The 121896-nt window shown below is 42.5% G+C and overlaps 2 protein-coding genes across 5 annotated transcripts; both read right to left on the bottom strand.

The window, feature by feature from the left end:
• Positions 1 to 42527: 42527 nt before the first annotated feature.
• On the bottom strand, positions 42528 to 58043 carry BNIP1 (BCL2 interacting protein 1). Of its 3 annotated transcripts, none has more exons than XR_010659004.1 (7): positions 57679 to 58043; positions 55388 to 55480; positions 54062 to 54153; positions 50755 to 50856; positions 48784 to 48902; positions 45382 to 45675; positions 42528 to 45066 (listed from the first exon to the last, which is right to left on the bottom strand). XR_010659004.1 is itself a non-coding variant. In XM_065905463.1 (7 exons), exons 1-7 carry the CDS (start codon positions 58021 to 58023, stop codon positions 45672 to 45674), a joined length of 843 nt encoding a protein of 280 aa, XP_065761535.1. In that variant the 5' UTR covers positions 58024 to 58043; the 3' UTR covers positions 45537 to 45671. The 3 variants fall into 3 exon arrangements, 2 of the variants coding, with proteins under 2 accessions (XP_065761534.1, XP_065761535.1); XM_065905463.1 differs by lacking the exon at positions 42528 to 45066 and adding an exon at positions 50138 to 50225 and having other exon boundaries at positions 45537 to 45675; XM_065905462.1 differs by lacking the exon at positions 42528 to 45066 and having other exon boundaries at positions 45084 to 45675.
• Positions 58044 to 62061: 4018 nt separating this feature from the next.
• CREBRF (CREB3 regulatory factor) lies at positions 62062 to 121572 on the bottom strand. 2 transcript variants are annotated; one of them, XM_065905281.1, is made up of 9 exons: positions 121467 to 121572; positions 97897 to 98092; positions 95402 to 95527; positions 92877 to 93963; positions 86868 to 87062; positions 84804 to 84993; positions 83327 to 83400; positions 74563 to 74685; positions 62062 to 67726 (listed from the first exon to the last, which is right to left on the bottom strand). In XM_065905281.1, exons 2-9 carry the CDS (start codon positions 97903 to 97905, stop codon positions 67611 to 67613), a joined length of 1920 nt encoding a protein of 639 aa, XP_065761353.1. In that variant the 5' UTR covers positions 97906 to 98092; positions 121467 to 121572; the 3' UTR covers positions 62062 to 67610. The 2 variants fall into 2 exon arrangements, with proteins under 2 accessions (XP_065761353.1, XP_065761354.1); XM_065905282.1 differs by lacking the exon at positions 121467 to 121572 and adding an exon at positions 119913 to 120514.
• Between the last annotated feature and the right edge of the window lie 324 nt (positions 121573 to 121896).

Consider the following 121896-nt stretch of genomic DNA (forward strand, 5'->3'; position numbering starts at 1 on the left):
AATTAGTGATGTTGAGCATCTTCGTCTTTGGGTATCTCCTTTGGAGAAATATCTATTTAGATTTTCTGCCCATTTTGGAAAAAGAATGTTAAATATGCCTATTTGCAACTTACTCATCACCTTTTCAAACTTCCCTCCTCTGCTCCTCCTTGGCAGCCCTGAAACTGGTTCAATCCATATTTAGTAAATATTGTGCAAGGCACAGGGGGGCCCACCAAAGAGTAAGATCCCTGCCATCATGAGTCTTTGGTTCTGATAGGGAGACAGACAGTAAACAGATAAATATATATATATAAGACCATTATCTTTGCTGAGAAGAAAATTCAGCTAGATGACATGACAGTGGTCGCTGGGAGAGGGTAGGTGGTGACGGTAGGGGAAAGCGAAAGTCGCTCAGTCATGTCTGACTCTTTGAGATCCCATGAACTATACAGTCCGTGGAATTCTCCAGATCAGAATGCTGGAGTGGGTAGCCTTTCCCTTCTCCAGGGGTTCCTCCCACCCCAGGGATGGAATCCAGGTCTCCCACATTGCAGGCAGACTCTTTACCAGCTGAGCCACAAAGGAAGCCCGGGGATAAGGAGAGAGGTATTTTATTTATTTTTAGTTTTTATTGATTGGTTGACGCCCTGGGTCTTCACTGCTGCGTGGACTTTCTCCAGCCTCAGGGAGCAGGGGTCTCTCTGTGGAGCATGGGCTTTAGGTGCTCCACCTCAGTAGTTGCGCCATGCGGTCCTAGTTGCTCTGTGGCACGTGGGATCTTCCCAGATCAGGGATCAAACGAGAACAAATAATTTCACAATTTGTATGGAAACGCAAAAGATCTTGAATAGTCAAAGCAACCTTGAGAGAGAAGAATGGAGCTGGAGGAATCAATCTTCCTGACTTCAGATTTTACAACAAAACTATAGTCATCAAGACAGTATGGTACTGGCACAAAAATAGACATATAGACCAATGGAACAAGATAGAAAGCCTAGAGATAAATCCATGCACCTATGTGTAACTTATCTTCAACAAAGAAGGCAGAAATATACAATGGAGAAAGAACAGTCTCTTCAATAAATGGTACCAGGAAAACTGGGCAGCTAGGTTTGAAAGAATGAAATTAGGACACTTCCTAACACCATACACAAAAATAAACTCAAAACAGATTAAAGACCTAAACAATAAGACTAGAAACTACAAAACTCTTATGGGAAAACATAGACAGAACTCTCTCTGACATAAACCACAGCAAGATCCTCTACGACCCACCCCCCTAGAGTAATGGAAATGAAAACAAAAATAAACAGGACCTGATTAAACTTAAAAGCTTTTGCACAATGAAGGAAACTATAAGCAAAGTGAAAAGACAACCCTCAGCCTGGGAGAAAATAATACCAAATGAAACAACTGACAAAGAACTGATCTCCAAAGTATACAAGCAGCTCACAAAGCTCAATATCAGAAAAAGAAACAACCCAATCAAAAAGTGAGCAGAAGACTTAAACAGACATTCTCTAAAGAAGACAGAGAGATGTCTTCTACATACTGATGTCTACGTCTTCTGTCTACACATGAAAAGACACTCAGCGTCTCTCGTTATTGGAGAAACGAAAATCAAAACTACAATGAGGTATCACCTCACACTGGTCAGAATGTCCATCATCAAAAAATCTACAAACAATAAATGCTGGAGAGGGTGTGGAGAAAAGGGAACCCTCTTGCACTGTTGGTGGGAATGCAAAATAGCCCCTGTGCAGAACAGTATGGAGATTCCTTAAAAGCCTAGAAATAAAATTACCATGCATGCATGCTCAGTTGCTTCAGTCATGTCCAGCTCTTTGTTACCCTATGGACTGTAGCCCACCAGGCTTCTCTGTCCATGGGATTCTTTAGGCAACAATACGGGAGTGAGTTGTCATGCATTCCTCCAAGGGATCCTCCCCACCCAGGGATTGAACCTGTGTCTCCTGCGTCTCCTGCATTGCAGGTGGATTCTTTACCGCTGAGCCACTGGGGAAGCTCATAAAACTACCATATGACCCGGCAATTCCACTACTGGCATCAACCCTGAGAAAACCATAATTGAAAAACATCCCCAAGTGTTCATTGTAGCATTATTTATAATAACTAGGACACAGAGCAACCTAGGTGTCCACTGACAGATGAATGGATAAAGAAGTTGTGGTACATATATGTGACGGAATACTACTCAGCTATAAAAAGGAATGCATTTGAGTCAGTTCTAATGAGGTGGATGAACTTAGAAAGATAAATATTGTAAATTAATACATATACATGGAATCTAGAAAGATAGTACTAATGGTCCTACTTGCAGGGCAGCAACAGAGAAGCAGACATAAAGAACAGACTTTCGGACACAGAGGGTGGGATGATTTGAGAGAATGCCATCGAAACATATGCATTACCGTATGTAAAATAGATAGCCAGTGGGAATTTGCTGCATGAGGTGGGATAGGGGCTCAAGAGGAAGGGGACATACATAAATATATGTGTGTGTGTTTATACCTATGGCTGATTCATGTTGATGTGTGGTAGGAACCATCACAGTATTGTAAAGTAATTATCCTCCAATTAAAAATAAAATTACATTTAAAAAAAAACACCCAGTGCCCTGCATTGGCAGGCAGATTCTTAACCACTGGATCAGCAGGGAAGTCTGGGGGAGGTATTTAGACTTTGTGGTCTGGCAAAGTCACACATTGAAGGTGACACTTAAGTCTTGAATGTTTAGCTGCAGCAACCATGGGAAGATCTGGGGAAGAGAGTTGAAGGCAGAGGGACCAGCTTGTGCAAAGGCCCTGGGGTAGGAATGACGCTGACATGTTCAAGAAACAGCAGGTGTGGTCAAAGGTTAGGTAGTTAGGTGGGTGGGTGAAGGAATATATGCGGGGCTGGAGAGGTCAATCTCGTAGGCGCAAAGCAGATTGACTTAGTGGTTACAAGTCTCCACTCCCCTGTGCGGTATTTCTACCTATACTCAAATTTCTCTGACCCTTGACTTTGGACTTGCCTTGATAAACAGATGTGAACAGATATGACACAAGCTGAGGCTTGACCTGTGCTTTCCAGGAGGGGCTTACTCTTCTGTGTTTCTGCCATTGCCATGGGAAGAACTGGCTCTGCCAGCCCACAGGACTAAGGAGGAAGAGAGATGCCTGGACCTGACCTATGGACCAAGCCACTGCCAAACTTCATCCAACCTCCTTAACCAAACTCCAGTCAACCCAAAGATGTGTGAACGAGAAAAGCTAATGTTTTCAAGACATTGGATTGGTGAGGAGGTTTGTTTCACAACATTATTGTGGATACAGTTAACTAATAGATGGTCATTGCAGGAAGGAGGATATGTAGTTAAAGGGTAATCAGAAGTGAACTGGGAATTCTTTCTTTCATGGCCCTTAGGTGGTGGCAGGCGGGTGGTCATGGGAGCAGTTGAATTATGCGCTATTTGTCCTTTCGTGGGGCACAGAACATGACTTCATTTTTTCCTATCACATTAAAGTTAGTGTGGCCTTGTCACTTGTGAGCAGAAACAGTATTAACATGCCACTTCGAGATGAAAAGCTTTAGGAGCCAGAGCGCTGTTCTACCTGTCATTCTTCCTCCATCAGGACAATCCCATCTCAGCCCACAGACTTTGCTCCTCTTCCACCGCTCCCAGCCTGCTCCAAGCTACCATATCTCTGGCCCGGGTGACCACAGTGGCCTCTAGATGATCTCCACCTTTTCACACTGCTTCCCATGTTAAATTGAATAATGACCCCCACAGACGCCACCGCCCTCATCCCCAGAACCTGTGAATGTGCCAAAACAATACAAAAAAACAAACCAACAACAAGAAGCAAACGCCCATGCGGATGATTAAGTTAAAGGTTTTGAGATGGCGAGATTGTCCTGGATTCTCTGGGTGGGCCCCGTGTCACCACGAGGGTCCTTATAAACGACCAGATAGTGAGAGTCAGAGGGGATGTGACAATAGCAGGCAGAGGTTGCAGCGATGCAGCCAGGGGCCAACAAATGCAAGCAACCTCATGAAACTAGAAAAACTAAGGGACAGACTCTCCCTGGAGTCCCCAGAGGAAGACATCTGTGCCAACACCTCAATTCTAGGACTTTCGACTTTGTTACTGGAAGACAATAAATCTGTACTATTTTAAGCTGCTCTTCATGGTAACAGAAGATGAATCTACTTCCCTACAGTCTGTTCTCCACTCAATAGTCAGAGTGATCTATCAAAAACTATAAATTGGATGCTATCACTTACCTGCACAAGGTCCTCCAGGTGTCCCCCTTGCTTGTAGGGGATTCTGAACTCCTTGCCTGGGCAGCTGGCCCTGCCCACTTTTCTAGCCCTGTGGCTCACTCCTGATCACCAGTTCCCGCCTTGTTGCCTCTTCCTCAGCCTCTTCCTGCAGATCTCTACCTTCTGCCCATAATCTTCCTTGTCTTACTTGTAGCCTGTATCTTCTCCTTCCCTCAGGACTCAGCTTGAATGCAGCTTTCCCAGAGAAGAACTTTCTGAGCCCCAGTCTAAACTGGGTGCTCCCATGTCCTCTATTTCAGCAACCTTATTAGAGTCTGTGGTTACACATTTGCAGGTACATCGATACATTGTCTTCCCTTCCAGACTATAAGCACCAGGCGGGCAAGGACTTGGCAATCAGAGCTAATACTTACTGAGTGATTACAAAGTGTCAGGTTGCACTTGCAGCATTTTATTGAATCCTCACAATAATTTTGTAGCTGGACATCATCCTTATTCTTTTCATAGGTAAGGTCCATCCAGATTCTCAGCACACAGGACGCCAACAGTAAGGGGCAGAGCCAGGACTGAACTCAGAAGCCAAGTATGCTGGTCCAGAGCCCATTCTTTAATTCACTGGACTCTAGTGCTTCTCTCTGAGTCATCACTACCTGGCACACAGTTGGTGCTTAATAAATATGTGACAAATGAATGGCTGTTATCTAGAGGTACATCACAGGGCGGAGGATGTGTGTGCCCTTAAAAGAGTGGGAATGCTGGACACGGCACAGCTGCATTGGTTGACATAAAACACACAGATGAAAAGCAAAAGATGACAACAGCAAACTATGTGGAGGCATCCATGATGCAACTGCCCTCCTGTCTCCCATGGTACCCTGTCCCTGGAATGTTAGGTCCATGGATCAAGGCAAATTGGAAGTGGGCAAACAGGAGATGACAAGAGTGAACATCAACATTTTAGGAATCAGTGAACTAAAATGGACTGGAGTGGATGAATTTAACTCAGATGACCATTATATCTACTACTGTGGACAGGAATCCATTAGAAGAAATGGAATAGCCATCATAATCAACAAAAGAGTCCGAAATGCAGTACTTCGATGCAATCTTAAAAATGACAGAATGATGTCTGTTCGTTTCCAAGGCAAACCATTCAATATCACGGTAATCCAAGTCTATGCCCTGACCAGATATGCCAAAGAAGCTGAAGTTGAATGGTTCTATAAAGAACTGAAAGACCTTTTAGAACTAACAGGCAGAATAGATGTCTTTTTCACTATAGGGGACTGGAATGCAAAAGTAGGAAGTCAAGAAACATCTGGAGTAACAGGCAAATTTGGTCTTGGAGTACGGAATGAAGCAGGGCAAAGGCTAATAGAGTTTTGCCAAGAGACTGCACTAGTCACAGCAAACACCCTCTTCCAACAACACAAGAGAACACTCTAAACATGGACATCACCAGATGATCAACACCAAAATCAGATTGATTATATTCTTTGCAGCCAAAGATGGAGAAGCTCTATACAGTCAGCAAAAACAAGACCAGGAGCTGACTGTGGCTCAGATCATGAATTCCTTATTACCAAACTCAGACTTAAATTGAAGAAAGTAGGAAAAACCACTAGACCATTCAGGTATGATCTAAATCAAATTCCTTATGATTATACAGTGGATGTGAGAAATAGATTTAAGGGACTAGATCTGATAGACAGAGAGCCTGATGAACTATGGACGGAGGTTCGTGACATTGTACTGGAGACAGGGATCAAGACAATTCCTAAGAAAAAGAAATGCAAAAAAGCGAAATGACTGTCTGAGGAGGCCTTACAAATAGCTGTGAAAAGAAGAGAAGCAAAAAGCAAAGGAGAAAAGGAAAGATATTCCCATTTGAATGCAGAGTTCCAAAGAATAGTGAGGAGAGATAAGAAAGCCTTCCTCAGTGATCAGTGCAAAGAAATAGAGGAAAACAATAGAATGGGAAAGACTAGAGATCTCTTCAAGAAAATTAGAGATACCAAGGGAACATTTCATGCAAAGATGGGCACAATAAAGGACAGAAATGGTATGGACCTAACAGAAGCAGAAGATATTAAGAAGAGGTGGCAAGAATACACAGAAGAACTGTACAAAAAAAGATCTTCACGACCCAGATAATCACAATAGTGTGATCACTCACCTAGAGTCAGACATCCTGGAATGTGAAGTCAAATGGGCCTTAGGAAGCATCACTATGAACAAAGCTAGTGGAGGTGATGGAATTCCAGTTGAGCTATTGCAAATCCTAAAGATGATACTGTGAAAGTGCTGCACTCAATATGCCAGCAAATTTGGAAAACTCAGCAGTGGCCATGGGACTGGAAAAGGTCAGTTTTCATTCTAATCTCAAAGAAAGGCAATGCCAAAGAATGCTCAAACTACCACTCAGTTGCACTCATTCTCACATACTAGCAAAGTAATGCTCAAACTTCTCCAAGTCAGGCTTCAGCAATATGTGAACCATGAACTTCCAGATGTTCAAGCTGGTTTTAGAAAAGGCAGAGGAACCAGAGATCAAATTGCCGATATCTGCTGGATCATTGAAAAAGCAAGAGAATTCCTTAAAAACATCTATTTCTGCTTTATTGACTATACCTTTGACTGTGTGGATCACAATAAACTGTGGAAAATTCTGAAAGAGATGGGAATACCAGACCACCTGACCTGCTTCTTGAGAAATCTGTATGCAGGTCAGGAAGCAACAGTTAGAAGTGGACATGGAACAACTGACTGGTTCCAAATAGGAAAAGGAGTACATCAAGGCTGTATATTGTCACTGTGCTTATTTAACTTATATGCAGAGTACATCATGAGAAATGCTGGGCTAGAGGAAGCACAAGCTGGAATCAAGATTTCCAGGAGAAATATCAATAACCTTAGATATGCAGATGATACCATCCTTATGGCAGAAAGTGAAGAAAAACTAAGAGCTTCTTGATGAAAGTGAAAGAACAGAGTGAAAAGTTTGCTTAAAGCTCAACATTCAGAAAACAGAGATCATGGCATCCAGTCCCATCATTTCATGGCATTTAGATGGAGAAACAGCAGAAACAGTGTCAGACTTTATTTTTGGGGGGCTCCAAAATCACTGCAGATGGTGACTGCAGCCATGAAATTAAAAGACGCTTGCTCCTTGGAAGGAAAGTTATGACCAACTTAGACAGCATATTAAAAAGCAGAGACATTTCTTTACCAACAATGGTCCATCTAGTTAAGGCTATGGTTTTTCCAGTGGTCATGTATGGATGTGAGAGTTGGACTATAAAGAAAGCTGAGCTCTGAAGAAATGATGCTTTTGAACTGTGGTGTTGGAGAAGACTCTTGAGAATCCCTTGGACTGCAAGGAGATCCAGTCAGTGCATCCTAGAGGAGATCAGTCCTGGGTGTTCATTGGAAGGACTGATGTTGAAGCCGAAGCTCCAATACTTTGGGCACCTGATGTGAAGAGCTGACTCATTGGAAAAGACCCTGATGCTGGGAGAGATTGAAGGCAGGAGGAGAAGGGGACAACAGAGGATGAGATGGTTGAATGACATCACTGATTCAGTGGACATGAGTTTGAGTAAACTCTGGACAGGGAGGCTTGGCATGCTGCAGTCCATGGGGTTGCAAAGAGTTGGACACGACTGAGTGACTAAACTGAACTGAACTGTCCCTGTTAAATGTATAGCTTGCAAATATCAAATCACTGTGTAGTATAGCTAAAGTTACCATAATGTGGCATGTCAACTATATTTTGACTTTTTAAAAATATGTAATCTGGGGGTAAATAATAATGAAAAACTATATTTTAAAAAGGATATATGTATATGTATAAAATTGGAAAATGTTAGTTACTCAGTCGTGTCTGACTCTTTGTGACCCCCTGGACTCTAGTCTGCTAGGCTCCTCCGTCTAAGGGATTCTCCAGGCAAGAATACTTGAGTGGGTGACCATGCCGTCCTCCAGGGGATCTTCCCTACACAAGGATGAAACCCAGGTCTCGCGCATTACAGGCAGATTGTTTACTGTCTGAACCAACAGAGAAGCCCGTGCACAGCATATATATGTATATAGTGCATTAGTCGCTCAATTGCGTCCGACTCTTTGCTACCCCATGGACTGTAGCCCACCAGGCTCCTCTGTCTATGGGATTCTCCAGGAAAGAATGCTGGAGTGGGTTTCCATTTCGTCTCCAGGGGATCTTCCTGACCCAGGGATTGAACCTGGGTCTCCTGCATTGCAGACAGTTTCCTTACCATCTGAGCCACCCGGGAAGCCCATATATAAATATGTCCATATCTGTACAGATCATACTGAACCAGTTTGCTCTACAACAGAAATTAACACATTGTGAATTAATAAAAATTTCAACTAAAAATTATTTTTTGGTGTAAAGCGCATAGAGTTTCATCTTGTTAGAACTGAAACCAAACCCCACCTTAAAAGTGTTTACAGACAAGAAGAGAGCCATCCTGTCTCACTGGAGAATGATGGCTTTAAAACCTGACAGCATCTCCTGTCAAGGAAATGCACTCTTTGGTCCTGCAGGAATCATCTTCAAAGCCAGAGAACCTGGTTTAAGCATGGCCTGACTCCCGCCAACCAGATGGCTAGGCCGCCTTCCCCTGGTGGAATAAGGGGCCTGCTCCACACAGCTGTCCAAGCTGGGGCTGACATGAAGATGCTGGAATCCGTCTCCTCTTTCATCCACAGCCTCTGGGACCTGCAGTCCAGTGTCAAGAGTGGGGTGAGCCACAGGGGCTGCGGCAGGTGAGGCCTCACCAGCAATTAGCTTCCATGCCCAGATATTTGCTCCTTTTCATGTTCCTAAGCTTTTTACCAGAAATACCCCAGATTTTGTTCCAAGCTGTACTGGGAGCATCACCCTCTTCAGGGGGCATTGGGAAGTCAGGTGTTTTCAACACTGAGGTCCGTTTGGAGAATGGCCCCCACACTGAATTAGGAAGTTCCAGAAGCATCACCAAGCTACTAGGGAGAACATCAGTGTTAACGGCGCACTCCTAGCCAACAGGTTAAGAGAGAATTTTGTATCAAAAGAAAAAATAGGTAAATTGTACTTTATCCCAATTAAAAACATTTATGCATCAAAGGGCACCATCAATAGTGTAAAAACACAACCCACAGTATGGGAGTATGTATTTGCAAATCGTATATTTAATAAGGAATTGATATACAGAAAACTCCTACAACTCAACAACAAAAAGCAAACAACTAGAGACTTCGCTGGAGTTCCAGTGGCTAAGAATCCGCCTGCCAATGCAGGGGACGCGGGTCCAGTCCCTGGTCTGGGGCCCGTGGGCCACAACTACTCACCCCCGTGTGCCTAGAGCCTGTGCTCTGCAACAAGAGGAGCCGCCGCTTGCTCCACAACTGGAGAAGGCCTGTGCACAGCAGAGACTTGGCACAGCCAAAAATAAATAAATTAGCCTTTCAAAAATATACTAAAAAAAAAAACTGGATTTAAAAACGGGCAAAAGAAAAAAAAAAAAAAAACGGGCAAAGGAACGTAGACATTTCTCCAGTGAAGGTACACAAATAAACCAATAAGCACGTGAAAAGATAGTATCATTCATCACTGTGTGCGTGTCTGTTCAGTGGCTCAGTTGTGTACAATTCTTTGTGACCCTATGGGTTGCAGCCCTCCAGGCTCCTCTGTACATGAAAATTTTCAGGCAAGAATACTAGAGGGGGTTGCCATTTCCTACTCCGGGGGATCTTCCCAACCAAAGGATCGAACCTGTCTTTCCTGCGTCTCCTGCCTTGGCAGTAAGATTCTTTACCATTGAGCCATCATTAATCATTAGCAAAATGCAAATCAAAACCACATATCCATTAGGATGGCTACCATCAAAAAAAAAAAAGAAGGATGTGTAGGTTGATGAAGATGTAGAGAAACTGAAGCACTTGTGCACAGCTGGTTGGGATGTAAAATGAATGATGCAGCCTTTGTGGAAAACAGTATGGCAGCCTCTCAAAAAATGAAACATAGAATAATCATATGATTCAGCAATTTCACATCTGCATACATATTGGAAAGAAGAGGAAATAGGAATCAAAAAGATATTTGTGCACCAATGTTCATAGCAGTGTTATTCACGATGGCCAAAATGTAGGAACAACCTACATGTCCAATGTTAGATAAGTGAGTAAATGAAATGTGGAATATATACACAATGAAATATTATTCAGTCTTAGAATGGAAGGAAATTCTGACATATACTACAAGATGAACGAATCTTGAAGACTTTATGCTTAAATAAGCCAGTCACAAAAGGACAAATAATGTACCATTCCATTCATATGAGCCCCTCAGAGTAGTCAAATTAATGGAGACAGAAAGTAGAACGATGGTTTCCAGCAACTGGGGGCAGTAGACAGTGGGGAGTTAGTCTTTGATGGATATAGCATTTTAGTTGGAGAAGATGAAAAACTTCTGGAGAAAGATGGTGCTGATGATAGCATAACAATATGGAAGTACTTGGGGCCACTGAACTACACACTTTCAAAAAATGGTTGAAACAGTACGTTTTCTGGTGTATCTTACCACAGTGAAACAGAAAAGATTGCCAGACAGGTAACTGAACCACAGAATCACCCTTGACCTTGTCCCCCTCCTTAGCTCCATCAGTGAACACATAGTGGGTTACATAACTCTCTGAATTTACATTCTAAATATCTGTAGCAGATTGACTGCAAGTTAGTACCAGTTATCTGTCTCTCCATAAGCCTCTTATTCTTCTCCATCAGAGGGAAGACAGACTGAAAACCACAATCACAGAAAACTAACCAATCTAATCACATGGACCACAGCCTTGTCTAACTCAATGAAACTATGAGCCATGCCTTGTAGGGCCACTCAAGACAGACAGGTCATGGTGGAGAGTTCTGACAAAACGTGGTCCACTGGAGAAGGGAATAGCAAACCACTTCAGTATTCTTGCCTTGAGAACCCCATGAACAGTATGAAAAGGCAAAAAGACAGGACACTGAAAGATGAACTCCCCAAATCAGTAGGTGCCCAGTATGCTACTGGAGATCAGTGGAGAACAACTCCAGAAAGAATGAAGAGATGGAGCCAAAGCAAAAACACCACCCAGTTGTGGATGTGACTGGTGATGGAAACAAGGTCTGATGCTGTAAAGAGCAATATTACATAGGAACCTGGAATGTTAGGTCCATGTTTCAAGGCAAATTGGAAGTGGTCAAACAGAAGATGGCAAGAGTGAATGTCAATATTCTAGGAATTAGTGAACTAAAATGGACTGGAATGGGTGAATTTAGCTCAGAAGACCATTATATCTACTACTGTGAGCAAGAATCCGATAGAAGAAATGGAGTAGCCATCATTGTAAACCAAAGAGTCCAAAATGCAATACTTGGATGCAATTTCAAAAATGACAGAATGATGTCTGTTTGTTTCCAAGGCAAACCATTCAATATTATGGTAATCCAAGCCTATGCCCAACAAGTAATGCCAAAGAAGCTGAAGTTGAATGGTTCTATGAAGACATACAAGACCTTTTAGAACTAACAAAACTAACAAAAAAGATGTCCTTTCATTATAGGAGTGGTGGTTTAGTCACTCAGTCATGTCTGACTCTTGCAACCCTATGGACTGTAGCCCGCCAGGGTCCTCTGTCCATGGGATTCTCCAAGCAAGAACACTGGAGTGGGTTGCCATTTCCTTCTCCTCATTATAGGGAACTGGAATGCAAAAGTAGGAAGTCAAGAAACACCTGGAGTAACAGGCAAATTTGGCCTTGGAGTACGGAATGAAGCAGGGCAAAGGCTAATAGAGTTTTGCCAAGAGACCGCACTGGTCATAGCAAACATACTCTAAACATGGACATCTCCAGATGATCAACACCAAAATCAGATTGATTATATTCTTTGCAGCCAAAGATGGAGAAGCTCTATACAGTCAGCAAAAACAAGACCAGGAGCTGACTGTGGCTCAGATCATGAATTCCTTATCACCAAATTCAGACTTAAATTGAAGAAAGTAGGAAAACCCACTAGACCATTCAGTTATGATCTAAATCAAATTCCTTATGATTATACAGTGGAAGTGAGAAATAGATTTAAGGGACTAGATCTGATAGAGTGTCTGATGAACTATGGACGGAGGTTCGTGACATTGTACTGGAGACAGGGATCAAGACAATTCCTAAGAAAAAGAAATGCAAAAAAGCGAAATGACTGTCTGAGGAGGCCTTACAAATAGCTGTGAAAAGAGAAGCAAAAAGCAAAGGAGAAAAGGAAAGATATTCCCATTTGAATGCAGAGTTCCAAAGAATAGTGAGGAGAGATAAGAAAGCCTTCCTCAGTGATCAGTGCAAAGAAATAGAGGAAAACAATAGAATGGGAAAGACTAGAGATCTCTTCAAGAAAATTAGAGATACCAAGGGAACATTTCATGCAAAGATGGGCACAATAAAGGACAGAAATGGTATGGACCTAACAGAAGCAGAAGATATTAAGAAGAGGTGGCAAGAATACACAGAAGAACTGTACAAAAAAAGATCTTCACGACCCAGATAATCACAATGGTGTGATCACTCACCTAGAGTCAGACATCCTGGAATGTGAAGTCAAATGGGCCTTAGGAAGCATCACTATGAACAAAGCTAGTGGAGGTGATGGAATTCCAGTTGAGCTATTGCAAATCCTAAAGATGATACTGTGAAAGTGCTGCACTCAATATGCCAGCAAATTTGGAAAACTCAGCAGTGGCCATGGGACTGGAAAAGGTCAGTTTTCATTCTAATCTCAAAGAAAGGCAATGCCAAAGAATGCTCAAACTACCACTCAGTTGCACTCATTCTCACATACTAGCAAAGTAATGCTCAAACTTCTCCAAGTCAGGCTTCAGCAATATGTGAACCATGAACTTCCAGATGTTCAAGCTGGTTTTAGAAAAGGCAGAGGAACCAGAGATCAAATTGCCGATATCTGCTGGATCATTGAAAAAGCAAGAGAATTCCTTAAAAACATCTATTTCTGCTTTATTGACTATACCTTTGACTGTGTGGATCACAATAAACTGTGGAAAATTCTGAAAGAGATGGGAATACCAGACCACCCGACCTGCCTCTTGAGAAACCTGTATGCAGGTCAGGAAGCAACAGTTAGAAGTGGACATGGAACAACTGACTGGTTCCAAATAGGAAAAGGAGTACATCAAGGCTGTATATTGTCACTGTGCTTATTTAACTTATATGCAGAGTACATCATGAGAAATGCTGGGCTGGAGGAAGCTGGAATCAAGATTGCCAGGAGAAATATCAATAACCTCAGATATACAGATGATACCACCCTTATGGCAGAAAGTGAAGAACTAAGAGCCAGAAAAGTTATGACCAACCTAGACAGCATATTAAAAAGCAGAGACATTACTTTGCCAACAATGATCCATCTAGTCAAGGCTATGGTTTTTCCAGTGGTCATGTATGGATGTGAGAGTTGGACTATAAAGAAAGCTGAGTTCGGAAGAATTGATTATTTTGAACTGTGGTTTTGGAGAAGACTCTTGAGAGTCCCTTGGACTGCAAGGAGATCCAACCAGTCCATCCTAAAGGAAGTCAGTCCTGAATATTCATTGGAAGGACTGATGCTGAAGCTAAAACTCCAATACTTTGGCCACCTGATGTGAAGAACTGACTCATTGGAAAAGACCCTGATGCTAGGAAAGATTGAAGGCAAGAGGAGAAGGGGACAACAGAGGATGAGGTGATTGGTTGGCATCACCTACTCAATGGGCATGAGTTAGCGTAAACTCCGGGAGTTGGTGATGGACAGGGAGGCCTGGCGTGCTGCAGTCCATGGATTGCAAGGAGCCAGACAGGACTGAGTGACTGAACTGAACTGATCCGTCTCTCCCTGAGTCCATGTCCTTTACAATGTGACTTTGCTGCTCCTCTCATCAAGAAGCAGAGTCTATTTCCTTAGCCCTAGAAGCTGGGTTGGCCTTGCAGCTTGTTTACCCCAGTAGGATCTCATAGAAGTGGGTGAGCCAGTTTTGACCTTGTCCTCAGGAGATCTTGACTGCTTCTGCTTGCCCTGTGGAACCCTGGTGCTGTCATTAGAGTGAGCCAGAGGTAGCCAGTTGGAGGATAAGAGACTATGAAGAGAGCCCAGTTATCCAGCTCAGGCAATCCCAAACCATCCCACAGTCAGGGGGCCCCAAACACATGAGTGAGGCCAGGCATAATCACAGAGCTGATGACATTCAGCTGGCATGAGTATGCCCTGCCAAGACCAGAAAGCTGGGCGGTTGACCAGTAAACTCAAGAGCAGTAATACATGTTTATTGTTTGCAACCATTCTTGGGGTGGGGAGGATGGTTGTTATGCAGCAACAGCTAACTGATACAGTACCACCACCACCACTGTCTTGTACTCTAAGGAAGCAGATTGACATTAACCTTAGTTTTCCGTCCTTCTGAAAACCAATTTTTTCAGGGGCTAGTGGGAAAGATCCTTTAAATTTAACAACTTCAGAAGAATATGTCCAGATACTGATTGATTTGCTCTAATTTTTAAAGTTTTTTTTATCTTTGATAAGGGAAACATTTTTCAGGTGAGGAATGGCCTTCTGTTATCTCTTTGATTCTTGTTTCTGTTCCAATTTTTCTTTTATGCTTGTTTCTCTTTCTAGTGCACATAAGCTGTGTGAATGGTGGGTCTGTGGGGCTTTTCACTGTGGCTCCTACCCTTCACTTCATGTCCTTCCTTCTGTCTTTTTCTCTGTGTTTTAAGAGAATTCCTCTTTAATTCACAAATTCAGTATTTTGTAGTATTCAAATTCCTGTTGCTTCCTCCATGACATTTTAAATTTCTGATCATCATGATTTTCACCCCCTAGAATATTTTTCTGATTCTCAGATTATTTTCTTTTCATTACTGCTTAATCTTGTTTTCCAAAGGCTGTGTCCTTTCAGATCTTACTGAGAAGATAAATGAGAACTTGTTCCATACATCCTTGTATGTATATAAAGATGTTACATACATCTTTCTGACTTTTTAGTAATTACATTTTAAGGGAGATTATTGCTTTTGGATTATAAAGAAAGCTGGGCACCAAAGAATTGATGCTTTTGGACTGTGGTGTTGGAGAAGACTCTTCAGTGTCCCTTGGACTGCAAGGAGATCCAACCAGTCTATCGTAAAGGAAATCAGTCCTGAATATTCATTGGAAGGACTGATGCTGAAGCTGAAATTCCATTACTTTGGCCACCTGATGCAAAGAACTGACTCACTAGAAAAGACCTGATGTTGGGAAAGATTGAAGGCAGGAGGAGAAGGGGATGACAGAGATGGTTGGATGGCATCACTGACTCGATGGACATGAGTTTGAGTAAACTCCAGGAGCTGGTGATGGACAGGGAGATCTGGCGTCCTGTGGTCCATGGGGTTGCAAAGAGTCGGACATGACTGAGCAACTGAACTGAACAGATTGCTTTTGGGTTTTTTTTTTTTTTTTGGTTTTTTTTTTTTTTGGCTGCATTATGTGGCTTGTGGAATGATCTTGTTCAATCCTGAACAGGGATCAAACATGGGCCACAGCAGTGAAAGCGCCATGTCCTAACCATTGGACAAACAGAGAAGTCCCAGGTGACTTTAGCTTTAATCCTCTAGGTAGACCCTTTCTTTTGACCTCCTGAATTCTTTCCATATTCTAGGTAATATGGTGGTTTTGGTGACCAGTGGAGTGGTGGTGGTGATGGTGGTGGTGATGGTGGTGGTGGTGATGGTAGTGATGGTGGTGGTGGTGATGGTGGTGGTGGTGGTGGTGATGGTGGTGGTGGTGGTGGTGATGGTGGTGGTGGTGGGTGGTGGTGGTGGTGATGGTGGTGGTGGTGGTGGTGGTGATGGTGGTGGTGGTGGTGGTGGTCATGGTGATGGTGGTGGTGGTGATGTGGTGGTGGTGGTCATGGTGATGGTGGTGGTGGTGATGGTGGTGGTGGTGGGTGGTGGTGGTGGTGATGGTGGTGGTGGTGGTGGTGGTGATGGTGGTGATGTGGTGGTGGTGATGGTGGTGGTGGTGATGGTGGTGGTGGTGGTGGTGGTCATGGTGATGGTGGTGGTGGTGATGTGGTGGTGGTGGTCATGGTGATGGTGGTGGTGGTGATGGTGATGGTGGTGGTGGTGGGTGGTGGTGGTGGTGATGGTGGTGGTGGTGGTGGTGGTGATGGTGGTGATGTGGTGGTGGTGGTCATGGTGATGGTGGTGGTGGTGATGGTGGTGGTGATGGTGGTGGTGGTGATGGTGATTGTGGTGGTGGTGGGTGGTGGTGGTGGTGATGGTGGTGGTGGTGGTGGTGGTGATGGTGGTGATGTGGTGGTGGTGGTCATGGTGATGGTGGTGGTGGTGATGGTGGTGGGGGGGGGCGATGTGGTGGGTGGTGATGGTGGTGGTGATGGTGGTGGTGGTGATGTGGTGGTGGTGGTCATGGTGATGGTGGTGGTGGTGATGGTGGTGGTGATGGTGGTGGTGGTGGGGGGGGTGATGTGGTGGTGGTGATGGTGGTGGTCGTGATGGTGGTGGTGGTGGTGGTGGTCGTGGTGGTGGTGGTGGTGGTGGTGGTGGTGGTGGTGGTGATGGTGGTGGTGGTGGTGGGGGGGTGATGTGGTGGGTGGTGATGGTGGTGGTGGTGGTGATGGTGGTGGTGGTGATAATGGTGGTGGTGGTTATGATAGGGGTGGTGGCCTCACCCCAGGACCTTGTCAATCCTCATTGGTTATCTGCAAAGCAGATTCACCCTGAGTCTATAGGAGAGGTTCCTGAGGGCTGTGGTCATCTCCAGCTGATCTTGACCAGGGTGGAAGGACCAGCCACACCCTACAACCACAGGCAAGCAGAGCCTGTAGCTGACCAGTCCTTAGAAAAGGAGTCCCTGAGGGACAGACAAGGACTTGGCTGAGGGAGCACCGGACATTGGAGAGGGAGGGTAGGGAGGCCTCCCATGGAAGGGGCCATGGGGTAACGGACCAAGCACTGGTTTTAGCACCCACTGACTTATATTATCATCCCAGCTCTGCCACCATGAGACCTTGGGCGGTTTACTCCACCTCACTGAGCCTTGATTTTCTTGACTGTGAAATGGAGCTAATAGTGTACTATTAGTACACTGATAGTAACTCAGCAAATGTTACTTCCCTTTCCCGTTTCCCATGAGTCTCAGTTCAGACAGGAGGCTAGGCCTAAGGAAGTTTCCATCTGAGAACCAAAGGCGAGACTCCACACAGACAAGCTCAGGCTGGTGGGGCTGGAGGTGGGGTGTCGTGGTTAGAGCGCAAACTCTAGCCCCAGACAGCCCTGAGCGCTGCTTCCCAGCTGCATGACCTTGGCTAAGACACGTGACCCCGCCACACCTTGGGTTCTTAGGCATTGTGGGGGTACTGCCTCCTGGAGCCGCTGTGAGTGGGTGGTGGGACGCCAGAGCACTCTTTGAATGGTGTTTGTGAAAGGATTTGGCAATCCCCGAAGTGGGTTTGTATAATGCAGTTTGAAGAAAAATATTACAGTGTTCGCTGGGTCTGCTCACTGGCCAGGAACCAGCTGGTCTGAATGTTTCTCACGAGACAGACTGACGAGGGCACACGCTCAGCCCGCGGTCACTGTCCCGGGGCACCGTGGCCTCACCCAGTGTGGGCACGATCGGCCCAGAGAGGGCGAGTTAGCAGCGCCCCCGGCCATGTCTGACCACCGCAGTCGGGAGGGCGGCTCAGCAGCCGCTGCTTTCATGTTGTTCTATATTTACCCCTCGTTGGTCCATCCATGGGACCGGGTGTGTGCTGATCCCTGCACAGCGCCTCCCTGGCTCCCAGGGCTCGTTATCACGGGACACAGACCCCTTATCTCCACTGAAGGCTCAGGCAGCAATTTGCTTTCAGGTTGAAACCTCCTCAAATCAATTTCGGATGCTTTCTGTGTGACAACCCGTGGCTGCGGGCACCTCCCTGGTCCCCTTGACTGGCCTCTGGCTCTTGACATTAGTTCAAAGGAGCTTTTGGAAACCTTTTACCCTGCCAACAAGTCATCATTCATTCATGCACTCAATCAATGTTTATTGTCACCTTGTGCTGGGGGCTGGGGGTATAAGCATTCATAAGATATATATGAGGACACTATTCTTCCTGGAGCTCACAGTGAATAAAATGATCATGCGGTAATGAGTGCTGTCTTATGAAGAGACAGCAGTAAGATAATAAAAATATTGCCTTTGGATGGTGTGGTAAGCTCCCAATGCTGCTGCATTGGGTCCCCAAGAGGCCCCCCCAGGGAAGTATCATAGGTGCTCCCCCCGGCTTGATTCTCCCCCATACCTCCACATCCTGCTGGTTCAGAACTTCTAAAAACTATATCTTTATTGAAGTACATTGACTTATAATGTTGTGTTAATTTCTGTTGTGCAACAAAATGACTCAGATAACACGTATATACATTCTTTTAAAAATTCTTTGCCATTATGGTTTATCCCAAGATGGATTGGAAAGATCCCTTGGAGGAGGAAATGGCAACCCAATCCAGTATTCTTGCGTGGAGAATTCCATGGACAGAGGAACCTTGTGGGCCACAGATATAGGGTCACAAAGAGTCGAACACAACCGAGTTATGCACTGTGTAATATAGTAGGACCTTGCTGTTGATCCATCCTATATGTGATAGTTTGCATCTATGTACCCCAAGCTCCCAGTCCATCCCTCCCACACTGCCTTCCCCTTGGCAGCCAAGAGTTTGTTCTCTATGTCTGTGAGTCTTTCTGTTTCATAGGTAAGTTCATCTGTGCCATATTCTAGATTCCACATGTAAGTGATATCACATGGTGTTTGCCTTTCTGTCTGTTTAGTATGATAGTGTGTGGCTTCATCTATGTTGCTGTACATGGCACCGTTTTGTTCTTTCTTATGGCTGAGCAGTTTTTCATCGTATATACGCATCACATCTTCTTTATCCATTTATCTGTTGATGAACATTTAGGTTGTTCCATGTCTTGGCTATTGTGAATAGTGTTGCTATGAACATAGAACACGTGTGTCTTTTTGAATTAGATTTTTGTCCAGATACGTGCTCAGGAGTGGGATTGCTGGATCATGTAACAACTCTATCTTTAATTTTCTGAGGAACCTCCAGATTGCTTTCCACAGTGGTTGTGCCAACTGACATTTCCACCAACAGTATAGGAAGAGTCCCTTTTCTCCATACTCTCTCCAGCATTTGTAGACTTCTACAAATTGTAGACTTCTTAATGATGGCCATCCTGGCTCAGAAGTCTTATCAACATCCTGGGATCACATCCTTAAGTCAAAGGTTGCCCAAGCTATCATGGACTGAATTGTGTCCCTATAAAGATTTGTTGAAGTCCTAACCCCTAGTGTCTCAGCATGTGACCTTATTTGGAAATAGGGTCGTTCTTGATATAATTAGTTAATGTGAGGTCATTAGAGTGGGCTCTATGACTGGTGTCCTTATAAGAAGAGGAAATTGGACACAGAGACAGATGTGCACCAGAGAAGATGATAGAAAGAAACAGAGGCAGAGAACAGCCAAGAGGCGACATAGACAAGACTGGAGTGAGGTATCTGCAAGGCAAGGAATGTCAAAGACCACCAGAGGCTGGGGGAGGCAAGGAAGAATTCTCCCCTAGAGCTGTTAGAAGGAGATGGTCCTGTGACACCTTGATTTCAGACTTCCAGCCTCCAGAGCTCTGAGAATATAGTTCTCTGTTGTTTTAAGCCACCTACTCATGCACCAAGTCCTCATGAGCAGTTACTCTGTGCAGACACTGTGCTGGATCCTCGGGATGCAGCTGGGGCCTGGTGCCCGGGTGAGGGGTAAGCTGGTGAAGGGCCTGGGGCAGATGGCCTGGGGCACCATCATGGAAAGGCATCTGTGGGTGAGACCGGAACCAGAGGCAGAGGAGGGATGAAACCATCCTCCCGGGCGGACAGAGCTGGGCGGGGGGCAGCTGTGGTCATCACCAGGTTGTTTCTCTTGATGGACCCAACACAGCGGATGAGGCTTCTGCTTCAAAAACTTCAGTCTCATCCAGTAGTGAGGCCTCCCTGAGTTTGCCCCAGACAACACTGGATGGAGTTTGGGGGCATCCCCAGAACTCTCCATTCACATTCACCAGGGTGTTACCAGTTTAACTCACATGTCACACAGGGCTCCCTTCTGTTTGCAAGGCACCGTGTGTTTGCCCCTGTGCCGCTCCCACCCCAGACCTGTTCTCACATGTTGACCACATGCCTTGCCCAAGAGAGAGCAACCGGGGTTAATATCCCTGACTTTCTCGGATTATTGATAACATTCCAGGTGTCTATTGCTGTGGAACATAGCCAACCTATGCTTAGTGGTGTCAAACAACCACCATTTAACTCTTCGATGAGTCAAGAATCCAGACAAGGCACAGTGTGGGTGACTTATCTTTGCTCTGTGACATCTGGGGCCCCAGCTGGGAGACTGGAAAGACTGAGGCTGGAATCTTCTGCAGCCTCCAACACTCACCTGCCTGGTGCCCAGGCTGGGATGACTCCAAACCTGGGCTCATTTGGAACTGACAATCCAAGCATCTACGTTAGCTTCTCCGTATGGCCTGGGCGTCCTCACAGCATTGTAGCCTCAGTGTAGTTGAACTTCTCACCTGGCAGCTGCGTCTTCAAAGGCAATGGATCCAGAGAACAAGGCAAATGTGGTATGGTCTTTTATCACTTAACCTTGGAAGTCATATAGAATCACCTCCACTGTATTCCATCAGTCAAAGCAGTCCCAAGCTCTTGGAGATTCAAGAGGAAGGACAAGGAGCCCGTGGACATAGACCCAGACCCCTCCTGCAGAAGACACGTGTCAGACAATTTGCCACTATGTTTCAAAACCACACAGTCGATGACAAGAAAACCTAGGACAAACCTAGACAGCATGTTAAAAAGCAGAGACATCACTTTGCCAATAAAGGTACATCTAGTCCAAGCTATGGTTTTTCCCTTAGTCATGTATGGATGTGACAGTGGGACCACAAAGAAGGCTGAGCACCAAAGAATTGATGCTTTCGAACTGTGGTCCTGGAGAAGACTCTTGAGAGTCCCTTGGACAGCAAGGAGATCAAACCAATAAATCCTAAAGGAAATCCACCCTGAATATTCATTGAAAAGACTGATGCTGAAGCTGAAGCTCCAATACTCTGGCCACCTGATGTAAATAGTTGACTCACTGGAAAAGACGCTGATGCTGGGAAAGATTGAGAGCAAGAGGAGAAGGGGGTAGGAGAGGATGAGATGGTTGGATGGCATCACTGATTCAATGGACATGAATTATAGCAAACTCCAGGAGACAATGAAGGACAGAGAAGCCTGGCGTGCTATAGTCCATAGGATTGCTAAGAGTTGGACATGACTTAACAACTAAACAACAGCAACAGGTAGGAAACCAGACTCCCCTCAGATGAAGGGACACCTCATTTGACTGACAGCTTCTGGCCCTCCCCTCAAGCACTGGATGAGGTCCAAATCCCTTGGCATAAAAATCAGAGTCCATAGCCCATCCCAGACTGTGTTCCACCCTCTTCCTCTGGCCCTCTGGGCTCTCCCTGAACTGGCTGAATGCTCCCACACGAGGGTGCCACCCCCTGGCCAGCATGGGCCCGAGGACCTGTGACCCTCAGAGGGTGTCACTGAGGCCACAGCTCCTGGGATTACCCCTTCAGAGGCCCCGAGTCCCCAAGGGGACACAGAAACCCACCTGGAGCTCTGGATCCTCAGCCTAGAGGTGATGCCCCTCGTTCCCCACTAACGACTCAGCCACCTGTCTTCCCTCCTTGAACTCTGCTTTGCTTGAGGCGGCACAGATCCCCAGCTGGGGCTTCAAAGGCATGGGGGACGGGGGGATTGAGGGGCCCTAAAATGGGAATCGGAGCTGCTTGCGACTCTCTAGGGTTCCCGCCCAGACTCATAACGATTCGCAGGCACGGACAGCTGAGCTCTGTCTGTACTCTTGAAAGGGCTGCCTTTGAAGCTGGCAGTGGAGCGCTGAGTGGCCCCCCTGAGTGGGCACCACACCCAGAGAGGAGGATTTGGGGCCACCCCTGGAAGGGCCACTCTGTTAAAAGGACCCATGGCCTCTGCCAGGAGGCGAGAAGAGCAACAGGAGGAATCCACTTCCCTGCCAGTGACCTCTGGTCTCCAACAAAATGATGACCATGGGGTTGAAGGGGACTGAGAGTCCAGGGACAAAGCCACTTCTCATTTCAGTTGACAAGCTTCAACCCAACCTTTTCCTGGTGGACAGTGAAGCTAGAAGGAAAAGCCCTTGCTCTTTGGAAGTGGGAGTTCTTTCCTTCCTTACTCCCTTCATTCATTCATTTGTTCTTTCCATCATTCAGCATAGAGTGATTGAGAGCCCACTGCTTACGTGGTCCTGCTGGGCTCAGCACGAGAGGCTGCCAGGTGGCCAGGCCAACTTCCCCACCCCCAGCATCTAGACGATCAGACCAGCACAACTGCACGTCCTAGTCCAGCTTCTTGCTAGCTGAGTCTCCCTGAATGGTGGCCCTGCAAAGATACATCCACCTCAAATCTCTAGAACCTGTGAATGTGACCTTATTTGGGAAGAGGCACACAGCTCAGGAAATGTTGGCCATTTTTCAATTGTTCTGTGTCCCCCACCCCACTGCCCGGCTGTGAACGGAGTCTCGGTTTCCAGTGAATTTCTAAGTGGGACCCTGAAAAAGAAAGATGCAAAACTTGATTCTGATACCATGTAGACATTTTAAGGGGGTCTCCTCATGCTGCCTGCCACCCTGAACTGCCTGCCTTCCCTGGCATTTTGTGTCAAGGTCCTTGGGCTCCTGGACAAGAATGAACACTAAGGGGATTAGACAGATCAAATTCACAAGTGTACAAGCTAAACACACTCTGCACTTGAACTCCTGCCCTTGAACGGCACTGTGTGATCAAGCATGAGTAAAATGAACCCCAGCAGCCAGGGTGAAGCCTTCTTTCTTTATTTATATTCATCTTCAATAACTCCTAATGTTTAGAGGCTTTTTGAACTTTTGGTTTGGAAATCACTACAGACTCACAGGAAGTCACAGCAATAGTACAAACGATTCAGGGTTCTGTGGACCCTTTGTCCTGCCTCCCCTAGTGGTGACCACGGCCTATAGAGCAGTAGTCCGCTGTCAAAAGGAGACTGACCTGGGTGTATTACTATCAACTATTATTCTGTTCTTGCCAATTTTTTTCTTATGTGTTCATTTTTGTGTGTGCGGCTATGTAATTTTATCCCAGGAATAGATTGGTGTCACCACCTCTGAAATCAAGACCCAGACCAGATGCATCCCCACATAGGACCTTCCTCACGCTTCCCTTCACAATCACAGGTGAGCACACCTTGTCCCCTGGAAACCTCTAATCTCTTCTCCATCTCACTGGTTTTGTCATTTTGAGGGTGTTATGTACATGGACTCGCAGAGTAGGCAACCTTTGAGACTGGCTGTCTTCACTAAGCATCATTCTACTGAGATCCATCCAGGGGTTGCATCTATGAACAGTTGTTGTTTTTTTTTCCCTGGGTCATGTAGTCTTTTTTTTTTTTTTTCCATTTATTTTTACTAGTTTGAGGCTAATTACTTTACAATATTGTAGTGATTTTTGCCATACATTGACATGGATCAGCCATGGATCTACATGTGTTCCCCATCCCGATCCCCCTTCCCGCCTCCTTCCCCATCCCATCCCTCTGGGTCCTCCCAGTGCACCAGCCCTGAGCACTTGTCTCATGCATCCAACCTGGGCTGGCGATCTGTTTCACCCTTGATAGTATACTTGTTTCAATGCTGTTCTCTCAGAACATCCCACCCTTGCCTTCTCCCACAGAGTCTAAAAGTCTGTTCTGTACATCTGTGTCTCTTTTTCTGTTTTACATATAGGGTTATTGTTACCATCTCCTTAAATTCCATATATATGCACTAGTATACTGTATTGGTCTTTATCTTTCTGGCTTACTTCACTCTGTATAATGGGCTGCAGTTTCATCCATCTCATTAGAATTGATTCAAATGAATTCTTTTTAATGGCTGAGTAATATTCCATGGTGTATATGTACCACAGCTTCCTTATCCATTCATCTGCTGATGGGCATCTAGGTTGCTTCCATGTCCTGGCTATTATAAACAGTGCTGCGATGAACATTGGGGTGCACGTGTCTCTTTCAGATCTGGTTTCCTCGGTGTGTATGCCCAAGAGTGGGATTGCTGGGTCATATGGCAGTTCTAGTTCCAGTTTTTTAAGGAATCTCCACACTGTTCTCCATAGTGGCTGTACTAGTTTGCATTCCCACCACCAGTGTAAGAGGGTTCCCTTTTCTCCACACCCTCTCCAGCATTATAAACAGTTTAATTTCTTTTACCACTGAGTAGTATTCTATTATAAGGATGAACCTCACTTTGTTTAGCCATTTACCTGTTGAAGGACATTTGAGTTGTTTCCAGTTTGGGGCTACTAAAGATGATTTGAACATTCGTCGACAGGTTTCTTTATGGGTGTAAGTTTTCATTTCCTATGAGATAAATACCCAAGCAAATGTTCAGTTTTAAACTTCTCTATTATCTGGAACAAGCCTGCTAAGATGTCATGATCTTCAAAGACTTTACAATTTGTGTTTTAAAACACCAGCTAGGTAGTCATTTTTCTAAAGGGAAATTGTTATTTTCACACTGATTTTGTAGATGGGGCTCCTTCTATATAGAATCTGCATATGAAAGAATACTAATATGCTCTTTTTGTCAGAGAAAATTGTGTGAGTCTCATACCAATTTAAAAAGTAGAGAAGAGACAGCCATTGTACTGCCATTCCACTTATGGTGACATTGAAACCAGTGGTTGACGTGGTTTTATTTTCATCCTGCCAAGCCTGACTGTCCTAACGGACTACCCACGGGCTTAGTGGTAGCGCTGCCCCAAAAGGGGACACATTCGCCACAGTGGTAGCAGTGTCTGTGTAGACGCAGACCCGCACCAGCAGCCTGGGCTGGGCCTGTCCGGACGCCCGCCTCCATCCCTCCCGCCCACCTCTGTGGGCCCCACTGCGGCCATACCCACTGTGCCTGAGCACCCAGAACATAGCGCCTCCAGACTCACGGCCCTTCTCATCTCATGCAGCAGGCATCCGCCGCTGACTACAGTCCAGCATCCCAGGAGACAGCACCTGCACCCAGCATCCAGCTCAGGCCAGGATGTCCCACTGAGGCCCGGCCACCAGGGGCCACCCGCAGGCCCACACAGTCATCTGGGCTCCCTGTGTTGACCCACAGGCCAGGGCCTCCTGTGGCCCAGGAAGAATGTCAGCCAGAGAAAAAGAACCAACAGGACAAAAGCCATGGTCTTTTGCAACCATCGCTCTTGCTGTATTTCATTCATGTTTGCAGAAGCAACAGAACAGAATGTATAGGAGGACCTTGCTTTGTTTAAAAAAGAAAATAACTCACCATATCTCATCAAACCTAAGATGCCCTAGATTGTAAGACTAACACTGTTTTATGTACCACAAAGAAAGAAAATATGCTTCCATTTAAACCACAACACATGAGACTGTAAGACATCTTGAGTTCAGAGATGCTCACAGTAAAGCCATGTGTATCTTGGAATCGGATGAAATTCAGGATACGAAGGTTAGCAAGCGCATCCTGGAATGGTAACAGCTCTTCTCTCTGCGTGGAGCACACCGCGTGCCTGAGTGACTGCTATTTACTCTAAGAGCTCAGCTCAGATGTGTCCTCCCAGGGAGGATGCCCCAGGACATTTGGACTCTATTCTGCGAGCACAGAAGTTGCAAAATGATGGACTGTGTGTCAGTCTGGTGCAGAGATGTATTTTGTTTGGCCTAAGCAGGGTTACGTTCCTGTTTTGCCCATAATCAAACTTTTTTGAAAATCTGATATCAAAATAGGAGAGAGCTGTTGTATGCCTTAAAATTTAAATATAGCTAAATTAGCTACAAAATTAATGAAATGCATAATTATGTTATCTTGGCAGATTAGCTAGGATTACTGAGCTGATAAGGCTTCCTGTGATGGAACACGAGTTCAGGAAGCTGTGTGGATCACCAGTGCTGCTTTCTTCTAAACCAACACCCCCGTGTGAACCTGGCCTTTCTTCCTGTCGGCAAGCACAGCAATTTATAACAAATACTGAGCGCAGCTGAAAACCACGGTAATCTTGCAGGAGCCTGGACATTTTACATCCATAAGGTAAGAATTGGGAATTTGAACCAGCCACTTCTTTTTATGTTTTTTTCTTTTCATTTTCCAAGGAAGGATGCAGTAAATCTCTAGCCAAATGCATGTTGATCCTTTCACAAGCCTCCCCTGTCTGGATCACTAAGGTAATACCCCTAGCGAGCAGCATGTAACCCAGAGTAATGCATCAATTTCCAGGATCCATGCAGGGTGTTTTTGTTTATCTTTTGGGTTTTTGCTTGTTTGTTTTTTTCTTAATTAATGGCTAACATTTAAGAATCAAGAGTTTCAAAAAATCCAACTATCTGGTTTTTCTAGGAAAACCTGAACACATGATGTTCCTGGGCTGGAGTACCTGCTTGGCCTAAAGATGTCTGTGTTGTGACCCCTGCCACAGGCAATAGGACCACAGAGGGATTCAAGGAGGGGAAGGCCTGAGCTTCTGAAAGAGGGGCTGATGTCTGGCACTGATTTAATGAGGAAAGACTGATTGGGATCAGTCAGAAGCTGCTGGAGTGATTCAGGCAGGAGATGGGGAAGCCTGAGCCGGGATGAGGCTGCATGCAGAAGTGGGGGCCTCTGTGGCTGACCAGGGAGAAGAGCTGAAGACATGAGAAAGGGACTTCCCTGGTGGTCCAGTGGTTAAGACTCCGTGCTTCCATTTCATGGGCTTTGATCACTGGTCTGAGAGATAAGATTCCACATGCTACATGGCCAAAAAAAAAGGATACAGGGAACAGGTTGAGTTTCTGGCCTTGGCACTAGGGACCAGGGAGGGTGGGGGAGGCTTCCAGGTGGGGATAAGGTTGCAACCAAAATTGGCAACCCTGGGGTTGATAAAGATTTTGACACTCAGCTTCTGCATCCTCAATCACTGTCCTATTTAAGCAGGCATCCCTCACCTACCTTCTGCCTTCTGTCAGGGGAGGTCTGGTCTTGGGCCAGAGCCCTATGATGAAGCTGAGGATTGGGCTGAATTTCAAGAAGAGCCAAATCGCAGGCTTTGGGGTAATGCTAATCCCAGCTCTGGGTGAGACCAGTTCATGGTGAATGGAACAACTGGTGATAAAAGGGAAAGTAAGCGAGGGGCTGTGATGGGACCTGGGGTGTTTGCAGGGAGAGTTTTGCTTTAGGGCCACCCTGCTCCTCTCTGAGAGCCCTGCTGGTGAGGGCGCTGCCCTGCTAATGTGTGTGTGAGTGCTCAGTTGTGTCTTGTTCTCCGTGACCCCATGGACTGTGGCCCACCAGGCACCTCTGTCCATGGAATTTTCCAGGACAAGCTACCATTTCCTTCTCCAGGGTGGCCTGCAAATCTCATCCTCTTAATCTCATCCACTTCTAATACCCAGGGGCTATATCATTAAGGACACATGGAGTGCAAGTAACAGAAACCCAAAGTAGAAGAAGCTAGTTTTGGGCTGACCTACCTAGGGAAACCAGAGATACACCGGTTTCAGGACTGGCTGGATCCAGGGACTCAAATGATACCAATACGATGCTCTCCCTCTGTCTTTCAGCTCTTCTCTTGAGTAGACTGCCCCTGAAGACAGTCACCCCATAGCTTCAGAATCCTCTCCTACAAGTTTATTGATCATAGATGAAGGTGATCTAGAGAATTCCAGCAAACATCCCAGGACTGATGCTTGGTGGCCTGGCTTTGGTTATGTGAGCCAATCACTATGACCCCAATTGTCCAACTCTGGCATGGGGGTTAGGTGAGTGCCACCCTGACCAGGACTGAGAGTGGGCAGGAGTGGTTCCACAAGGGAGAATCCCAGGTGATGGGGACAGGACGCAGGGCAGGCAGACACACAGGATACCACCCCAGGGCACTTGCCTTTCAACCCTGAGGTCATAGGGAGGAGGATCTCCTCCCCGCCCAAGGGAAAGGAGCGTGGGAATTCTCCCACACCATCTCCTACGCAGCCAGATAACCTCCTCTGTGCTCAGCTAGACCCACTCCCCCCACCCCTAAAGAAAGACGGGGAGGACCTCTGGAGAGCCAGGGAGCCCCCCTCCCCCACCTCTGCTCACACCTGTTTTACATCACAGCAAAAAAAACTAGGGAAGGAAGCAATTTTCAGTATGTTAAAGTGCATAAGGAAAAACATTAACCATGTCAGCAAAGACTTTCAAATCAGAAGGGACTGGATGTATTTGGGTCAGAGGATTGAGAAAATTCTGGATCACTAACGTTATCCACTCAAAAGTATCTCTGCTATTGCTTTCCAGGATTTTGGTTTGGAAAATGGTTAATAATTTGGTTTCAGCTGCTGCCACATTCCACACAGGCCTTGGGATTACGCAACCACTTTTGTTCCTGAGAAGAGCTGACGGTGATGCCTATAACTTGCTGGATAGAAATGTTTGAAGTCAGCGTGGTGTGGAGTAACATGAGCAGCAGGACTGAAAGATGGATGTAAATATTAGCCTTGAAAGCTCACCTTCCTGCGTAAATCCGTTTTCCAGAAAGATGTCTGAGATCTCTTTTCTGACCCGCGGTGAGTCGGCGCCCCAGGTGGGAGGGAGCTGAGGAGCCCATGAAATGCTCTCCTACCTGGGAAATATACACGTGGAGGAGCAAACCTTAGAATGACTTGCCCCGATTCCACCTTGCTCAGCACAGAGAACTTTAGAAGTCAAGACCCTACCACTCTAAAAACCTGAAAACCACCTAAATGCCCCCAGAAGAATGAAGGTGTGTAAAACCATCAGGTTCATTCACTTACTCAGCAAATATTCATTGACTGCCTTTTATGTGCCAGCAATTAACTCTCAGTAAGAGGTTTCCCAATCATTTTTTTTTCCTTCTGTAGAATTTGTTATTGTTTTCTCAGTTTTCTCAAATAAGCCTGTATCACTTTTATCATCAGGAAAAAAAATCAATGATCTCATTCAATAAGCACAAAATCAACAAAAGGAACTCATGCTCAGAGACCAGTTTGGCAGCAGGCACCAGTTACCTACTGCTGTGTAACAAATCACCCCAAACGTAGTGGCAAAAACTAACAACACTCATTCATTCGTTGTTACTTTCTCTTGTGGTTCTGGGGGTTGTCCAGGCTCAGCTGGACATTTCTCAGTTTCTCAGGTACATGTGACATCAGATGGTGGCTGGTGCTGGAATCATTTTGAAAGTTTCCCCACTCACATGTGTGGCATTTAAGGCTGGGTGTTGCTGGGACCTCAGCTGGGCTGGAGCACCAGCAAGTGGGCTCCTCGTGTGGCCTGGGCTTCTTTACAGCGTGGTGGCTGTTCCAAGGGGGAGTGTCCCCAGAGAGGACCAGAAGGGTGTGATATTGCCTGATGACCTTGACTCAGATGTCACACAGTAACACTTCCACTGCAGTCACAGAAGCAAAAGTCAGGAAAGTCAGCCTATATTCAAGGGAGAGGACTTAGACTCCACCTTATGATGGGAGGGTTGTCAGGAAATTTGCAAATATCTTTAGGAGGGATTACACAGTGCTTTCCTGAATCAAAGCGCCCAAGCACCTCTGTAGTCTTTCAACACTAGCAGTCATCCTTCCCACCACCCTGTGAGTTCCTGTCTTATCTGTCTTCTGGCATCCCTGCCCCCCACTTCAGACCCTCTACTCTCAGCAGAAGACCTGGTCCCCTCATGAAAGGGGAACCAGACACAGCAGACGTCCCACGCGTACGTACTTTAGGGGCTGAATCTGAACCCCCTTTCCAAGGTGCCCCCTCTCCCCTCACCTCCTCCATGACCTCACCCAACCTACCGGTCCATCCTTTCTCTCCCCTTTCCTTCACATTCTTGGAATGTGCTCTGTTTCTTGACCTTAAATAAGCCTGTCCCTCAGAGCCTGGGGGAGGGAACCATTCAGAAAGTTATTGCAGTCAGGCAGCCCAGGTCAGATCAGGGCAGTGGGAAAAGGCAGGAAAGGGTTGGCCGAAAGCAAGTCCCCTTTGAACACGACTTTGAGGTTTCCAGTTTTTTGTCTCATGTATCACGGTATCTTTCTTACTAAATATGTCAGACAGAGTTCCCTCTGTCCTCTTAAGTCCCAGAGTAGCAAGGGGGCATGTATCCTGCTGTGAAGAGGCTTTCCAGAGAAGCAGTCAGGAGGCAGCAGGAACAGGGTCCTGGGGCTGAGCGTGCCTTTCGCAGAGGCTGAATCAGTTAATCCTCGCCTAGGCAAGGAGGGTGGCCACTGACCCTCACTGTCTGCAGGTTCCCAATGGTGGTGTGTGAAAATGGTCACCCCAAGCTGACTAGTTAAGCTGAAACTGGCTGTGATGAACCTGCACACAGTACAGCGACATCAAAGCTGCACGGGGGCCCAGGGAGAGGATGGAGAGCCTGGCAGCAGCGTTGTAATGCTGCGGGGTCAAAGTTCACACTCATTAGCATACCCAACACCTCATCCAACAGTGTGGAAACAACTTCTTAAAAAGCAGAACAGCTGTGGAAGAAACAATATCACCTAAGAAACCTAGAAGAGAAGCCGTAAGTGACAAAGGAAAACAAATCAGGAAGCATCATTTGTACCGGATACTCTATGGCATTGTTTTGCGTTGAACACAAAGACACTCACTGTATGTGTGAAACAGTTGTTTAAATGCTGGATATTATGCTAAAATGTCTAATGATCCCAAAATATCCGATGGATTGTGAGGACAGGTCTCTAAGAGTGCATATTTGCCGTGATGTCTGGGGAAATCGGTTGGGATTTCTGGACGGACTGGAGATCAGGACGGGTCTTCTGCAAATCAAGGACGGCACAGCCTGTTGCCTTCTGAACGCCACAGCTCAGGGTCAGGGGTTCAGGACTGGGGTGATGAGCAGTGCTTGTCCCCGGTTCCCCACACCCAGGCCACACTCGGCCATCACAGGTCTTCACAGCCGCCGCTCTGCTGGGCAAGCTCTCATGTGTATCTGATTTCAGTTGTGGATCATGGATCATACGTTTCCAGCTGAGGGAGAGTGTTTTTTCATCCTTTATTGGTTGATTGTATCTCTTGACTCCCATTAACTGCCTGGGCACAGAGAGACCATCTCTGGCCGGTGCCACGAACTCCCAGCCACACCCTGCCCTCCAGGCTAACCTTCAGAAGTTCCCAGCGTCTCTGACAGGCTCTCCCACAAGCAGCTTTCTGGACAGCGCAGACGAGCACGTTCCAAGGCAGGGCTGCGTGAGCTCCTCTGGGAAGGGTCTGACTCCGGCACCTAGCTCCTCTCTGGGTTCCTCCGCCTTCCTCCCAGCAGGGGAGCTTGGGGGCCTTGCAGGCTCTCCTGGGGAAGCGCCAGTTAAACAGCGGCTATGGCCACAGAGAGTAGACACAGTGGGGGGCACGTGACCAAGGGTATGTGCCACTCGCTGGGGCTTTTGGGAGAGCTTTCCACACTATGGAAATGCTTTCCACACTTGTCATTTGGAAATGCCGAAAGGAGCCGAGAGGCACTTTCAGCCAGGTGGTCCGACTGTCCTCCACGTGCTCTAAGGCCACGCGGCTCCACGCAGCCACAGGCTCCCCGACCTTCAGAGTGACCTTCATCACTGAAGGGCCCTGCCCAGCTGCATCTGTACCCGCAGGGCTCCCTGTGGGCTGGCCCTGAGCAGAGGGCTCAGGGAAGGGACCCTGAGTTCTAGACAGTGCTGGCCTTCGGACCTGATCAGGAGTGGGTTAGAGAAGATGATGACATCTGTGTGTCTTGCTCGTTCATTGTTTTGGCGAGATAGCAAGTCCCCAAAACCACAGAACCAGTCACACACAGACACTAACGACTGAGCAAAAATTTTTAAAACACAAAAGAACTGTTCCCTAGATTTACTTCTAAATTGCAAAGTGCTCTCTTTTTTTTTTTCAATTTATCCGCCCTCAAAGCCTGAGTTTTTAGTCTCTTATGGCTGAAAGAAGTGGAGCCTCAGAGAAGTCTAGGAACTTGTTCAGCATCAGAAACATCAGAGCTGGGGAATATAAAAACTGTCTGGAAAGCAGTCTGGCAGTTCTTCAAAGAGTTAAATCTAGAGTTACCCCACGACTCAGCAATTCCACTTTCAGGTATGTTTCCAAGAAAAATGAAAACATGTGTCCACACAAAAACTGTTACAAATTTTTTTTTTTACATTTATATATATATATATATATAAAGACCCATGATAACCAATGTTTGTTCAATACATTTTTTAAATGAGAAGGGGAAAAAAACTCTTCCATGAATGTTCATAACACACTCATGATAGCCAAAAAGTGGAAACGACCCTAGTGTCCATCAACAGACAAAAAGATAAATGAGACTTCCGTGGTGGTCCAGTGGTTAAGATTCCATGCTTCCAGTGCAGGGGGCCTGAGTTTGTTTTCTGCTTGGGGAACTAAGATCCTACATGCCACGCAATATGGCCAAGAAACTTAAATTTTTTAAAGGAAACAGCAACAAAATGTGGTCAGTCTATACACTGGAAGATTATTCAGCCACAGAGGGAATGAAGCTCTGATAAAACATACTATATCAACATAGATGGACCAAAAACATTATGCTCTGGAAGAAGCCAGTCCCCAAAGACCACATTTTATATGATTCCAACCACATAAAAGTCTAGAATAGGGAAATCTATAGAGATAGAAGTAGATTAGTGGCTGTTTAGGGCTGGGGTGGGATTGGGGAATGGATGAGTTTCTCATTGAGGTGATGAAATGTTCTAAAATTGTGGTGATGTTTGCACATACCTGTGAATATATTGGTACTGAAACTGTTGGATCGTTCACTTTAAGTGATAAATTGTACAATATGTAAATTATAGCTAAATAAAGCGGTTTTAAAAAAACCTGTCAAAGCCAAGACTTGCCATGTGAGCTTTTGAGTATAACTTCATCTCTTTCCACACATCAGGCTGCAGGTCCGTACTATTAGTACAATGCATGAGGTGCCTGACTGTGAACCCCGGAGGTATTTGCTGGATGGTGAGTGCTCACAAGCACCAGTGCTAGCAAACAGCCTGATTACATAACCTAGCCAGGAAGAAAGGGTGCTAATAAAAATGTAGGATTTTAAAAAAGGATGTATGTTAATAAAAGCAGTGACCAAGCTCTGTTGCAGGGGGAAAGTTAATAACTGAAATACCCTTTGAACTATGGGATGGATTAAATGTATCCCGGAGTACGATGCAATAACAAAAACTTATGTACCAGATAAAACCTCAAAGTCCATTAGCAGAGAACAGAGTACGTCGTACAGAGTGTGTCCCCACAGTGGGGTGCCCCAGAGCCATTGGAAAGACTGCGGCCACTCTGTGAGAGCTGAGACGGAAGGACCCTGAGATACACTGATGTAGAAGCACAGCTGTGCGTAGGCTCTTCCGCTTGTACAACTTTACATACACACGTGTACCTATACATATACACATAGACACACACATATACTTGAGTACAGGGGCAATATTTAAACTATTTAGCAATTGATAGAGCAGACAAAATTGTGGTGCTGGAGAAGAGTCTTGAGAGTTCCTTGGACTGCAAGGAGATCAAACCAGTCAATCCTAAAGGAAATCAATCCTGAATATTCATTGGAAGGACTGTTGCTGAGGCTGAAGTTTCAACACTTTGATCACCTGATGTGAACAGTCAACTCATTGGAAAAGACCCTGATGCTCGGAAAGATTAAAGGCAAAAGGAAAAGAGAGTGGCAGAAGATGAGATGGTTAGATCAGATCACCTACTTAATGGACATGAATTTCAGCAAACTCCAGGAGAGAGTGAAGGACAGAGGAGCCTGGCGTGCTACAGTCCATGGAGTCACAAAGAGTTGGACATGACTGAGCGACTGAACTGAGCGTACCATCCAGCTAGCATGGATGCTGGCAGATATTGCTGCATCCATGCTGAATATTAAGCCTGAAATTGTGAATGATATATTAGAACATTTTGGGAAGGAAATATAAGCTGATGTCAGTGATTGTGTATTAACTAAGGAGCTTTTGACTGAATGTAAGCTTATACCCAGCAAATACTCAAATTTACAAGTCAACAATAAGAAAACAGACAACCTAATTAAAAAATAGGCAAAATATTTGAATGAACACTTCACCAAAGAAGATATTCAGATGGCAAATAAGCATATAACATCATTAGTCACTAGGGAAATACAAATTAAAACCACAATAAACACTGTCACACACCTACCAGAATGACTCACGTTTAATAGGCTGACCATACAAAGCGTGGGTGATGACACAGAATAACTGGAATTCACTCACACAGCTGGAATGTAAAATGGGGCAAACACTTTGAAAACAGTTTGACAGTTCCTTAAAAATGTAAGCATACACTTATATGATCCAACCAACGCTTTCCTAGGTATTTCACTACATACAAATGAAAGCGTAAGTTTATGCAGAGACTTCTACACAAAAGTTTATATTAACTTTACTTGTTATAGCAAAAACTGGAAATAACTCTAATGTTCATTATTCAGTTTGGACAAACTGTGATATATTCACATGATGAAACACTACTCAGCAACAAAAAGGGATGGACAATTAATACATTCAATAGCACAAATGAATCTCAAAATACTTATGCTGAGTGAAGGAAGCCAATAGTTACACCAAGTGAAAGGAACCACACTCCCAAATAGTGTGATAGTGATAGAAAGCAGGTTAGTGGTCACCTGGAGAAAACGCAGGAGCGGAGGAACAGTGAGGGCAAACTGACCACAAAGTGTCGCCAGAACACTTCTGGGGGTAATGGATATGCTTATCGCCTTGGCTGTGATTGTATACATATGTCAAAACTCAATTGTACAGTTTAATTATGTGCAGTCCATTAATTATCAATTTCACCTCAGCAAAATTATTTTTAAAGTAAAAAAAACACAACAGTTCATACAATCCAAATTAATATATTTTTGAGAAAATAGAAAAGAAAAAATACACAATAATGTGCTTCCAAATGTTAATGGCAATTCTCTCTAGGTGGGATTATGACTTCTTCCTATCTTTGAGGGGAGAATTTTGTTCTGATTAAATATGTGCTCAGTCACTCAGTTGTTGTCCAACTCTTTGCAACCCTCTGGATTGTAGCCCCACCAGGCTTCTCTGTCCATGGGATTTTCCAGGCAAGAAAACTGGACTGGGTTGTCATTTCCTCCTGGAGGGGATCTTCCCACCCCAGGGATTGAACCCATGTCTTCTGCATCGCAGGCAGTTTCTTTACCTGCTCAGCCATCAGGGAGGCTCGCCTGATTAAATATACTTACTAGTTGTTCTGCAAGTGGCATATCTTGTATTGCTGTCATAATACGAAACTGCACTCTGACAAAATTATGCCTCCTCCAACAAGAAGCATCCCACAGACAGCCTTCATTAATCGGGGTGAAAGTCCTAAGCTAAGGTAGTCTGGAAAGGGCCAGCCCTTGGGTGTTCAGACACTCAGATGCACCCCATCACTACATCCCAAGGTTTGAAATCCTCCCTGCATTAGCTACCGCTTCTGAAAGCAGCCCCATGATTTCCTGGTGGGAACCAACGCCTCCTGTCTTCCATTCTGTGGTTGGTGGAAGCAGGGTTGTCTGCACCCCCATGAGGGGCCTGACCAGTCGGGACATCTGGCCCCCTCAGCTGCAAGAATGAGGGCAGGGACCAACGCAGGGATTTTCGGGAACTCTTGGAGAAAAGGCCCTCTCTTCTGGGGTTCCAAGCTAAGAGGATGTAAGTCTGCAGCTGCCTGTGGAGGAAGAGGGAGACTTGGCACCTCAGGCAAGTTCCCTTGAGAATAAAGCCAACATGGAGAGAAACAGGGAGATGAAGGGAGGTGCGTTCCTAACATTGTGGTCCAGGCGTGATTAAAGCTACTTTCCACGTTTTATGAGCCAGTGAATTCCCACCTAAGCAAAAGCTTAGGTAACCGCCCTGCCCCTAAACGCCCCTCGCCAACCCCAGGTCAGCAGGCATCCTCTCCCCCCACCTCTCTGTCTCCACCCCGCCCTTTAGATCTCTGTGGTTGCTGGGTGGGGTCTGCATCAAGACAGAGTGGCTGGATCCTCGGCCTCTGTTGTTTGGCCTCCCTCACACTTGCTGTTGAGAGAATTCCAGAGACCCTGGAGCCCAACTGCCTGATTTGAACCCTAGATCCATCAGTTCCTAGTTGCGTGATCTGGAGTATGTTTCTGGTCTTTTCTGGGTCTTAATCGCCTCAGCTATAATAACATTACCTACCTTGTAAAGTTTCTGGATTAAGTGAAAAAATAAGTAAGCAGTCAGTAAGTTTATTAACATCATCACCACTGCAGAACATAAACACCTCTCCAAATAGTGGTTTTGGATCTCATTATGATTGCTTACCATTCATTTTACTCTGACCACCATTTGCTGTTTCTAAGCAGTCTACAAGAGCTGTCACTTTGGGCTTCCCAGGTTTCAGGGCCCCTTCTAGGACAGTCACCACCCTCTATTCTGTCTGGCTCTAGGTCTGTCTCCGACAGGCTGCAGGCTCTGCCAGGCAGGTGGAATCCTACCCTTCAGTCCTCGGCACCCAGAAGAGTGGAGCCAGGGCTCACACGCAGGAAGATTCTGGAATCAGACTGGGGGGATGAGGTCATTCAGGAAGGCAGGCAGAGCTTGCAGAGTCTAATGAGTCACACCTCCTTAGTTCTCTGACCCCCTGGTTTTGAAACCTGCTGGGGAGGAGGCAGAGAATGCCCTGGAAGTACTAGGGAGTGCTAACCAGGAGTACCCTTCTGAGAAGGGGTAACGCTTCTGTCAGGAGCACTCTTGTTTTTCATACTAGTCAAGCTGTCATTTTAAAACTGATGGGCCATTTCCTCAATTTTCAGCCCATGTTCATTGGCTATTCTATGGATTCATTTCACCCAGGGCAAAAAAAAAAACCCCAAAAACTGTTGGGGGAGGAAGGGAAGAGCAAAGACTTAATAATAAAAAAAAAGAGCACATTTTTCACTGAGTTAATTCTACCCATTGACTTTTGTTTTATAGATGGATTAGGAAAGATGACGAATTTGTCCTGGTCTGCTCTGTCCCACTCTCAGCCCTTGGCCATTTTAGAAAATCCGCTCCATCCCTGGTCCTGAGTCCCTGCCAATCCCAGCATTCTCTTCTTGGCCTAAGCACCATTTCCCCCAAAATAAAGTCCTAAAGAGAAAAGGGAGTGGATGCAGTGGCCGTTGCGGTTATGGTGTGAGCTCTTGGCCTGAGCTTTGTCTTTTAATCCTCCCAGTGCCCCTAAGAGAGGTCAGTGCTGTTGGCTGTCCCCGTGTTCCAGAGCAGGAAACCACAGAGGGGCAGCCCCTGCCAGGCAGAGGGCGGCCCCCCAAAGGCGGCCCTGCTGACCGCCACCCACTGCGGTGCACTGGCCATACCTCAGGCCCTGGGGCTTTGCTGCCGGGTACTGAGCAGGGGGGTGATAACACCCACCTCCCCTCACCCCAGCCTGCAGCCCTCATTCCCGACAGCGTGGCTGAGACTCCCGCCTGGTATCTCTTAGATTAGCCCCCAGCTATTTTTATTCTGCCCCTTGCTGAGGGAAGAAACACAAGTTCGGACAAACCCTCAGGCCAGGCTCCAGGGGAGACCACCATTGCCAAGGAAGAAAACAGAGCTTACTTTACATGTTACTGTTTTTTTCAAAACATCTTTTTTCCTTAGAAGCCAAATAGAGCCACCCCGCCAGACTGCCTCCAGCAGGGCCTTTTTGATCCCCAGAACTCACTCACACAATGGGTGGAGGCAGACTTTCAGAGTCATGGGGACTTGGGCCTGTTGAATCAAAGTCCCATCTCCTGGGCTAGTGGGAAGAAGTGTTCTGGAGAGGCGCTTGCTGATGGGAAAAGGAACCAGAAGAGGAAGTGGGAGGGTGTCAGGGACACAGGGAAACCTAGAGAAAGCCAGGCTGCGCTGGGAGGGCGAGGTCAGGGCCAGGCCAGGGTGGAGGGGTCTCGGGCACGTCTGAATGAAGGTGACAGGGTCCAGAGCTCACCTGAGCGGAGATAAAGCTTTGAAAACTTTATTCCACTTTTGAATCTTATTTATTAAAAGTTTTAAAAAATGTATTTTATTGAAGTGCAGTTGATTGACAATGTGTTCATTTCTGCTTACAGCCAAGTGACTCGGTTACACACACACGTATATTCTTTTTCATATTCCTTTTTTCCGTTATGGTTAATCACAGGATGCTGAATATAGTTCCCTGTGCTATACTATTTTTAAAGTTTTACTTTGTTGAAGTTGGTTTGCAATGCTGTTTTAGTTTCTGCTGTATACACATACATATTCTTTTTCATAGTCTCTTTCTGGAGTCCTTGATGATGACCCTCCAGATGACAGAGACAGCTCCGAGGACAAGGTGGATGGCCTTGCCTTTGAGAATAGGTAGTGCAGGAGAGTGAGGAAGACCTAAGCCAGCATTTTATGCTGAATAGAAGATAAAGGAGAGGGGGCAGGAGTGGCTGAGGAGGCAAGAGGGAAACAGAGGGGGGTGTGTCCCAGAGGCTGGGGGCTTCCGGGAAGGTGCAAGGAGGTAGGTGGGGTGATGCCTTCAGGCCAGCAGCCTGGAGATAACTGATGACCTTAGCAAAGCTTGTTTTGGGGAGAATGATGGTAATCAATTCAGTTCAGTTCAGTTCAGTTGCTCAGTTGAGTCCGACTCTTTGTGACCCCGTGGACTGAAGCACGCCAGGCATCCCTGTCCATCACCAACTAATTCCCTGAGTTTTCTCAAACTCATGTCCATTGAGTCAGTGATGCCATCCAACCATCTCATTCTCTGTCGTCCCCTTCTCTTCCCACCTTCAATCTTTTCCAGAATCAGGGTCTTTTCAAGTGAATCAGTTCTTCGCATCAAGTGGCCAAAGTATTGGAGTTTCAGCTTCTGCATCCGTCCTTCCAATGAATATTCAGGACTGATTTCCTTTAGGATGGACTGGTTGGATCTCCTTGCAGTCCAAGGGACTCTCAAGAGTCTTCTCCAACACCACAGTTCAAAAGCATCCATTCTTTGTAATAGAAGACAGATTGAAGGAGCCTGGTGAGTGGGAGCTGAGGAGATGTGTCACAGAAGTCTGGCAGAAAAGAGAAAGACAAAGCAATGGCTCCAGAGGGAAGCACACTCTTCCGTGTCTTTTCCAGAGGGATGCCCTCTGCCTGCACAGGTCCCCCCAGCCAGCACCCAGGACGCAGGCTTCATTGTCATTCCGTATCGTTCCAAAGGGCAGGGCCTCCATTCCTCTGCAGTCTTCAGGCGCCTACCACACACGGGGAGCTCAGCAAACATTTGGATGGATGTTGACCACAACAGTGACAACAACAATGGACACAGTGACGAAAATACAGATTCTTGAAGGTCAGAAAATCTACTGTTTGGAGGATTAAAGGAATAGACTCCGAGAAATCTAGCTGGTCAGAGCACCTCCTCTGTCTCTGGTCATCTCTGTCAGTCCCTGTCTGCTGATTCCTCTTTTCTCTTCATCCTTATTTCTTCTCTGCCTATACTCAGGTCTCTGGGTGGATCTCATCCTACCTGATAGCTTTAAATTCTGTGTGCCAGAGATTTCCAAATGGAAGATTTCCAAAGCTGCCGTCTGTCACCTTGACTTGGGTGTCTTTGTGCAGGGCACACCTTTTGAAACAATGACCTAGTCCAAGGACACAACATAAACCAGTTAGAATCAAACGAGACCAAGACTGATCCTCAATCTGAACTGAAGCAACTGAAGTGACACACCCAGAGGCGCCATGAGAGTTCCAAGACACTGTCAAAAGGCCAAGGAGTGGGAATCTCCGCCTCTTCCCCAAATAGTTGGAATAACCCTCCCGCTCATTAGCATATGACATTACCCAGTCTATAAAAACTAACCACGCCACATTGTGCGGCCGCTCTCACCCTCTGCGATGGAGGGTGCTCTGCTCTCCGAATCTGAATAATACACTTCTTACCTATCACTTTGTCCCTCGCTGAATTCTTTCCATGATGAGACATCAAGAGCTTTACTAGCCCTGAAACCAGGTACTGTGGGTTTTGGCTGGGTTAGAGTCCCAGAACATGTGTTTAAGTCCCAATCTGAGATAAACAGTTTCATTGACACGTCTCAACGTGTCCAAAGCCCAGCTCCTGACTGTCTTCTTCCTTTGGTCACTCAGGGCCAAAATCTCATAGTTCTTTGCTCTCCTTCCTTCAAAAAAGATATCCATTCCTTCAGGAAACCCTGTCCAGCTGGGTTGGTTCTCCCTTCAGAATACATCCAGAATGTGACCCCCTCCTGCCCCCTTCTACTGCTATCCACCAGGAGCGGGTCACTATGACCTGCTGCCAGGCTGGCCGCCATTGGCGCCAAACTGGTCTCCCTGCCCTGCCCGTGGCCCCCTCACTTTTTTTAACAAACATTTAAAATTTTATCTTTATTTGGTTGCAAGGCCCTAGTTGCAGCACATGGGGTCTTCACTCTTTGTTGTAGCATGCGGGATCTTTAGTTGTGGCATGTGAACTGTTTACTTGTCATGTGGGATCTAGTTCCCTTATCCTTATCCAAGGCCCCCTTGCATGGGGATCTCAGAGTCTTAGCCACTGGCCCACCAGGGGAGTCCTCAGTATCCCTTTCATTTTGTTATCAACACATGTCATATGAAGCCACTCCTCTGCTCCAAGCCCACGTCCCTTGGAGTGCAGGCCAACCCTTCCAGTGACCTACAAAGCAGTCACGGTTTAGTCTCCCACCGTCTCTTTGACCACCTGTTACTCCTGTCCCTCTCACTCTGTTCTAGCCAGGCTGACTTCCTTGCTAATACCCACATTTGCCAGTCATGGTCCAATTTTGTTTTTTTTCCCCCAGATCAAGCAATTCTCCAACATCATCAGGGTGTCTATGATCCAACTCAATTGTAACACTATCTACCTGGAGGTGGGCTTCCCTGGTGGATCAGAACGTAAAGAATTCACCTGCAATGCGGGAGACCTGGATTTGATCCTGGGTCATGAAGATCCCCTGGAGAAGGAAGGGAATGGCTACCCACTCCAGTATTCTTGCCTGGAGAATCTAATGGACAGAGGAGCCTGAAGGGCTACCGAGTTGCAAAGAGCCAACAACTAACAACTGAGCAACTAACACACTTCCCCCCACCCCCAACCTGGAGACAGCATCAGATCTCCCATATTAGGTCCTCTGAGACTCCTTCCAGCCCCAACCACTCTACTCCAACCACGCAAGTCCAGTTTGTCACCTGTGCTTCTGACCAACAGGCTATAGATAGGAGGTCCCCACGAACCCCTCCTCCTTGGGTCTGTTTAGTTTGTTAGTGTGACTCACAGAACTCAGAGAAACATTTAATTTACAAGAGCAGCACCAGTTTATCATAAGAGGATGTAACTCAGGAACTTCCAGATGGCAGAGAGGCAAATGCCGAGGTGTCCCCAAGAGGCGGAGTGCCCCTGCTCCCCCCAGTGCACCTCTCCCCTCAGTCTCCAAATGCTCGCCAACCGGGGCGCGCTCTGAACCCCATCCTTTCGGGTTTTACAGAGGTTTCATTACATAGTCATGGTTGGTTACATCACTGGCAACGGGTGACTGAACTCAAGCCCCAGCTCCTTTCCCATCCTTGAAGGTCAGGGTGGGGCTGAAAGTTCCAACCCTCTAATCATGTGATTGTGTTCCCTTGGTAACCAACCCCATCCTTAGAGCTTTCCCAAGTCACCTTATGAACATAACAAAAGACAATTTTATCACTCTCCTTCAGAACAAATTCCTATGGTTTTAGGAGTTCTGTGCCAGGAACATGATGAAGATATTCAAAATCACACTGTCACAGATGCTCTTACTGGAGTCCTTTGCCCTAGATGGTCCCTGAGTGGTGCCTTCTTCCCCCAGCTGTCCACTCTGTTCAAACCCTGCCTCCCCAGTGAGGCCACCTGTGAGCCCCTTACTTCATACTGCAAACCTTCCTTCCCTCCCCCCTTTCCAAATCTCCATTAGCTAGTGCCACGTTTTCCAAAACACTTTTCTAACACAATGAATGACTTATCCAGTATGTTTATTTTTTATTGAAGCATATTCAGGTATTAATAATATTAATTTCAGGTATACAGCTTAGTGATTCAGTATTTTTGCAGATTACACTCCATTTTAAGTTTTTTTTTTTTTTTTCCAGTTCTACCACTTAATTGATACCAACCCATTTCCCTCCACCTTCGTGCACACATGCTCAGTCATGTAATCCCAAGGACTTCAGCCCGCCAGACTCCTCTGTCCAAGGACTTTTCCAGGCAAGAATACTGGAGTGGGTTGCCATTTCCTTCTCCATATTTTAAGTTATTATAAGATAATGGCTATAATTCTCTGTGCTATCCAATATATCCTTGTTTATCTATTTTATACACAGCAGTTTGTTTGTTAATCCTACACCCCTCATTTGTCCCCTTCCCTTCCCTCTCCCCTTTGGCAACCCCGTGCTACAAGTTCCAAGATGGCAGGGAATCTCTGTTTTGTTCACTGAATACCCCTAACACAGTGCCAGGGACAAAGTAGGTGTTCGGCAAATACCTGAATAAACAATCCCTTGACGACTGTTCTAACACTGTTAATACCATGACTGTCGGCTCAGCAAAATAAATATAAGCTTGCCTTACTGTTTAACTTATGGTTGCCAGAGGGAAGAGATAGTTGAGGACTTTGGGAAGGTCACGTATACACTGCTATATTTAAAATGGATAACCAACAAAGACCTGTTGTATAGCACATGGAACTGCTCAGTACTATGTGCCAGCCTGGATGGGAGGTGGGTCTGTGGGAGAACAGATACATGCATATGCACGGCTGAGTCCCTTCGCTGTTCGCCTGAAACCATCACAACACTGCTAATCGGCTAGACCCCAACACAAAATGTTTTTGGTGTTACAAATTTTTTAATTAAAACAAAATTAAAAAGTGAATCAAGGTAATTCATGAAATGTCTTCCAAAAACTATACAGGTGAACTTTGTTCATTTGCATGTTTGTTTAAAAATATATATATGCATATATACACTTCATTTGGATGAATGGAAATAGTCTACAGCAAGACCATAAGCATGAAATGTGAGCACTGACCCCTCCTGGCTGAACATGGAGACGCAGCTTTCCTCACTGCCAGCCCCACTGGGGACAAGTTAGGACTCGGCTGGCTGATGGGGGTTGCAAGACATGCTATCGAAGGCGTTTCAAACTGGATCAAATTCAACCCTATTTTCAAAAGGAGGCAAGAAGAGGATTAACGAATCAAAGGCAGAGTTTTCAGCAGTACAGAGCCCACACATTTACATATCGTGAAGAGGATGTTGACAATTAGTGGGAAGTAGTAAAGAAAAACGTTAAGAGAAGACAACCCTAAAATGATCACATCCATCTGCTGCACTTACAGCTGGAATCTGAGTGGGAATTTCCCATCTGTGCTTTAGTCTCAGCTTTAATTTGACTATAAATAAGACACACGCGTGCACAACTTACAATGAGCGGCGTCTGGGCCAGGAGCTGTTTAAGGATGATATATATAAACTGTGTGCACACACTGTAACTCAGAACCCACTCAGTACACTAGTCAGTCTGAGGTGTGCAGCCAATCTTGCACAACTTGGTCCCAGGATGATCTGACTGACACTTCATAATGGAGGTCTTAACAGCCTCTGCTCAAACAGATCCAAACAGAACTTTTGATGCCCAGGCCGGCCTCCCCTGGAGAACCTAGCTGTTTGCTTGAAAGCTCAGGGCCCAGAGGCCTGACGGTGGCTGGATTTGGGAAGTCCATCGTTCAGTCAGACAGTAGCTGCACTTGCTACCTTACATTCTTGTGGATTCTCTAATGGAGTCTACAAGTATCTCTATACGGACCATCACCCACACTGCACAGGCAGGGAAGTCGAGGCTTAGTGACATAAGGTAACTTGCCGTGGTCGTGTGGTTTCTTAGCAGCAGAACCAAGACTCAAAACCAACTCTTTTAACTAAGGTTCAAATCCATACATTCTTTCTACTTTCTCCTCTGCCCCTACATTACCCTCCCAGGGCCTCTGGTGCTATAAATAGTGGGGGAGGCTGGGATTTTGTGGGCGAGGTCAGCCAGGCCTTTAGCACAAGGAGACACTAACATCTCCCAGCCGAGCCTAGCTTGGGCCCTGCTCCCCGCCAGGTCTCAGTAGAACTCAGGCCCAGACAGGCCCCAGCTTATCACTAGCTTCACTCTCTGGGTTATATTTAGCCCTGGACCTCAAAGAGAAAGGTGTGGGCCAGCCCCTGAGACAGTGCACACCCCCCAGCCACTGTGTGCAGAGAGGGTGTCCGCCCTGGCCTCTTCAGACACTGCTGTGAGCCGCCGCCAGCGGGAGGCGCACACTCCATCCTGAGGGCCTGTGGGATCTTGTCTGTCTTGCTCTTTGGGGGACCATGGCAGCCTCTAGAACACTCTGCTTCTGTGTGGCTGTTGCTTAATAATTCTTTGTTGAGCAAACAAATCGATGATCCGAGTTCAAGTTCTAGATAGCTGGACATCAAGCACAGGCACACGAATTCCCAGAGGAATGCCTTAGAAAACCAAATGCATTTCATGCTATTAAATACAGTCAACTTTATTCAAGGAATGGATGTGAGTTTTCACCCTCCTTCTCCCCCTCTTCTCTTCCCTCCTCCAGATCTGGTATTAAGGCTGCAGGGGCAGGGGGACACGGGAGGGACATCAAATCCCGAAGGCCAGCCCGCGTGTCCCAAGTGACTGCCGCCCCAGTGCGTGAGGGCTCTCGGCGTCCCTGCAAATGTCCCAATGACAGGCTCCCTCCTGGTCCTCTGCTCAGCCCAGCACACCAGCCCCTGCAGAAACTCCCGGGGCTGTCTCCATCTCGCCTGCTTTGCACCTGATGCAGGCTGGGGCCAGAGCTCAGGAGTGCGGCCAGACCCTGACAGCAGAGTTCAGAGGGCAGAAGCTGGCAGCTCTCAGACCTCACAAAAATGGAAAGAGCCGTTTTTTCAAAATATAGAGGACTGTAGCAAGAAAGAGGGCCAGCGCAAGGAAAATGAGAAGCTTGTCTGTCAGCTCTCGGCGATTATATTTTGTGATGAGCTTCCGTCCCAACTGGATGGTCCCTGACATGGATTTGAATTCTTCATTTGCATCCAGGATAGTCCGTGAAGAATTAACTGAAACAAAAGAGGGAGGGAGCATGACTCAGAAACTGTATGGCACCACACCCAGAGGCCTCGCTGGCTGGGTTCCCGGTGTAACACTGCGCTTGGGAGCAAGGTCCCCTGAGCCAGGACAAAAGATGTGAAGACAGGCAATGCGGAGGAGCAAGAGCAAGGACAAGGCGAGGAGAGGCAGCTCCCTGGGCTCCACCCAGCTCAGAGGGGGGTGTGGTTTGCTTACACACACTGTCACAGGGCCGTAACTAGGAGTCCTCCCAACGTGGACACCAACAGGGAAAAGGGCAGGTGCTGCTGAGAAGGACTGGTGGTCAGGAAACTAACCCAGGTGACCGTGGACAGGCACTGTGAGGTCTCTGTGGGGTCAGGACTCTGCACCCGCGAGGTGCACCCTGGCAGGACACCTGCTGGTCAGATCTGCTCTTTGCAGATCCACTCCCTGTGAAAGAGCTGGGGTGTCCTGGGCCCTGCCACACGGCCTCATACAAGCCAGTCCTTCAGTCCGGGGACACTGGCTATAGTGTTAAACACATGATGCCCGTGCTCCAGCCCCCTGGGAAGCCTACGAAGAGGCACGCGTCCCTTAAGGTTCATTGTGCCCACGCATCAAACGAACTGGAGTGCCGGTTACTGGGCCTGACGCTTGGGGAAGAAGGCTTACCTGGCAAGATTCCTCTATAAAGCCTAACAGGGCATCATCAGAATATCCCCGGAGTGAAGAGCTGTCAAGTGAGAAGGCCGGGTATGAAGAACAGCATGTGAGATGCTTCCATATACGTAACAAAGGAGGGGATCACTAACACCTGTCTGTACTATGCACGCTGGAGAGTCTCAGAAGGTTGTGAGAGAAGTGGGAGCAGTGGGCGCCTCTGGGGAGCAGGCCTGGAGGTCGGGGCAGGGGGAGGTCTGAAGGCAGAGCTGTTCCCGCCTGTGCCGTCCAGGGCTGTGCAGCCAGTGCTGACCGCAACAAGTCACGCGGCCCCTGAGGGAGTCAGACGTGCCCCATACAAACCGCATACAAACGTCCCTATAGGCAGATACCCACATGATTTCAGAGATTCAGTATGGAAAAAGAGAGATGCAAAATCTCTCATAATAATTTTCACTAGGAATTACATGTTGAAAGAGTTAAATATATTATCACAATCAATTTCATACCTTTGCTTTTACTTTATTTAATGTGCCTAATGAAAATTTTAAGCATGTGGCTTCCATGATGTTTCTAGGGGACAGTGCTGACCTGGAGGGCTCTTCCCTTGACTATGTCATTTATTTTACCTTTTTACAAAATTACAATTAGTAAGCGAATTAGTAAGCAAATAAATTACCAGAGGAAGTAGAGCAGTAGCCTGAAAAACACAGACGGGTACACACACTCAGATAACAAAAGTCCCTCTCAGTCCTCTTTCTCCACGCCTCCCGCCATGCTGAAAACCTAAGTAAGACTCTCTGAAGTAAAAATCTAACTGGCTTTTCCTTTTAAGCTTTCTTTACAGAGAACTTTAACCATCACAAAAGCAGACAGAATAGAATCATGAAATGCCAAGTGCCATCGCCCATACCCAAGAACCATCAACTCCCTGGTAATCCTGTCCCCTCATAACCCCCATACAATTCTGGACTCCCTACAATTTTGCAGCAAATTCCAGACATCATATCCTTAACGGGCTTTAAAAAACACACACACACACACACACACACACAAAGAACTGCAGTCCTAATAGATTTTTAAATCAAGCTGAATTTATGAGTCATAAGGCAAGGATTAATAACCATTCTTCTTTCTTCAATGGCCATCTCGCTTCTAACGTTTGCCCTCAAAACAACCCTCAGCACTCCAGAAACCACCAGGATCTGTGTCCCCTTCTGAGCACGTAAATATATGGTCAGTTTCTGACCTGCATGCTGGGGTGGGTGCCTGTTACTCACACCAGAGCAGAAAAGCCCTGGACTCCAAGGCCAGGCCGGCTCCTCCTGCTCACATTCTCCTCGGGCCATGGCCCCAGCACACACTCAGAGGAGGTGACCGGCTGGTTCTGAGCCTATAAATGCCCAGATAAGTTTCAAACACAGGCAGTGACCTTGGGGACAAGCTCCTTGATTTTCTTTTTGCTTCTGCCTGTTAGGATAGTGCACTGGAAACAAACAAAAAAAGAGTGGTTCAAAATTGCAGATAATTTTTAGGGGTGATGCTGGTATTATAGCTTTTTGTTTCAAAAGTCTATCTTTTAGAAAGATATATGGGAGTATTTATACGGATGACGTCTGAGATTTGCTTCAAAGTAATCAAGATGGGGGCAGAGTGAGGACAGAGTTGAAAGACCGGCCAGGAGCTGACCACTGCTGAAGCTGGGACTCATGAACCCAGGCTCTCTACTTTCATACTGTGTGAAGCCTCCAAAGCTGTCTCAGAGTAAACACTCTTCCTCTGTTTTCCTATAGGGAGGATCCTGGGCAGATAAGGAAGCCATGCTGGGAAAGCTGCTGGGGAGAACCAGATGATCTCAAGAAGCTCAGCCTCTGACTGTGTCTTTCCAAAGGAGCTCCCAGGACTTCTCTGGTCGTCCAGTGGGGAAGACCCCACGTGTCCAGTGCAAGGGGCATGAGTTTGATCCCCAGTAGGGAAACTAGGGTCCCGCATGCTACACAGCGCAGCCGAGAAGTAAAAATACATATATAAATATATAAATAAAAGGAGCTCACAGTAAAAGCAACATTGGGGAGTACAACTGTAAGCTGACGTCCTAGTAGACCGACCAGCTGGCAGCCAATAACCAATCATCTCTCTGCCTGGCCAGAAGGGTCCCCAGAGCCTGAGATGAAAAACAGACTCCCAAGCCCCCCCCACGCCTGTTGGCACCCACTCTCCAGGAGAGTCCTTCCGAACGTATTGATGGGGTGTGTGGATCTCTCAGGACAACTATAAAAACCAAAATGGGAAATGAGAGCAGTGCATCCCAACTGGGTAAGACCAAGCTGTCACAGAAGTGAGAAGCCACACAGATCAGTGAGGCGGGGCAGGTGTGGGCAGAGGCTGAGGAGACCAGGGGTGAGAGGCCTGGAGCCTGGGGGCAGCCTGCCACTGCAGGCCTGGCCTGACTTTACCCAGTGTCTGCATGGCTTCCTCGCTCTGCTGGACCTGCTGGGACATCATCCTGCTGATCCCCATGAGGCTCTCTGTGATGGCGCTTGACGTCTGGGCCAGGCTCTCTTTGGCAGTTTTCCTAGAAGTACAGAGTGGGAGGAGGAATGTCAACAAAAGCCCAGCTCAAGAAAGCCCCGGATTCAAACAAGATCCCACATTTTAATCTATCAAATCAGTACATATTTTTTATTTTTTATTTTTTTTTTTTTTTTTAGTACATATTTTTTAAATGGTCATACTTATGGTGGCAAAGGACTTCTTCCGATGGCTCAGTGGTGAAGAATCCACCTGCAAGGCAGGAGACTCAGGAGAAGAGGGTTCGATCCCTGGGTTGAGAAGGTCCCCTCAAGGAGGAAATGGCAACCCACTCTAGTATTCTTGCTTGGGAAATTCCATGGACAGAGGAGTCTGGTAGGCTATAGCCCATGGGTTCACAAAGAGCCTGACATGACTGAGCGGCTCAGCACACACGCGATGGTGGCGAGGGCATGCCGAGAGCATGTACTTGAAGACTGCTGGTAGCAACGTCCACTGGTGCTGCCTTCTGAGAGCCAACTGGTGATATGTATTAGGAGTCTTAGCAATGTTCATGCCTTTGACCCAATAATCTCATCCCTGGGAACCTCTCCAAAGGAAATGCACAGAATATGGACAAAGCTTTATGTACTGACATGTGCCCTGGTGTGTTGTTCATAATACTGACATAACTAGACATATAAACACACACAAGCAGGGGATTAGTTAATATAAGGGAATACTATGTACTATTAAAATTTTGTTTAAAGAGCTTTTTAAAAAAACAGGCACGTCTTTGTGCAATAATACTAAGTGAAGAGTAGGAGACTACATTTAACATTCAGTTCAGTTCAGTTGCTCAGTTGTGTCCCACTCTTTGTGACCTCAAGAACTGCAGCACACCAGACTTCCCTGTCCTCCACCAACTCCCGGAGCTTGCTCAAACTCATCTCCATTGAGTGGGTGATGCCATCCAACCATCTCATCTTCTGTCGTCCCCTTCTCCTCATGCCTTCAACTTTTGTCAGCATCAGGGTCTTTTCAAATGAGTCAGTTCTTCGCATCAGGTGGCCAAAGTATTGGAGCTTCAGCTTCAGCGTCAGTCCTTCCAATGAATATTCAGGACTAATTTCCTTTAGGATTGACTGGTTGGATCTCCTTGCAATCCAAGGGACTCTCAAGAGTTCTCCAACACCACAGTTCAAAAGCATCAATTCTTCAGTGCTCAGCCTTCTTTATGGCACAACTCTCACATCCATACGTGACTACTGGAAAAATCATAGCTTTGACTATACACACCTTTATCAGCAAAGTAATGTCTCTGCTTTTTAATATGTCTTCCAAGCATCTTTTAACTTCATGGCTGCAGCCACCATCTACAGTGATTCTGGAGCCCAAGAAAATAAAGTCTGTCACAGTTTCCATTGTTTCCCCATCTATTTGCCATGAAGTGATGGGACCAGATAATGTATGGTACCATACTGACTTAATAAAAAATATGGAAGAAAAAATAATGAAAGGAGGCAACATATCAAAATAGTTGTGAACAGCACAATTCATACTTTCACTTTGTGATTCACATTTTAACTTTACCAATTTACTAAAAATAAAAATGTATTTCTTGGGACTTCCCTGGTGGTCCAGTGGCTAAGACTCTGTGCTCCCAAGGCAGGGGGCCGAGGTTCAATCCCTGATCAGGGATCTAGATCCCACATGCTGTGGCAAAGACCTGGTGCAGCTAAATAAATAAATTTGTTAAAAAAAAAAGAATATATTTCTTTTATACTTAAAAAAATTACTTATAAAATATCAATTTTATGCTAAAAGCAAGAGAGGGTTCTCCACAGTAGTTTTTGCACCTTGCTAACTGCTGTCTATTCTGTCATCAAAACCCAGAAAGATAAGAAGATACATACCTCTGCCGGAATAGGTCTCCTCCCTGGAGAAGTTCTGCTTTCTCTAGGTTGTCGATAGCAATTTTGCAAGTGAGGTTAGCCTTCCTCCATGAGGTCTGATTGCTGGAATTACAAAGGCCGTGTGTGAGTTTCTCTTGATGCCAACAGGCTATCCCTCAGTTCAAGTCACAGCAGTCTTCCTTCCAGCCAGGGAGTGATGTGGCGGCCACCTGCGTGTAGCCCAGAGTCCATCACCCGTCGCAACACCTCCTCTTCTTGGTTGCCCCGGAGGCTGTTTCCATTCTCCCACCACCCATAACAGCCCCTCTCCCCCAGGGCAGGCTGAGGGAGAAGCCTGGTCATAGCATCCCTGTATTTACAGCCTGCAATGGCTCCACTTCAGGGGAACATCCAAACTCCCCAGCTGGGCGCACGCGGCCCTGTTCAAAGCCATCTCCTACACATCACCGTTCTGCCCAGCGCGTGGCTTGGTTCTGCTCCCGGAGAACCATGCCTCATTCATCTTTGTATCACCAGTACCCAGGACAACAGCTATTGACCCATTAGCTACTCAATCAATATAGGCAGGAGGAAGTAGAAAAATCAGCATAAGACAGTTTTCTTCAATATTTCTTCAAGGTTTGCTGTTCTTTACACCAGTGGTCCCCAATCTTTTTGGCACCAGGGTCTGGTTTCATGCAAGACAATTTTTCCATGGATCAGTGGGGGTGGAGGGTAGCTTTGGGATGATTCAAGTGCATTATATTTACTGTGCCCTTTGCTTCTATTTTGGGGCAATCTCAGGATACTCCGCCTTGACTTTAGGGTTAGGGTTCGCGGTCTTGTGAGAATCGAATGCTGCCACTTCCAGACAGGAAGCAGAGCTCAGATAGTAATGTAAGAGTTGGAGGACGGCTGTAAATAAAGATGAAACTTTGTTCGGTTGCCCAGCACTCACCTCACGCTGTGTGGCCTGGTTCCTAACAGGTCGTGGACTGGTACTGGCCCGTGGCCCAAGTGTTGGAGACGCCTGCTTTACAAACCACAGACCAATCGTGGACAACACAAACACATTGTACTAGCAGGGCCCAGTCTGACACGATTTATTCACATTCTGTAGCTGATCTTTGTGACAACTCAAATCAGTGAACGGTTTCTTGAAGTCAGAGTGGGGGGTCTTTGTTTTTTGTGTGTGTGTAAAATGTTTTATTGATGTACAGTTGATACGTAATGCTGTGTTAAATTTCTGCTGAAAAGCACTGTCTCAGTTGCACATATGTTCTTTTTCACACTTTTTCCATTCTGGTTTATCACAGGATAGCGAATATAGTTCCCTGCGCTGTACAGTAGGACCTTGCTGCTTATCCATCTTATATATACTAGTTTGCATCTGCTAATCCCAAACTATCAGTCCTTCTCTCCCCCACTTACCCTCCTCCTTGGCCACCACAGATCTGTTCTGTGAGTAAGTCTGTGTCTGTTTCACAGATACGGTCACTGTCATATTTTAGATCCCACATATCATATGGCATTAGTCTTTCTCTTTCTCACTTATTTGCTAGGATGATAATCTCTAGGTCCATCCATGTTGCTGCAAATGGCATTATTTCAATGTTTTTTATGGCTGAGTAGTATCCCGTTATACATATATACCACATCTTCTTTATCCATTCATCTACTGATGGACATTTAGGTTGCAGACATGCCTTGGCTACTGTGAATAGTGCTGTTATTCACTTGAACACAGAGGTACATGCATCTTCTTGAATTATAGTTTTGTCTGGATATATACCCAAGAGTGGGACTGCTGGATCATATGGTAACTCTGTTTTTAGCTTTTTGAGAAACCTCCATACTGTTGTCCATAGTGGCTGCACCAACTTACACTGGAGTGAGACCCTTGTTGGTGGACTAGGAAAGAGTTAACTGGGCTCCTCGGAGAAGCAAGCTCATGCGCTAGAGCTCCTACACAGCTGGCTCAAATCAAACGTGCTAACCTCCGGGATATTTAAAAAGGCAAACGAGAGTCCACGAACTGGTAGGCTGGCATTCTGAATAGCACCTCTAGGCTGAAAATGTTTCAAATGAGCTCTCTGATGCCTGACCAGCATCTATGATGCTGGCTCACATGTGAATTAATTATATTTGTAACTGTTTACAAGGGTGTTCTGCTGATCCCTGCAATGCAGAGATGAGTGAGCAACAGTACCTGCCCTCAGGGACTCATATTTACTGGGGAGAAAGACAAACAAAAATATTTACTGTAAGTGTGATGAGCACCATAACCCAGGTGAGCACCAGCACTGTTTCAACATGCAAATGCCAAAGCATTAACTTCCCGCTTTCTCTCCTCTGCCCGGGAACTAGACACCCTGAACGGCCACACTCAACTTTAAACCCATGCTGAGGTGGTTTTGCTGGTGTAACTTGACAGATTTTACACAAGGAGGCCTCGTCACTCAGTCTTTATAATTGAGCCCCCATGGTGGCGAGGGAAACAAAAACCATCAGGAGCCAGAGATCACTGGTCGCCACTCACACACCCCTCCCTCCTCACAAGAGCCTCCACCATGCCCGTGTCTTTGTCAGTCTCTGTCCTCCTGACATCTGGGCATTATACACAGAGCTGCTGTCAGCACGGATGATGCTGGAGCATCACTCAGATCAGAAACACAGCTGTGGACAGAGACAGCTGTGACAAAGTTAGACCAGTTAACAACACGAAGAGAAAACCGATGAGGATGGGCCCAGGACAGAGATTTCAAAAGAGAAGGATCTAGAAAAGCTGGTGGGGACCTCCAACATCTCTGCAGTAACAATCCTCTTTATGATTGTTATGTGGACATCAAATGTGAAGGGGCAGGCACTGTGTCATGCTGTCAGACAGCTTTGTTGGAAAAGTCCCCTAATTCAATACCAAGAGATAGCATATACTTCAATTATATTATCAAGGATTAGCATACAGCTGCAATGAAAACTTCAATTCTATTTAACATAAGCTTATTTACATTGCTTTGTCTCTTTTTTTTTTAAGATAAAGTCCTATTCAAAACTTTCTAAGTTTTGGTCTGTCTTCAGTGGACTTTTTCTGCTATCAATTCTCTTTAGATTAAAAAGGACCTTATATTACAAAAGCAATGATTTTTCTGCTTTTTAAAAAATACTGCATAACGTTAAACATGCTTTTGTAAACTATGCAGTCCCACCTACCCAACGGCCCCTGCTGACCCCCAGCTCTGGCAGGTTTACTAGGCAAACTCAGGCCCAAGCCTCCCCGGGAGCAAGCGGCCCAGCGGAGGCCACTGGCAGGAGGCCAGGCCCCACCCACCTGAGCATCTGCTTTTTGTGATTCTCCACTTCTTGGAGCAGAACTTGCTTCTCTGACTCTTTGTCTTGCTCTTTAGCCGACTGCTCAAGCTCCTTTGGGAGGAAATCAGCTCTACGTTAAAATGGTTTTGAAAGGTAACGAAAAACTGGAAAGCGCTTCTATCAGTTATGCAACAGCACCTGAACACCCGCCTAGAACAGAAGCCTCAGGAATGCTGCTTCGCACACGACAAACACCCTTCCACACAGATAGCTGTGTAAAATGGAAGAAAGGACCATCCTCAAACCTCAAAATGGGAAAGGAACTAAGAGTCAGAGCAGTCTTCCTGTGAGGGGTGTGAGGCTGCCCTGGAGCAGGAGATATGTTTCTGTAATCTAGGACGTGCCTGAACAGAAAAGGGAAAAAACTACAATAACATAAGAGCCTACTGATCCCCCTCTGGGATATGATGGAAACAGCACACTGCTCTCTGTTTCTACATGTCCTCAATCCTGGTATACATTTCATCTTAGACTGAGTGGCAAACACGGTTTTCAAGTCCAGGTGGGGACAGAAAACGAAGCCTTGGCCACCTGAGGCTGGGAATTGGAACTGAGACCATTGCAAAGCCAGGACCACAAAGGGATATATATACCCTCAGTGAAAAGGTGAATGAGGAAAATCTCTGTCAACCTGCATGGAGAAATTGTGGAGGTTTTTTTTTGTGGGGCCTGGCTAGAGGGATATAAATGTCTCCCCCAATTATAACCATGGAACTCCCTTCACAAGGATCAAGGGTCCAAGTTCACCGTCCCTGAGTGGTTCAAGAACCTCAAGGATAAAAGAACATAAAAAGTGCTCCCAGACTTGTGGTAATCCCAGGAGACCTGGTAAAAGCAAATGCAAAGTCTCCTCTGAAGAGACTTATGTTCAACCCAGGTCGCACAAAAGCCCCATAGGTAAGGCCTTCTGAAAAGAAAGACGCAGAGCCCTAAACAAACACAAGGACACAACCATCCACCACAGTGAGGGACAGCAGACCTCACCTTCTTTTCGTCTAGAACTCTCTCTGGTTCTCTGTGACCAGAATTTCCATTTCCCCCACCTTGCCTCCCTCCCTCCCTTCTTCCCACACACCCATTCTTCCCCTCAGCGATGGTGCCCAATCTGTACCATCACGAGGGACATGCAGCGAACACCAGGAACAGTCCTGCTGTCATCGAGTTTACAGTCCATTAAAGAATTTAGATTTTAAACAAATCATTAACTTAATACATTTGCAAAACCTCTCCAATGCACATTCTTTTCTTTCCCCAGGCGCAGGGTCCCAGTTCCGCACTCACTCACCTGTATTCTGTGCCGCAGTTGCTGGAACTTCTCTTTCACTTTAGTGTTCAGTTCGGTAAGTGCACTTAATGGTCCTGAACAATCTCGAATATCCTAGGAGACATTGAAGAGATGAAGGGGCCTTTCTCAAGGCAATGAGAGGAAATGACACCCGCTGTACAATGAGAGAGTTGGCTTAGACCACAACTAAGTTGGAGCTATTGATTGTAATTCATCCTAATCTTTGCTGTTTACCTCTGTAACACAAGCAGAAGCATTATAATTTACATTTTTTTCATCCCTCTTTGGAATAAGTCTGAGCAAGTAACATAGAAGCATAAACAGAAAGACAACAGTGCAACTTCCCTGGTGGTACAGTAGACAGGAAATCCTATGCTGTGGAGCAACTAAGCCCGCACACCACAACTGCTGTGCCTGCCTGCTGCAACTGCTGAAGGCCTGTGGGTCCTAGAGCCTGTGCTCCGTAACAAGAGAAGCCACGGCAATTACAAGCCCATGCACTGCAACAAAGAGTAGCCCCCACTTGCTACAATTAGTGAAAGCCCATGCGCAGCAATGAAGACTCAGTGGAACCAAAAATTAATTAATAAATAAGTTTTCAAAAACAGAAACGAACTAAGGAACTAATAAGTCTTGATGTTTAACAGACCACCACCCAGCCATTATAAAAGACTTAAGGTAGCTTGTATATCTGCAAGAATGAACACCTGAGAGAGTACTGTAACTTTAGGTCTTTCCAACTTAAAAAGGAGGATGCTAAATACTTGGCATATGACAAGATGAACCTCTTTAAGATTAATTGCTTGATCTAATTTTACAAACCATCTATTAATATTATAAATCACACAGTTTAAAGACATGTTCAAATGTAGATTTAGAATTTGTTTCTGGACATTCAGAATTACCAGGGCCAAGTAAAAAGCAGGCCCTAGAGCCAGACCATGTGGATTCAAATTCTGGTTGTAGCAATTTATCAGATGTATAATCCTGAAAAAGTTACAGAGGCTTCTGTGTCTCACTTTCCTCATCACATGACCCACTTCATGACCAGGTACCCACATAAAGGGCTTAGCAGGAGTTGCCACACTCTAAAGATGTGCTAAATCTAGCTATAATCAATTGTTCTCTTCAGGAGAAAGTGAATCTTAAGAGAGTGCAAAATGGGGCTGAAGCAATTTAGATCACGTGAGAAGCCAATTTCATTTTTATGATTCCTAAATTTAATTTTCTAGAATTGGCCCAGATGTTTTGTAGTTTATACATGGGAAACGTGAAGTTCAAAAAGTTTAAATGTTTGTATCAAGTTGTTCTTGTTCTCTGGATTACTCATTAAATAACAGTTTCATGCAACATTTCACAAGCTATAAATTTGCTTTATTTTGCACCTGATTTCCGTGGGGAGCTTACTTTCCTTTACCTTTTACCACAGCTAGATGCAGACTCTTACTCAGCATCTAAGGTTGAGTAACACTGCTGGAAATGAAAACGATCCGCCCAAAAGGAAGGTTTAATACTCTTGGTTTCTTTTTGATAAACTAAAGGAACTATTTCTACGTTCCCAATTGCCAATTGGTTTATTGCACTATTACCTTCTACCCTTAATTGGCTTAGGCAAAGGATCTCAATCGCCCCATCTGTTAAACGAAGTAGACGCCAAGAATTTTCTCTAGGATGACTTTCTTTTTTTTTTTTCCCTAGGATGACTTTCATTGTCCGCGTCCCAGTTTTGCTATTATCTGCTTTCTGCTCAGGCAGACTCCCCTTCCTCATTTACACAATCACAACGACGGTCTAGGTCACGTTCATTTCACCCAGTACCTCTGTGCAAGGTGGCCTTTGGTGCCACGGGGCATCAGACCAGCAGGGGGCGAGGCTGATGGCCCACAGGACGCTACTAAAGGATGGGGAGGACGGGGTCAGAAGGCGGGGCCAGGCAGGATGACAGGTACGTTTTGAGGCTGGCTGGGGGTGGCGAGGTGGCGGCCAGGGGTGTGTAGGGGAGGGGACACACAGGGGAAGCCCAGTTAGGAGCGGAGGTGGAGGAGGGGGTGTCCTGGGAGAGGGCGAGCTAACGGCAGTCGGACGGAATACCAAGACCAACGATCAAGGGGACGGAGGGGACGGGGCCAAGGGGCGGGACAGTTGAGGGGTAGTGGGCAGGGTGCTGGGCCAGTGGCCACGGGGACTTGACCAAGGGACAGCTCGGGAGTGAGACCGCTGAGCTCAAAGAAGGCCAGCTGAGCTTGGGTTTAGGGCTACTGGACCCTGGCGGGGATTCCGGGCATTAGTACCTGGATAAGCGCCTTCACCTCCAGGTCGAATTTGACAATCTCTTGGTTACAGATACGGACGTGGACATCTTGGGCAGTCGCCATGTTGGAAATGCCGGCTACGGGAAGCCGCGGAGCCCAAGTTCCAACGCGTTTTCGCACCGGCCTCCTTCTTAGCCTCCGGGTCTTGCGGCAGCGCCCGCTAGAGACCGGCCTGAGGCGAGCGAGGGTGGTGGCGCCAAGTCGCGTGGCCTTTGCTTGACACGTGGGAAAAATCAGTCGGCCTCTTGGTGTGGACCTAGAAGAAAAAAAGGAGGGAATTGTCAGGAACGCTTGAACAGGGGCGTCTCCCCATGTTCTGCCCATCAGCCATTCTAATGACTGCACATTTCTTGCACGGGGGCCGGGGTGGGGGAAGGTTGGAAGAAAATTATCCATTGGGGTATCTCTGGAAGGTGGACTTAAACAATTCTTTATACTCCTTTAAACTTTCTTGTATTTTTCATATTTTCTACAATGAATGTAAGTTGTGGGGTGAAAGAAAAAAATAACAAATGTTATCACTACTTTTTTAAATGTATGAAATTCAAGGCAGTTTGCTAGGGTTAACAACTCGTCAGTTCAGCCCACGTTTGGAGGGATCTTTCTAAAATGCCCAACTGATCAAGTCACATTCCAACTTACACCCCTTCTCTGACTCCTGGTGTTTCCCTTTTGTGTGCAATTGGTTTTAATAAGTGTACTTGGCTGGTGTAGTCTTGATGGATTAATGTTGTTTTTAATGGAAATGAAAGTTGCTTAGGCCTGTGACTCCATGGACTGTAACCTGCCAGGCTCCTCTGCCCATGGAATTTTCCAGGAAAGAATACTGGGGTGGTAGCCATTTCCGTTTCCAGGCGGATCTTCCCAACCCAGGGATTGAGCCTGGGTCTCCCGCGTTGCAGGCAGATTCTTTACCGTCTTTATAGCCACCAGGGAAGCCTTAAATTACTTAATGGAAATAATTAAGAGCAAACCCTCAACAGATGGAGGCTCTTTCATTATATTTTTTTTTATTAACTAGTCCAAGTTTCTTAGCTGGACCTCAAGGGCATCAGTCACCCCACCAGCCTTGTCTCCTTCCTAGATTCTTCAAGCTCTTTTTGGATGTCTAGTCCTGGAGAGAACACCCTCCTGTGAAGTGTTCTTCACACCACTGCAACTAATAGACTGGCTGTGCCTTGCATCTTGGGCATCTGCCCTGGCTTGAATCCTGCGTGACCACCCACTTCACATCTCTGTGCTTCAGTCTCCTCAGAGGCTGACTGCCGGTGATCACAGCACCGACTGGGGGCCTAAACGAGGTAACACATGAAAAGCAGCAACACATGTAGTAACGTGGTACATGGTGAGACTGCAATGCACTGTGACTGCTCTTACTGTGGTACTGCTATTCCGAAGCACTTCCCTTGTGCCGGCCACCTAGTACTAAGCGCTGTATGCGTTATCATTCTAATGTAACTCTCACACCAACCCTGTGAGGTAGAATCTTCTGTGTCTTACAAATAAGAAGACAGGCACAGAGACTCTAATGACTTGCCCAGCCCAAATGGAATTGCTAGGTCAAAGGATAGATGCATTTTAAAATTTGGATACATGCTACCGAACTGCTTTTCATAGAGGTTTTATCAATTTAGACTCCCAGGAGCAATGTGGTACTAATGCCTGCTTTCTCAAGGCCTTGTACACATGGTACTTTATAAACACTAGGATTTTTGTCAATCTGATTAAGTGAAAAGTGCCATCTTTTAATTTTCATTTCTCTTATCATGAACTGAGAACTATTTTCATTTATTTTACTATCTGCTCATTTTTCTCTTAGTTTTCTGTTGGTCTTTTTTTATATTAGCTCCCAAAGCTCTTTATATACTAGGAGGATTTGCTCTGAGAGATGAGCGTTATCTTAGTCAATAGAATTTTGACTTGGCTTACGGTATTTTGGGCCTTAAAGAAGTTTTATTTGAATTTCTTTTTGCATTTAGATCTTTACCCATTTTGAAATATGTGTTGGCTTATGGTGTGAAATATAGAGCCAAGTTTACCTCCTCCAGAGAATTACCCAGTTGTTCCATCACTATTTTCTGAGCAATCCATCTTTTTCTCACAGGTTTCAGATGCTGTATATATCATATAAATTCTTACATCTGACTTTACTTCTATACTTCCCATTACATTCTCTTGACCCATTCATTCATGCACCCAAATTTACAGCTTTAATATTACAGCTTAATGTGCTTTAAGGATCACGCACCCCATTTTTTTCTCCATGTGAACTTCAGTTGTATTTAATTGTATTGGTATGTCTTACTGGGATGGCACTAAATTGTTACTTTAACTTACGAAGACTGACAGCTTTATGCCACTGACTGCTCCAGTTCAACAACTTGGTCTATCTTTTCATTGGTTCAATTCTTCTTCTGTGTTGTTCGTAGTATTTTAATGTTTTCCATAGAGCTTCAACATTTTGTTAGGTTCATTCTTGGCACCATCTTAAGATTAAAACCCTTAAAAGAAACTGAGATTGCTGTTTTTCAAGTTACTCAAATGTTCTGGATTCTCAAGTAGAAGCTCCCTATTCAAGACAGTGAAGAAACCCAAAGTCTGCACGTAGTAGATGGGCCCACATGATCTTGGGCCCCTTTCCCATCATGCTTCTTGCTGAAAATTCCTCAGCAACCAACGGTGGCCAACTGCATCTCCATGAGGCAGTTACAGAAGGAGAAACAGCTCTTTTCTCCATGCTCCAACACACTCCCTTCTAATAAAGACGACTCAATTTTAAGCCCTTTAGCTAGAGACCATCTCTGAAAGACAAGCATACAATTTGGTGGCCTGCACGCCCCGTCACTTACTGCCAATGCTGCTTTGCTCTCATCACCGTACCTACTGATCCTGAGACTAGCTTTCGGCTACTACATCTACTAGGTTTTGGCTTTAATTCCTTCTGGTTTTCAAATCTTAAGCCCACTGTCTCCCTCCTACATAGAAAACCATCCAAATACTGCCTGTGACTTGGCCTGGTCACTTACAGAAGAGTATGCATGGCCTCTTGAGTGCTGCCAGCAAACTGCCGTTTGAATTAAGAGTTCTTACCGTTGAGGCTGGGTCTGGGGTGACTCCACAGCAGTCTAGTCTGGGTCTAGACTGACTCTTCTGTAAAATGGACATGATCATCTACCTAACTGGGTCACAGAAAGCAGCAGGTGACTTCTCTGATGTAAAAGCACCTAGCAGGGGCTTAACAAATGCCACCCTAGCCTTCCATGGCTTTCTAATGCTTTCTTCTTATTCTGAACCTTTCAGCTGGAACATGAAAGTAATTCCGAACTACTGTTTTTCTCTCTGGCTAAGGTGTTCTCCTGGTTCTGAAATCAGTGTTGGCAAGGAGGAACAACTGAACCACCCATTTCACTGCATGCTACCCACAGAAGGTTCAGTTTCCTAAGAGCTCTACTTGAAGGGCTCACCTCACCCAGCTCCTTCAAATTCCCAGACCTCGACAGAGGCTCCTGTGAGGTTTAAGTCCTCAAGCAGAACCAGTCCATGAGAGGCTATGTCCACTCTGCTTCCTGACTGCCTCACTATCACTCAAATGAAGCAAAAAGGGTTTCTTCGAGGGGCCAGGGATTTCATGAACACAGCCTGTCGGTTCCCTTAACATCCCCCACTGGATGTGGTACCAGTGTCCTTGCAGCAGTGTCCTCCAGTGAGATGCCTAGAACCCTCTGCGTGTGCAAAGCTCTTGTGTTGCTCTGCGGTCCTGCTCAGACCATGTGGCCTCCCTCAGCAAACTGAATGTTCCTGGAGGTCTCTAATTTCCTCCCAGCCAGTACCTGGCACAAGTCTTCACAGAGTAACTGCTAAACGAATGTTTGATGGCCAAAGAAACATTGCTGCAGTGAGGTTCACTCAGGTCCACTGATTTAGTGGTTCTATGTACATGCCCAGCCAAGCTTAGAGGTTTACTGAGAATTATGAAATACGCATACAAAAACTTAAGTCAGGCAAGACTCAAATACTTTACTTCCCTCAGAGAACTCACCTGGTCAAAGAATCAAGGAGAAGAAATAAGGATAAACTAAAGTATGTTCTAAACTATGAAGAATGTGTTTCTGTCAATAAATAATAGTACGTAGTAGCAAAATTTAACTAGCATGTTGAAAAATCAGCTCTAAGTGTTAAAAAATGTTAGCTCTTTGTACACTACACCGAGAGAGGGGCAGTGCTACCAAGAGTTCACTGCTGTCTCTAGTTCAGAATTTTGTTGCAGTGGCTTACTTTGAAGGGTAGATGGTCACCTCAGACAGCAACAGAAAAGCAGTGGGAAAAGGAAGGAAGAAAACACGAGGCAAACAATTGAAAACCTTTTCTTTTCAGCTTTTTTTTATTTTAAATTACAAAGGATGTTGCATACACTGATGAATCTGTATCTGACTAGAAGTGCTGAGGGGCTGGAAGGTGACAGAAAACAAAGGCAATGATTGTATTGCCTTTTCTTCTGAAAAGAAAAACTGCACACTATTAACCAACATTTAATAGAATAATTTTTAAACAGCTCATGCGTCAACAAGATAAAATTCTTTCTAGACAACAGACAAGACTGAATCCAATAAAAAGTTTCATAGCTCCAGTTGGCGGGGAGGGAAACAAAACTACAGAATATTCATGATAGCATTACAAACAGGATCCTACGCGCTATGCCAAAGAGGTCGCCACATTGTATGAACAAATGCTTTGAATTCTTGCCCTTCCACTCTTCTCTTGTGACTTCTTATGTGCGGTCAGCCCTAGTATCACTGTTAACCACAAATGCTAAGTTGTAGGACAAATCCTAGGGAAAGAAGGTTAAAAAAAAAAAAGCAGGCAGTGGAATACAGTGTCATAAAAATGTGGTGAAAAGGCAGATACAGTACACACATATACATTTCTGTTATTTGGTTCTGAAAAAAACAAAGGGCGAAGGGCAAGACACAGTAATCAGTCCCGCTCACATCCACCCAGGATTTAATTAACTACACAATTGTGTTTACATTGTTATGAAAGAGGCAAACCTAGTTCACCCAAACTTGGCACATTGAAACACCCAACTCCGATGTTCCTCACTAGTCACCAGGTCGTCAATTCCAAAATACTATTCAGAAGTAGTTTTAAGGTTTTGCTCCCTCACCACTACCCCCAAATCTCTCTTTTCTAAAGGAAAATGGCAATATGGCATAATTCAGTTCCTAGGTGTAGTTTCTACGATCTCAGTCAGCTTACTCAGCACGAGGACTATGCTTCAACACATAACCCCACTTGCCTACGGAAGTGTAAAACTGTCAGTAGTACATTGTCATCATCTTCCCCAACATGCTTATTCCTTAAAACGAAACAACCACTCCTACAGTTGACATTCATGGTTACATCCCAATGTGTTTGAAATATTAAAAAAACATGGAGTCATCTTCTCATAATGCCCTTATTAAGATTACAAAGATTACAAAAGAATCCACAAGTATTACGGCACTGTGTGAGACTTATTTGTCATGATCTGAGGGAAGAACAAGACTGCAGTTCTGTGCAAAGTTGTGGAAATGGCCTCAGTTCCATGGGAAATGGTATTCCACAACAGACTTCACTAGAAGGATAATTGAAACCTTTAACACTGAAAGCATAATTCAATGCATTCTCAAAATTCAAGTTTCAAGATTTGGAGAGATGCTAACATTCTGTTACATAATCAACTAGAAAATACTTGAACAGAATTTTAGGAAGACTATATAAAGAAAGGGAACATTAGTTTGTGTTAATTCCTGCTGAAGGCAACTTGAATTCGTTTCTTAGAAAGTTAACTAAATCTTAGCAGCTAAAATATTTTTAAATGTATGGAATAAAGAAAAGCACATCCATTCTTGACATTTTGGTGAATAAACTAACAGCTTTATTAATGAAGGCAAACATCAGATAATTGTATGAATATTATATATAAAAAAGAAATCCAAACTAACAGCATTGTATTTCAAAAGTACTGTACTTCTGTTTCTTTTAAAGAGACTTGTCATCTGTTTTATAAAACAAACAAAATGAGTACTCTTTTCCTAAAAAATTCTGGAAAAATGAAATGGTCAATTTCAAGCTGATGAACTGAACACACCTTTCTTTAAATGCAGACTATTGCTAAGAAGCAAATAAAGTCAAGCATCAGAAAGAAGATGTATGACAATTTCATGAAAAAGTTAGGAAAAAGGGATGTAGTGAAATTACTGCTAATCTTTCCCCCTCATATTCAAAGACCATTCAAAACTGGTCTTTCATACAAATACAAAATAACAATAAAGAGAGGGAATTTAAAACCATACTCATCTGAAATCCTTCATGATGTTTTTATAATAGCTCTGATTCTCTTACCAAAAAGTTCAAAGTGAAAGATTTAGGAAGTGAAAGGGAATGAAGATGTTTTGTTTTAAATGTACAAGTAAGGCACAATATAAAGCCACATCATAATCTGTCATGAAGGATATAGGAAAGGACAAGAATCGTACATGGTACAGTAGAACAAGCAATCATATTGACTGAAAAAGTGTGGCACCCAATTCAAAACTCAGACAAGATCTTAACAAGAACTGGACAGCATGCTTTCATATGGAGACAAACTCTATAAAGAATCCAGTGTATCTGAAACGAGGAAGAACATTTTTTGTTTTTTTAAATCATAGTAGTACTAGAGTCAAAGTTTATAATTGCTTTGGGAACAATGGGTTTATTTGAGGTGAATTCACAATGCCTTCACTTAACGTAAGATTCTGGACTTCATTATGAGCTATCTGTATACCATGAATGAACACAGAAAACCTTTAGAGAGCTCTTCTCTAATGATCTTCACCCAAAAATACATGCCACAATTTTCAAAAACAGAACATGTACAATTGTTGGGGTTTTTACGTTACCCTTATAAGATTTGTTTGTGTGATACACTAAACGTATATATTTTAATGACAATAGAGGAAGCAGATTATTACTGGCATTAAAGTACAACCATTTCTAGACGGTTTTAAATGCCACAGAGTCCCCTGGTTAAAATGTAAAGCTGCACAGCTTGCCTATGTCATCTTTATGATAAAGTTAAAACAGCAAGAGGATTTAACTTTCACTCTACATTTTACTGCCAGGTTTTTATTTAGATCAAGTATCGCTGCAGCATTCTGACCAGCCCAGATTTAGCAGCAAATGGCAGGAATCATATAAAATGCAATTTTTTTTTAACAAAGTGCTTTTTCTAAGATATACATACATATATAAATAGGTAGGTACAAAATAAAGTGTCAACATTAAAAAGCTCAACTATTTAAAAGCTTTTAACTATTTAACTTAAGTAGTACATATAAAACACTGAAATGCAAGGATATGGAATCTACTAAACAGATTCAAAGTCTTTTTTTTGAAATGCAAGACCAAAAAATCAAATTCTGGTTCGCAGACAAGAAAAAGGTATAAAAAACCAGAATTCCTAACAGAGCAGCTAGAAAGGGGCAATTTTATAAACCTCATCAGCTGAGTCTCTACCATGAAGTGATTTTCACCTGATTGCAAAACTGCCATATTTTGGAACATATTTCAATTTTCCAGACACACTCTGTCAAAACTTCATATACCTCCAAGATACAAACCTGTGCTTTGCCTTCTCCCACCTAAAAATGAAAAACATTGACCAATAAACTTACATTCTACTAAACCACCAGGTCTGAGCTTATCTGTTCAGTGTGAACGCACTGCCACGTCCATTCCCATCAAGCACACAGGGTAACCTTGTGCATCACAGCTCAGCTACGGTGTTAAGACAGTCCTTTCCGGAGGTTCTTCTTCACAATGTCAAAGAAGCATGAAAGCGCACTGCTCGGCTCTCACTGTGCGTTTTAGGACCAACCTTTATAAGCTACAGCTTCATGTGCTATCACTTACAAACAGGAGAGGGTGGTGGGCAGGGAGAAAGTAAAAGGAAACACACTGTATAGACAAAATATAATTAAAAATAAATTCTCCAAGGGGTATGGAGAAGTAGTTGGAGAAACAGATATTTTCCCAGCAGCTAGGTCTGAAATTTTTGGTATTTTTTTCTGGTTAAATAGGATTTTTTTTAAAAGATAGAATTTTTAAGTTACCAGTTTTCAGAGTTCAAAACACAAAATCTGAAAATAAAATAAAACAGTGAGAGAGACAGGATGGAAAGATCTGTAGGGAAGGTTTATAACGCTGCCTTGACATAAGAAATTTTTCATCAAGAGGTAAAGCTTTAACATAGTTAAAACACTGACTAATGAAGCTGTTTTGTGTGAACAAAAAGAGCACCTAAAAACTAAATGTGTTAATATTTCTCAGTTCTAGAAACTATAGAAGAAGAATAAGTCACATGTTAAGTTTGAAGAAGCTAGTTTGAAAATACCTGTACAAAAATATAAAAATCTATAAATTTTTTTGTTTTTGTTTTAAGCTTGTGTTGATCTTTGAAAATATTACATGCACAATAATACATCAATTGGAAAAGTGGCAACTAAAGAATTAGATATTTTTAGCTTTTTTCTTTCTTTACATATATATACATAATACAATAAAAATAATCTGTATTTTGGTTGTTTGGTGGAAGTATACTACAACAAGCTAAATAAACTTTTTAATTTTCAAGGTCAAAAACTATTTTACCAATAGCTTACTAAAATGAAATATATTAAAATTTCCTACAATAAGTGCAGAAATAAAAAGACTTACAGACACCTAAATGGCCACCAACTTATCTACTATGGAAGCGAACTAGAGGAACAGCAAAATAATATCTGTGTGTGTGGATGCTCCTTCTGTAGATAATTGGACCCAAACAGAAATAAAATTCACAGTTCAGTAAGATCCCTAACCCTGACCTTTTCATTTTTCTTTTTTTTCTCCTTTTTTTTCATACATTCATACAGTATCATGTAAGCTGTGCAAAACTTTACTTAGACTGGCAGTTTGCCATATCAGTTGCATTTGTCTTTGGTACAAAAAATAAAACAATCGCAATAATGTGCAAGTATTTGTCTTCTTCCGGTCAAGTACCGAAATATGAGTTTTCTAGAGCCATCTTTTTTTTTGTTTGTTTTTTGTTTTGTTTTTTATACAATACACAGACTCTGTGGCATATATCTACATTTCAACATAGTCCTATATACATTCAAAAATTTTGAAAAAGAGTTGGAACAAAAAGACATTTAAACCCCATAATTTTTCCACCTATATATCTTGTTTTTTTTCCCTCATTAGGGTTTTCATCATACAAAATATTACCAGTTTTATAGTTTCCCCAAAATACAAGGCACAAAGAATATGCTTTTTTTTCTTACTTGCACAGACAGTATATATATATATTTATATATATATTTATATTTACCATATAGAGCTCGGAAAATGAACATCTAATATGGCACATGGGCATGAGTGCTGGGTTGTGCCATGTACAAGTGAGAGTAACAGTTGTGGAAAGTTAGAACAAAAAGCAGTAATTCTAAAAACAATCAAAACTGACTGTTTAAAAAAATGCTTCCTCAATTTTTTTGTGTGTGGTTCAGAGCATAAACCTGCCACAATATTTGGCATTTACTATTATCTTCACTCTTTCAAAGTGTCTTGCTTTAACAGATTTTGTAATCTGTATCTAAACATCTATTTAAATGTATGGTTTTCAACTCTGATGCCAGTAGCAGTTTTAACCATGGTTTATGCTCTGAAAAATGCAATAATCAAGTATTTTGGATCATGCTTCACTTATGCTACTTAGTTCTTAAAACAATGTAACCTAATTGTAAATGTTTACATAATGCTAAACTGACATGCAAAACAGAATGAAAATTTACAATGAATAACGTGACAAACACAGACATTTCTGACCAGTGGTCCAATGAAGCTGATTACACTTTTGATGTTGGTATCCTTAGTCCTACAAGGCCTCCAGTGGGATTGCCTTCTGCAGTCTTCTCTAACACTTGGTTAACAAATTCTGAGGTTTGCCCAGCAACTGGGAGACCTGAAGAAAAGAGTAAAAGGCACACTTAGATATATCTGAAGATAAGGAACAGGAAAATCTGAGGGTCAGGGGTGGCCCTCAGCTTGATACGAGTCCTAGATGAGTGCCTGCTGCTTGCTACTGCAGCCCAGAAAATAATTCTACCCACAGTAACTAGTGCCCACAAGACTAGCAGGGTCAAACCAAGAACAGTCCAAACCCAAACCCCAAGCCTGCCAACAGACACTGTCTCCTAAAGCCTACCAACATGTCTTTTTCCTGTTCTCTCACAGCCAGCCTCTTTCACCTGCTTCAACTTCACCACATCTCATGGACGGGCTTCACCCATGTGACCGAAAAAACATATCTACAGGATGTTTTCATTTTTTATAAGGATTCAATCAATTTAATGTGCATTTTTCTTCATTTTAAAGGTAAGTGGATAAAAAAACAAACTTGGAAGAGGAAAGAAAGGTGGGAGAATACTGCATGTGTCGCTGATTTTTTTCATCTTCCTCATCCTCTATGACTGAGGTTGAAGATATCTGATTTATTGATTTTCAGTAACAAAAGTATATGTGTTTTAAAATGTAATAAAAATAAGCAATTAAAATGAGATGGAAGCAGAAAAATCTATTTAGTAACTGCTTATAAGAAGTCAATATACTGTAAAGAGTATTGACACCACTTTAACCATGTGATCAAATTCACTGGGACCAATAACTGGACAAACTGATACTGTGTGTTTCTTCAAGGCTTTTTTTTTTTTGATGTCGACCATTTTTGGCTCCTGAACTGGACCAGGGATAGAACCCACACCATGTGCATTGGAAGGCCAAGTCTTACCCATGGGACCATCTATGTTTCTTGATTGACAAAATGAGAAGGATATAACCTATAATGTATTCTTGCCAAGAAAACTTAACTGTATCTGATCATGGGGAATCAGATGAATTCAGATGTTGGGACATTTTACAAAATCAACTACCTGGATTTTTTTTTTTTTTAATGGAAAGAAAAAAGACTAGGAGACTGATTTAGATTAAAGGAGAACAACAACAAAAAAAACCTAGATGCAACTCATGATCCTTAATCGGATCAAAAACAACAAAAAAGTTATAAAGGACATTACTGAGGCAACTAGGGAAATTTAAATATGAACTCCACATAGATGTTACAGTGATGTTGAACCAGGAAGTGACAACAGTATTGTGTCTAAGTAAGAAAGTGTCCCTATTCTTGAGGAACACATGTTGAAGTAGTAGTTTGGGATGCATAATCATGTTTTTAAGTTACCTTCAAATATTTAGGGAAAAATGTAGACGGAGGCAGAACTAAAGCAAATGCAGCAAAAATATTAACACTGGTTAATCTAGCTGAATGACATGCAAATGTTTACTGGACTATTTATTTCTACTTTTCTTGTAGGACTGCTATTTTAAATGAAAAGTTGAGAAAAAAATTAAGTACACATTATAATTTAAAAGTGAGCCTGCAAGACAAAAATGCAGAAGTAGAAAATAATCAGAGAAGACATATAAAATGAAACTATAATAATATGGATGACAACAGAATATGAATAGTATGAATGACAACAGAAAGCAAGAAAGTCATATGAACAACCCTAACAGACCTTTTGATGACAGAAGTTAAAACCAAACATGTATCAATAGATAAAAATGAGCGAAACACATCCATTAAAGAAAAACTCCTGGGGGCTCCCTTGGCAGTCAAGTGTTAAAAATCCACCTTGTGATGCAGGGAACATGGGTTTGATCCCTCATCCAGAAACTAGGATCCCACATGCCATGCGGCATGCCCATGTGCCACAGCTGCTGAGCCTGTGCTCCAGAGCCTGCACACTGCAGCTACTGAAGCCCATGCCTAGAAACCACGCTCTGCACCAAGAGAAGCCACCACAATGAGAAGCCCACGCACCACAACCTGAAAGCCCCCGCTGGCCGCAACTAGAGAAAGCCCATGCACAGCGATGAAGAGCTTATGCATTGCAACGCAGACCCAACGCAGCCAAAAACAAACAAACAAATTTTTAAAAAAGAAAGGAAAAACTCCTAGACTGATTAACAAAGAAAAGTCAAACTATAAGTTATATATAAAAATCTAGGACTGAATTTATAGTATTAAAATCAAAATGAAGTTTACATTTTAATCTAGTTAAGACCTTTTAAAAAAAGATCTCATATAAGGCAATACAGAATGACTGAAAATTAAAGGGTAGGCAAAAAAGACAATTCTCAAAATGAGAGAAAATAATTATAAATGAAGCAACTGACAAAGGATTAATCTCCAAAATATATAAGCAGCTGATGTAGCTTAAGATCAGAAAAACAAACCAATCGAAAAATGGGCAGAAGACCTAAACAGACATTTCTCCAAAGAAGACTAGACAGCTAATAAACACATGAAAAAATGCTCAACCTCACCTGTTTGTTAGATGCAAATCAAAACTACAATGAGGTATCACCTCACACCAATCAGAATGGGCATCATCAAAAAATCTACAAACAATAAATGCTGGAAAGGATGTGGAGAAAAAGGAATTTTCTTGCACTGCTGGTGGGAATGTAAACTGATACAGCCACTATGGAGAACAGTGTAGCAATTTCTTGAAAAACTAGGAATAAAACTGCCATATGACCCAGCAATCTCACTACTAGGCATATACCCTGAGAAAACCACAATTCTAAAAGACTCCTAGATGTCCACTGACAGATGAATGGATAAATAAGTAATGGTATATATATACAATGGAATATTACTCAGCCATAAAAAATTTGAGTCAGTTCAGGGAAGGTGAATGAACCTAGAACCTGTTATACAGAGTGAAGTCAAAAAGAGAAAGACAAAAAAATAAAAATTAAAAAAAAAAAAGAGAGAGAAAGACAACATCATATATTAATGCATATATTAATATATGGAATCCAGAAAAACAGTACTGATAAACCTATCTGCAGGGCAGCAATAAAAAGGCAGATATAGAGAACAGACTTGTGGACACAGCAGGGGAAGGAGAGGGTGGGATGAGCTGAGAAAGCAGCGTGGAGACATCTATCACCATACGCACAACAGCCAGCCAGTGCGAATGTGCTGTAGCTGCAGGGAGCGTAACCCAGCTCTGTGACAACCTAGAATGATGGGGTGAGGCGGGGGATGGAAGGGAGGTTCAAGAAGTAGTGGACATATGTACACCTATGGCTGATTCATGTTGATATATGGCAGAAACCAACACAACATTGTAAAGCAATCCTCTTCCAATTAAAAACAACTAATGTGGAGGTTTAAAAACTCTTTTCTATACATGTAAATTTCTGGATATCTTGGTATGTTTATGTCATTGTTTCATCTGAAATTCTATTTTTCCTTTGTCTTGTCCTAATCAAAGAACAAATTATAAGTTGATTTCCTCAATAAAATCTTACCAAAAAAAAAGGGGGGTAGGCAAAGGGTTACCAGGCAAACATAAATAATAAGAAAGTTGTATTTATGACTGTAATATCAGACAAGATTGAATTCAGGAAAAAAGCTGTAAACAAAACCAAAACATATATGTTCTTGATGAAAAAGTCACCTATAATGAAGGGGATGTAAAGTACAGCTTGGTGACCATAGTTAATAATACTGTCCTGCATATTTGAAAGTAGGTAGGAGAAAGGATCTTAAAAGGTCTCAGCACAAGAAAAAAAATGCTTTGTTAACTATGCATACTGATGGATGTTAACTGGACTTATTGTGGTGATCATTTTGTAATATATACCAATATCAAACCAGTACATTATACACCTGAAACATAAAATGTCAATCACACCTCAAAAAATTAGAAGCAAAATGAAAAAATTGATTCCAGAAGTTAAAACTAAAAGGAATGTAAGAGTCGCAAATAAATATAACAAATACGCATTTAAGAGAACAGCAGTGAAAAAGGAAAGAATTTTAAAATTAGAAATGAAGAGGTCTTCTTAAATTTGAGAAAAAGTGAATATACCTCAGAAAATAGTGAAGATAGGCAAAGAAGATCCAATCCACAAACAGTAAGTGTCCCCAAAGAAGAAAAGCATAGCAAGGGGACAAACTAAATACTGAAAGATCTGAAGTTACTCACTGAGAGAGCACAGAGTGTATGACACTACCGACCTAAAATGACCAAGTCCAAGACACAGGCTAGTAAAGTCACTAAGATTTAAATAAAAAGAAAAAAAATCCTGCTGACATCTGGGCAAAAACAGCAAATGACATAAGGGGAAAAAATCAGGCAATTTTAGCTTTTCAAAAGCAATACTTTATGCCAGAATAAAAATGGAGAAACATATTTAAAATACTCAAGGCAGGAAAATGTGAGTAAAGGACTGTATCTGGTAAAATTGATAATCAGGTATAAAGAGAAAAGCACAAACTTATCAATATATAAACCTTTAAATTAGAAAATAAAAAGGCAGGAAGAGTTTTTTTCTTACAAAACATTAAATTCCTCTCTCTACCTAACATAGGAAGACTATGTAGAAATAAAAAGCTTTTACAGAAAAAAACTCAAATGTTTACTATGTAATATGGTAATTATCAACAACTAATATTTACTGAGCATTGAGAATTTGTGTTCAGCAGTATACTAAGTGCTTTACACGTACTCTTTCCATTTAATCCACACAACTGTCCACATTTTATAGATGAATAAAATTAGGTTGAGGGAAGTGAATTTATTTCCCCACAGTCCTCAGGTAATAAGTGGCAGGGTCAGGACTTGAATCTAGAGCTGATTTCAAATACTCTCATCTTAACCAATATGCTAAACGAGCTTTTGTGTCTTTAAAACATATCTTAATTTCTGCATATGACCAGTGGATATCACTAGAGCCAAAGAGAAACCACTAGCATTTTTTTGTGTGTAAAAAGACAGGGAGCAAGGCATGCAGAACTAAAGTATCTTAAAATAATAAAAATGTTTCAAGAGTGAAGATAAATGTTCAGTGGAATCAAATGTTACATAGAATGTGAAGAAAAATAAATCCTCAAGTAAGTCTACTGGACAAGGCACTTAGTGGGCCACTTGTGAATTATACAGGCCAGAAACTATCTAGAGATGAGTGTCAGATGACAAGGCCAAGTGATGACACATGGGTATAGTGCAAGCCCTTGCAACTAGCAGAACTTACTTCTACTCCTAGTCCCCTCATTTGTGGGCTATAGGACTTGTGGCAAGTTACTTACTACCCTGTTGGGCTTCCAATTCCTTATTCATAAAACCAGAATAATAATACCTCCTTCACAGAACTGTGGAAGTAAATGACTAAACAACCTTAATAGTCAGATCCTGGATCACAGTAAGTACTAGACAAATGCGAGCTGTTTACCCCTTTCTAGGCTAACAAATTCTTTTTTCTTGTCTCTTAAATCTTTCATATCTTCTCCGTTGGCCTTCAAACACGAAAGTTGTCAAATTTCATGAAATCTTTAGGTTAAAATCTACATGCAGTGCTAATTTTACTAATGATTCCCAACTGCCCTTCAGAAACACTAGTATATTTTACATTCATTATGAACACAATGACAACAAGAGAAACTAAAAGTCATTTCAAAAACCATGAGAAACTTACTAAGTACATGGAAGCATTCAATGTGCATTTATTTTCAATGAAAGAAAATACAATTATTTTAGTAGCAGATCTGGTATATAGGAATATTTCTGTATAAACAGAAAAAAAATATTCTTGCTCACTCCACTCCATCTAAGAATCTTAATTTCTTCATAGCAATTATCACAATATTACTATTATTTCTGGTTTTATGTTCATTCTTTTTTTTTTTTTTTGGTTTTCTGTTTATTCTTTATGCTCCATTTTTAGACTGCAAGCTTCTTGAGAAGAGTAGCAACAAAGTCTTTGCTTAATCTCTGCGTTCCCCAACATCTGGCACATAGTAAGGCATTCAAAAAATTTTGTGGAATGAGTGAATTTATAATACTGGGTATCAGAAAAGCTGTCTTAAATTCTAAGATATTTACAATTGAATTTTTTTTTTAATAACAATGTTTGGCACTCTAAAATTCAGGTAATGAATAAATAATTGAAAAGTAAGCTCTAATTCTTTCAAGTAAACTGATTCAGTATACAGTCAGCATTCTGGGGGAAAATGAACTGGAAGAAAATTTTCAGGTCAATGAAATTTACTACTATACAGAACGATGATGTAAGAACTAGTTTTTAAGAGACAATCTTAGAAAAAACACTGTTAAACAAAGAACCAATTTTACGATGCTTCAGGGTTTTCAGAGACTGTGTCATGCTGTAATGCCCTTGGGATGCTACTGCTCATAGGCTGATCTGATTTGCTCCTATGGCAGCTAAGCTCTTGGTTCTCTAAGGTTCGAATGTCTATGGCTACTTTAGCTACCTCTACCCTCCCTGTCAGGGATCACTCTGCCTGACTTCTGTTTAGCCGCCTCTCTGTTCCTCCCTATGTGGCACAATCTGTTCAGGGATGGAAAACCAGATAAGCAAGTTTGTTATAATCCTGTGAAAGAATAAAACAAGTAGGTAAGAACCTCTACTAAAGTATATACTGCAAGCCTGACAAGGTCAAGGACCTTTATTTTCCCCAAAGAAGGTTAAAGTTGCTAGAAGTTTAACCCTCCCAAGTGTTAAAATAGTTCAGTGATGAAGTCTAAATAATAAGCTGTGGTAACCAGCAGGACATGTATGAATGCTAAATCTTCTCGCAAAGGAAAGTAACTACAATGAAAGCACTTGAGTTTTTCCTTAAAAGAATTTTTACTATTCCCTTGAATCATATACCTTACACTGCATGTTATTATTTGTTATTAATTTATCCAGTATTCTTCTTACCAAGAGTATCTTTAATGAGGATTTCAAGCTTCTGTCCCATGTTGGGTCCTCTCTCCTCTCTTGGATTCTGTACTCGGTTTACAATCTCTTGCTTGATGGAGTTGATTACAAACAATAAATTATCTGTAAGACAGAAAGGACACTTGGAACATGTCACCAACATGGAAAAATTTACTTTTAATTATGTAATAACTGATAATTAAAAATGAAGAACATATAAGAAAACATTAGGCAGTGATGGTTGCAAGCTTTCTTATCCAAAGAGATTAATTTCAAATGATGTGCCGCTTTTGATAACAGGCTGCAGCCATGTCTTCACTATTCTGTAAGCAAATGTGTCCTCCTTGTCTTCACAGCTTTAAGACCTATGACAGTGTCAGATACTGACTGTGAGTTTTAGTAAATGTTTACTAAATAAATCATAGCTCTTTAAAGACAAAGCTTTAAAAACAAAATTCTCTGCCTTTAAGAAGCTTTAAAATAAAAGAGCAAAGTTAACCAAAAGTAAATAAGGAGGAAAATAATAAAGATAAGAAGAGAAATCAATAAAACAGAACACAAACACACAAGAGAGAACGTTAACAAAGTCTAAAGCTGGTTCTTTAAAAATATCAACAAAATTGGTATTCACTCCCACCCTAATCCTCATCCCCAGCTAGACTGCTCCAACATCTATAGCTAGAATGAAAAAGGGGTTATCACTTTAAAACAGAGCCATTAAAAGGATAATAAGAAAATGCTATGTTAACAAATGGAAAAACTTGGATGAAATGGACAAACTTACTGAAAATGTTACTTAACACGAAGAAAAGGAATATCTGAACAGTCCATTTCTAACAAAGGAATTGAATTTATCCAAAAATACTCCCAAAAGAAAACTCAGAGGGTTTTAATGTAAAATTCTATCAAATATACAATGAAGAAATAAAGGCAATCTTATCAGGCTTTTTCAGAAGAGAGCGAGAAAGAGCACGACCAAATTCATTCTACAAGGTAGCGCCCTCAAACGCCACAGCCTGACAAAGCATCACAAAAAAGAGAACCAACAGGCCAATACCCCTTTTGAGTATGGACCTAAGAACCCTTGACAAAATACTAGCAACAGACTTCAACTTAAAACATCAGACTAGAATCCTGCAAAATATTTGCAACAGACTCTAAGTAAAAAGGAAAATACACCATAACCAAATACAGTTTATTCTAAGAATGTGAGGTTGGTTTAATAAAAAATTAGTTAATATCATTCACCATATTTACAGGGGAATGTGATACGTTACCAGAATAAAGGAGAACAATGATTGCTCCAATAAACGCAATTTTAAAATGAAAGAAATGACAGTATTCCTATCTATTCATGAAAAATGAAACTAGGAAAAGAAGGAAACTTAAAACAATTGAGGGCATCTCGACTACCAAAAAACCTACAGCCAACATCAAGTTAAAAGTCAAAGTTTCCCCTGCAAACAAGGCAGTCACCACTTCTATTCAAATGTCCTAAACATTGCAATAAGGCAAAGAATAGAAATTAAAAGACACAGAAATCAAAAGGAGTAAATAAATCCATTTCTATTTGCAGGTGACAACTACTTATACAGAAAATTCCAGGGCATCTACACACCTACTATTGGAACTAATAAATTTAGCAAGAAAATATGGCAGGAATAATACATGGAATTCTTTGGTGGCCCAGTGGTTAAGAATCTGCCTGTCAATGCAGGGTATACACGTTTGATCCCTCGTCCAGGATGATCCCATATGCCTCAGGGCAACTAAGCACAAGGGCTACAACTACTGAGCCCACACGCTGCAGCTGCTGAAACCTGAGTGCCCTGGAACCCGTGGTCTACAACGAGAGAAGCCACTGCAGGGAGAGGCCCGTGCACTGGAGCGAAGAGTAGCCCCCGCTCACCACAGCTAGAGAAAAGCCCTGGCGCAGCAATGAAGATCCAGAGCAGCCAAAAAAGTGAGTGCTAAAAGAGATATGAAACAAAATTTCATTTTACATATTAGCAACAAAGAATTTGAAATTTCAATGAGCCCATTTACAATAACATCAGAAATATAAAAGATCCAGGAATAAATCTAAGAAAAGATGTTCAAGCACTGTACACTGAAAACTATAAAACAAGTCAGAAATTAAAGAAGACAACCAAATGGAAAGAGATCCAAAGTTCATGGATTGGAAGCCTCCATTTTCTTAAGATGATAATTCTCTCCAAATTGATCTACAGATTAAAGCAATTCCAATCAAAATTTCAGAAGACTTCTTTTATAAAAAGTGATAAAGTGACTCCAAAATTGATAATGGTCATGCAAAGGACCTAGAAGAGCCAAAACAACTTTGAAAGAAAAGAACCAAATTGGAAGACCAACAAGGATGAACACGACCAAGACTTTAATGATCTACTATAAAACTACAGTAAGATACTGCATATTCACATAAAGATAGACAAACAGCTCAATGGAACAGAATACAGAGTCCAGAGGTAGATCCATATATATAGGATCAACTGATTTAACGAAGGTAAAAAAAAAAACAAAAAAAAAAACAATGGAAAAAGAAGTCCTTTCAAAGAATGGTGCTTGATCAACTGGGTATTTGTTGGTGGGGAAAAAAAAAACTGACTGTAAAATCTAAAACTATATAAATCCTAGGAGAAAATATACACAAAAATACAGTTTTGAAGTTGGCAAACTTTCTAATTAGAACACACAAAAATATAAAATGAAAGACTAATACATCAGACTTCATCAAAATTAAAAATTTTTGCTCTTTGGAAGATGCCAGTGAGAGACCAAAAAGGCAATCAAAAGATTAGTATAAAATATCTCCAACATATATATCAGATAAGATATATCTGAGAACCTGTATCTACAATAAAGAACTTTTAGAAGAAAAAATTTTTAAATGGCAAAACATTTTAAGACACTTCACCCACATATACACAAAATATATAAACAGCCAATAAGCAAAGATGTTCAACATCATAAATTAATGAAATACAAATTAAGACCACAATGATATCTTGCCACATATCCATTAGGTTGGTTAAAAGTAATCAGACTGACCTTACCAAGTGTTAGCGAGAATATGTACCAACTAGAACCCTCCTATACTGTTTTTGAGAATCTAAAATGGTATAGTCACTTTGGAAAACAGCTTGGCAGTTGTTTATAAAGTTATTCATAGATATTTAACCAAGAGAAATTAAAACATATGTCCACCCAAACACCTCCACAGGAATATTCATAGCAGCTCTATAGACATATGTCTATAGCAGTTATGGCAATAGCAAACAATCTTAAATACTCACCAACACATGAATGGATAAACAAACTGAAGCATATCTAATACAATGGAATACTACTCAATGCTGAAAACCATTTAACTATTGATATAGATAAATGTTTAAATAAATATGCAGAGTGAAAGTAGCCAGGCAAAAAAGAAGAATGTATGGTAGGATTCCATTAATATAAAATTTTAGAAAATGTACACTAATTTACAGTGACAGAAAGCAGACTGGTTACTCAGAGACAGGAAAAGAGAGGACTAGCTTGCAAAGGGGCACTAAGAAACTTTTGGAAGTGATCAAAATGTTTGCTATCCTGACTGATTTCACATGTATGTACATATGACCAAAGTAACCATATAATACTCTTTAAATATGTGGAGTTATTTTACTTTAATTATACCTCAATAAAGTTGCAGGGTGGTGGTTGGGGGGGGGAACACACCTCTAGTTTCAACACATGGAAGTCCTGTAGTCTGAAATAAATCTCTACTACTTCAGACATTGCTTTGAAATCAATGATTTGTTATTCCTTATCTTGTAATACTTAGAAGAAACCAATCTAGACTAATACTGAAGAGGAAAATCAGAAATAACTGGCAGGGGGAGAAGTAATTTAAAACTACATGCAGGGACAATATATTAAAAAATGTGTCACTAAACAAGGAAAGCACAGCTGACTCCTGAAACCACATGAAACAAGAAATTTTGTTTCTTTATTTTTATTAGTTGGAGGCTAATTGAAACAAGAAATTTATGCTTGTTTCTCAAATACACGAGAGGGAAAACCATTAAATATAAATAAGGACATTTACATGCAGGCTGGACTTATGAGAAGGTAAAAGGTTCCCCATCCTCAATAGGTAAAGTAAATCAGCTCACTTCTTTAAAAGTGAAAAGAGCACTAAAAACTGAAACAGCAGAACAGCTCTTCTCGACCTGGGCAGTGTCCATGCCAGAACACTGGGGCAGGGAGGGCAGAGGTGAAGGGTTCTACCATCAAAAACTTCTAGGTGAGGAGATAAAAGCATCTGGCTCAGAAAATGAGAACCAACCTTAAATTTCTAAGTTATTCAGATCACTCAGTTGTGTCAGACTCTCTCATGACTCCATGAACTGTAGCCCACCAGGCTGCTCTGTCCATGGAATTCTCCAGGCAAGAATATTGAAGGATCTCTTCAGTATTCCCTTCTCCAGAGGATCTTCCCAACCCAGAGATAGAACCTGGGTCTCCTGTATTGCAGGCAAATTCTTTACCGTCTGAGCCACCAGGGAAAAACCCGAAGTCTCTTAAGAGATCCCTCCTGTTCTGATTTCGTGATCATCCAAGAATCTTCCAAAATTTTAACCTTACATAGCTTGTTTGGGGATAAACTATGTTAATCAGGATGAATGTCCAGTCCTCTTAGTAGCTTTACTTCTCATTCTGAGTCAACAAATCTACATTTGACTCACAGAGCTCACAGAGCTCCTGTGAGCTTTGGTAGAAGGAATCAAGAGGAGGAAGAGGTTTGGTAGCAAAGGACAGGATGAGGACGACAGTAGTGGGCCCTGAAGCTAGTCCTTGGAACAGTGCTAGCTGATGACAAATTAAAATGGACAAGGACAATATATTTTTCATAAATCTAACTTTAGTCTGAGATTATGCCTGTCTTAATTTTCTAACACTAAAATATTCCTCCCTGCATGAAATGACAGTAATTGTAGATGACATTCATTTTAATGTCCTCATGTGGCAAAATATAAAGTTGGCAGCCCTATGGTTCCCAAGTCCCAAAATCTGTTTCCAATGTCACTGATTCTAGAAACCATTGGGTCAATAGGTAACGGATAAAAGTGTTCCACAAAGCAGTTAACAGTGACTCCCAATATTTAGAGGACTCAGGGGTACCATTCCCTTGAGAGATATATGTATGTTCGATGGGAAGAACTTGCAAACCACATGTAATCTGGCAGAAACCAACACAATATTGTAAAGCAATTATCCTTCAATTAAAAATAAATAAATTTAATTATAAAAAATATATACATGTGGCAAACTACACAGAAGTAGCAACTACTACATTGCTTCTGACATGTCTTCTAAACCAAGTCAAGGCTGCTCTTCTCAAGACTGGAAAAGAGAAGCATGTAAGACAGATGTGGAAGAGGAAAATGAATGAGAAGGTCCTTTTCCTCTGGGTTAATTGAGAAGAAAATGCACCTAGAGCTAAGTTTTTTTCCTACATGAATATATCTACAGGCTTTAAGTTAGCTTTGGAAATAAAAAAAATTAAAGGCCATCAAAAACTCAATTTGAAATAGAGGAACACATTCAGAAACACACATATTCCTGGCCCTTAACCAATTTCCCAATTGTTCCCCACCCCAGAACACAGAAAATATGTGTTCGTGGGCCTGCACATACATATATACAAGCACAAAAATATATGGCCATACAGATGTACATGATTATGGATAAATTTATTAACTGAATGACACACAGTTATATGCCTACATGCATCCAGAGAAAGAGAGACCTAGAAGGGTTCCAGTGACCTACCACATCTCCCTGCATTGTGAGTCAGTCAGGTTCTATTATAAAATGAAATATGAATGCCCGTGACATTGCAATCATTATATATATACTTCAGTTCAGTCGTGTCCAACTCTGTGACCCCATGGACTGCAGCATGCCAGGCATCCCTGTCCATCATCAACTCTCGGAGTTTACTCAAACTCATGTCTATTGAGTCAGTGATACCATCCAACCATCTCATCCTCTATTGTCCCTTCTCCTCTTGCCTTCAATCTTTCCCAGCATCAGGGTCTTTTCCAGTGAGTCAGCTCTTCACATCAGGTGGCCAAAGTACTGGAGTCTCAGCTTCAGCATCAGTCCTTCCAATGAATATTCAGGACTGATTTCCTTTAGGATTGACTGGTTGGATCTCCTTGCGGTCCAAGTACTCTCAAGAGTCTTCTCCAACACCACAGTTCAGAAGTATCAATTCTTCGGTGCTCAGCTTTCTTTATAGTCCAACTCTCACATTCATACATGACTGCTGGAAAAACCATTGCCTTGACTAGATGGACCTTGTTGGCAAAGTAATGTCTCTGCTTTTTAAAATGCTGTCTGGGTTGGTCTAACTTTTCTTCCAAGGAGTAAGCGTCTTTTAATTTCATGACTGCAGTCACCATCTGCAGTGATTTTGGAGCCCCCCAAAATAAAGTCTGCCACTGTTTCCACTGTTTCTCCATCTATTTGTCATGAAGTGATGGGACTGGATGCCATGATCTTTGTTTTCTGAATGTTGAGCCTTAACTGTGTGTGTATACACACACACACAGAGTTCAAAGTCAAAATGCTTTAAAAAGCAAGAATAGGAAAATAGGAAAATGGATCGATCTTTATTCCAACAACTAACTATTGTTTTATCTAATTTGTTTACCTTGATTAGAGTGCCTGTGTGGCCGTTAATAAATAAAACCATGAGTTCTTTTCACAAGTTGTAAACATCACGGTTGGGAATCCTCTTTCTACTCTCACAAATGGAAACAAGATAATCAAGGCAGTGGATTCAGAAAAACTGCACAACAATTGTATTTCCCTAGTGGCTCAGTGGTAAAGAATCCACTTGCCAAGGCAGGAGACCCGGGTTCAATCCCTCGGTCAGAAAGGTCTCCTAGAAAAGGAAATGGCAACCCACTCCAGTATCCTTGCCTGGAGAATCACAAGGACAGAGGAGCCTGGGGAGTTACAGTCTGTGGGGTGGCAAAGAGCTGAACACAACGTAGTGACTGAGCACACGTGCGTGCACAACACTTATTGAGCATTTATGTGCCAGACATCATGCTGGAGTTAAGAAAATCTCTGGAAACAAATAATAATCATTTAGCCACTGTTCCACTTTCAGATACAGCTTAGCCCAACAGCTAACTGACAATGAAGAGGACAATTTTAGAGGCAAAGGAACATATGAGCTCTTATGACACGAGGCATAAGGAAGAGTAACCAAGCAAGGGGGAGAGAGGGGTGGTCCTTATTATAGAAGATCAAAAGCAGAGCTTCCCCACCCTCTGCTGCTGCTGCTGCTAAGTCACTTCAGTCATGTCTGACTCTGTGCGACCCCATAGACGGAAGCCCACCAGGCTCCCCCATCCCTGGGATTCTCCAGGCAAGAACACTGGAGTGGGTTGCCATTTCCTTCTCCAATGCATGAAAGTGAAAAGTGAAAGTGAAGTCGCTCAGTCGTGTCCGACTCAGCGATCCCATGGGCTGAGCCTACCAGGCTCCTCCATCCATGGGATTTTCCAGGCAAGAGTACTGGAGTGGGGTGCCATGGCCTTCTCCGCCCCACCCTTTAGTTCACCATAAAAAGGTTCCAAGTGTGTGAGATGATGAGTCGCTTTCCCTGGTGGCTCAGCTGGTAAAGAATCCGCCTGCAATGCAGGAGACCTGGGTTTGATCCCTAGGTTAGGAAGATCCCCCAGAGAAGGGAACAGCTACCCACTCCAGTATTCTGGCCTGGAAATTCCATGGACTATACAGTCCATGGGGTTGCAAAGAGTTGGACACGACCGAATGATTTTCACTTTCACTGTCAACCCACAGGGGCCTCCTCCCATGAGCAGTCTACTCCATTATACTCCAGGATGCCTTAGAGATGAGTTTCCTGCATGTGCCAGGATGTGAACGATCAGAAAGCACTGATCTAAACCAACAGATCCCAAATAAGTACTAGAATGGCTGCATAAGAGGCATCTGGGGTAACATTAAAAATATGGATTTCTGGGTTCTACTTGCATAGGTTGTAGTTCAGAGAATCTGGGGAGAAGTCTAGAAATCTGTAGTTTAATATGTACACACAGATGATTCTAATGAGCAATCACATTTGTAAAACACATTTCCAAACTATTCACTCAAAGGTTAAAATATACATTGGTCAATAACACTGGCTAACTTCACACACAACTGTAAAATTAAAGTCAGAGATTACCATGATCACAAGAGATCTGGCTTGGTGAGCCACAGATAGACACTAAGAGAAAAACATGAATAAATAACAGTATAGCTTACTGAATGGATGAACAACAACAAAAAAGGCTGGCCTGGACTTCCCTGGAGGTACAGTAGACAAGAAACTACCTGCTGGTACAGGGGACACGGGTTTGATCTCTGGTCCAGGGAGAGTCCATATGCTGCAGGGCAACTAAAGCCCGTGCACAGCTACTGAGCCCAAGCTCTGGAGGCTGCGAGTCTCAACTACAGAGCCCACAGGCTGCAACTATAGAAGCCCGTGCACCTAGAGCTTAAGCTCCGTAACAAAAGAAAGCCCGCGGCAGCAACCAGCGCCCAGTGGTACCAAAAACAAAGCATTAAATCCAAGAGGCTGGCTGAAAGCTGGGCAGAATACAGGGAAAGCAAATAATAAACAGAGAGCAGTAAGCAAGGTAAATGGAAATTAATCAAATTCATGTAAGAGTAGGCTTACCATATTCTGTGTTGAGGCCCCATAATTTCACTTTATTAGCTTCATACTGTGCTTTTTTCTTTAACCGACAAGCCCTGGGAAAGGAAGGAGCAATTACTTCACTTGTTTTTTTAAAGTGAACATTCAGAATATCCTTTCTGCTGCTGTCATTTTCTAATAGCAACCAAAAAAATCACTGTCTACTGATGTTTACATCAAGGGCCTCAATTACCCAAAACATACAATATAATCATTTATCCAAACTTATTTCTTAAAATTTCACCATTCAAAAAATAAAGCTATGGCTAATATACCAAAATAAACAAAAAGTGACAATCAAGTGTTGTAGAAGATGTGAAGTAAGTGGAACCCTCATATGTTGCTTGAGGGAATGTGGAACAGTACATACAGCTACTTTGGAAAATAGTAAATATTTTTTTAATTTACTTCATTACTTTGGAAACAGCTACTTTGGCATTTTCTTATAAACACACTAGGTATTTACCCAAGAGAAATGAAAACTTATGTTCACATAAACACCTGCAAGTAAATGTGTGTATGTGCTCCGTTGCTCTGTTGTGTCCAACTGTTTGAGACCCCATAGACTGCAGCCCACCAGGCTCCTTTGTCTATGGGATTTTTCAGAATACCAGTGTAGGTTGTCATTTCCTCCTCCTGGGGGCCTTTCCAACCTAGGGACTGAACCCGCATCTCCTGCATTAGCAGGCAGATTCTTTACCACTAAGCCACCTGAGAAACTCAAGTAAATGTTTATGGTGACTTTATTCGTAACTCCCAAAAATTAGAAACCACTCAACTACCCTTCACCTGGTGAACAGATACACTGGAGTATTAATATATCATTTCAAAGATCTATTACCATCAATAAAGAGTATCAAACTATTACTCCACACAACATGGATGAATCTCAATTTCATCCTGTGTGAAATCAAAGTCAGACTCAAAGGCTGCAGAGAATGATTCCATCTGTAGTCTAGAAAAGGCACAACTGTAGGAACAGAAAACGGATTGGTGGTTGGGAGGAGTCAGGGTAAGAGGAGTTCAGTTTTACAAAGAGACAAAGGAAATCTTTTAAGGTGATAAAAATGTTCAGTATCTTGATTATGGTTGTGGTTACATAATTGGATGTGTTTGTCCAAAACTCACAGAAGAATACACTAAAAGGGAAGACAAGTAAATTATACCTCAATTAAAAAAATCTGGAGTTGTTGCAAAACAAACAAAAAACAAAGCTACGATAAAATTTTTCATTTTTATACTACAATATAAGGCCTTTGAGTTCATTCACTTCTCCCCTTTAAAAACTTATTCCATGAAGCATAAGTACCATCATTTATTTTCAAAGGAAAAATAATAATACTCTCATTGTACTATTTATAAAAAGGATATTTCTGAAAAAATGGCTAAAGACCATCTATTCTATGAAAGCTCACTAAGTCTAACCTCACCTCCATGAGTGAACATGATTAGCATTTACCTGGAAGCCAGCTTATTTTTCTCCTTCCTTGACCTTGGCCGGGCTGTTAAGGGAAGCTCACTGACTGGTGTCAGATCACTGATCACTTTATTCAGTTTCCGCAGTTCATTGCCTATCTGGAGTAGTTTTTTAGGATTTGGAGTCAGGTCTTCCACATCTGTTCTCCGAGACTTCTTTACTGCATATTTTCCTATAGATGATTTAAGAGAAGTTTAAGTGAGACCATTTTATTTAACAAGAGATACATTTTCTATAGACATTTAAAAATCCATCTCTCTCTTCCCTTTTCTTTTTCAGCATGTGAACAATCTACAGAAGGAGGGCTGGACTCCTCTCCTTCCCACCTTGTGACAGCAAGAAATGAAGGTAATATGGCACAACTCTATCCTTTTCCCAATCCTTCTCCATCTTAAGGTTTGCAGCCCCACTATGACAGATTCTTAATTATCTCCATGGAAGTAATAATCAAACCTCAGGACTATAGTGCAAGCTCATTTGCACATAAAAATCAGGGCTAGGATATAGTATATGGTCAGGAACAAATTTGGAAATTTTACCCAAACCAAGACGTTTATACCGCTGTAACTGAAAATTTGTCAGACATATATATTCCTGTGTTGAACTCATAAGTCCAGCAAATAAGGATTGCCTTTTCAGAAACTCTGTCTTCAGTCAGTTTGATAAACAACAGTACAGAATTGTCAGAAAGACCTTTCCTACCACTGCAGGCAACAGGGATGGCTCTGCCCTCTAATGGCAATACCCTGAACAACTTTCCTAGAACTCATTACATGCTACCTGGACCTGTTTATTGGACCTGTCTTTTCATTTCTGGCAGAAAACTGATCCCAAGTCAAAAACCTAAGTCTTTCATTCACTGAAAGATAGGAGAATACAGACCTGAGTGCTATGGAAAGGGAAAATGAGGTAGGAATATACTTCTGATACAACATCTGTGTCAAAAATGCTTAGCAACTTAAATTTGTAGCATGAGCGACTACTTAACTTGTTTATTGAGTTTTAGACCTACTAGTGCCCCCCACCTTCTCAGTACAGACTTTGGATTAAGGTAAAAATAAAATTTGTGCAGAAGAAATTCTACTCAATTACACCCTCTTGGGTTCATAGTCGAAATCTGGCCTAAGACCATAAGCTTCTCCTGATTCCTACTGTTTAGTTTCTCCTACTCCATTCCTTCTCTCCACAATTATTCTTCCTTTCTTTTCCTTTCCATCCTCTCTTCTCCCACCACAATTTTGATTCCAATCTCCCTGTTTACATTTAGGCCTGGAGACTGAATAAGAATGAAAGACAGAGGTAGGAGCCCATTCTCTTCCTCCCCAATCCTTCTTTCTTGCTAACAGCAGCTTCAACGTGTCAGCAATCAGCAGGCTCCTGGTCATTTCCTGGGTAGGACAGGTAGACTAAGAAGTGACTAGAAATCATTTTTACACAAGCGTTCCTCCTTGTTTAGGTGATGGCTGTTAAAACTGAAAAGAGCCATTCACTAATGAAGAGCAATCATAGCATATAATACAGCAGCTCTATTGCTCTACTCCCCCATTTGTTAGGAGGGGTTGAACCCATGTATAATGTTTAATGATTAAGTATTGTGGTTTACCATCTCTATTTAAAAGTGACTTAAAATATTAGAGACAGATGGTTACTGAGACTGATTATCATGGTGATCATGAAATGAACTGAAAGCCACTCAGTCCTGTCTGACTCTTTGCAACCCCATGGACTATGCAGTCCATGGAATTCTCCAGGCCAGAATACTGGAGTGGGTAGCATTTCCGTTCTCCAGGGGATCTTCGCAACCCAGGGATCGAACCCAGGTCTTCCGCATGGCAGGTGGATTCTTAACCAGCTGAGCCACCAGGGAAGCCCTTGTGGTGTTCATGGTACATGCAAACGTCACTACATAATATACCCGAAACTATAATAATGTAATATTGAAGGTCAACTATATTTTAAAAATAAGAAGAAATAAAGAAAGAAAAAGGAAGGAAAGAAGGATGGGAGGGAGGGACACGCACAACACGCATGATCAAAACCTCTTACCATGGTGTAAGCCATTTTTCTGATACATGTTACTCGGCAAGGTCTCTCGGTTCCATTCAGATGGCCTCAGCATCCTCTCTTGCTGTGATGGTGTGAGTTGTTCACTGTACTCCCAGAAGTACCTTCTTTTACCTCTTTTCCGAGAGGTAACTGAAGTCATCTCCTTCAAGTCTTCCACAGAATCATTTTCATAGCCTTAAAAAAAGAAAATGTCCACCCCCCAACATTTCTTAAGTTCCACAAATTTTAATAAACCAATCAAGAAAAACAAAAAGATTCCTTCTATTTACTACTTGACACATTTCACCTGAAAACATCATTAGCATGTCAAAGATAATAAACCAAATCTGTAAAAATAATATTTAATATAGATATTTCTAACTCATAAAATATTCAGAGATTAATAAACAGAAATAACTACATTGTGTATCTTCCTTAGGTTTCTCTTTGGTTAGTATATGACACTTTTTTTGTATCATCACATAAGATTGAGAGAATAATGAAATCCAGCCACAGGAAGACAACTCAATCTAAAAATGGACAGACACCTAAATAGACATTTCCCCAAAGCTGACATACAGATGGCCAACAGGCACATGAAAAAGATGCTCAATATCGCTAATTGTCAAAGAAACACAAATCAAAACCACAATGGGTAACACCTCTCACCAGTCAGAATGGCCATCATTAAAAAGTCCAAAAGCAATAAATGCTGGAGAGGATGTGCTTGTTGACGGGAATGTAAGTTGGTAGAGTCACTATGGAAAATAGTATGAAGAATCCTTCAAAAACCAGAGTTGCCACAGGATTCAGCAATTCTACTCCCAGGCACATATCCAAAGAAAAACTCTAGTTCAAAAAGACACCCGCACCGCAGTGTTGACAGCAGCACTGTTATAATAGCCACGACTCGGAAGCACCTAAACGTCCACTGACAGCTGAGTGGGTAAAGAAGACAGAGTACTGCTCAGCCATGAAAAAGAATTGAATCATGCCATTTGCAACAACAAGGGCGGAAATAGAGATTATCATATTAAGTGAAGTCATACAAAGAAAAATAAATACCATATGATATCACTTCTTTGTGGAATCTAAAATATGATACAAATGAACTTATTTTACAAAACAGACTCACAGACATAGAAAATAAATCTGATTATCAAAGAGGAAAGTGGGGGGAGGAATAAATTAAGAGTTTGGAATTTGTGGACAGAAACTACTATATATATATAAACAACAACATACTACTGCACAGTAGGGGACTATATACAATATCTCATAATAACCTATAATGAAAAGAATATGAAAAAGATTTTATGTATACATAACTTAATCATTTAGCTGCATACCAGAAACTAACACAACACTGCATAAATCAACTATGCTTCAATTTTTAAAAAAGGAAATACAGTCACAGGAATGTCAAAGTATAATGGTATATATATATATACATAACTAATGGGTTAACGATGGTACTTAGAGACCATACAATTTTTTTTGATGTCTTCTGTCTAATATTTATGCATTTGAAATATTCCCAGACAGAAAGCTATTGGATTTCTCGGATGGTAACCTACCAGGCAGAATTCTGTAAGGCAAAAGTGGTTTTCTTCCTACTTCCCACCCTATCCTTTTTGTAAAAGTACAAGAATGACAGTTCTCACACAAAACATATGCCTATTCTAACTAATATTTTATCAGAAGCAATTTGAATTTACTTCACTTTTTAAGAAGCTATTTTCCCTACTAATAGGAAGTTTCAGAAAATAATTAATTCTGGGGCACTGGAACTACTGGTTTGACCCAATACAGGATGATTTGTAAAACTAAAATACCCTCAGAGCATGTCCATCTTAGAAGTACAAAAGGGCTGTGCACAGAATATGTTGTTTGCTAAGTCACATCCGACTCTGCGACCTCATGGACTGTATGCAGCACACCACGCTCCTCTGTCCTCCACTATCTCCCGGAGTTAGTTCAAATTCATGTTCACTGAGTTGGTGATGCTATCTAACCATCTCATCCTCTGCTATCCCCCTCTCCTTTTGTCTTCAATCTTTCTCAGCATTAGGGTCTTTTTCAACAAGTCGACTCTTCACCATCACGTGGCCAAAGTATTAGAGCTGCAGCAACAGTCCTTCCAGTGAATATTCAGGGTTAGTTTCCTTTAGGATTGACTGGTTTGATCTCCTTGCAGTTCAAGGGACTCTCAAGTCTTCTCTAGCACCACAATTTGAAAACATCAATTCTTTGGCACTCAGCCTTCTTTATGGTACAGTTCTCACATCCATACATCATTACTGGAAAAACCATAGCTTTGACTATACCTCAACACAGGCAGATGCACCAACTGAAACACTCCCAACAGTGTCAAAAACTGGTGTCCCACATTTAAGTCCACCCCAGTCCAAAGTATAAAGGAAACATTTTCACATGTAACTTTCTCAGGCAACCCATCTCCCCGACACTTTATTTGATACGCTCCTCAGATGGCCTAAATTTCTGGCAAAACAGTCTCTCTCTTAATGTACTCACATATTTTGTGAGTACTCACAGGTATTTCATCTGAGGCTTCTAAGAACCTCGTAGGAAGAGGTTATTAACCCTATTTACACAAACATGCTCATGGAGGTTTAAGTGATTTGGCAAAGCTGGGACTGGCTCAGGCCCCATGACTCCAGCTCCAATTTGGCTTCCTACTTTCCTGTGCCTATCCACTTGAATGGTCTGAACAGAATTTTCCCCATATATATTCCATGTTAAATCCAGTCATTAGGATTTGGATTTCTTCTCTCCTACACAAAGGATTTGTTCAAGTCTTTCAATTTAAAGACTACTGTAATCAAGTAGCATGCAGAAAAGTTACTCAATATATTCCTAGATCACTGGTCTTGCATTTAAGATGATTAAGTATTTCTCAAAGTGTGTTCTTAGGAACACTATTACTATAAAATATGCCCTCAATCCCAAGTGAGTTCTGTGGTCAAATAAATTTTAAGAAACACTCATCTTGCTTCTCTCTCTTGTCAAGTCACAGTACACATAAGATCAGAAGACCAAGAAATCATAACAGTAAATAAACCCACTAAACTCTAAGTTACACAAAGACAAGTATCATGTCAATTCTGTTTACCTCTGCACAGCCAATAATCTAGCATACACAGTGTCTAACACAAGATAGGCATTATCCCCCTCCCTTTTTTTAAAAAAACAAATCAGTGATTTTTTTAATGTACAAATGTACATTTCCCATGGAGATTTTTCTATTTTCTTTTCATTTGATGGATCACCATATTGATCTAATTCATTCCTTCCTGATACAATTATCAAAAGGCAGTCAAAAAGGTGACATACATAGACGCCTAAAATTCTGATCACACGTCTTTGATTAGAGCAGGTTACTGCCATTAAGCTGGTAAAGGCAATCATGAAAATGTTTAATAGGAATTACAAATTAAATTCTCATTCTGGGGGCCTAAATCCTAGCCTTACAACCATGTAATTCCATGACCCCAAACAGTTGCTGCCTGTCCTCAGGATAGGCTCTATTAAGACTTAGGAGCAAGTCCAGAGTAGGGACTGAAACTCCATTTTACACCTTTCCTGGAGCTTTGCAGACTCAGGCACTGTTGTAGCCAACTGCCAAGAAACAGCATCAAGGGAGCTAGTCATCACAAAAGGGCCTTTGTACACTGTCTGCTGCAAATTAAACCAATCAACCCACTCTAAAACTAGCACTCTGAAGAAACTATAACCATCCCACTTTTCTGCTTCAAAGAATTTCTTCTTGCTTCTCACCAATTCACATTTGTATTCTTAAAGTTGCCTGTTTAGCTCTTTTTTCCAAGAAGGGAAATTTTCATTAGCAAATGTGAATAAATCCCCAAAATACCACAAAATATCACTGATTTGAGGTTAAAGCATTTCATTTGTTGACATTTGTGAGAAACGTCCAAGTAATCCTAACCAAAGAGGTTTTACTTCAAGTCAACTGGAAGTGAGTGAATTAAATGCCATCCAAACATTTAGCATTGTTAAATCGCACCAAGAGGAAGGCTTCACCTTGCCAAGTGCCAGCTAATGCATCTCTGTTTTAAAGCAGTGTTGGCTGCTTAACACCAACAAACTCACAAAATCAGGGTTCTCCTACCAGGTCAGGGCAAGAGAATATGGCAGGACAGAAAAACACCAGCTGTAACAAGGTTTACCCTTCCCTACAAGAGTCAAAAGACTGAGAAAATGGACATGCAGGTCAAGTTATGAAGTGGTTTCTCTTCATGGACCTACTCATCTCTCAACACATTTATCCAGGTGAAACCAAGTCAAAAGATCAAGGATGAACTTAAAAGGAGTTAAAAGTCAAAGAAAAATGGGAATTCCCTAGTGGTCCAGTGGTTAGGACTCCATGCTGTCACTGTCAAGGGCCCAGGTTCCATCCCTGGTCAGGGAACTAAGATCCCGTCCAAAAAAAAAAAAAAAAAGGTCAAAGAAAAGCAAACCTAAAGCCAGAAGTGGGATAAACAGCATAGTCCTTGCCCGTCTTAACTGGTGATGGCAGAATTTACTCCCTCAGGAATATTTAAATATTTATAAGGAGTATTTATATATTCCTTTTAGTGTCAACTGGTAAAGAAATTTTTCTTCTCTACACTTTCCATTTCTTAGTTATTACTCCTTGTCTCGATCCATCCCCTCCCTCCTACCCTAATTCTAAATATGGGATTCAAAACAACAGGGCTGATGTGTCAGGCTGTAAGGACCACTAACAGCACTCTGGTCTCCCCATGGGAGGGCGCTACATAACTTACCACTAACTGCAAAGACAACTCTCCTTCAAACAACTCAAAGCAGATTCAATAACTGGCTGACAGAAAAGTTTTCTTGCTAAGTAGAAAGGACAACTGGTTCTATCGAGACTAGTTGGAAAGTAAACCAAAGGAAATGCATAAACTCAGTTCCTCCACAGCAAAGTACCTTTTCCTTACTTGAAACTACACCCAAGCCAAACAATTTAGTTGTATCAAATGCATAAATCTAAGCATTTATGCAACAGAAAAATTTCACTAAGAGGAAAGTCTCTCAGCAATAATATGCTTCACTGGCCACAATATAGCTACTGCTGCACCTTCTATGGCTAAAAAACCTTTCTGAAGATTAAATATCAATGCTTATATTACCCCAAATTCCAACAACAAAAGGGCTCACTTTGACAATTCATAAAGTTTTTAATAACTTCGTCTTTTATGTAGAAGTTATAGTATCAACATTATTTTTGAATAACTTTCATTTAAATGTGAAGATCTTCACCTCTTTGTGAATTTTTAACTCTGTGCCACTTGGCAATACCATTTTCATAAATAAAAACTGCATGAGCCAACAGTGACAAGAGCCCAACCACGTACACGCTGAAGTGAACCAGTTCCCCACAGGTTTCATTTTCTTTTTCCCTTTTATTTATAATGTGCTGTATATAAACAGAGCAGAGACTCCTTCATGCTCATTAAATTAAAGCAAGTATTTTTCTTCAATGGAAAAATACTGTGCAAATGAAAGATGCAGCAGACACAAAGAAAAAGCTGTCTTTTACATTATTCATTATTAAACAGGCTTTGTTGGTTATTAGGCATGAGTAATATAAACCATCATCACTTGATTCACCATTCTTGGGATTTCAAACTTACCTTAAGTCTAACAGAGGGACAAAGGCAGAAATAGGAATATTTTTAAACCAACCGAGTTTGGCATCTTTGCACAGCTGCTAAAAGAGTGACTTTTGGCAGGTCACTTAACATAAGATTAATTAAGAAGGAGCCCTCAAGGGACTAGTATATGAACCACACATGAGCAAGAATGGTTATTTTAAAACTGTTTGAATAGATAAAAACAATTATATATCCAAACCAAGATACTAAGTCATTTAATCTCCAAACTCAGACAAAGAAAGCCCACAGCAAAACTTTCTATTTCAAGAGAGTAGGAAACAGTTTGGTAAGCCTCCAAATATAATACCTGGTTCAGAGAAAGTGTCACTAATGTCATCATCCTTGTCATCTTCATAATCCTCTTCCTCTTCTTCCTCTTCCTCGTTTTCAGAAAGTTCATGCTCGCTGCCAAATCCTTCATCATGGTCCTCATCATCAACATCCTCCTCATCCTCCTCATCTTCTTCAGGACTGCATTTGGTTGGCTGTTCACCCAGGTTGTCAGAGACAAAAAGGGAATAATTGTGCTCTTCTTTTTTCTGGGATGAATCTGAGACCGATGTGCTGGCAGAAAGGCTGCTACTCTCTCCTGCTGCAATTGCCCCAGGCCCCTCCTGAGGCAGGGGACTGAGTAAAAGTTCCTGGGTTTCTTTAAAAGGCAAAGCTGGAGTGGCATGACCCTGCAGAGGCTCCGTCCCTTTTTTCTCTGGTCTCTTGGCTACTGCACCACAGTAGCAGGTGTTTTCCTTTGCTGCATCTGCATGAACCTGGCTCAATAGAGGCCGGGTCTGCTGCACTGGGTTGATCTTTACCTTTGCCTTTTTTACATAGTCTTTACATTCAACATGAAAGTTCACTTTTTCATTATGATACATGTTGGTCTTCACCATGATTTGTGTGCTTGAAGTGGGTTTACTTGCTTTTTGGACACAGTCTGACAAAGGGACCTCAGCCTGAAGAGTCTTAGAAGAACACACAGGGGCAGCTGCTCTGCTTGTGATCTTTTTACCAGGGAATGAAGAGGCCAAGGGATTTTGTTTGACACTGAAAAGTGAATCAGGGTAATAAAGGGAATCAGAAACAGACTGAGAGTCCTCGCTATTAAGCTGGGCCAGAGTTGGAGTTTTACTTATGACCTCTTCATCTTGGTAAGGGCTAGAAAAGTCATCAAGACCCAAGTAATCCACTTCTTTTGTTCCCCAGATGTCACAGCTGGTTAGTTTGGTGTACTTCGTTAAGTCTTCACAGTATGTATCCCACTGTTCCCAGTTTGAGGTTAAAGCACCCTCATTATCCAGGACATCTGTGAAAGACTCCAGATTTTCAATGTCTTTGCAGTCCTCCAAAGAAAGGAAGTTGTCTCTAGGATTTTGTTGGTAGTTCATCTCTCTATCCTGAGAAAGGTTTAAAAAAATATCACATACCATAATTAAGGAAAAAAATTAATAAACTATAGCCTCACTTTCCTATATCAGGTAAACAGTACTCAACCTTTGGTCAGTTTTAAGATAAAGACTACTTACATGTCAGTCTACCAATCCATTTAGTAACATTTCCTTGGGCAAGGAAAAAACACACAGAGGGAAACTATGTCCCCTGAGAAACTTATGTATTGGTCAAGGGCTCTTGAACTTCACTACAAACACTCTTCCTGAGAAAGTGTACATTTCCTGATCTTTAACTCAGAAAGGATTTGGGGATCTTCTAAGAAACAAGCTTCGTTTATAAAGCAAACAATAAAGGCCTTTCCTTCATCATAGAAGAATCTGTCCTCCGAAGTCAGAACTTATACACAGAGTGAAGAGCAATCCAGAGAGAGTTGAAACTCAGTCACAGAAAGATAAAATCTTTGGAAAGAACTTGTAACAACTCTTGGGCTTGGGGAATAAAATACTCCTCTCATGACTACTGTACTTCTTATGAGTAGAGATATGATTTTTTAAAATGTCAGTATGACTATGCAGCCATTAACAAGAATGCACGTAAGCACTAATGTATTAAGATGAAAGGCCACTTACCACATGTTATGTTAGAAAGAGTTAAGTTACAGAACACTCTATTAATGATATGTCATACAATTTAAAATATTCATATATTAATTTATTATTAATTACACATGCATAGAAAAACTCTGGTGGTCTTAATTACCTTTAGGGAGAAGGTTTGGTGGGTGGAGGCTCAGTAAGAAGATGAGGAAATTTTCAGTTTTCCACTCTAAGTTTTTGTTCTGTATCAATTTTTCCATTTGTCTGCTTTGTTTTTTCCTTTTGCTTGCATATGTGTCTCTGTGTTTTACCAGTTTTACTGATGTAGAGTATACATACCACAAAATTCACCTCTACGAAGTGTACAACTCAATAGTTTTTATAAATTAACAGATTTGTGTCAGCTTTCCAGTTTTTATATACCTATGCTGTTTAAGTTGCAAGTAATTTAAATTATTCTTAAGTGTCTATTTACCTCAAGAATAAATGATAAGTATATTCAGATATTATTTGGAATTGCTATTTTTGCCTCACATTCTCTGTAGTACATGCCTTGCTCAATGTTATCATTCCTAAATATGCCAGCTGAAAAGTCTTTTAACTGTTAGGCTAAAAGATGTCTTCTCATCCTCATTGTCAAAAACTAGATCTAAGGATGTTTAGATAATCTTTCCTCCTACTATTTTCAATGGGTTCATACATCCTGCTAAAATACTAGGGCTGATACTAAAAAGCAGTAAGTTTGGCCTAATCACATTCTTTTCTTTTTAGGCCTTTATAAATAAAAAACTATACAATACCTTTACCCCATATTGATTAAAGCAGAATCCAAGAAAATGTTACTTACCAGTTCATACATGAAATCTGGATCTGAACTGTTTGCTAAGAGATCTGTGCTCATCAGAGTCTGTTCTGAAAAGGTGTGGCTTCGAAAGGCATCCCCAAAAGGCGGATCCATTCCGCTTACACTAGGCTACAACAGAGTGATTTTCATTTTGCAAAGTTAACGACTATTTCAAGGCCAATTTATTACATACAAGACCCACCACTATACCTACTAAGTAATTATTTTCAGAACAATTTTGTATTTTTTTCCTGCTTAACATTAAAATTACACTAAAATGCATTAAACATTAGAAAAGGAACAGAGTGGCAACTGTTAATAGTACCTAATTTCTAAAAGCTAAAGTTTATTTAGCCCCTGGAGTCCGGAGAAGGCAATGACACCCCACTCCAGTACTCTTGCCTGGAAAATCCCATGGATGGGATTTTCCTGGTGGGCTGCGGTCCATGGGGTCACACAGAGTTGGACACAACTGAAGCGACTTAGCAGCAGCAGCAGCCACCCCCAGAGTCAGCACACAGTACCCTAATGAGTACTTTTATTTATTAGCTATATAACATGTCTTCAAATCCACCTCTAACAACACTAGCTGTTCTAACTCCACAAAGTGGTGGATCCCCTGCCATTTCCTGGAGTCAGCAGAGGTAGCAAGACAGTCTCACTCTACACTCCTCAATGAATTCAATATCTTATTTCCCCAAACAGGCAGAAGATCATTTGGGCATCTCTAGTCCAAAAATGCCTCCAGGAATGTGATGGAGATAGGATGAGCCAAATATCAAAACATCTGCTGAGTCAGGCCAGTAACTGGGACATGAACTCCGTACCCTTAATCCTGACCCCGAAGAAGGGTACAGTTTCTATGGCAAATAAGAAAGGGAGAAAAAAAGTACTCAGCACCCAGAGTTAACGCTCCTTCTTTTCTCTCCATCCCACCTTTCCCATGTCAGTATCTATACAAATCACTCCAGTGTGAAGTTCAGGCTAACACTCCTAAAAAGTGGCCCAAACAAGTCAAAGTCCTTACTCTGAAATCTATCTTGGATAAAGGAAGAAGATGGGAAAGAATAAAAATTCCCTCTTTACCTTTTTGTTCTTTTCTAAGTTACTGTCAAAACTTTTAAATTTATATTATAGTCTACTTGCTGATATTTCTCTATTCACATACATATATACCTTTTTGTTCTTTTCTAAGTTACTGTCAAAACTTTTAAATTTATATTATAGTCTACTTGCTGATATTTCTCTATTCACATACATATACTTTCTACCTAACACTGACTGACCCATTTTTACACACTTTTTCATCATGTTTTTCTTTATGGGTATGTCTCATCCCAAGGGCTTCCCTGGTGGCTCAGCTGTAGAGAATCTGCCTACCAATGCAGGTGATGTGGGTTTGATCCTAGGGTTAGGAAGATTCCCTGGAGAAGGAAATGGTAGCCCACTCCAGTATCCTTGCCTGGGAAATCCCATGGACAGAGGAGCCTCCTGGGGGCTACAATCTACAGTGTTGCAAAGAACCAGACACAACTTAGTAACTAAACAACTTCCCATCCCATTCTTTTGTTTCTAATTTTCTGCAACCTGTTGGGCTGCAAGCTCAAAATAAGTGTCTTATGGACCTAACTTCAAGTATTCAATAAACAGCAAATGAAACTGGGAATGAGAAAGAACTTCAAACAGGTATCTGTAGTCCACTTGGTCTAGTGCTTGGGGTGGAGATAGGCCACTGGTCCACAAATCCTCTTTCTTCCTTCACTGCCTACTGGACCATCTCAGAAAGTTGTTGATTTCCTGTGCTCAAGGCACAGTTCTGCCTGGCCCCACATAAAGTCACCTTACAGTCCCTGCCCTCTCATTATTTCTAGGTTTTTCACCAGCACAAAAAGGGAAAGGATAAGAGCTAACCACTGGAGGGGGAAAGGAGGACGTTTGGACATGCAGAGCAGGGAATACGAGGACTTCATTTATTCTTTCAGTGATTGCCTCAAACCAGTAATTACCATAATATGGTCATTCTTAGACATGTTTTGTGGGAGGTATATGTGTGTCTGTGTGTGTATCTGGGAGATATATATATATATATAATATAGGGGTAGGTGTGTGTATGTGTGAAAGAGACACTGCAGTCCCTCACCATTTCCTCCTAATTGAATCCAATGGGCATAAAGGGAGAGGAACAATGGGAAACAAGAAGATACAGGGGAATGAAATGGCCTTTCTGTGGCAGATTAATTTTCTAGGGAGTTGCTTTAGCCCCCATAAAAGTCAGCACTTCTGTCACCCTTTAACCAATATTTCATTCACATTGTTCCATGTGTCAAGCTCATTAAATTTCAAAGCTATGGCAAAGGAAGGATATATATTCAAAACCAGCTGAAAGCAGAAGCAAAATGTCTAAAAAATAGTACAGAGTTGTATTAAGATTCAAAGAACTTACAGAACTGCCTGCAGTGGGAAAACATAAAACTTTGCACCTACTCTGTATGATTTACCTGAGGCATTTCCAAGCCCAGATCCTGTGAGTCTGATCCCAAACTTCTTTTTTTTCTCGTTTGTAAATTCCTTTCCAGCTTTACTTATATTTCAAGACCAAAGATGATTATCACAATAAACAGCAGGTTTCCCAGGATGCCTTCAATTCAACTCCTTGGATCACTTGTTTTTTTCTCTTAATAATTCGGTGCGAATCTGTCAAACACCACAAAGTAACTTCACTGAAAACGCCACTAAAAAACAAGTTGACCTTTCAAAAAAGACATTAACAAAGAACACTTTAAAGAAATCAGCAATGCAATTTTAATATTAAGAATGTGGCTATTTTTAGTACCAACTACACTGAAATTCAACATTCGTCCCTTTGTTTCTGTAACAGGATTGGTCAATAACCAATTGGCACCGTTAAAATAGAAAAAACAAATGTTAACAAAATTAACATAGGCCCATTTTTCCTGTGATCTAAAAATGCATTTTACTTAGTGTTAAAATAAAACCCCCATTCACTTTATGCTTTATATGAGAAAACATAATGTATCAACAACTCCATCTATTGTATAATCAATACTAAGTGAATCTACATTTTATATCCCTCATAAATCTACTAGAACAATGAATACATAATCCAGAATTTAACATATCATCTACATTAAATAGGGGTTTCCCATGTGGCTCAGTGGTGAAGAATCTGCCTGCCACAGGAGACACAGGTTCAATCCCTGGGTGGGGAAGATCCCCTGGAGTAGGAAATGGCAACCACACCAGTATTCTTGCCTGGAAAAATCCCATGGATGGGGGAGCCTGGTGGGCTATAGTCCATGGGGTCACAGTTAGACATAAAAGAGTATGCAGGAACACACACTACATTAAATAAAATCACATTCATAAAGGCATATGCAAATTATTCTTTGAGTTATAAGTGAAAGCTGTCCTTGACGTAAGAATTATTCAAGTTTTGAATATGTGTATGTTGAGAGGGGAAACAGGAATAAGTATTACTTTGCAGAGTGGTTTCAAGGGTTAAACTAAATGACTTCAAATCACTTGGCAAAGGGTCTTGAATGTGGTAGAACCTGATAGGTTAGTTCCCTCTTCCCTCCTCTGTGAAGGCTTTAATCAAGAACTAAACAGCTACACCTAATTCATCATCTCTTCCTGGATAAGTGGTGCTCAAAGTGTGATCCCAGAACCAGTAGCATCAGTATCCATCCACCTGGAAATTTGTTAGAAGTGCAATTCTTGGGCTATAGCCCAGATGCACTAAGGCAGAAACTGTGAGGATAGAGCCCAGGAAAGTGTTTCAACAAGCCCTCAGGATGACTCTGCTCCTCCCTAAAATGTGAGAACCTCTGTTTTAAACTGAATTCCTTGCTCTCATTCAGTCTAGATGCAGTATCATTTCTTTGATGCAGAGTGCCAATTTAAGTTATGCTGCCCCCTGAAGTTAATACATTTTCTGGCCTAGAGCTTTACAGTGGTAAATATCAACTTCAGAGACCTCTTACTAAACAAATAAGTGACAGGCAACGACTCAGTAACTGTTCTACTCAGTTGCACTGGTATTTAAATTGACTACCATCTGCATTTCCGATATCTTTGTTGGACTCTTCTCTCTAGTTGGCTGTTATTCCCAGTTCTGGTCTAGGAAATACCTTCAAGTGCTCAATCTGGGCCTAGAAACAGCATTAACTATGCATCTCAATCCAGTGCTACAGTTTAAATGGACTGATGCCGGATCGCGCCAAAGGCCAGTTCTGGCCCAAATGCCCTTTATGTGGCTTCATGCCTTGAACCTATTGCTGATACGCAGTCTCAGTCCTAACTCTTCCCCTGACTCCTGTGTGAAACAAGGTCAGCTGTCTTTTCCAGATGTATTACTCAGATCCCCCTCCCCCCCAAAACACAAAGCATTCAAGTGATGCATTCAACAAGGTGGACTAGTTTGTGTGTGTGTGTGTGTGTGTGTTAGTTGCTCAGTCGTGTCCAACTCTTTTGTGACCCCATGAACTATAGTCCGCCAGTCTCCTCTGTCCATGGAATTCTCCAGGCAAGAATACTGGAGTGGGTTGCCATCCCCTTCTCCAGGGAATCTTCCTGATCCAGGGATCAAACCTAGGTCTCCTGCATTGCAGGCAAATTCTTTACCATCTAATCCTGGTCTATAATCTATAAGCTGGGTCTGGGAGGAAAGTTTGATACTCTTCTAAAACCTCAAAGTTACCCTTTCTAGCAACAGGGTTGAAGGCTCACGAAGATGTTCAGTTCTCATCAAGACAGATTAACTGGCATCTACGATAAACACTATGTACCAACAGTGTGGTCTGGCATTTACTACAGACACCATGTACCAAGAGCGTGGAAACACTGGACGAAAAAAGGCTAAGTTCCAGTCACAGCTCTCACTTGAAAACTCTACAACACTGGGTAGATCAATCTTTCTAAACTTCATTTTCCTCATCTCTAGAAAGTAAGTAATATTATTCCTGGCTACCAAATTTTCTAAGCCATAAAAATTCCTTTTTTAAAACCATCTGAGCCACCATTTGTTGGGCTCTTTTACCATCTGAGCCACCAGAGAAGCTATAAAACTTCCACACAGATACAAATATTCGTTTAAAATGTTATTTTAAACACATGAAAAAAGAACAAACTTGTCAATGCAGTTAGCAAAAAGAGCACTGGTTTGGGAGACAAGAGGCTTGGATTCCAGTTTCGATTCCATAATTAAATAGGAGGGTGACCAAGATGGCAGAGTAGAAGGAACCTAAATTCACCATCTCTCAGAAGCACACCAAAATCACAACAATCTGCAGAACAAACACTGTTGAAAAAGACTGAAATCTAGCAGAAAAATCCTCAACAGATAAAGACATAAAGAGAGAAAGCCACAATGAGATCAGTACAAGGAGCAGACTTGCAATATAATCAAATTCCATATCCCTGAGGTTGGCAAACCACAGACTGGAGAATGGTTACATTACAGAGATCCCCCCACAGGAGTGAGAGTTCTAAGCACCACATCAGGGACCCCAGCCTTGGGATCTGGCAGCAGGTAGAGGAGCCACTAGAGCATTTAGCTTTGAAAGCCAGCAGAGTTTAACTGTAGAAGCTTCCCAGGGAAATAGAGAATTCATTCTTAAAGGAAAAATTGCTGTTATTGTTGTTCAGTCGCTCAGCCACGTCCAACTCGTTGCCACCCCATGGACTGTAGCATGCCAGGTTTCCCTGTCCATCACCAACTCCTGGAGCTTGCTCAAACTCATGTTCATTGAGTCAGTGATGCCATTCAACCATCTCATCCTCTGTTGTCCTCTTCTCCTCTGGCCTTCCGTCTTCCCCAGCATCAGGGTCTTTTCCAATGAGTCAGTTCTTCGCATCAGGTGGCCAAAGTACTGGAGCTTCAGCATCAGTCCTTCCAAGGAGTATTCAGGATTGACTTCCTTTAGGATTGACTGGTTTGTCCTCCTTGCAGTCCAAGGGACTTCTCAAGAGTCTATTCCAACACCACAGTTGAAAAACATCAACACCACAGTTCAAAAATACCAATTCAAAGAACTGGTGCTCAGCTTTCTTTATGGTCCAACTTTCACATCCATACATGACTTCTGGAAAAACCATAGCTTTGACTAGACAGACCTTTGTCAGCAAAGTAATGTCTCAGCTTTTTAATATGCTGTATAGGTTTGTAATAGTTTTTCTTCCAAGGAGCAAGTGTCTTTTTATTTCACGGCTGCAGTCACCATCTGCAGTGATTCTGGAGCCCAAGAAAAGATAATCTGTCCATTGTTTTCCCATCTATTCGACATGAAGTGATGAGAGCATATGCCACGATCTTAGTTTTTTTAATGTTGAGTTTTAAGCCAGCTTTTTCACTCTCCTCTTTCACCTTCATCAAGAGGCTCTTTAGTTCCTCTTTACTTCCTGCCATAAGAGTGGTATCATCTGCATATCTGAGGTTGTTGATATTTCTCCTGGTAATCTAGTAGTAGAAAACTACTAGAGCTCATCCATGAATTTGGTAAAGTTGCTGGATACAAAATTAATATACAGAAATCTGTTCCATTTCTGAATACTAACAAAGAAATATCAGAAAGAGAAATTAAGGAAATAATCCCATTTACAATCATGCCAAAAAGAATTAAATACCTAGGAATAAGCCTACATAAGGAAACAAAACACCAGTACTCCAAAAACTATAAAATGTTAATGAAAGAAACTGAAGATGACACAGATGAAAAAAACATATATACCATGCTCTTGGACTGGAAAAATCAATATTATTTAAATTACCATACTATCAAAGGCAATCTACAGAATTCAAAGAAATCCCTATCAAATTCACAGAACTGGAACAACAAAAAAATTTTTTTTAATCTGTATGGAAACACAAAAGACCCTGAGTAGCCAAAATAATCTTGAGAAAGATGAATGGAGCTGGAGGAATCATACTCTTCAGACTCTTCTACTTTAAAGTCACAGAAATCAGAACAGGATGGCACTGACACAAAAACAGACACACAGATCAATGGAACACGATAGAAGGCCCAGAAATAAACCCACACACTTATGGTCAGTTCCTCTATGACAAAGGAGGCAAGGACATACAGTGAAGAAAAGACAGTCTCCAAACGGTGCTGTGAGAACTGTACACTTCATGTAAAAGAATGAAATTAGAACATTCTCTAACACCACATACAAAATAAAACTCAAAATGGATTAAAGACCTAAATGTTAAGACCAGATATTATAAACTCCCTAGAGGAAAACATAGGCAGAACACTCTGACACAAATCACAGTGATTTGGGGCGGGGGGGGGGGACTCATCTCCTAGAGTAATGGAAATAAAAGCAGAATCTGCCTGTCGATGAAGGAGCTGCGGAAGAGCCTCTGGTTCAATACTTGGGTTGGGAAGATCCCCTGGAAAAGGAAATGGCAACCCACTCCAGTATTCCTGTCTGGGAAATCTCATGGACAGAAAGGAGCCTGGCAGGCTATAGTCCATGAGGTCACAAAGACTCGAACACGACTAGACGACTGAGGGCACACACAACTAAACTTAAGAGCTTTTGCCCAGCAAAGGAAACCATAGACAAAACAGACAACAGAGGAGCTGGGAGAGAGCATTTGGAAACAATGCTATCAACAAAGGATTCATTTCCAAAATACAAAAACAGCTCATACAGCTTACTATCAAAAAACAAACCCAATCAAAAAATAGGCATAAGATCTAAATGGACATTTCTCCAAAGAAAACATACGGCTAGCCAAGATGCAAATGAAAGATGCTCAATGTTGCTAATTATTAAAGAAATGCATATCAAAACTACAATTAAGTATCACTTCATGCCAGTCAGAATGATCACCATTAAAAAAATCTACAAACAATAAATACCAGCGAGGGTATGGAGAAAAAGGAACTCTCATATATTGCTGGTGGGAATGTAAACTGGTGTAACCATTATGGTGACTGGCATGGAGGTTCCTTAAAAAACTAAGAACAGAGTAATCATATGATCCTACAATCCCATTCTTGGGCACATATCTGGAGAAAACTCTAATTTGAAATATACATGCACCACAACATTCACTGCATGACTATTTACAGTAGTCAAGACATGAAGGCAACCTAAATGCCCACTGACAAGAGGAATGGATAAAGAAGATGTGGTATACAATGGAATATTACTCAGCCATAAAAAAGAAAGAAATGATGACATCTGCAGCAACATCAACAGATTTAGAGATTATCATATTAAGTGAAGTATGCCAGATAGAGAAAGAAAAACTCTATGATATAGCTTATTTCTGGAATCTAAAAAAATTACACAAATGAGCTTATTTACAAAACAGAAATGAACTCACAGACACAGAAAACAAGTTTTTGGTCACCAGAGGGAGGTGGAGGAGATGAATTGGTAGTCTGTGATTAACATATACACTATTACATGTTAAGTAGATAACTAACAAGGACCTACTAAAGAGCACAGGGAACCATGCTCAGCATTCACCATTAACCTATAAGGGGAGAGAACCTGAAAAGGAATACATGTATGTGTGTGTGTGTACATACATACACATGTGTGTATAACTGAATCTCTTTGCTGTACACTTGAAACTAATACAGTACTATACATTAACTATATCTGAATTTTAAACAACCTAAACAGCCTTATGAATCAGAATAAAGTTGCTATTTCTTATCTCCCAGACTGAGGAATTACAATTATTCTCTCTTAATTATGTAATAGAGATGTTATGAGAATTAAATGATATATTAAGATGTAGTAATGAAATACATCTGAAAGGTGATTATCATCAATAGGTATATTTTGCCAATGCATTATTTTCTCCCACAGCTAGTCCAGCTCAGAAACTCAATATCTGTGACAGCTGTTAGCAACAAGGCTGTATATTTTAAAGACACCAGTTTCCCCCCCCCCCAAAAAAAAAGACACCAGTTCCCAAAGACAGGGTATCCACTATGCAGAGAATGGAGCTCGTTCTCCCGGGATAAAGGTCTTTAGTTGCTTCTCCTAGTCTCTTAGGCGGCAGCAAACAGGGTGAGACGTGGGTGTTTCTACCCCAAGCAGTAGAACCTTTACAATGACAACAAACTCACCCAATCTCTAAAACTGATGACTCAAGCTCACAATACCAACTATTCTCATCCCCAACATTTTGCACCCATTTCACAGAAATGCTTGGTACTGTTCCAAACATTTATTATGGAACAACCAAGAAGAGACAAACTCCCCACCCAAAACTGCAAGAGAAAAAAAAGAATAAGGGCTTCTACAGCAGTTACCATTAAACAGAATCTTCCATAATGACACACTGCTCCAAAACTATCTCCTATCCCAAGGAGTCATATACAAAAGGCACATTAGATAGCCAAGCAACACTGAGGAGGAAGGTGTAGTAACATGCTTCTGGGGGAAGCCTTCACACTTCTGTGGGCTCAAGAATACCCATATTTTACTCAAAGTTTTTGATATGTAAAAAGTTCATGATCATTTCCAAATGTTTGACCTGGGGAGTATTTGTTCTTAAGAATTTTAAACAGTTACTCAACAGAAGTGTTGTGAGGTTAGGAAAATATCATGTTAAAGCTATTATACTGCCTTTATGCAGAATCTCTTGGAAACTTTAAGATGCTAGGTTCTAATGTGCATTATAAATCACCAATAGGTGAACAGAGCAGATCTCATTTCTCAAACTTATTTGATCATAAAATCCTCCACCCTGCCCTCAAGCTGACCTCAAGGACTGGTGGTTACGCCAGAAAGAAACAAAAACCCAACAGTGACAGCTAGGGGAAAGGCTAAATTAATTCCTCTAGTTATTACTTCCTCATTCACAGCTCTAGCTTACTAGTCCCCAGTACAGTTTCATGACTCTTTCAAGAGAGAGGACTGTGGTCCATCAGAAATAATATTTACCAACAGATTTTCTGTACTTGGGCTCATTCAAGACTATTCAACAAGAGTTCCTAGGTGCAGGAAGATACTTCAGTAACAGAGAACTACTTCTCTAAAGCATCATCCTAAAAAATGATGCTGTGAAAGTGCTGCACTCAATGTGTTAGCAAATTTGGAAAACTCAGCAATGGCCACAGGACTGGAAAAGGTCAGTTTTCATTCCAATCCCAAAGAAAAGCAATGCCAAAGAATGTTCAATTACCACACCATTCCACTCATCTCACATGCTAGCAAAGTAATGCTCAAAATTCTCCAAATGAGGCTTTCGACAATACGTGAACCGAGAACTTCCAGATATTCAAGCTGGATTTAGAAAATGCAGAGGAACCAGAGATCAAATTGCGAACATCCACTGGGTCATCCAAAAAGCAAGAAAGTTCCAGAGAAACATCTACTTCTATTTTATTGACTACACCAAAGCCTTTGACTGTGTGGATCAAAAAAAAAAAAAAAACTGTGGAAAATTCTTAAAGAGATGGGACTACCAGACCACCTGACCTGCCTCCTGAGAAATCTGCATGCAGGTGAAGAAGCAACAGTTAGAACCTGACATGAACAATGGACTGGTTCCAGATTGGGAAAGAAGTACGTACATCAAGGCTATATTGTCACTCTGCTTATTTAACTTCTATGCAGAATACGTCATGCGAAATACTGGGCTGGATGAAGCACAAGCTGGAATCAAGATTGCCGGGAGAAATATCAATAACCTCAGATATGCAGATGACCACCCTTATGGCAGAAAGTGAAGAGGAAGTGAAGATCTCTTGATGAAAGTGAAAGAGAGAAAAAACTGGCTTAAAACTCAACATTCAAAACACTAAGATCATGGCATCTGGTCCCATCACTTCATGGCAAACAGATGGGGAAACAATGGAAACAGTGACAGACTTTATTTTCTTGGGCTCCAAAATCACTGCAGATGGTGACTGCAGCCATGAAGTTAAAAGACGCTTACTCCTTGGAAGGAAAGTTATGACCAACATAGACAGCATATTAAAAAGCAGAGACATTACTTTGCCAACAAAGGTTCATCTAGTCAAAGCTATGGTTTTTTTTCAGTAATCACGTATGGATGTGAGTTGGACCAAAAAGAAAGCTGAGCACCAAAGAATTGATGCTTCTGAACTGTGGTGTTGGAGAAGACTCTTAAGAGTCTCTTGAACTGCAAGGAGATCCAATCAGTTAATCCTAAAAGAAATGAGTCCTGAAAATTCATTGGAAGGACTGACGCTGAAGCTGAAGCTCCCAATATTTTGGCCACCTGGTACAAAGAACTGACTCATTGGAAAAGACTCTGATGCTGGGAAAGATTGAAGGCAGGAGGAGAAGGGGATGACAGAGGATGAGATGGTTGGATGACATCACCGACTCAGTGGACATGAGTTTGAGCAAGCTCTGGGAGTTGGTGATGGACAGGGAAGTCTGGCATGCTGCAGTTCATGGGGTCGCAAAGAGTCTGACACGACTGGGCAACTGAGCGACTTCTCTAAAGCAATGAGATGGGCCAAATGATTTATTTATAAGCAGCAACAGTACCTCTTGAAGACAGTCACAGCCTCAATCACTTTCATAGCCCTCCCCACCAGATCCTACCCTAAGTTTTTCTGGTTCTCCGTTCGCATATACGTTGAGGCTTACTATGCACATTAGGCAAAGTAAAAGGTCAAGCAGGACGATAGGAAAGGTCAAAGGACTTCGTGTAAAGATTCATCCTCCAGACTGCTCACACCAAACCATAAGAGCTGACTAGTGTGACCCAGGCAGCTCACACATATCCAAGAGCTCCTCAATTGTGCCCCTTCCAAATCTGAGGGTTCCAGCTAATTCCTAAGAGTTCGTATATTTTAAAAAAAGTTGACATCAAGAAAAATATTGTTTAGTCACTAAGTCACATCCGGCTCTTTGCAACCCCATGGACAGTAGCCCACCAGGCTCCTCTGTCCACAGGATTTCCCAGGCAAGAATAATGGAAAGGGTTGCCATCTCCTTCTCCAGGCAAGAGAAATAAAAATTGCTTTCTAAATGAAAATACCTATGAATAGGCTGATACTGTATATGATGGTTAGGGTCCCTAGAGGGCCCCTTCTATATGGCACCATCTTAGGCCATGGCTTTTTTTTTTTATTATCTTGAAGAAACTAGTTCCTCACAATGGTAAGCAGCATGTCTGAATCATCAGAGTAGATGTTAAAAATTTTTGACACGCCCTTCCAGGATGGTTAACAGCCAAATAATGGAAAATAACAAGTGTTGGTGAGGATATGGAAAAATCAGAAATGTTGTGCACTGCTGATGGGAATGTAAAACAGTACAGCTGAGAGACAGTTTAGTAATTCCTCAAAAAGTTAAACACAGAATTACTATCTGATCTGGAAATTCCACATCTGAATACATACCCAAAGAAATCGAAAGCAAGAACTCAAAACAGATACATGTACACCCATATAGTCACAGCGGCACTGTTCACAAGAGCCAAAAGGAAGAAAAACCCCAGTGGTCATTAACAGATAAAAAGATGAATGAAATGTGGTATGTGCACACACTGGAGCATTATTCAGTCTTAAAAGGAATGCAATTCTGATACATGCTACAACATGGATGAACTTTGCAAACAGTATGCTAAGTGAAATAAATCACACACACAAGACAAATATTATACAGTTCCACTCATATGAAGTACCAGAACAGGCAAATTCATGGAGACAGAAAGAAGAGAGGTTACCAGAGGCTGGGAGAGTTATTATTTACTGGGTAAAGAATTTTTGTTTGGGGTGATGAAAATATTCTAGATATTTCAGAACAGTGGTGATGGTTACACAAAATTGTCAATGCACTTAATGCCACTGAATTATACACAATATAGTTTAAATGGTAAAATTAATGTATTTTACCACAAGGCAAAATTTTATGATTATTATTATTCTGACTTGGCACACACAGCTTACTTGATCTTTGTTCCCTGACCAGGGATTGAACCTGTGCTTCCTGCAGTGGAAGCAGAGTCCTAAGGACTGGACTGCCAGGGAATTCCCCACTGGGAAAATTTTTTAAACGTTTGTGGTTAAGAAAGGCCATCACATTTATACTGTTATATAATTTATATATCATGGTTTATTTTGATGGTTCCTAAATGCTGCTAGTTTATGTTCATCATTTCTTCATGTGGCAGAGTTCTTGGGTTCTCTCTTTGTAGGTGGTAACCAACCTGACCCCTAATTTAAATCATTTCCCCTGCGATTTAATCCCTAAGATTAACAAAAGGGAAGGGGGAGAGGGAGGAAGGAAAGACCGCCACACATTCCATCCAAACTGCCATACTTCAAATGCCCCACTCAACAATTCTTTTCCTTTTGAAAACTACTTAGCAAGAGTTGAACAAAACAGACCTGCAGAGGCTTACTAAATCAAGCTGCTTTACCAGTCACCAAACCATTGAGGATGCAGAGGCTGACTATGCAGGGATTCATTATAGAAAACGTGGGGGCTGTGTTCTCCCTTCATCACGTCATGTGAATCCTGTGAACCAGTCACTCCTTTCTACCTGTCTGCAGCAGCTCTCTAAGTCCAACATTTGGGAAACAAGCAAGTAAATTTCAAACTAGATGGTTATCCTAAATAGATGTTAATCCAGTCGGGATGTGATCCTCCTGTCATAACACCTTGTGAACTCCTCATCCCTGGGTCAGCCCAATAGTCTCCTTTTATCCTCACATTCAGAATTCTAAAAATAAGGAGGTAAATCGGGTTGGTCACAACACTTTAATTAAGTAAAACAGTTAAAACCATGTTTTCCTGAGAATCCGGAGGAGCTAAGAAAATATACTAAATCTCAAAAGTGATCTCTCCTTGGAATGCTGTCTTAGAGAAAGACACAAGCCCTCTCAGAGAATTCTATTCCTTTCCAAAACCTTTCTTGTTGTTCAGTTGCTAAGTCATGTCTGACTCTTTGCAATCCCATGAACGGCAGCACATCAGGCTTCCCTGTCCTTCCCTATCTCCCAGAGTTTGCTCAGACTCATGGCCATTGAGTCAGTGATGCCATCCAACCATCTCATCCTGTCACTCCCCAAACTCTGGTTCAACGTTAACCAGAGACATCACATAAGAGCTTATTTAAACCACTTTTATAACCAATAAGACTATTAAGGCAGGTTTCTTTCAGTGTGAGTCAAATGGGAAGAGGTTTTATTTCTGAAAACCATCAACTATAAAATACTAGGGTCTTTCTGCAGTCTTAACACCTGCCAATTAAGTTGTTTGGACCACAAGAATAAAACGTGGGATGGTTTTAGACAGATCCAAAGAATGCATTTCTAACCACAGCCACCCTTGACAACTCGTGACAAATACTCAGTTTCTATTTGGTGTTACTGTTCACAGATTACAAAGCACACTACTATACCTGTCACTTAATACAACTTGGTGAAGTAATTAGGGTTAGTATTAGCATTATTAGCACCCTCACCCTCTGTCCAACCACTGGACTTTAATTTGAAAAATTCACCAAGGATGAGAGTTGTCCAAGGTCATTCAGTAAATGGATGCCTCTGTGCAAAGCTATCAGACTGTCTCTACTGTCAATGTCTCAAAAGTCATCTCCAAAGGACTCCCAAATCTATGTCTTCATCCTAAACACACCAGTGAACCATCCCTACTATACCATCCCAGGTATTTTCCTGGATCACTTACAGCCCATGACCTCAGACACAACACGCCACCTCCCCACTCAAACGTTTATTCTGTCAATTGTACCACCATTATCAGACATTCAGGCGTGTAACACTGATCTCAGCCTTGACTCTCTTCTTCCTCCTCCCCACTTGCTGTGTTTTAAATGATGTCAGGCTCTTTATTAAAAATACACCGACAATTTAACCTTATACAGAGGATGCATGTACCTGTCTGACTCTGCCTTTCCCACTTTCTCAACCCCTGCTTGGAACCTTATCATTTTCTATTTACTGTCCCAATAATTGCCGTACAGATCTCTTTGCTTCCCACCCTTCCCTCTCTCCACTTCTTATGCTCCATTATCAAATTATTCTCCCTAAACTACCACATCATACTAGCACTGTGCTCGTAAGTTTTCAGCAACTAACATTATATCCTTGATAATATTCAAAATACTCAGACACAAGGAAACTATATTTCAATACCCCAACTTCCATCCTTCTCTGATAAATATAACATTAGTATCAGGTTAATCTTACAATCTCCCCCAAGTCCTCACTTACAATCCCACTTCACTAAGGATCTCCAGCAGTGAAACTCTGGCTTTTCACGTCGTTGCTTATAATGTTTTTACTTTCTCCTCCCAAACGCTTACCTTTTCTATCAGAAATTGTAAAATCTTTAAGAATGACTATTGTATCTCATGTCTATTACTGCAGTGTCAAGAGCAATGCTTTGCCCACCACAAGCATCCAGACAAGAGCTCCATCTAGGTCATTCTAGATAAGGAGTCAGAGGTGTGTCATTCTTCATACAGAAAGAAGACGTTACAAAGAAGTCATTCAATATGTCACACGAGTGTATGCTCCTCGGTTCTTTGTCTCGTCACAACAAAAATTTGGAGTGACGGACATTAAAGCCCCCTGGCGGGTCACAGCTCTCGGAGGACAGACTGTGTTATAGCTCTTAAATAAACCAGTGTTACACCTCAGTGTTACAGCTCTATTTATTTACATAATAGCAGGAAAATCCATCTTTGAGGCGTGAGGGCATGTTGATCCAAAGATGAGAAGATTGCCCCATTGCGCGGGAGAGAGAGGGAGCATAAAGAGGGAAGAGGGCTTTGGCTCCTCTTTTTATATGTTTCTCTGTCCCTGGGCCTGTCCTATGTCAATTGGGCCAGCCAGGAGTGTTGTTTGTTTTACCTGAGGTTCTCACTCAGGTCCTCGGACCTTCCTTTGTTCTATTTTCGCGGGCTTTCCCTTCCAGGTCTTTTAGCCACCGCCATTTTGGACCCTTTTACCCTATTCTAACTACCTAACAAATATATATTTATTAAGCATTTCATGCGCTCCAAAGTACCTTGTACAAGCTTCTACAAGCTTGTTAATTTGAGTCTTGAACCACTCCTGAAATTTTTTTTTAAATTTCCAGGAAGAGTACTGTTCAAATTTCAGTCAATTTAAACTATATTAAATAATTTTTGTCTAGGGAGGAGAGGATAGAGAAAAGAGTAGGATGAAAACTTATTTAAACCAACTGAATCCAGACACTAGACTAATACATGTTGCACTATTCTCTCTTCTTTGCTTTCTCTCTCTCTCACACACACATTTTTAACTAAGACAAATATTTTATTCAGGTTCAACACTGGAGTTTTAAAGAATCATTTCACTTTCTGAGCTGTTCTGCAAAAATCTACAAAACATAAAAAGGAACAATACCATTACAGGTAGCAGCACAAAACCAGCAGTGCCGGTGAGAGAATACCTGAGCCATCTGGCAGTGTTTCAGGGAGACCTCCACTCGGGCTGACCCTGCCGCAGTGTCATCAGAGATCTGCGCCCTTCCTCAAAATCTATTGTCTCCTCACTCCTTGCTCAGAGTATTCATGCTTTTCAAAATTAGCATGAATGTAAATATACTGGAGGCAATTTTTAAATTCCCTTCAAATTCCTTCCTAGTGTGAAATGGGCTATTATATGCCACTGGCTCAGGACTATAAAGGTACAGAGGTTATGGCCCAAGGGCTACAGAGGTTGTGAATACAGTTTTGCAGTCTTTCTCTCTACTTTGAGAAACAGTGGCTGCCTCCTTGGCTCCACTACTCCTAAAAGGGCTTCCCTGGTAGCTCAGCAGTGAGGAATCTACTTGCCAAGCAAGAGATGTGGGTTCAATCCCTCGGAAGATTCCCTGGAGAAGGAAATGGGAATCCATTCCAGTATTCTTGCCTGGGAAATCCCTTGGACACAGGAGCCTGGCAGGCTACAGTTCATGGAGTTGCAAAAGAGTCCAACACAACTGAGTGACTAAATAATCACAACAAAATGAGAAGCAAACTCTAGATTCAAGATACAAAATTCTGCTTTAAAACTGAGTATTTGGGATTTTGTTCCACATTCTCACCTGTCTTATCTGTAAATACAAGAACCCCCCAGGGATATTGTGATTCATGGTAATATGGAAAGAATCTAGCCCTGACACAAAACAGACACTCAATAAATGGTGGCTGGTTTTTGTTTTCTGATTCCTTCCTTAGTATAAGATGTTCTCGGATGTGGCTGCTACTGAATGTGGCTACACCTAAATTCAACATGGAATCCTAGACTGTCTGAATTCCAAACTTAATTATCAAAACCCAACTGCCTGAAACTAGGGTGAATAGAGGATATGCAGGCAACACAGGTCATTTAACACCCTCACTCCAGCTTTATGAGGGTGAAATGTTCATTATGCTGGTTTAATCAGCAAAACAATCTTTGGATTCACAAAGTAGTTCATAAAGTTGCAAAGCAGTCATCTCTGTACACAATAAAGAACTAGAGAAAAAATTACAAGGAAAAGGGCTTCTTTTGAGAGATTATTACTCTTATTCTTCAAAAAATCACATACAATTTACCTCTTTTTATAGTCATTTATACTGGCTTCACCAAAAAGTCTGAGTAACTCGAGGAAATAGATTTATACAAAACTTATCTTTGTACTTAAAAGACCTTACACAGTTTCTGAAGAATACACACACATACACATGCAGTTTAATCTACACTATACTTGTCTCAACAAGGCTCACAATAAATCAAAACAAAGGAGGTAGACTACCCCAACTGCTGAGAAAACATAGCTTTGAATAGAATCAGCAGCTAACAGAAGAGAAATACAAACAGTAACCAGAACCTGGTCCCATTCTTCCATTAGACACTCATAATTCTTACATCCCTCCAAGGAAAGTATAGAATAAAATTCATTTACAGTAACTTAACAGTTTTTAACTTGGGAGTTTGGGAAACCAGCAAGTTATTGTGCTAAGGTATAAAACAAGGTAACAAGAGCTTAGTAAGTTCACTCTACTAAGAATATGTACAATTTAAAACAAGAGACAAAAACTGAAGCTGTTTCTTTCTTTGTTCATTTTTGTTTGGCTGTGTGGCTCGTAGGTTCTTAGTTCCCCAACCAGGGACTGAACCTGGATGTTGACAGTGAAAGTACTGAGACCTAACCATTGGACTACTGGGGAATTCCCCAAAAACTGAAAATTTAAAGCAAAGTTCTCAAACTGCATTGCAGCCATAAATCAGTGCCTACCTATGGATTTTGTTCAGCCAACACAGTAGTGTTTATAAAAACTTAAATTTTAACTGTCAGAACTTAAATTGGAAATTTCATATAAAATTTCTGTATCCTGTTATCAAATCTCACTCTCTTGAGGGGGAGAAAACAGACCTGACAACACTGGGTACATACTCCCAGCAAGATCACTGGAACTGGTGTTGAGAGCCATCACTTGACAATGGCCTGTGCTTCCTAGCTTGTTCCAGTCACCATCCAGTCCTATTTTACAGGTGGAAAATCTTCAAGATTCTCAAAACAACATGCATGCATGCTAAGCTGCTTCAGTCATGTCCAACTATAAGGGACCCCATGGACTGTAGCCTGCCAGACTCTGCTGTCCATGGGGATACTCCAGCCAAGAATACTAGAGTGGGATGCCATGTCCTCCTCCAGGGGATCTTTCTGGCCCACGGATCGAACCCACATCTCTAATGTCTCCTGCATTGACAGGCAGGTTCCTTACCACTAGGTGCCACCTGGGAAACCCCTCAAAACCACAGCTGGCAAAAAGCCTGTTTGCTGAGTATAGCTAACTCCAGGACTTTCATTCTTAACCATTTCACAACTCTACGTCCAGGTGAAAGGTAATGTGAAAACAGGTATTTAAAAGAACTATACAGGAATGTCTATAGCATCTTTATTCACAATAACCTAAAATCTGAAAGCAGCCAAAATATCCATCAACTGGTAAATGGATAGACTGTGGTATATCCATGTGATAACAAGTACTCAGTTGATACTTGAAACAACATGAATAAATCTCAAAAGCATTAAGCAAAAGCAGTCAGACTCATAAGACAACAGACTCTATGACTGTACTTATATGAAATTACAAAAAAGAAAAAACTGTAGTGACAGCAAGTAAATAGTAATTGCGGCCGGACTGAAGAGGGGCATAAGAGAACTTTCTGTGGTGATGGAAATATTCCACATCATGACTGTAGAGGAGGATAAATAACTACACACATTTGTCAAAACCAAAAACAGTGAATTTATAAAACCTGTACCTCAATAAAGCTAGTTCTAAAGAGAGGCATTCAAAAAATACTATAAAACTAGAGAGAAGAGTACTACTATCTCTACCTGGGAAAGTTTGGGAAAATTTCAGGAAAGGTGAAATTTAAATTAGATCTCATCACAGAACAAGTTTAAGGCACATAAGAAGTAAAAAACACAAAATATAAGTAGTAATATTCTGCACTGTAGCCTATGAGAAGAGACATCTCTGAATACAAAGGAAAAAATGCTTCAAAAAAGGAAATTCACGGAAATGAATAATTAGTACCTAGGTAAGTATCAAAGGCAAGTTGATCACACAAGATTTCCCAAGAGGGAATCAACTCAGACATTTATTGCTGTTCATATGCAAAATTAACAGTACTGTGAAAGAACTTTTGTTTTCTTTTCAAACAAAGCAAAAAGAAAAGGAAGACGCTAGCAAACAAAAAGAAACCTAAAGAGAGTAAAGGGAGGGAGGGAGGCAAGGAGATGAAGTGAAGGGACGGGACACCACGTCAGAATCAAAGGTGCCTGAGGCCCACAGGTGAGAAAACAGAAAAAGGCAGGCACGTCAGACCTTGATGAGGGGCTAAAAGGAAAACTAAAAACTAGGGGAAGAGACCAACCAACGTCAGAGCGGAAGAGAAAAGAGAACTCAGGACCGACAGTGCAAAGCAGACCCAGAAGAACTAGAGGACAAGGGAAAGCAGAAAAGTTCTCTCTCCCTGAATCTCACCAAGTAGCCCCTTCCTCCTCGATCTCTGCCTCTGCCTCAGCTGAAGTCTTCTCACACCCAACCCCACTCCATACATCTTGTACACCCTTCAGACGTCACTGATTTCTTTCACTAGTCTTCAAATCCCAGTTTAAATGCCATCTTGTCTGGGAAGCTTTTCCAGCTTTTCCAGACAGAATCCACATTGTTCTAAATACCATAATGTTGAGCTGTAGTATCTGTCTCCTCTACTAGTCTATGGGCAACTCCAGCAGAGGATTCAGTAGTGAGGATGAAAACCTTTACTAAAGAGCAGTCTAAAAAACTATAAAGTCCATCTAGTCTTCTACAATGATCCCCAGGTGGCTCAGGGGCAAAGAGTCTGCCTGCCAAGCAGGAGATGCAGGTATGGTCCCTGGGTCGGGACGATCCCCTGGGGAAGAAAACGGCAGCCCACTCCAGTAGTCTCGCCTGGAGAATTCCATGGACAGAGGAGCCTGGCAGGCTGCAGTCCACGGGGTCACAAAGAGTAGAACACGACTTTGTGGTTAAACTAATAAGTCTTCCACAACAAGTCTTAAAGCAGGATGCTTGAAGCTTTTCTGTTTAAAGGGTACAATGAGGGAATCCCCTGGTGTTCCAGGAGTCAGGACTTGGTGCTTTCACTGCCAGTGGCCCCGGTACAATCTGTGGTCAGGGAACTAAGATCCTACAAGCCACACAATACAGCCAAAAAAAAAAAAAAAAGGAATACAGTGTATCTTTCAAACAAGAGTGTATCTACCTTATCGCCAGTGTCTCCCTATATGGTCAAAGAGCATTTTTAAGTTTTGTTTTCATTTCTCAGTGAATGGCACATATAAAACAGAAGGAAAATTGTACCAGAAATGGCGTAGAGCAGTCTAAGTAGAAAATTTATCTACAAAATAAACAGGGGAGCTTCAATTTGCCAAAACAAAACATTATTTGGAAGAAAGCGATAAGTGTGTCCACAAGGAATGTGAAGGAAACTGAAGGAGGACAAAAAATCAGCAAGCTCATGATGCTCTCACAAGAAACTTGTCAACATCAACAATACCCAAAGATAAGTAAGTGAAAACAAGACTTTGTAACAAAACATGTAAATATGTCAAAAGCACAGAATGACAGGATGATCAGAGTTGCTGGAAATTAGTGAGGAGATGAGTAGTTCAGAAAGCTGCTGGGGGTGAAGACTTTCAACATAGATTTTCGAAGAAATGTCACAAACTGCTGAAAAGGCTTACAAGGCTTAGCTAGCAATGGAATGAGTTGGTATTGCATTCACAAAGTACCAGTTCGTGTGCGCTAAGTCACTTCAGTTCTCTCTGGCTCTTTGTTACCCTATGAACTATAGTCCACCAGGCTCCTTTGTCTATGGCATTCTCTAGGCAAGACTACTGGAGTGAACTTCCATGCCCTCCTCCAAGGGATCTTCCCAACCAGGGATCAAACCCTTGTCTCTTGTGTCTCCTGCATTGGCAGGCAGGTTCCTTACCACTGTGCCATCTGGGAAACCCACTGCAGTCACCTCCATCAAACTCTCTCCACATCTAACGCAACTCATTGGGATAAAACAGACTTATTAGCAAGAATGATTTTACATATTTCTCCCTAAAGGGACCCTTGCTATATAGATGGATAATTATCCCAAACATCTAAGAAGTAAGAAATTTTGCCCACATTTGCCAAACATCCAGAGACCAAGTATGCCAAGAGCTAATGACAAATTCATTCGCAAGACAAAGAACAAGGGTTTTGGTTGCTGCTTTTCTGGAAGGAATATTTGAGTCTAACTAATGGAATGTACCTAACAACAACAAAAAAAAACCCAGGGATTTTTAAGAAATCGTTGAAATAGCTTTTCTTACAAAAAAGGGTCAATTTTAACCTGTAGACTTTTTGTGTGATGAGCAGATAGGGACTAACTACTCCCTTCCAACTAAGAAAAACCCAAGGTCTCTACTAATAGTAGACTGACTTCACTGCCTTCTAGATAAGCAGTTTTTAGCAATCTACTCATTTATTTAAGCAATTCAAAAACACTAAAAGGTGTCAGGCACTGGGGATACAGAAGAGGAAGACTCTGACCTCAAACTGCTCAGTGTTAAGTAGATAGAGAAATACTGTACAGAAAGTCCTAATAAAAGAGAAACTCAGAGGCAATCACTAAGAGAAAGAAAACTGAATACAGATTTGCTAGGCAGTTTCAAGCAAGCCCAAAGTAATGGCATATTCAAAGTACAAGAGTTTGAGAATAATTCACAATTTCCCAATAACCCTCTGTGAAACAGAAAAAATCACTAACCCCTACCATTAAACAAATTAATAAACTGAATCACTCATAGTCACCCCGGCAAACATAGGTTAACCAGAACTAGAAACAAGATCAAAGGTCACAGGATGCTTTTTGGTTTTAAGAGGTCAATATATTATCTTTCCTAAATTTTCATGCTCACCTTGAAATCCAGTTTGAATCAACAAGACTGGTGAAATACTACATAAAAACAAAACGGAAAGCTACACATGAAAAAAGTACTTGCCTGTGTAACATTTTTAGTTATGGCATCTCCACTTCAGTGGGCACTTAACACTACCTGATATTTTCCAAGGAAGGGGAGAGGCGGCAACGGACATTTTGGGAATTGGTTTGAAAAAGCACCCTATCCTATTTAGGTAATTCTACAAAGAGCTGAGGCAAAAACATAAACAATGTGGCTCCCAAATTACATGTATGATATATATAAGATCTATGTGTGTTATCTATTTACTCGACCAACTTCTCTCCAAACAGTTAACACACTAAGGTTCTTAGATACATTTTAAAGTCAAATTTTTTTCAATCAGAACGCATCTCTGAAATAAATAAGACTTGATGTTCCAACATTTGCTTTAAACAGTTTTTCAGGAAGACATCTATTCGCAAATAAAAATGTAGAATAAAACGTAGACATGTGGTCTTACTCTAAAAATTCAAGGCATGAGATACATACATTCTGCAAGTGCTCAAAATTACCCAAAGTTCATGTTTATATATGCTGCAATAACTTAACACCCAAGTACTTAAAACCCAGAGACTGATGTCTTGGAACATGGGTTGACAAACAAACCACAGCCTTCAAATACAGTCTGTTCTTATAAATAAAATTTTATTGGATTATAGCCCCAAGCATACTGTCTATTGCTGTTTTCATACTACAATCTGCAGACCTGAGTAGGTGTGACAGACACTACATGTCCCACAAAGCATAAATATTTACTACTCCATCCTATACAGAAAATCTGCATGGGTTACCCTATCTTAGAATCAATGATCTGACAAATTTATGTCCGGTCTAAGAGTTCATCTACCCTGAAAGTTGAACTACTGAATACGGTAAAAGAGGATTTGTCCCCCAAACATCCAAGTACAAACCCACACGGAAAAAAACCTCTGCTGAATCACTGAAAGTCATGTAGTTGTCAATCTACACTAAAAATTAAACTTTAAAAGCAAACGGTGAAAAAAATAAAAGCAAACAGTGAATTTAGTTCACAATCTTGTAAAACTTTGCTACAATAATAGAATCAACATGAAAACTCACTGTACTTTCACTGTCACTTGTATTTAGCTCTCCACCACCAGGAGACATACTAATTATTCCTTTATTACTTATATTTGCATCCAAGAGCCTACACACATTAAACTAGTAAATCAAGACATAGTTTTTGTAAAAGTCTGTTTCCCCCTGTCAGGACAGAGAATGGGACGGTAAGTGGAAGTAGTCTCTTCTTTTAGATATATTTAGCCTCTTCTATGCTTATTAGTCTAAAAATTCCCAAGATGCTTTATTAATCACATAAAAGAGTTACATCCAAACAAGTCTTGTTGAATCTATTGCCACTTTTAGAATAAGACAAAAAAGGGGCGCAAATACTTTCATTTGCCATAAAAATTATATTTAAGAACTCGAAGTCTATCAAATAATCAGGATTTATATTTTTATATATCATCCTTAACAGAACCGTGAGTCAATCATATCAAATACAGAAATCGATAAATCATTTATTTACCAATTATTTTTCTCCAGTTAACAAAATAGGAGATAACTGCAAATTCCTAAATACATACAGTCAACTCTTGAATAGCCCCTCACGATATACCTAAGGCATGTTCCTGACCGTTTAGGTGCTTAACCAAAGATGCATCAACAGCCTGGTACCCTTGAGAATACCAAGAGAGTCACAGGTTGTAAGGTGATGTTAACATAGAACTAAATTAAGCATCTAATACGGCCGACGTGATGCCAAATTAACTATAAAACAAATAAAGTAAAATAAGTGATTTTTTAATTACTCATACCATTTCCTCTTTCATCTTTGGTGCTTCTCCTAGCTATTTTGGATTACAAGAAAATGGGAAAAAAAATATTTAAAAGTACAACCAAGTGACAATCAGTTTACCATAAACCACAAGATTTACACATAAGTCTCATTTTTTGCTTTTTTAAAAGTCAGTCAGATCTTGATCCTATTTCTCACCTGCAGGGTATTCGCAAGACAAGAGTCCTAAAGAACCTTCAAACCTAAATAATTCTCTCAAGACTCGGTTTTTTCATGAAAGTATATTTAAGGTCTATCAATTTATGTAAGTAGAAGAGGCAAGTTACTACCAGGACCAGGGCAAGCACGAAGGGCCTGATCTTTAGAAGGTATCCTAACGAAAAAAATGGAGACCCCGCCCAGCCCTTAACTTTCTCGGCTTTTCTAGTCCTGGTATCCTCCGGGCAAAATCCAAAAAAACAGAACTTCCTCCTCACTGCCTCCTTCTATCCCGGGCCTGGTGCACAAATTCAGACCGCTAGTTATTCAAGTACCTTCTTAAGGCAGTCTTAAGGCTCAAGCTCGCTCAGAAACAGCAAAAAGATTTGCCATCTTGGGTTAACGGAGGGCAATTACAGGGTTTGGCGGCCGGGTTCGTCAGGAAGCTTAAAGCCGAGAAAGAGGGAGAACCCAGAAACTGAGTTCCATCTACTCCCAGGAACCATCCCCAAGGGGCGGCTAGACTGCCCTCGGTACTTCCCTGCCTCCTCTGCTCGGGTGGGGAGAGCGGTGGGTCGGGGTCAGGCTCCCCTGAGCTACTTCATCGTCCCATCGGACTCGCCTTCGGACACCCGAAACGCCCCCGGCCCGGCTCCCTTGCCCTTTGCCCTGTCTCCTCCCCTCTCAGTGACCCACCGCCACCGGTCCCCTCCCATCTAACATGGCCGCTCCAGCTGGCCCACCCCCGACACAGCCTAACAAATTGGAGGGGGGGGGGGTTGTCCCATCACACCGCCTCCCCCAAGCCCATTGGCGCGTCAGCCTCCGTCTGCCCGCTCCATTGGATGGCAGCGTCTGCCACTCTGCGCCGAAAGCTCCGCCTCCAAGCCGCTTCAAGCTGCTTTGAGAAGACATATAAACAAATCCCGGGAGGGAGGCCCCTCTCAGCAGTCACTGGGGCGGGGACGGGAAGGGGGAGCGGCTACCCCCGAGACACCCCTATATGGACCCCCCCCAACCGCAGCCCGCGCCTCCTCATCTCCTGCCAGCCCGGTTCCAACCTTCGTGGCCCCGGCCCTTCCTCACACGCCCCTCTCTCTCCTCCTCCCCCGCCAGCCTCGCCTCCCCTCCCTTCCCCGGCCCCTCCCACCCGCTCGCTTCTCTGACAGGCCGGTTGCCGGCAGCCACGGCCCCAGGCTCCGAGGCAGCGGTAAAGGGCCAGGCGGCCTGGCAGGGTGGACGCTCGGCACTGCCCACCCCTGGCCTAGCCTGCCGCCCGCCCGCAGGTCCCTCTCCCGCTGCCCCGCGCTTTTATATAACCGTCCCGGGCCGGGGGTGGGGGAGGGGAGCCGGAGTCCCCGTGACCGGCAGGCGGCAGCCCGCAACCCGCGCGCCCCCAGACTCGGTCCTGGTCCCGGCCCCCGCCCCGTGCCGACCCGGCCCGGAGCCTCGGCGCCGCCGCCTCCTAGGCCAGCGGCCCTCCTCCGCCCCCCGCCCGGCTCACCCCCTAGCCCAGGCGCCTGCGGGCCCCGGGCGGAGGGTAGCGGGCCTCACCTGCGGGTGTGGGGGCGGCTCAGGCGCTGGGTCTGGTTCCACTGCAGGGGCCGCGGCCCCTCTCCATGCTGCCTCGGGTTTGTTTTGTTTATGTCCTTCCTGACGGGTTCCCGGAAATCGCGTGACTCGCCCCCCTCACGTGGGCCGCGGCGAGGAGGAGGAGAGAGGCGGGGGCCCGCCGGCCTCGGACCAATCGCGAAGCGCCCTGCAGCTCGGCCAATCAGGAGCTCGGGCCGGCAGAGTACCCCTATCACATGACGCGGGAGGGGCGGGTTGCCGGGAAAAACCAGGAAGAGGGGGCGGAGCGGGGACTAAGCCTGTCGCTGCAGCGTGGGCGTGGGCCGTCTCTAATAGCTAGGTGCATTCGCGTTTGTCAGGGATGTTCGTTTTCAAATACTTTCACGTCCGGCATTATATCTAATATTACAAC

This window comes from Muntiacus reevesi, chromosome 14 (assembly GCF_963930625.1).
Source record: "Muntiacus reevesi chromosome 14, mMunRee1.1, whole genome shotgun sequence".
In the NCBI taxonomy this organism is placed as follows: Eukaryota; Metazoa; Chordata; class Mammalia; order Artiodactyla; family Cervidae; genus Muntiacus; species Muntiacus reevesi.

Bases quoted from the DNA above. Each gene is read 5' to 3' on its own strand.
- BNIP1 (XM_065905462.1), bottom strand. From the start codon at position 58,023: ATGGGCAGAACATGGGGAGACGCCCCTGTTCAAGCGTTCCTGACAATT. The intron at 55,481-57,678 runs GTACTAATGCCC...AATGTCTCCTAG, and splicing joins AGGTGAAGGCGCTTATCCAG to GATATTCGAGATTGTTCAGG. The intron at 48,903-50,754 runs GTATGTATCTTC...CTGTACTTCTAG, and splicing joins GGAGACCTATTCCGGCAGAG to GAAAACTGCCAAAGAGAGCC.
- CREBRF (XM_065905281.1), bottom strand. The intron at 74,686-83,326 runs GTAAGCCTACTC...TCTGTCTTACAG, and splicing joins GGGCCTCAACACAGAATATG to ATAATTTATTGTTTGTAATC. The intron at 67,727-74,562 runs GTAAGAAGAATA...TCTTTTCTTCAG, and splicing joins CCTCATTAAAGATACTCTTG to GTCTCCCAGTTGCTGGGCAA.